General features: G+C 41.9%; 10 protein-coding genes across 15 annotated transcripts in view; 6 read left to right on the forward strand and 4 right to left on the reverse strand.

The window, feature by feature from the left end:
- Window positions 1-412: 412 nt before the first annotated feature.
- Window positions 413-40999, forward strand: exoc2 (exocyst complex component 2). Of its 2 annotated transcripts, none has more exons than XM_068589689.1 (28): window positions 413-461; window positions 10161-10318; window positions 12359-12535; window positions 13583-13709; window positions 16153-16266; window positions 17362-17486; window positions 22425-22505; window positions 24167-24312; window positions 25781-25862; window positions 25976-26078; window positions 26807-26925; window positions 31057-31170; window positions 31507-31631; window positions 32012-32080; window positions 32173-32330; window positions 32448-32569; window positions 32989-33050; window positions 33448-33528; window positions 33867-33926; window positions 34390-34445; window positions 34543-34612; window positions 36831-36947; window positions 37865-38006; window positions 39407-39462; window positions 39600-39722; window positions 39913-39974; window positions 40300-40359; window positions 40467-40999. In XM_068589689.1, exons 2-28 carry the CDS (start codon window positions 10201-10203, stop codon window positions 40558-40560), a joined length of 2763 nt encoding a protein of 920 aa, XP_068445790.1. In that variant the 5' UTR covers window positions 413-461; window positions 10161-10200; the 3' UTR covers window positions 40561-40999. The 2 variants fall into 2 exon arrangements, with proteins under 2 accessions (XP_068445790.1, XP_068445791.1); XM_068589690.1 differs by lacking the exon at window positions 413-461 and adding an exon at window positions 2300-2324.
- Window positions 41000-45973: 4974 nt separating this feature from the next.
- On the reverse strand, window positions 45974-51540 carry LOC137793487 (interferon regulatory factor 4-like). Its single transcript, XM_068589668.1, has 8 exons — window positions 51343-51540; window positions 50694-50880; window positions 50287-50363; window positions 49362-49494; window positions 49166-49267; window positions 48201-48578; window positions 47162-47274; window positions 45974-46138 (listed from the first exon to the last, which is right to left on the reverse strand). Exons 1-8 carry the CDS (start codon window positions 51538-51540, stop codon window positions 45977-45979), a joined length of 1350 nt encoding a protein of 449 aa, XP_068445769.1. The 3' UTR covers window positions 45974-45976.
- Window positions 51541-52636: 1096 nt separating this feature from the next.
- LOC137793610 (dual specificity protein phosphatase 22-B-like) lies at window positions 52637-60326 on the reverse strand. The gene is made up of 7 exons (XM_068589878.1): window positions 60084-60326; window positions 59939-59972; window positions 57983-58065; window positions 55597-55646; window positions 55356-55430; window positions 54656-54827; window positions 52637-53553 (listed from the first exon to the last, which is right to left on the reverse strand). Exons 1-7 carry the CDS (start codon window positions 60102-60104, stop codon window positions 53374-53376), a joined length of 615 nt encoding a protein of 204 aa, XP_068445979.1. The 5' UTR covers window positions 60105-60326; the 3' UTR covers window positions 52637-53373.
- A 2082-nt stretch (window positions 60327-62408) lies between these two features.
- On the forward strand, window positions 62409-66337 carry bphl (biphenyl hydrolase like). The gene is made up of 7 exons (XM_068589897.1): window positions 62409-62780; window positions 64021-64124; window positions 64207-64373; window positions 64803-64956; window positions 65074-65205; window positions 65551-65674; window positions 65836-66337. The coding sequence occupies exons 1-7, from the start codon at window positions 62698-62700 to the stop codon at window positions 65927-65929; spliced, it is 858 nt and encodes a 285-aa protein (XP_068445998.1). The 5' UTR covers window positions 62409-62697; the 3' UTR covers window positions 65930-66337.
- Window positions 66338-67010: 673 nt separating this feature from the next.
- Window positions 67011-69735, forward strand: psmg4 (proteasome (prosome, macropain) assembly chaperone 4). Its single transcript, XM_068589811.1, has 3 exons — window positions 67011-67310; window positions 67993-68068; window positions 69336-69735. The coding sequence occupies exons 1-3, from the start codon at window positions 67134-67136 to the stop codon at window positions 69455-69457; spliced, it is 375 nt and encodes a 124-aa protein (XP_068445912.1). The 5' UTR covers window positions 67011-67133; the 3' UTR covers window positions 69458-69735.
- A 545-nt stretch (window positions 69736-70280) lies between these two features.
- LOC137793561 (solute carrier family 22 member 23) lies at window positions 70281-88363 on the reverse strand. Its single transcript, XM_068589810.1, has 10 exons — window positions 87271-88363; window positions 85560-85663; window positions 84673-84827; window positions 75849-76035; window positions 75443-75570; window positions 74527-74629; window positions 74098-74324; window positions 73175-73207; window positions 72656-72779; window positions 70281-71634 (listed from the first exon to the last, which is right to left on the reverse strand). Exons 1-10 carry the CDS (start codon window positions 87709-87711, stop codon window positions 71214-71216), a joined length of 1923 nt encoding a protein of 640 aa, XP_068445911.1. The 5' UTR covers window positions 87712-88363; the 3' UTR covers window positions 70281-71213.
- Window positions 88364-98127: 9764 nt separating this feature from the next.
- LOC137793662 (loricrin-like) lies at window positions 98128-99701 on the forward strand. The gene is made up of 3 exons (XM_068589947.1): window positions 98128-98714; window positions 99071-99134; window positions 99430-99701. The coding sequence occupies exons 1-3, from the start codon at window positions 98230-98232 to the stop codon at window positions 99469-99471; spliced, it is 591 nt and encodes a 196-aa protein (XP_068446048.1). The 5' UTR covers window positions 98128-98229; the 3' UTR covers window positions 99472-99701.
- Window positions 99702-110380: 10679 nt separating this feature from the next.
- LOC137793449 (desmoplakin-A-like) lies at window positions 110381-133931 on the forward strand. Of its 2 annotated transcripts, none has more exons than XM_068589612.1 (24): window positions 110381-110967; window positions 112635-112719; window positions 114369-114490; window positions 114575-114725; window positions 115595-115720; window positions 116130-116189; window positions 116296-116463; window positions 116808-116912; window positions 117007-117102; window positions 117454-117579; window positions 117904-118056; window positions 118472-118626; window positions 118720-118846; window positions 119021-119207; window positions 119829-120358; window positions 120474-120652; window positions 120874-121012; window positions 121347-121540; window positions 122192-122354; window positions 122459-122542; window positions 122619-122726; window positions 122919-123017; window positions 123274-125100; window positions 126240-133931. In XM_068589612.1, the coding sequence occupies exons 1-24, from the start codon at window positions 110471-110473 to the stop codon at window positions 133290-133292; spliced, it is 12534 nt and encodes a 4177-aa protein (XP_068445713.1). In that variant the 5' UTR covers window positions 110381-110470; the 3' UTR covers window positions 133293-133931. The 2 variants fall into 2 exon arrangements, with proteins under 2 accessions (XP_068445713.1, XP_068445714.1); XM_068589613.1 differs by having other exon boundaries at window positions 123274-123771.
- Window positions 133932-134869: 938 nt separating this feature from the next.
- tbc1d7 (TBC1 domain family, member 7) lies at window positions 134870-139682 on the forward strand. Its single transcript, XM_068589921.1, has 8 exons — window positions 134870-135114; window positions 135998-136111; window positions 136407-136487; window positions 136618-136808; window positions 137528-137665; window positions 138206-138351; window positions 138747-138876; window positions 138970-139682. The coding sequence occupies exons 2-8, from the start codon at window positions 136000-136002 to the stop codon at window positions 139054-139056; spliced, it is 885 nt and encodes a 294-aa protein (XP_068446022.1). The 5' UTR covers window positions 134870-135114; window positions 135998-135999; the 3' UTR covers window positions 139057-139682.
- Window positions 139683-140327: 645 nt separating this feature from the next.
- The window catches only part of phactr1 (phosphatase and actin regulator 1), a 21792-nt gene continuing 19973 nt past the window's right edge, over window positions 140328-142146 (reverse strand). For 3 of the 4 annotated variants that reach the window (XM_068589918.1, XM_068589919.1, XM_068589917.1), the window contains exons 9-13: window positions 142136-142146; window positions 141986-142047; window positions 141216-141356; window positions 141046-141122; window positions 140328-140624 (exon numbers count right to left, since the gene is read on the reverse strand). The exon at window positions 142136-142146 is cut by the window's right edge and continues 45 nt beyond it. In XM_068589918.1, the coding sequence (XP_068446019.1) occupies window positions 140609-140624; window positions 141046-141122; window positions 141216-141356; window positions 141986-142047; window positions 142136-142146 (307 nt within the window). In that variant the 3' untranslated portion in view covers window positions 140328-140608. Of the gene's footprint in view, window positions 140625-141045; window positions 141123-141215; window positions 141357-141985; window positions 142048-142117 lie in introns of those variants that run through there. The other variant, XR_011078230.1, reaches the window with a different exon arrangement.

Below are 142146 nucleotides of genomic sequence, written 5' to 3' on the forward strand. Positions count from 1 at the left end.
GTAGAAGTATAAAGCAACATACAAATTAAAGTTAATTAAAATCAAGTAGGCTATAGATGCCACAAAACTGTACTTTATAATAGTCACTATGACTTTCTACCACTGCTGGCTTTTTGCTGCACAGACTTAAGTGTACATAATGTGAATAAAAATTAGCACATGCAATGTTTCATTAACTTTTTAAATACATACTCGTATCGTAATGTCCACATAACTTTTTTCTTTCAGAAACTGATATAAAGTCATGGAAATGTATGAAACAAAGTGGGACACAAAATATGTAAATATATTATATAAATGTATACTATCATATTATTTATAAGTGTCTGAATAGATACGAGATAATGTATTTCAATTATACAGTTTCATTGTTTTATTTTGAAGGCTGGGGCTGAAACCGGAAAGCCGGAAGTATTCACAGGATACAGGAAACGGCCGCTGCAGCCAAACCCTTGTAAACTGTAAGTTACAATTTCATCTAACCTATTTATCGCTTAAGTGTTTTAAGTACAGTCACGCGCAATTCTGGGAGGATATATGATAATATATTCGCTTATGTAGGATTACGACGAAGACATATGACAACCTCTGCTAACGTAACGCTTCCGGCAAAACGAATAGCTTGCTAGCGAACACAGCTTAGCCGAAGCTAACGTCAGATGTCAAATTCGTCAACAATGCTGAATTTCCCTTTCCCTAAAGTCCCCGATGGGCTGTTTCGTATGTTGCACCGGGCATTTAAGATGACAGATGCGACCACTGTTGTCATCTGGCACCGCCTCATCGGCAGTGTGATTATCTGCACCAGACTCCATTGAGATATCTGCCACTTTAAAAGCAACGTTGTGTTATTGATGAGGAAGAGCATGTCTTCATGCTTTCTGATCCCCGTTACCGTCTTTTGGTAAACTCGGCGTGTTCATGCCACATCAATCGGCTTTTATTGTCCTATTTAGCTGTGGTCACTGGTTTTATAACGGCTCTATTGTGTCTCTATTTCTGTCACAAGGACCGATACAGGAGAACATTCCCGCACACTGCTATTAGACTTTATAATACGTTACCTCTGGCAAGATCCTCCGTCAATTGAATTATCAACATTAACATTGATAGCCCTTGCACCGCTTTTGTTGTGTGTTAGTCACTGTACATACTTATATACACAGCATATACTTTGCATTTTTGCACTTTCTTTATTGTTTAATTTCCTAAATTAATACGCTCTGCTAACTTGTTGTATATTGGGGTTATGTGTGTGTGTGTGTGTGTGTGTGTGTGTGTGTGTGTGTGTATATATATATATATATATATATATATATATATATATATATATATATATATATTGAGTATTTTCATTCCAATATTTTCGATGTAACCTTGCTTGCGACAAACAAATTTCCCCTTGGGGATGAATAAAGTATACATCTATCTATTTATATACAGTATATTACAATAAGTCAATTCATACAGTCAATGTAATATCATATGTCTGTGATGCACATAACATGACACTTCCCTCTGCAGCATCTTGACTTAAAATATAACATTAAAACAATGTCCCAATTACTCGGGACATAGAGCTTTAACTTTTTACATTAACTTTTTTTTTAATATGCAGGAAAGCTTTCTCTGCATTATAACAAATCAAAACAGAACAGCATCTTTTTTTTCTGCCACTGAAACCTCCATCTTGTGCTCTCACCAGCACTGGATTAATTTCTCACATCAAGTGAAGCAATTACAATAGTGTGGAGTGCTGTGTGTAAAAAATAACCTGCAGTCGTTACTCATTGCCAGGTGGCATGGTTTCTCTTCCAATGTCTATAAACACTGAGCAATCCATTTTAGTGTAAACAGATTAATTAACTGCCTTTTAACATAGAAATAATGATTGCCTTTAAGGGCTCTATTAAAACAAAGAGACTGTATTGGACTTAACACCTTGCTTATACTTGGAAAAACATTTCACACACACACATGGGAATGAGCCAAAATAAATAAATAATCACATCAAATGACCTCCTATGACTCAGAAAGGACGCTGTCCATGAGAATACACATTGGAATATTGTTAATGAGATGAATGCATCACCACCTCATTGATTGGAGATTACAAAGTTTTGGTTTAAATATAATGCTCAATCATCTTAACATTTCATTAAGCAATATTTTTGAAAATTAAAACTATTTTCAACCTTGTCTTACTGCCATGCCTTTGTCAGACAAAGGAATGTATCTGTACTGAACCAAGTTATCAAATATGATACTTTTTTTGCAAACTGTTTATCATCCCTTGTAGGAGTTGGAGATGCCACTTTTCTAAGGTATTTAAAAATAGGGAATAAGTCTGCAACTAATAATTATTGATCTGCTGATTATTTTTGAGATTTATCTATTGATAAATAATGTTTATAGAATGTTTATAAAATGTCAGAAAAGAAAGACAAATGCCTGTTATTATTTCCCAAAACTGAAGGAGATGTATTCAGGTAGCTTCTTGTATTTGACCAACGGTCTAAAATGCAAAGATGTTCAGTTTTCTCTCATATATGACAAAAAAATGCAACTCATCTTCACATAAGGTATTATGGGGTCTCTCACGGGTTATTGTGAGTAGAAAAGTGTTTTAAAACTCCCGGGCCTACATTGAACTGTGTCTTTATCAAGTTTGCAGTAAGAGTGATAATGTGAGCCCAGCTTATTTTGTTTTAGAAAAGCTAGATCAAGCCTAAGATACTTATTTAAAACCTCACTCTTGTAATATCGACACTTTTCTCAGCTAAGCCTCATTAAGTGAAGTGTCATCAAACAGAGCACAGTCTAAGCCTCTATAATCTTAACCCTTGTGTACTTTTGTCCAATATTGTTTAAGCACACTTTCTATAAATAGGGCTTTTTAAGGTGTAACCTCGTGTGTTTGTTCAACTGATCGATTATATGAGAGAGTGAGCGAGAGTAATTGATTGGCAGGCGGGCGCCACGTTGCAGGAATACGCTGTCGTTGAGCTACTCCATCATTTGCGTTGACATTCATGCTAACTGGTCCTCCGCCTTTTCAGTGAGAGCATGCGCAGCTCTGTGCATCTCCTTCTCTTCCCCAAAGTCAGCACTGCTTGGCCGGGGGGCGGCGGGGGCAACGCTACACTGATCCATTTCCTGCCCCCCTTTCAGGGCTCTAATTGAAAAATTGGGTGGCCCTTCTTGTTTGTTTTGGTGGAATGCGGTGGGTTGTGTTTTTTGAAGCTTTTCCTCAGTGCCGCTGCTCCGCAGACCCCGGGGTGAGTCGGGCGACGGGGGTCAGGCCGAGCCTTGTTTGTGAAGCGGCACTTCTCTCTCACCCCTGTCTGCTCTCCGCAGTTTGCCCCACCTGGTAGCCTCCTCCCTGCTGACAGGCTTGCTGGGCCACTGGTTTTCACAGTATGGTTTCTGTGACCCAGTCAGACCTGGGCAGACAGACAGAGCAGCACTGGGCTGGGAAAACAGGTCACAGCAGACCGCACAGTCAGAGGCGAGCTCAATGCTAATGCAGTCGGCTTATTTTGAGTAGGGCCGAGCACAATTTGTTGATTATCAAAAGGCACCAAATTAATCTATAATTGATTACGCTTTTAAGCGTTTTGTCCCCTTGGTTGACTGCTGAAGTGCATTTTGCTGTGTAATGTGATAGCAAACTGAATATATTTAGGGATTTATACATGACATTCTTCCCTAATCCAGCCATTTTATCTATTTTCTTAAATTATACAGACCAAAAGATTATTTAATACTGTTAGTAAAATATTAATAACTGCCCTAATTATTGTATAATTTAAATTTCCACAGTCGTAATCAACATTGTTTTAATAACATATTCTTGTCCCTTTTCTGGTGTGCTGCTTTATATTATACATTGAATACCTTTCAGGTTTTGGAATCACCTTTAAGACGTTACAATACCCTTGTGTAATGTTTGGCTACTTTTTACTTTAACCGTGTCATTTTAATTGAGTTTATTGTCAGAAAAAGAACTTAGATATTTACTTAATTGATCAGTGCCTAAAAGTTACAAAATCTATACTTTTCTTTCCCCCAAAACAAATTAAATATTTAGCCATTCTGAACTTTTGGGCAGACAGAACAAACCTGAGCTTGGGTTCTCAGAAATGGTGATGGACATTTGGCCATGTTTTGTATTCATTATTTTCATTATTAATCCACAATATAACTACAATAGATGATTTGCAGCCATTTAGACAATACATGAATTAGAACAAATCTATAGATTAATTGAGTGTGAAAATTTAGTTATTTTATCTAAATAAAAAGGTTAATTTGTATTGTAAGCAACGCTATTAGTACAATTCATCCTCGCATGTGACTGTGAAGACGGTTCTCACGCTGGTGGTTTTTTAATGTAAGGCAGCAGTGCTCTTTCCGGGCTCATGAGGGTTCAGATCTCTCCATTTCACCATGTCACCGGGCAAAGCCGCCTGTCTCCAGCCTCTTAATCCTCTGAAAACATCTCCCCGATACTTCATATTTCTGTTTGTTATTCCAGGATTTGTTTGTGGGGAAATTGGGGACTTCACTTTGTTAGGCCTCGCTCTGAAAAGCACTTGAGACTGACAAACAAACAAACAAACAGACAGCACTAAAGATAACAAAGCTCGTGGGCAGACGACATGACGGTCGGACAGCGAGCCAGAGCCCCACATCTGATCACTCCATCCTTTCTCTCTGTCACGAAGGACTCTTCGTGAACGTTCGGGAGGTGCTGACTCATCGAGGAGGAACAATGACTGGACAGTGGTCGCAGCATCTGTTTTCAAACAGAACCTGCACGGTTCATGTTAATATGATCCATTTATGTGACACGCGATACGGTCGACACACATTACAGGTCAATTTGGCAGAGTTGCCCTCTCCACATCTTAGAGGCATGTGGCGGCCAGGGCGCGAGGGAACACTGTGGAGGATTGTTCAAAGCTTGGACCGGTCTGTGTGATTAGACCAGTCAACTCGGGCCGGGCGATGTTTAGCCCGCTCTGTCCATTCAGGAGAGTCTGGAGGGGGGCTCTTTGATGAAATCTAGTGTTTGTGTAATGTTTTGGAGCACGAAGTGAAATGGTGTCTGTGTGTGTGTTTGTGGCAGGAGGGGGCGAGATGATGATCTGTCTAAATGGGTCCCTTTGTGCCCCTTTAACCCATCACACTCTCTCACACACACACACACAGTTGCCAATCACTGCCATATGTGAGTCACCTTTGAGCTCAAAGCAGCATATGATCGAAGGCATGAACGCCTTATTCATGAGATAGTCATGCGGCAGGCAGATGGCTTTCCATGATCGCGAGGCTGCAGAGTTTGTCATGTTTTAAAGTTGTCGACCTGATGTTTGTCTTGGGTACCGGTAGAGCATTTCCTCATTCCCTTTATTAGCACAGAGCGATGTAAGCTGGGTGAAAGGGTGAGAGAAGTCATGGCTTAGTTAAGTGATCATTTAAGATTCACAGCTAACAAATGTTTGCGTTTCCGATAAATCCATCGAATTCCTTTATAAATTATTTGTATATGGTAATGTCCATCACAGTTTCTTGAAGCCAAACTGTGTCGGATGTCCCAAAAACCGTATCAAATTATTTATCATACCTATTGTTTAAAATCCAAATATTGTTAATATACTTTCAGTGGAATCTTACCTTGTTGATTCCAAGCCTATTGTAATTAAAACCTATGCAATTAAACAAAAAGAAATCTACTAAAACAGCAGTAGTAATAATACTATTTCATACATTACTTCAATATTAAATACATTTTGTGTAGTGTAATACTGGTTTGACTTATCGTTTTTATCTTTATTTGCTGTTTTTTTTTAATAGCTGCATATACTGAACAATACTATTCATCGCAATTTACAACCAATTCAAAAATATTTCATCCTCTATGGAAAATGTATTAGCCTTGTTTATGGTACATTCACAGTAAACAAGGCTACTCTTCCCTGCAGGCTGGTTATTCCCATTGTGCTGCAACAACTTCTGTATCGGGTCAAACAGTTTACCAGTGAATTAGGAACACTCAGGTTGATCTTTCAGAACGTGTACCTAACGCTGGATAATAATAGTTGTGATTATAAAAATAGCCTTTTCCTTTCGTTTGCTCACAATTGTTATTCGAGACCTTGTGGTAACCACGGATACTATCAAGTCACAAGCAATAATTTCACTCTGACTTCCTTTTTTTGTTTAAAAACTAATTATTTGCTGCTATCTAGCCCAGACCATTGCTAAGGAAGGGATGCTATTTGTAAGCATCGCTGCAAGAAGATCCCAACCCTCAGACTTCCACAGATTCCAACCCGACTGTTTGTAAGTCAGCCTCCAAGGAAAACAAACCTGCCTTTTTAGCCCTATTACCAGATCGAGAGGATGGGGATGGAGCCGGGGGGTCGAACGGCCTCAAGGCTGGAAGAGAAATCGAGTGAGAGAAAATGTGCTAAATCTGGTGGTGTGTTGTCATTGATTAAATTTAGCCTTCACGGTGTGACATGACTTGACACATGTTAGAAGAAAGTGTGGTTTATTGTTGTGGGGATCCTCTGATGCCACCTAGAGGTTAATTTGTTCATTCCTCGTCTGGAAAATGCCCCCGACCTCGCAAGTTTCCAGTTGGAGCTTCAGAATCCTTTTCTTTTGTTTTCCTCTGCATGCTTCTTTAAGGAAAAATTCACTCAGTTTGTCCCCGGTCTGTATAAAGTTTACAGGGTATTTGTGGTGGTGTGTGACATTCGACTTGTGCAAGAGTCCGCTCAATTTTTGCGCGACTTGTTGCGTGTGCGTGTGTGTGTGCACGCTGGCGTTATAGAGAGGGGTCTGGGCAGTGTTCCCGTGTCCATGCACAGCCCCCAGAGTAAAGTAAACACAGCGGCTCTTTTCTCATCCCAGCCGTCAGCAGGCTCTCCCCAGGCCCGCGCCAGAGACCACACACCCAGACCACACACACACACACACACACACACACACACACACACACACTGCCCAGACCTCTCCGCAGATCCTTCCTCATACTCGCACATACACACTCAGACCACACAACACCAGCTCGGGCCCCTCGCACGCAACCTAGCTGAGCTGTCATTCTGCCCAGCTTGTGTGTGTGTGTGCGTGTGTGTGTGTGTGTGTGTGTGTGTGTGTGTGTGTGGGCAGGCTGGCTATCTGTGTGTTTGTGCACGTGTATTTCTCCGATGAGGGGGGGTGAGGGGTGTGGCGGGGTTGGCGGGGTAATCTAGAAACACTCCTTGAAGCAGAATCAGAACTGTACAAAATAACGATCCCAGTCCTCTGCCCCGCACCACTCCCACTCCAAACATGTGAGATTGATGAAGGATGTAGTGAGGTCTTGTTTTAGGCCTGTTAACCTCTTATCTTCGTCATGTCAGTTACATAGCCCCTCCATTTCCTCTGACGAGCACAGGGCAGAAGCAACAGCATGAGTTAAATCCCATTGGCGCTTTCTCATTAATTCAGGGATGTCAGTGCGATAGAGGAGGGCGTAGGAACTCAAAAAGGTTTCTACTTTTAGGAGGTTTCTAGGTCAATACATGTGCTGGTCTCCCACTGCAGCTTGTCTGTGTTTTTGTTGTGCTATACCTTTCTCTACTTTTGATCCTACATTTTCAGAATTCTTGTGACATTTACATGATCCAAATATTCAGTTTCAGACATAGATTGTTTGGCTGTTGGGTCTTCAGTGTTTAGGAGGTTTTCAAATGACACACGTAAGTTCTGAAACGAGTAAATCGATGGGAAATAATACTTTTGGTAACTAATGAATTTGAAGAGGTTCCAAAACCTTTTTTGCTAGACCCCAATTAATTATTTGCAGCCCCATCTATTTAAAATGAATGCATGTGCTCGACACTTTTTTAAAAGACTTTGTAAAAAGGCAGATGTTAAAAAGACAGGCATATGTTTAAATGAACATTTATAAAATACAATTTGACCCTACATGACCACTTGTAGTGCTACAGTAACACATTATTAGATACGCCAGTACTATCTCTGCTCAGCTATAAATTCTACCTTTACAGAGTTTTTGGGGACATTGAGTAAATTTGCATTTATTAGAACTCACTTGATTACTGAGGTCACAGTTGGACTGCATTATATTGAAATGTGTTTTTGTCCTTTATTTACACACATGACTATAATCATTTTAGAAACATATCTGAATATTCTTGCAATTCAGTAGAACACCATCACCAACCTCAATGCCAAAATATATAATTTAATTAACACCTTTATGACCGTGTCAATGAAAACAGAACATAAGATAATTGGTACCATTGGTACATTAATGTGTGTGTAAACGGATGATTGACAGGCTTATTGTAAATAGCTTAATAATCATCTAAGGTAGAAAGGCTGTGTTTAAATGCAGTCTGTTTACCATTTAATGAGATGGTTGTGCGCTGCACCCTAAAGTCAGTGGGCTTCACTATGAATGCAACTTCTCTCAATGCCAAGTTACGTCAATGTGCCATTTTGGGAAGAAGGGTTGCAACTAAGATTTTTATAATTCATGACTATTTACAAAATAGTTCCCAATGTATTTAGATTACATTGTTTCAGGTGCATGGAATTGAAGGTTCATGCAACAGGCAAAATTAAAGCATTTTAGTCTTTTTATTTAAAATGTGTGGATAAAAAACGTTTAAAAAAATCTGATTTCTTTCTTCTTGTAACCGTTTCTGCATATCAAGCGACCCCATGAGGTCTCGACCCTGGGGTTACAAATACAGCACAGAACAATCATTTAAGTAATTTATCAAGCCACAATGCCAAGCATCACTTTCCCCAGCTTCTTAAATGTTTTATCTAATTTTAAACCAGAATATGTTTGATTTGTAGACAGCTGGTCTGACCAAACTAGTAATTTGAAGTGATTAGCATTTCTCACACAATTCCCCCCCTTCCGCCATTTTATAGACTATGCGATGAATATAATAATAAAAGAAAAAACAATCATAAACTTCAGCCTTGGTTAACTGCTTGCGGTGGTTGATGCAGGGTTTGAAACACAGGAAAGTCTCTCTACAAAAAGACTTAATCAATGTCGTGCTCTGTTGGTTTCGATTTCCTTTGATATTGGCGTCCCTGTTAGCACTTGGAAGTCTTCTTCCACCTCAATTGTACGCCTACACCTAATTAGTGACCATATAACCGTACAAAGGGCTGAACTTGTGTTCAGGTCCGCTCCGGTCCGTGTGAACTCCTGCATTGTTTGTGGAGGACGTGTTTTGGCTTCGAAGCAAAGGGGTGGAAGTCTCGCTCAAACTGAGTCGAGATTGGTCCGCCCCTTTTGAAACCTGGCAGTGATTTATTAGCAAACATCTGTGCTGCTGTAATGCTTCCCCTAATTTTTTTATTTTTTGTTGGAATCTTTCCCTTTTGCTCAGCCCCAACATGAACTGATTTGCATGGGTGCTTCTTCGTTGGTACCTTAATCTGCACTGTATTGTGTGGGCTTATGAGGAATGATTGGGGAGGCCAGGTTTATTTATCCTTCGCTGTGAGGTTTACATTCTTTCTTTCCTCCCTGCTCTCTGTCTGCTCCTTCATTCTTGGCTCCCTTCTCTATTTTTCCTATTATCTGAGAGATAACTGCTGCAATGCATATATTGTTCAGAGACCTACAGGGCAGGACAATTGACACTAGCTGCCAGCCAAATGCTGCTCGATTTTTGCTCACTAAAATACAGAAAAAAAAGGAATCTGTTTTTTTTTTTTATTATTAGGAGAGGGTTGTTTGCCAGCTAGTGTTACATGTTGACATACAGATTATTTTTATACCCTTTTTAAGATCTGATGGGTATTGATTACTGCAGATGCTAGTACAGTTAGCTTTTGTTTACTTGTTTGACAATGCTCTGTCCATTTTTACACTAATATTTAGCTGTTATGTAATGTATTAATAAACCTCCAGAGTTATAACTAAGGATTAAATTCACCATGTCTCTATTTATTTACTTGTAATACTTTTATCATTTTATTATGGACTATTTCATTATAAGATATTCATATGTGTTCACTGAATCGTCAGTGTGGTGGAGTTTTTTTTTTTTTTTTAGTTTTGTGTTACTCACCGTCTCCTCTTGTATATGTCTTGTTTCCATGTCCAGGTGCTCATCGACCCCGTGTCCCTGTCTGCCTCAGGCCACCATGTCTCGTGCCCGTCAGCCCCCGCTGGTCACGGGCATCTCGCCCAAGGAGGGTGCGGCTTGGACCAAAGTCACCATCCGTGGAGAGAACCTGGGCACGGGCCCAGCCGACCTCATCGGTAATACATTTATAACAACACGACGAACCACACACGCAGCACTGTCTTGGTACAATGTCGCTTCCATGTTTGTTATATTAAAAAAATCATGTCTAGTGATATAGATTTTTTTTTAATAGGAATGAAGACATTCATAGTCATTTTTTACTGTCCTCCCCTTTTATTGTTTCTTTCTTTCTTAATAAAATATCTACATAGGTATGTAGTTAAATGCCCCAAGATAAATTTACAGTATTTCGATCATTACACACATATAAAGTATCAACACATTATGTAATTCATGTATAATTTGTTTTTATTGAAAATGTTAATTCTTTGATGATGATTTTTATTGTTTCTATCGCCTTGATAGTTGCTTTTGTTGAAAAAGAGGGACACTGATGTTGAGCAAATATAGCAGCTTTATTTTTGTCTTTTGCTTCTTTAGGTATGTAGAATATTTTGTAACTTGAGGCGTATTAACAGATTTTATTAACTTATCCATCAACAAACCACAGCGGCCCCTTCTTTAAACAGGCTGGTGTATGGTTTATTTTTGTTTATATGATACGTAAATGGACAGGACGCCTGATTCTGTTTCCCCTCTGGAAGAAGATTTTCATCACTTTTTCACTATTTAGGTTTCATTTTCATGACAATTTAATAAGTTGAATTAAAAAGAAAAAATGTCAAGCATTTTTGTTGATAGATTTTTTTACATATTAAATAATTAATTGTGAATTAATTTTACCAAGCTGTATTCATCATACATGTTAAAATATGTGTTGCATTATAACACAGTATGGTATATGTCTTTTTTTAAATGGAAGCAGTTTGTTGTTCTGTAAAGTTACTTAACACAAAGCAAAGCAAAACATTTTAATCTATTTCACCATTTCATTGTGTATTTAGAAATATAATTTGCAAAAAATGTTTTGTACTTATGGAAATAATATATATATATATATATATATATATATATATATATATATATATATATATATATACACTTTAACTAGTTCAGCAAAAAAAGGTCTAGCCACTTTAGTAGACCAAACAAAAAAAGTAATACAAAGATATTATATTGTAATGTAATTCAATTTAGCTTCTTCTGTGGCAATTCTGCCAACTCTCTGCTGCAACTTTTTTGTTTCCGTAAATATTTAGATACTCTATGCCTAGTTTGAGAAACTCAAGAGATTATCAACATGTTTTAATGGGAAAATGGAGTTGTTGATTTGTCTTTTTACTTTTTATTTTCGCGAGCCACACAGATAGATTACCTCCATCTTGTTCTCATTATGCGTCAACCTTTTTCTCTGCCGATATTTTCCCTAATGTTCACCAATAAGCGGAGGTGGAGAAGTCCAGAGAACTAACACACTGCTCCATGCTTTGGGAAAGCCGTGGTCTGGCCAGTGATACAGGTCTATTTCTGACCATGAAGGTCCCTGGGGCCTGGAATTAGACAATTAGATATGCACAAATGTGTGTGAGTGCATATGTATTCAAACAAAGTGGCCAGTGGAGAACAGAGGCAGGAAATGGGGCTCTAATTGGCATATTATTCACGGTTTTATGGGCTATTTGTTAATCAGCTTTCACAGGCTTTTAATCATGTTAGATTACAGACTCATGAAGGGTTTTTTTTTTTAATCCCCTCGGCTGGATCTGTCAAACTAATCCCTGCGTCTGTCCTCTAGTGTCCAAATAGTTTTCAAGAGGGTTTGAAAAGAGGACGACAGATGTAGGGGCAGAGTGCACATTGTGCCAGTAATGGGCCACTTAGCACTGAAGTGACACACGTTAACTTAAGGGAGCTGAGTGAGAGGAAGGAAGGTCACGGCCACCCACACCCACCGTAACCCCAACTTGAACTTTGACCCCCTAGTGACAGTTTGACTAAACTTGCTGATAGATGCCAAATCTGTCTGAGTGAGCTCCTCTTGTTAAATAGAGTGTCTGTGTGCGTCGGTGCTACATGTTATTTATTTGTGCTGTCACTGTGTGGCTGTATCTCTCACCCATTTCACCCTCCCCCCCCCATTTCTTCCGTCTCAGGTCTGTCGATCTGCGGCCATAACTGCCTGCTGACAGCCGAGTGGATGTCAGCCAGCAAGATAGTGTGCCGCGTGGGTCCTGCCAAAGACGACAAGGGAGAGATCATTGTTACGACCAAGTCTGGGGGTCTCGGCACCTCCACAGTCTCATTCAAACTGCTCAGACCTGAGAGGATTGGTGAGACTCTCGAGACTAAAAATCTATTATTTTTTTTTGCTATAAGCGCAGCTAATGACTTTTTGAGTAAGCGGTCAAATCATTAATATTTTATTTGTGTATCTTGGTTGATAAACTATTTAGTCTATAACAGAAAACAATGAAAAGTGCATTTAACAAGCCCTAAAACCTCGAGGTGTGACATCTTTGTTTTTTCACACCAACAATTCAGCAAATTCTCAAATTTTAGTGTTTGTAACCAGTCTTGATAAACAATGAAGACAACCAATTCTACTGATAAAGGTTATTTTGCCCAGATTGAATGTTTGGATTTGTTATTTTTTCACAAACATTATTAGAATTTTTTTTTAAATGGCGCAGCAAAGGGATCCTACAGTGTGCTCACATTTTCTTAAAAAGCACATTGAATTAAACCAAACACAACCTGATAATGTTTTTTATCGATCACCACTTTGACAACAAATACATTGCAAATGCTGAAAATAGATGAAACGCAAGCAAATTTTAAAAACCCATTCGTCAAACAGATGAACATACCCGGTCGTGTGATGTGATTTGCTGAAGTCAAATGAGCTAAAAAAAAATTATGATTCTTATGACTTGTGTGTCTCCAAACTTCAGTTTCTGTGTATGACTTGAAGCACGCCTGACTCCGCAGGACATTTCTTCATGTTGTGTATGTGTTTGATATGTGATCGTGATTCTCAAATTGCTTCTTTTTTATTTATTTCCAGATTTTCCTAAATGCAATTCGTGTGTTGTCGAGAAGAGATGGCATTTTCATTTACTTTTGTTTTGCTTATTTGCATTCAGTTTCTAACGTGCGTTGAGCTTAGTTGGCCACTTTAGAGGGACCTACGGTACAAACATATAACGTATACACTATTCCACGTAATCGTATGCACGGAGAAGACAGACATTGTATTTGTTTAATTACAATACGGAGAAACAGAGTTGAAACATTAAACGGATGCAAAATATGTCAATAGAGGTTACGTCTGTGATGTGGTGTTCATTAATGCGCGTCTCACCGCTCCTATCCTGCAGGTATTCTGGACCAGTCTGCTGTGTGGGTGGAGGAGATGAACTACTACGACATGAGGACCGACCGCAGCAAAGGCATCTCCCCCCTCTCCCTGCGACCCAGCAATCCACTGGGCATCGAGATAGACAAGTACAGCCAGAGAACACACGAATGCACGCACACAAACTCAGCACAATCACACCACCATAAACACACGCGCTCTAGTCATTGAGTCATGGTTTACATCCCCAAACAGAAACAAACTCTCCCCATATGCAGGCGTTTGAAATATTATGCCAACACAGCAATGGTTGAACAGCCTCTAACCGCCGCTCACAGGGAGTGGAAACAGAATAATTGTGTATAAAGCAGAGAGTACAGCGATAGAAAGGGATTTGGAAAGAACTAAGGCAGCGACCCACACACATGTTTGTATACCGCCTAGGAGCAGGCAGCGTGGTGCTGCCGCCCACGCGCCGGACGGGGAGTGCAGCAGTTGTAATATATAGTTTGGGCTGTCAGGTTCTGGCCTTTCTGGGTTACTGTTTGTTTGGGTTAGAGGGGCCGGGGGCAAGTGACCGCTCGTGGCCAGAGAGGAGACCCCCGTGAACAGGCTGAACATTCACTCGTCTCCGAGGGTTGCGTTAAACACCCATAGCATAGAACGCCTACACAATTCTCTTTGACAGTGACGTGTTGATCTGGTACAGGGAGGGTTTTAGATTCAAATACCCCTCGACATGTATTGAAGGGGATGTTTTTCAGTAAAAGAGCTTCACTTGTGTCTTTGTACAGTGATGTCACCGGATGGTAATTCAGCTATAGATGTTTGCACCGGCTGTTTGTAACGTCATACTTGGCCGGGATTTGATGTAAGTGGTTAATAAGTCAATAGATTGAAAGAGGTTACATCATAAAAACTACTCTGCGTAGAGCTAAGTTGTAGCTAAATATTTCCACACGCTAAACTACTAAATTAAGGCAATAGTGACCCAAAGTATAGGAGGATGATGTCTGTTCGGTAGTGAGAGTGGATTTCCCCCTCACTCTGAACATCAAGAAATACTAACAATATAAGCAAGTAATATTTACCTTTGCAAGCACATTTTTTTTATTGCTTGTGACAGACAAAGCTGCAGTAATGTCAGTTTATATTGTTGATGATTTACACGTGACTAAGGCTTTTTTAGCAAAGACATTCCTTGTGTTTAAACAGTGCAACCCACTTAAGTAAAACACATAGTTGAGCACTCACATACACTTAGTCATACTATTATTTATTAGATAAATATTACCAATCCAGGACTGGAGAGGAAACTGCCTCACCTGGTCTTTTGGTACACAGTGTCTGTCAGAGGTGTGATGCTTGTATACGGATGTTTTACAACCCCTGATGACTGCTGAACGGCCCAGCTTTAATAGCAAAACACTAAGAACCTTTCTACTTTGTGTCTTCTACACACTAGAAAGATTATAGAGGCAAGTGAACAATATTATTTTGTTGTTTACTTTTATTCTAACACTTTTTGAAGGTAAAAAAGAGGATTCCAATTATCATTGAATGTAAGCTTAAAGACTAATAGTTGGGACTGTCTTCGGAAACCATCCGAGTTTAAAATACATTCACTGTGTTTTGCAATTAGCGATAGCCTGAATTTCATCACAAGGAAAATAATGGAAGAGTTTAAATCACCTACAAAAATTTAACTGTCATCTTTGATACAGATACTTTATACATTTGCAGTTTCACTCATCTTTACTATTGCAAACCTGCAGTTATAATCTGCAGTTATGAAGCACTTTTACTCTGTTTACCATTGCAGTCCTCTGCAAAAATTATATTTTGTCACACACATGAGTGAGTGAGGTAGGTGAGTGAGGTGAGTGAGGTGAGGTGAGTGAGGTGAGGTGAGTGAGTGAGTGAGTGAGTGTGTGTGTGTGTGTGTGTGTGTGTGTGTGTGTGTGTGTGTGTGTGTGTGTGTGTGTTTGCACTCACAATGTAGTGCTTCTGGTTTTCTGGACATGTGTTTTCATGTGCACACATCACCAAATGTATGTTTTCTTTTGTTTCACAGACCGTGGACCTTAATTATTGTCCGTATGACGTTTTTTTTTCTTCTGTTTAACAGCACAGTGGGTGGTGGTGGTGAGGGGGGAGAGGGGGGTTGGTTTGTGTAGGCCACGGGTCATTAGCAGAGATCAAGCTTCCCTAATGAGTGCTGGGTCCTCCAGGGGCACCCAGGCGTCACACACTGCACTTCCCACGCCAAGCTCTCCCAGCCTGGGTACCCTCTGGCTGCACACTGCCCCCTGCTGGAAGGACTGACGCTGCCATCACATACACTTGTGATCCCACAATTTAAACAATTTTATTGCCAATCCCTTCTCACTCGCATTTTGTCAATAATATAATTTCTACATATATTTTTCCTTGCGTCATTACAGTTGTACTGCATGATTTCATCATTGGTATTTTTGACTGTTTATACTGCACAATCTACAGCTGTACATTGTAGCTCTATTAATACAAAATAGCTCTTCTTTGTCCATGCCTTCCTTCTGTGTTCATCTTTGTTTATCGGTCTACTTTCAGAGGCAAGCTCCCACAGAAAGACATAGAGCTGACCTTTCCAGGAATGAGTGGAGACTTCACCAGTGAGAACTTCTCTGCCACCTGGTACCTCATAGAAAACCACATGGGCTCCAGGTAGGTCATTCTTTTCTTCAGCTACAATCCCTGAAATGGAAAAAGTTCTCTCAAAAGCAATATTCCTTCTTTTTTTTTTTTTTTTTACATCACAATGTATTTCTAACGGAGGTGTAGTTTTAGTTTTCTGTGGCTTGGCTTGGTTCAGCAATGAACCAAAGTTGGAGTCTTAGTCCTGTTCACTGAGCTCGAAACTCCTGATGGTTTGTTCCAGTCAAATTCCTTGCTGGCAGGTGAGCTCAGCGACAGGAAAATCCATGTGTTGCCGAAGAGACATTACTTCGTATACCACAACCAAGCTGAGTGGAGGATTAGATGCTCTAGAACTGCAGTTAGTCGATTAATTGATTAGTCAATCGACATGAAATTAATCTGCAGCAATTTTGATAATTGATTAAACACTCAAATGTAGATGTGACATCACGTCGGACCTAATGGAGAAACTAATCAATAAATGAATACATTTTGACACTAATCTTAATTTGCAGCCATTATACAGATTGTGACGAGACATAAAAGAAAATGAGTTTGACAGAATGCATGGAAGAAAACATACAGAGAATTTGTCATGCTTTGGTTTGGTGGCTTTCATTTCGAGGTTATAGTGTCTTGGCCGTATCGCCACATTTGCCCCTTCAGAGAACAGTTAGGTTTGTAGACGAGGCCGCCCGCTGACCCGAAAGCCCCGAGTCCCGTTGACTGTCATGTCAGGGCAGAGGAGAGTTATTTTGGACTCTCCTGGCTTCCTTTCCCCCTGCTTAGCCTTCCAGTAACCCAGACCCCAGGATCCAGCGTGACCAGGGGCCTCTGTTTGGACCTTGCTGGGTGACTGTTTCTTCCTGCGGAGGAAGCCTCACTTGGGACGCACACACAGACAGACACACACACACACACACACTCACATTGGCCCAATGTTTGTGTGATTGTGTTTCTGAGATACATGAATTTCAATTTGCTGCTGTTCTCCGTTTAACATAAAAAGTTGGAGTAATTTGAAGACATGGGTAAATGTGACATTTTAAAGACTAAATGAATTGATTGACAAGACAAATATTGTCGCAGGCCTTAATGTACATGATCATTTTGTTTCCTCAGTTTTGAGCAGTTGAAGATTGCAGCCAATAATCTGAAGAAGCAGGCTACTAAGAAGAATGAGGGTAGTCTGGCCTACGTGAAAGGAGGCCTCAGTACGTTCTTTGAGGCCCAGGACGCTCTGGCAGGTGAGAGGGATTAACACATTTTTGTGTGCTATGGAATTGCACCAAATGGCCTACAATTAATACACAAACTTCCATATCATCACTCTTCATCTCTGCTCAGAAAAGAGCTTTTGATTTTTGGAAAGCGTGCAAGTGTGTGTGTGTGTCAAGATTTATTTTTCCCTCTTCACATGCGGTTTAGCAGCGGTTGATTAAAGAGGCTCATTTGGACGCTGTGTGAAAACCCTCCACTTCGTATTACAGTTTCACCAGCCAACCACAACACGGTTAATTCACCTTCATCAAAATAAGATCAGCTCTCACCTGTCGCACACAGTCTCGCTTTAGTCTCCCGAGAGCCTGGAAATACACACACAAACACACACACACACACTTGGCTAAATTAACCTCCAGATGCCAAGACGATTTCAAGGTAGCTGAGACTGACTGACTGCTGTCGCTCTGCCAGGTACTTAAAATCAATTGTTCGCTTCATCATTCATAATTTTGTCTGTTTACTCTCTACTCCCGCCATAGCCGCTCAGTTACTTCCCCTTACTATTTATACGTACACTTTTCTGCCTCCATCATTATTATTATTGCTTTCCGTGTGTTTGTGCCCCGGTTGGGAGAGAGGCAATGTTTTCATTGTTAGTGGCTGAATCTAAATAAACGGAGCAGCCCAACACAATGCAGGCCAGAGTATTAGGACTGATAGTGCTGATAACAGACCCAATATGACCAATGGGAACAATGCACAGTCATTCTCACGTTCAGACTGAGCGTGCCTACTGTGTGCCCACTGCCCCAAAGGGAAATGTACAGTCTCTCTAGACAGAGGAAGCAATACACTATGCATGGACTTAAGTGACCTGTGAGTCGAGAGGGCATAATGAGGCTTCATGACCTGTGGGAGAGGATGGGATTCACTGTATTGGCCTGAGAACAAGATGATTAAGAGATATTCCTTTTGCTTTGCAACACCGATTTGTTTGGATAATGAACTTATTTTATTGTATGTATTGTCGAATTTATCTCAGAAATAGACTGGTTTTTTTCATATAAATTAAGGAACAATTTTAAACAGAGATAATTAATCTAAAATAAAATGAGAGCTGTATATACAAATATAGCAATTACAATATAAAAAATACTTATGATGATGATGATGATAATGATAATACAAATTGTGTGCAGAACTGTGAAAAAACTGTCCAAGGAATATGCAAAGGCCCTCAGTATGAAATATAAAAACAATGTGCAGAGATTAAGTCCTCAAGATGAACGTTAACATAACGCATACAGACAGATGTGAAGACTTGAGTACAACATCTTCACATTTGTCTAAATGTTTTTCATTAACGCATTTAAGAATACGTTGAATCATTTTGAAACAAGAAAACCAACTAACATGACAAACAATAATTAAGAGGAATTTAAATTCTGTTGCATCATTTCAAGTAGAATAAATGCAACTTAACACAATGTGCAGAAACCATTAGGAGCTCTGGTAGGTTAAACTGGGCTTACTGAACACTTTGACTGCACTTTGAATGATCTGTAACAATTACGCTAGAAATGAACAATAAAAAACATTCTAGTTGATAAACAACAAAGCCATAAAATACGACGTTATCATAATGGAACAGGTGCCCTTCGGTAACAAAAGAACAAAAGATAGAATATCATACAAATGTAATTTCCCCATCATGATTTATTGCTGCAGTAAAACATCCTTTCTCGGCCACGATTTGGCTCCCAGTCATTAAATGATGAAGTGGGAGCCCAAAAAGGATAGCTCAAGTGGAGATATTCTGCATACTAGGTGCGACCGGCCAAACCGACATACCAGACGCCATGCAGCCAGTTCGAGACAGCTCTGCAGCAGCTCACTGCCGGGCCCAGTTAGCACAGCTGCCTGAGCTACTGTGAATCCTTTCTTTGTCCCTCAGCGGCGTTTGGCAGTTCTCTGTTGTTCCAAGTCCATCCAAATGAACCTCACCTGAGATGTAGCTGTGACAATTTAAGAGAAATTAGCTGTGGAGAAAAAAAAGAGAAAAGGATCTAACAGGGTGCTTGTGTGTTCTCCTTGTTCAGAATTTGCTGTCAGGAGTTGCTGTCGTGCTTCCAGCCCTCTCAATCACCGTCAAGACGTTCTAGTCTCCTCTTCTGTTTATTTTCACTTCTGCTCTCATGTGAGATTTTTATTGATGACTTTAATAGAAGTCTGGAGTTACTTTTTTTAATGCAAGTGTTGCTGCCGGCAAGGTGGAAACGAGGAAGCGAAGCCAAATCTGGGAAAAGAAATGAGGCGGATAGAAAATATTTAGCAGGACTCTGACTTCAATATCCGTGGGGTTTCTCCCCCTCCCTTTCCTTCTTGCTTCTTAATTGCTCTCCACTATAGCTACGGTAATCATCTCCAACAGAAATGGAAAGCAAAATCCTGCGTCTCTTTTTAATGCACTATGAACTTTGAAGCCCACAGTTTAGACTTTTGCCTTTGCAATCCACAAATTGTGTTAATGACAGTGCTGTTTGGATTCGTAAGCCCAATATTGACGTTATTAAGCTGATGCGTCATCCAGCAGATTGGCTAATCCAATGCCATTATGAATTTCAGTGTTTCTGCTGATTAATATGAAAAAAAAATGTCTCGTCCATACCTCGTGTAACAGCTTTTAACCAAACCAAAACTTAAAGAGATAAATACAGACAGTGTGTTTAAAGGTGGGTGAACGACTTTGAACTTAAATAAAGACAAAGTGTTATGTATCATAATCATGACTGCGTGTATTTTAAATGTGGTTTGCATCCGTTGGAATTGAACCCTAAATCTGTGCAGATTACCTTAGACTGTATCTGAGGCAGCATGAAGACATAGGTTAGATCTTTCAACTCATTGTACGTCGGATGATGTAGTTACTGGGGGAAGAAAGAAGGTTGTGAGTCCAAATGGGCGTTTAATCAAATAATGGTTTTTCAAGCATCTATATCTTGATTTTAGGTGTTAAATCAAGTTTCAGATTTGTTATGCAAGTTTCAAGAAGTGTTTTTAGTTACCCCATTGGCAGATTTCTTGTTTGAATACTATATTTTAGTTGTTCAAAGAAGAAAACTTTTGTTTGCAGTGAAGAAACAACTGGTTTACAAACCCTCTATGTGGACCACTGCAGACTGGTGAAAGGTTTTGGCGTGGCGACCGTTTGATCGCGGACCCTCAGCAACAAAGCGAGACTGAGCTGCTCCGGCTGATTGACTGACTGACAGTCTGTCAGGGACTCCGGGGGTTATTTCTACATAAATGTTGAAATTTGAGGTTTTTCATTGTTGTGTGAACAGGAAGTCTCCCAGTGATGCAGGAAACGGAACGGCTACCGTGTTCCAAAAATGCCACATTCCCAGGGCCTATTCCCCCGAGCGCCCGGCCCCGGCAGGAGTCAAAACATCTCCAGCTTTAGAATCCAGGGACACACTGTATTTTTAATCGTATTCATTTTCTTTTCCCTCAAATGGTTCCAGGAAGTGAAGCGGGAGCTGCCGCTCTTCCTCAGGTCTGGGCTGCGTGTGTTATCCGGACTCTGACCTGATGTTTAGGTTAGCCGTGACGTCATCAGCCCTTCACTGTGTGACAGATGCGGAGGACACACAGCTGGCAGGGGGGTGGAGGGGGAGACGTGAAGCAGACTTGCAGAGTGAATGTGTGTGTGTGAGTGTGAGTGTGTCTCTTAGTCTTCCTGTGTGTCCAGCCCGATCAATCCTGTGCTCTCCCATATACACTTCCACGTCTACGTGCCTTTGTCCTAAACTCGAGCTGGCTGCAATTTCTGCCGGCCGGCAAGCAGCGAGAGGTCCATGAGAGGGCCAGCGGCGTCCGTACTGATTAGGCAGAGGCATGTTGGAACAGTGCGCTTTAGGAATACCTCAGTCCCTGCCTTGAGGCTTCTGTCTGTTAGAATGAACCCACATATTTATTTACAGAACTCGCCCCTGTCTCTTTGTCTCCCGCTCTCTCTGCTGTCTCGGAGCTCTGCTAACAACGAGCATTTGTAGTTGTGTGAGAAGGAGGACGACGGGGAAGTGGAGGGAACAGACATTAGTTTTACTGGGGTTTTTTCCCTCCGTGTTTCGGTCTCTTCGCTTCATTCTTGAGATGTCTGCCTGTTGCTCCCCAAGTATGTGAGAGAAGGTCTCCTAAGCCTTCTCTGCCTCTCCTCTCTGTCAATAAACCCACACTGCAGCTCTCAGCACCCAGCTGCCCACTACGGCACACCATTTATTTATTCACTGGGGCAGCCACACCGCTCGCTCTGCCTCTTTTACTCTCTCTCTGTTTTCTCCCCTCTTTTCGAATTCCCTCTCCCGCGAAAAGCTCTTCATGCTAAGTGATGGATACAAGCCATCAGAGTTCCCCCCTCTCTCAGCAACAGTCATTTTTGGCATCCAGACCTCCAGCTCTGCTCTCCCAAATGTTATTTTTCTGAGAGTTGAAACATTTTAGATTCACATTACCTCCAGGTCAAAGGGCTCCAAATGTCCCAAGACCACAGAGCTGTGCAGTTAAGGGCTTTGGTTAGGTGAATTGATCCAGTACAGTCAGCACTGGGGCAAGGTCACGTCGGCTGCTGCGTGGGAACAGGCACAAGGAGGGGTGGTAGGTTTAATAGCAGCGTTTGTGGGCGGAGAACCGGCGAGGTTATCTCCCATCTACCACTGGGGTAGGGCCTGTTTATTGTTTTACCTTTCGGTTCCTGAAATTGAAAATGTTCCTTTCTCCGGGGATTGCACGTTGGTTAATTTGCAGTGTAGAAAACCGTTTTCCTCTCTTTTGCTTTTCTCACATTTCCTTCCCAACTCAAACATCCATGCTAATATTTAATAAGTCTCTGACTTGTGTGGATTTCACAGTGTATTGTACATCACAGTCCTTGACAGTGAATACTGACTTTTGTGTTGCAGCGATCCACCAGAGGCTGGAGTCTGACGGCACAGAGAGAGTGGAGGGATCCATGACCCAGCGACTAGAAAACATCCTCAACAGTAAGCATCTTTTCATGCAGAGGGCCGCCCCGAGAGAAAGAGCAAATGCTTTGCAAATGCGCAGGTTTAGTTCTTAGGACATTTTCCCCCAATCACATCCTCTCAGCACATATAAAGGAACATGTAATTTAATGCATTGATAGCCAATGGCAATGTTATGTGTATTTATTTCAAGCTGGTTTGAGAAATCAGATTCAAATTTTCATGCAATGCTACATTTTGCAATCTTTTTAGTTGTTTGACAGCTTTCCAGTCTACTTCTTCATAATATATGTAGCATTTATAAGAACACATTGTCAATAAAAAAATTACTAAATCTATTAGTACATTTAGCAAAGTATGTTACTTTGTTTCTGTACACCTTTTATCATTTTTTAAATTTAGCTTTACTTTTCATCCTTCAAGTTCATTTTCAGCAACCCTTTGAAAAATGTTTCTCCTGCAAAAGCAGTCATCATTCCTCCCCCTTTCAAGCCCTTTTGGCTCTTTTTTTTTTTTTTACACGAAATTTCATCTTTTTACAATTACTGTTAATGTTTTTCTAAAAAAAGTACCGTCATACGCAAAATGCAATTCAGAGAGGGAAATCTTCCAGGTCAACAATTGAATTGACATTACAGATGCACTTGATAACTTATCAATATCGCAAATCTCATGCTTAAAGTATTAACTCAGTTTTATCTGTTTTTTGATTGCCTTATTTTAAATGAAGACCTCTCTCTGGGGTTATAATTTTCTCACTGCACATTTGATTTGACTTATTTGTTTTTTTTTTACAGTGTGTCATTTGGTTGATTTTAATTCAAATAAAACTCAAAGCGCAAAAGGGGTCAAAGCGATTATGAGACGAGACAGTCTTACGCTCTGTGCTGCCAAACGTATCTCGCACTGATATGCCGTCCATTAGTAGAACGCATGTAGCCCGTCTGTGTGTGTGTGTTCAGTGGCCTTTTTAGATCTTCCCCTTTTTAACAAGCAGATCCCTCAGCAGATCTTGTGTTCCCACCCTCTCATCTCATACATGATAATGTGACTCCTCTAATGGAGGGTCAATAAGCAGGTCCTTTTCCCGGAGTCTAGCGTAAACAAACCACCAAGCCGGACGTAGCTTTCATCCCCACAGCCCCAGACTAGTGGGCCCACGGCCCAGTGGGTCCAGGCCACCGCTCACCCCCCAAAAAGTCGTTCTGTACGTCAGACACGCAGCGGCAATCACAAAGTAAGAATGTTTTCATGACAACTCATATTGGCGAGAGGAAAAAAAAAGGTTTTTTTTCTCCTCTCGCCAATAAAAAAAAAAAAAGATTTTTTTTTTTTCTCTGGTCAGTCCCAAGGATTTTGTTTTGGGGGTTGAGGTTTTTGTTTTGATTAGAAGAAGTAGTTTTTTTCCTTCTATTTGACGGCACATCCCAGGCCACCCACGAAGCCAGTTAGTCGCGCAAACGTTCCGCTCAGCTGTCTGAATAAGAGATAGCTGTCACTTTCTCCTTAGCGGCTCGGGCTCTACTGTGTCAGATAGCATACAGAGCAGGAAGAAAACCAGAGACCGCCGTTAAAGGGGAAATGTGGTATCAACATTTATTTTTATAGTATCTCAGTTTCTCATTTGCTCCTGCCTCTTTTGCTCTCACTCACACTTTCTCTCGCCGTGTGTCTCGTAGGAGCGAGTGATACTGCAGATACTCTTTTCCAGGAGGTCTTGGGGCGGAAAGACAAAGCTGACTCCACACGCAATGCACTCAACGTCCTGCAACGCTTTAAGTTTCTCTTCAACCTGCCACTCAACATTGAGCGAAATATCCAAAAGGTACTATCCACATAGTATGTGCGCATGTGCAACATAACAATCGAAAGAACAGCCTATGTGTCACTATTAGGTGCCGAATACGAAATGAAGACACACCAGAAAACTTGTAAACACTCTCATTTGAGCTGTGGGTCGTGAGATGTTCGATCATTCATCAAGAGTGGAACGCCTCCTCTGAGTGATGGAGGAGGTGAAAATCTGTTTCACAGTTTACGCTCTCAGAACTTCCCTTCAAATGAGTATTTATGAGGCTATTGTTTTCATCTTGGTGTTGATGAAACTAATCTGGAGTTCATTTAGCTTTCTTAACAGGACATTGTCGTCAAAAATACTCGAGTCCTGTGGCTGAATATTCCTTGGTTCTTATACAACCCAGCAGAACAATCCTCATAAAACCTTATGCCTCCCAAGAGAAGCTTTCCATGACATTACAAATGCCCCACGATATGCAACTTCACTTGGATAACTAGCCTTACAGCTGTGATTAAATAGATATTTTGATATATATATATATATATATATATATATATATATATATATATATATATATATATATACATATACATATATATATATATATATACATATATATATATATATATACATATATATATATATATATACATATATATACATATATATATATATATACATATATATGTACATATATATATATATATGTACATATATATATATATGTACATATATATATATATATACGTACATATATATATATATATACGTACATATATATATATATATGTACATATATATATATATGTACATATATATATATATATATATATGTACATATATATATATATATGTACATATATGTATATATATATATATATATATATATATATATATATATATATATATATATATATATATATATATATATATATATATATATATATATATATGAGGCAGGCCATTTTTTATTTGTTGCCTGTAACACGGATACTATTGGTAGTTGTAGCCGCTTTGTGAAGCTCAAAGCTCACAATGTGCAGTTTAAACCATCCATGGGGATAGCCACAATTTACTTTATAGTGATTCATCATAAAGGAAAAAAACTTGCCACTTCAATAAGTATTTAATACGTTTTGAGTGAAATGGATTTGTTATACGAACGCCAGCTTCTTTTTAAAGCCGTTTTTGTCTCAAACTGCTTTAAGAACTTCCGTAGCCCTACAAGAAAAGGAGGATTTAACTGTATGTGATTCTGGTGAAGCTGTTCTTTTGATTATCAATTGTTACTTTAAAATTATCTTGATTCATTGTTTCCAATGCACTATATCTAGATCCATCCCCAGTAAGTATGTGGTTTTAAGGCACAGCTTGGATTACTGTCATCAGAAAGGTGGCGCTAGAGAGGCTCAAACAGACAATGTATGTCACAATTGTTGAGTTTAAAAAAAGTGACTGAACTGCATTATTCACCGAAGTGACTTTTCTGTGTCAGGGTGATTACGATGTGGTGATCAATGACTACGAGAAGGCCAAATCTCTCTTTGGCAACACTGAAGTCCCGGTTTTCAAAAAAGGTAAACTTTTTTTCATCCATAAATGAATGAAATTACATCTAAAATCCAGTCATTTTTTATTAAATGATTTCCTCTATATAGAATGCAATGGGTTTCTTGTTACTCTGTTCTAGTGTATGCTGAGGTTGAGATGAGGATTGGAGCTCTGAGGAGTCTCTTATTGGAGAAACTGCTCCAGACCCCGTCGACACTGCACGACCAGAAGAGATACATCAGGTCTCCTTCCATTTTTTGATTTCTAGAGTCTGTATTCCTACCAGTAGTCATGTTTATATGGCTCCTTCTCATTGATTTGATTTTACATAACAGGTTCATTACATACATGTAAAGCAGTTTTTTTGTCTAGTTTTTTCACGTCTCACAATCTCTGCGTACAAGTAATACAAAGTAATGATCTTTGTCGTACCTGTGTCATCGGTCGACCAGAACTTCCTCTCATTTCATCTGTCTGCCAGTTCTCTGATCCTCTCAACTTTTTGTTGTCCCGTCATCTTGTTTCTGTTGCTATTTTTCCCTCTTCCCTGCCTTTCTTTCCCTCTTTCTTTTCCCTCTATCCCTCTGCCCATTCATACTTGTGGTCTCTCCCGATTTATTTTTGTTAAGACCGACCTGTCAGGATCATAGAGACCAGTTCTCAACCACACGGCAACATCTTTCATCCTTCTGCATTAGGCACGGCTCTGAACGCCCACTCAGCTCCTGTTTACTCTTGCCGTGGATGGTGGGAGCTGCGAGCATGTGTGTGTTTTGTGCCTGTGAGTCTTGCTCAATCTTTTTGAAAGATGCCACCTAATGAGAAACAAATGAGTAGGTAGGCCACAGGACAACAGTAGAGGGAGCTAGGCCACAGCTCACAAGAGTGCTTCATCTGACAACCCCTGATTACTCTGGTCTTTAGTGTTTTTTTACTTTGTTCATGGCTGTGTGTTTGTGCACACGTATAGGTACCTGTCTGACCTGCATGCTCCAGGCGACCCAGCATGGCAGTGCATCTATGCGCAGCACAAGTGGATCCTGCAGCTGATGCAAAATTGCAGAGATGAGTTCATCAGCGGCCAGAGAGGTGACTCACACACACACACACACACATGTCTGACATGACTCGCTTCACACATGAAGTGAAAAGCCCCTGTTTAGCATTTCCAATCAAGCGGCCGGTGGATGTGATGTGAGTCTGGAGGTAGCTGAGGGCAAAGGAAAGGCCAGCTGCCTCTCCGTCGTACTAGCTCTCCGCTCGCATTCCCCTCTCCGTCACCGCCTTCCTCCGGCTCTGCTCAAGGCCCGCATGTTTATTTTTTTATGAATAAGATGAAAGTGAGGGAGCATTGGCTTTGGATTTGAGTTTCAGAACTTGACATGTTGCTGCACACACACGCACACACACACACAAATTGTCTCTCTCGCGCTCACACACACACACAGTTTTACAGATGGATTGGAACAATTAACCCCAATTAAGCTGTTCCTCTGTTAAATCAGCCAGCAGAAAAGATGTGAACGTGAAACCGTCCGCTCAGGAAGAACAGTGATTCGCCAGCCACGCTTAGACACACATGCACACATCCTACAACCATACTCACACAAAGACACCCATACAAATACATTGTGAGTGGGTGGCTGCTTCACATAGTGCAGCTGGAACATAAACATGTCTAATGCTAAGGGTAACAGTGGTTTCCGGGGCTCAGGCGTGATGGATCTGGGGGTTGGTGCGATGCCTGCCTTTCAACAGTTAAATTTCATCTTGATCATCATGTCTGGGATGGCCCCTTCTCAGTCCACACGTGCATTCCGCAGCTGAGCACCATGTGGCAGGGAGTGACTCTAAAACTGTATGCAAATCAAGTGCAACCCAACTATTCTGAAAATTGCTGGTTTCCAAAGGTCTGCATTTACAGTGAGTTTATTTACTTTAATATCACAGTGTGAGACGTGAAATAAACTTTAAGTGATTTAAGAGAAACATGATATCTAAACACTCTTTTATACACAAAACAATTCTGACACCGCATAAATAGACACATGTACTGTCCTCGGACAACAAGTCCTCGTCGTACCTAAAAAAGAAAGTTTTGTGTAACAAGACTCTCCTGGTCCGTCACATCTATCGTAAAGCTCTGTTTAAGTTCAGGCAACTAAAGCTACTTGGTTAAGTTTAGAGAAAGATCACCTCCATGTTAAAAGTAATGTAAACTTCACAGTTTTTACCGTTACAATTACGTTACGTTTTACAATTGTGCACGACTTTGGGTCGAAAACTCCACAAGGTACCCAGAAATGTTTAAACAATTGACAGGCTCTGTCATTGTTGGTCTTCATCTCGACGATGGTGATCGCATACGTACCAACAGAAAGGTGCGCACGGTGCCTCTGTTTTTCCGTCAGTTCTACTCTCGTTGTTTGCCACAGACAGCTGTCTCCTGTCCCCTCTGCTGTCACACAGGCAGCCCCTCTAACCCCACCTCTTCCCCTCACACACACACACACACACCCCTACACACCTGGTAGTTATTTACCATCCCCGGTCTTCTCTGCACACCTCTCGCCCAGTACGAAACCCGTGCCTCTTGAAACCTCCCTCCACCCAGGCAGCCCTTTAACAGCCGCCATCAGAAAACCACATCCACTACATCTCCCTGACCCCTCTCTTCCTGCCCCTCTCTCTCTCTCTCTCTCTCTCTCTCTCGCTCTCTCTCTCTCTCTCTCTCTCTCTCTCTCTCTCTCTCTCTCTCTCTCTCTCTCTCTCTTTCTCTCTCTTGTTCTCTCTCTCTTTCTCTCTCTCTCTCTCTGCCGCTTTGCTAACAGCCCCCTCTTCCTCCTCTTCTTCCTCATATCACATTTACCAGTTTATTTAAAAGACATCTTTTTAAGCTATTGTCGGCATCACACGTGGCAGAGTTTAGCATTTTGTGACGGATCAGCAAAGTCTGACTGATGTCATTTCCTCGATCTCCTGTGAGTTCAGAATATGAGGTCAGAGGCCGTTCTGGTGGAGTTAAAATTCAATCAATTACACTATTAATTGCCACAAATGTGAAATCAAGCCATCCGTCTCCGTTGAAACAAAAGCCTGACGTTCCAGTGTTCTTGTGAGGAAGCGTAGCAGAGCAAGTTGCTTCCGTATGTCTAAACACTCCCATCATGCCCCGGTGCTGCAATCCGACTCTGCCCGATTCAATTATAAACTGCAGTATTCTTATTTCCTGAACAGCGCTTCTTCTGCCAATATCAATACAATTAGCAGGACATTTTGTTCGTAGGAAAATGGGTTTGTCAGTGAACAATTAGAGGGATTTTACATTTGACTGGGAAACATGCGGTTTTAATTTTAGACTCAGTCAGTACCACTCTAGGGGAAACATGTTAATTATTACACTTCAACTTGCATGTTTATCAAGTGTTTGCATCGGTGCAGGGTGATGTGTTCCTGGAGGTTGTTTAAAGTTAAAATGTATCCCCCAAGAAATTCATTTCTCAGTTTAATTGTATTCTTTATTGTCTGTTTATCAGTTAATCCCTAAAACGCTAGTAAAACGTTGGTAAAACATTTAAAAGAAACATAAAAAACAAGCTTAACTGTATGGGATTTGTTGGGCAAATGCTGGTAGTTTAAGCATTTGGGAGGGATTCTGGAGCCCACTTTCACTTCATGCCCAGTTGTGTCTTTACTTTTGGTCACCAGACACATCTTCTCAACTGTCAACTTTAGCAGTTTACTACAAATTATGGTGGTCGGTGGTTTACAGCAGGAAGCTTAACAACTTTTGGATCATTTAGTAAAAAAAAAAAAGTAGGCCAAAAATCCTTTTAGGTAAAAATTAGTATATATATATATTAAAAAAAGATGGCTCTTATCAAATCTGTAGCATGGGAAATAAATGACATTTAAACAGGAATCAGTAAAGTGTGTGTGAGTGTGTGTTGGTGTGTGGTTAGGGTCAGTGACCCCTTGGGGAACAGGAACTCATCTGACCTGCCGAGACGCATCAGACCTGATGAGGAAGTGAACGGCGGCACATTGTTTCAGCGTCTTCAACACATGTACACAGCGGTTTCTATATTTTCAACATTCAGACTTTAAGCAGGAAACAACCTAATGAATAGTTTGAGCACTTAAAGCAGCCCTGCACACATGCGCACCCACACCTAAACTGTCTCACGCACACATACACTTGTGCATTCTGAGGACGCCGGGGATTCGAGCCGACACCTGGATCAACAGTGGCTCTCATCCCCGTTAAAAGAGAGGAAAACATCACAGAGACGGACTCTGCTCTGCTCCATATGCGCTGTGTGTCAATGTGGTGTGTGTCTGTGTGAGATGTGAGAAAGTTTTGTGTGTTTACATATTGTCTGACTCAATCGAGAATTTCCTTACTCTTTCTCGACTGGATGGCTGGGTCGTGTGCACGGCCGGCTCAACCGCAGTTGCTCCTTTTGTTGGGGATTTCTCAGCGCTCACTTTAAACACTGCATTCATCCTGTGACTCACCAGTAGACTTTTCTCTGTGTGTCAGACACATGTTTTGGAAATGTGGCCATCTGTCTCCCTTCGTTTAGACAAACTACATGTAGGCGTATTGCAGCGTTGCACGAACTTCTCTTTCATTTTCATCGCCGTAGGTTTCATCCCCTCTCAGTACTGTGGTGTTTCTCTTTCATTCCTGATTGTCAACTTTCGCCCCTTCTTCCATTGTCCTGCAGTTAGGTTCTCTGAACTAAAGTCATCTCACTCGCCGAGACAGCCGTGTGTGTGAGGTTGCAAAAGGATTTTTTTCCCTTCGCCGCTGCTGCAAAGCTCCCTGTTGCAAAGCTCCCTGTTGCCATCTAGTGGAGCGTTGGTCTTAAGGGCGAGACCTAGCTGAGCCCAGTGGGGCCGTTGTAAACCCACTTCACCCCGGTGCTCACAAAGCCCACCGCTCTGTTTCCTCGCCCTGGAAACAAGGGCACATTCTCCCCGCTGCAGGCCGCGGCAGAGATGGATCAGAACACAAATAAAGAAAGGCCGAGAGGGCCGAGGGAGGATTGTTTGGTGTGAAAGCCTGCTGAGCTTATTGAGGAATGTGGAATTATGAAAATGGCTTATTTGATTATTTGATATCTGAAGTATGTGTTTCTTTTTCCTCTGCGTTCATTCCTCACCCACTCCACTCCACCTCACTCACCCTTTTCCTCCTTTCGGTATGTCTGTCAGTGGGCGTCGGCGCTCTGGACCAGGAGGGGGATACCCGTCCGGCAGCCCTCGGCAGGCTGAGCAACACTACGTCTCTGAAGAGAGGGGGCAGCCTGCGAACGCCTCGACCCAGCAGTGCGTACCACAGTCACTACTCACCCACACACACACTCAGTGCTCAGGAGGGGCTTCCCTGTCTGAGACACTCTCTGAGTGTGCATTTGTTTGTTTGTGTGTGTAACACTTTTTGCCCTGCACAGTGCTTCGGGGAATCAAGTCCTGTAGGAAACTGCAGCGTGTCTTATACAGTAGAAGTAGAACATCAGGAGCCTGGTGTGTCTGGAAGTTAAATATAATTAGATCCAATACAGAAGCGCTCTTAGCATTTTCAAGTCTGTTCATAAGTCTCCCATCAACTTCTTGTTCAGCATCGATAAATATTGTAGTGGGTTTGTGTGTTCTTCCTTTCAGCCTGGCGCTTTGAAACCCCGCAGCAGGTACAGTTTGTCGAGAAGCTGTCGGACGTGGTAATCGGCCAGTTGCCCAACTTCTGGAAGCTTTGGATCTCGTATGTTAACGGGAGTCTTTTCAGTGAGGTAAATACCAGAGAAGCTTCTACAGTAACAAGTAAACATTACTTTATGTGACGCACAACGGATGTTCACCCTAATCACAAAAAAGGTGTTGTGCTGTTTCTGGTAACAAGCCATTCAGTTATATTGATATCTTGACTGGTGAACACTGGTGATGAAGTCATTGATTTTCTTCAAAGTGCAATTTCCCAACATCATTTCCGTTGTTGCTTGTCATAACCCGCTTTAACCCTTGCAGTTTCTTGTCTGCGTCAACATTGGAATTCTTGCAAAGAAGAAAAAAAGATTTGAATGTCTTTAAAACGTTATTGTCAAATGAATGACTTGTTTCAATATGCACATAATATTAAACATGAGTGTCTTGTTTTTCTTTCTCTTTGCAGACTGGAGAGAAATCTGGTCAGGTGGAAAAATCCAAGAAAAATGCCAGACAGCGACAGAATGATTTTAAAGTATGCTCCGTCGTGCGAGAATGTTATTTTGAGACGCAGTTGTTTTTAAAACAAGCTCCACCTAACCTTGTTCATCTCGCTCTGTTTTGTAGAAAATGATCGAGGAGATGATCAACCGGCTGGTGAAGCTGGTTCGGGGGGCTCTTCTCCCCACCACCCTCCCACAGGGGGAGCTGAGTTTTTACGGAGGCTGGGAGAACAAGACGGAGCTCACTGGAGCCTGGCTTACACAGATTATACACATCGTCAGGTTTGAAACTCTGTCTCATTGTTTCTGTGCAGTTTGGACACGCTAGTATGCAGGAATGTAAAACGTCATGCCTGCCACACCGTTCAATGACCTCAGTCTCTCTTGCCTCTGGTCCAGGGCTTGTCATGAGTCTCTGTCTGCTCTGGAGATCCCAAACGACTTGCTGCAGGTGATCCAGGATGTACTGCTGGAGCTGAGAGTTCACTGCCTCATGGTGTCTCTGCTGCACACCACAGAAGGTAAGGAAGGACTTTGTGTGTCTGCAAATCTATTTCGCTGCATTCTTCCATTGAGTACTTGGCGGTCAGTGTCCTCAACTGTCACATGTTACCTAAAACAACTTCCAGGTAGCAATGGAGAAAGTGTTATGAGACTAAAACCAGACTTGCTCGGTTTCACTTGTGGTTAGGCATGGTCATTTTGAGAAGAGTGGCTGGCTTTTCTCTTAACTTTCCCCCACACTGTGGTCTCGTCAGAAAAGAGTGTGATTATATATCATGTTGTAGTTTGCTACAGAAGCCCTTAATTCTGTTGATATTTTAATTTGTAATTACCCGGAGTGAAAGTGATCACACTTGTATATACTGTATATATTTGTTTTCTGTGAGATCCCAGCCGTTGCCCTTCCGACTCACATTTGTGCTTTTTGTACACTTAGATGTCAAGAGGCTCGCTGAGAAGGAGGACTGGGTCGTGGATAATGAGGGGATCACCAGCCTGGTAAGGGCGTCCTATCGTATCAAGCAGTAGGTCATTGTGGTCAAAGTGTCAGTCACATGTCAGGTACACACTCAAAGATACACACACCAGTATTTATTGCACGTTGAATCATCCCTTTTGTTCTATAGTCGGCAATGTCGTTAGCATACTCCATTTTCTGTTTAAAAACAAGAATTACACATTCTTTTAGTAACATTTTTATGTATTTTTTATAAAGTAATCAATCCCGCTGATAATTAAAGATGCATTATAGAGTGTCTTTGTTATTTACATTTTGTGTCACGTTCCTAACTCATAATGTCTTTGCGTCCTCGCTGAGGATGCAGATAAATATTGTAGCCAATTTTTATAAAGCAGTTTTTGTAATCCATGTGCTCTCTTCGTTGTGTTTTTGCAGCCTTCACAGTTTGAACAGTGCATGGTCCAGATGCTGCAGTCCCTCAAAGAGCCCCTGGAGATCAAACCTGGAGAAATCAATGTGAGAGTCAGCTGCAATCATCAATGCCTCAACGCTTAAGTAGTCAAAGTAGTCATTTAACAATCATTAACATGACTTTAGCCAAATGCAGTCTGTTTGCATTTGACTAAACTGCTACTGCACGCTGATAGTCTTAGGATGGGTCAGATCAAAAGATAAATGTCTGAACTGAACCACAACATAACAAGAAAACAAATCAAATGGTTTTCTCTGAACTCCCAACTGTTGCATTTGTGGTTAAAAACATTTTCACTGAAAATTTACCCTGAGAGTTTTTAGTGATTGCTCACAAACACAGAGTGAATAGGATCATAGGACTTTTCTTCTCTTCTCTTTAGGTGCTGCAGTTAGACCAGGTCCAGGACCAGGCCACAGAGCTCAGTATGAAGATCATGAAGGTAAGACCTGTCAGGCAAAATGACAGATATGTTTCAATTATGGACGTCTGACTGACCCACAAAAGCATGGAAAGCAGTATTTAATAGAAATACATTCTGAAAAACAAGATCTCTCAAGATAGATTAAGGGTAAAAAGCAAGTTTAACTTTTATTCCATTTTGTCCAATTTAAAGCTTTGACAACCAAATACAGAAAAACCATGACTGCAGCTAGACTTTATTACTGTATTTCTATTTACATCGGAGAGTAAACTGATATAATTCAGTCCGAAACAGATGATAACTGAGATTTGAATGACAACTATTGCACTGTAGAGAAGACTGTCCATTAAAGGGGCAACTTTGTGTTTGTGTACCTAAGATCTAACCCTGTCGTGACCCGAGCAAGTTCCTTGTGTAAGAGTAAGATATAATCAGTATGTCTTTCTCGCCATGCCTGACTGGGTTCATGTGTTCAACGCAGGTTTTCATAAAGTGCTTGGAGCAGCTGAGCACTAAAAGTGACATTGACACATCTCGGTAAGTATTTGGATGACTTTTTCATATCTTTTATTACAATGACCTTGACTCCGACAACACATTCCTCCTGTGCGTGTGTGTGTGTTTGTGTGTGCAGCAACATTGCAGTGGACCTGTCCTCTCCAGATCGTTTCACTGGAGTTCACGAGGGCTTCAGTCCAACATCTGTAAGCGTGGTGTTTTTTTTATTGTTTCCTCTCAAACTGTTTGGGGTTAATACACCTGAAAGCGCACATCTGGCAGCGTCACCAAAGCATGGGCTCCGTCCTTTACACAACAGTCTCACTCATTCAAACCACGAAATGTTATCAGGCTGTTTCCTGGTTGTGGACAAGAAGCAGATACGTCCTCATTTCCTGTAACTTGTTTGAGATGTGAGTGAAGGGGGTTTAGCGTAGGGGAAGAGGAGGACGAGGAGGAGGAGGAAGAGCATGGTGTAGAGTGCTTCTTGTAAAGGGAAATGGAGCAAGGTGCGGACGGGGGGTTCCCCAGCCTGAATATGCGTAGCAGGGGTTAGGCAGCGAGACTCGATTGAGTGCAGCTGACCGATGTTCAGACTGGTGACACGCTTGGTATGAATTATACTGTTTGGCTGCCATGACTAGTTAAATATCAGGTTATATCCACCGACTGAAGTCTCATATGTTCAGGTGTGCAGTCTTGTTCAGATTGAGTGTGAAAAAAACTAGGGCTGTGAAATAATTAAAATGTTTAATCAGATTAATCACAGGTTTCTGTGAATCAATCATGATTAACTATAGGCCGTAAGGTGAACCCCGTTATCGTTTCATCCCGCTCCACAGTTGTGCATCTACGCGATCTTTAGCTCATAAAAAAAAGTTGTGCGAAACTACCAAAAAAAAGTTTATCGCAAAAATTCCAGTCAATTATTGATGCGCCGATGTTTTATGCCGAACTAGTTTCTTCAGAGCGTAACAGGATAGTGACAAGTGGAGGTGACAAGGTGCTCAGTGTTGCCAGATTGGTGATGGCGTAGTATCGTACCAAAGGCTCAAAATGGTTGTGTTTGGAGGATAATTATCGTGCATCTGGCAACCCTGAGATCGGTCGACCAATGACAGTTCTCTCTACAGTCAGAGCTCACGCAAGAAAGTGGATCGTAAAGGAGATACCGTTTACAAGTTTGTGAAAGACTCAGAGAAACACAAATATCACACAAGCCAAAATCCCGGAGGTTTTTGGAATCTCTGCCGGACGCATATTTTATGTCTCGAAAAGAGGACATGTCGGGGAAAAAGACGACGTCTGGTCACTCAGGTAACTCTCATTACTCACAGAAGTCCAGTGGTCCCCTGTCAGCGCCACATGATCCGTAGCAGCCAAGTCATTTTCCGTTATGTTCTTTCCAGCTTTATACAGCGCGTGGATTTTTGTCATGATTGTGAGTCTTTGCGGTGCTTTGATGCTCGGGTCCCCCGTTGCCTCTCGCAAAACTTTGGTGAACCCCTCATCCTCAACAATATTAATTAGTTGACAGCTTTTTGCAATTCATTCCGCTACTGTGCTACTCAGCTTGTCACAGGCAGACTTAGTGAGGGGTCTTTGTTGTTCAGTGAGGCTGGTTTGACGCATTCCACTTGAACGCCCCTCGCCGACCAACATGCTGCGCATTGAGATGTTACTTAAGGCTGGTTGTGCTGGGGAAACGACAACGTCTTCCCACAGAGTGAACATCTGACATCTACGTCTAACTGCATTAGAGCGGAAATAGTTAAATAGGTATATTGGAAGTTCATTCTGCTTATGCGTTAAAAAAATTAACTAATTAATTATGTAATTTAATCATAGCGCGTTAACGCGTTATTTTTCACAGCTCTAGAAAAAACACATCGCTGCCAGTGGCGGCGTAATGTGTGCTTGTAAAAATGTACGGCCGACATTCCGTCAGGATCCCTCCTGTCAGTGTTTGAGTGTGATTATGTGTGTGCATTATTGTGTGTTGTTTGTGAATACCAACGTGAGTCTGAGACCATGAAAGTGAGGACATTTCAGCAACATGAAGACATTTTTGTAACGCAAAGACATTTGAGGGAAATGAGAACAAGTTTGAAAAGTAAAGACAACACTTCAGGGGTTTAGGGATCATTTGGGACATTATTAGCAAAGTGAATTTTTGCAGACAGTAAGCTAAGGACACACAAAGAAGTGAGGACATTTTAAGAACGTAAAGAGTGGGCAAGAAGTGAGTACATATTAGGAGACTTTGTTTGGTCCTTAATACTTTGACGGTTAGTACTTAGTCTCAGGGTTAAGGTCACATCTCGGTTAAAGTTTGGGGTTCGGCATGTGGTTGTGATGATTAAGGGCATGCATTACGTCTATGAGAGTCCTTGCAAGTATAAATAAGTATTTTTGTGTGTGTAGGAGCAGCGTCTATTGATCATCCTCAGTAACTGCCAATACCTGGAGAAACGCACTTTCCTGAACCTGGCCCATCACTTTGAGAAGCACAGCCTCACCGGCACCGAGAAGATCACACGGGTTAGTTTACCGCTCAAGTTTACACCGAACGAGTGCTGCGCTCTGACTCATGTGGCTTATTAGAAATGTGTTGTGTTTTCATCACAAAGAGATGATCAGAGAGATGCTAAAGATATGACTCCTTACTTTAAAAAAAGAAAGTAAAGGTCATTGTCTTGGAAGCTCAGTTCCACTTTTGACTTTCTCTTCTTCTCACACACGCTCACAATGACTAATGGCTGATTCACAAAGCAAAGAAGTATTCGGTTAGCTTCCCAGTAGAAAAGGGTGAACATCACTTTATGACTTTCTTGTTAATATTTAGAGAGCAGGACATGGGTGACAGTTAATCTCGATTTTGTATTTTTAATAACAGAACTTAAACAATAAATAATAATTCCTCCATAATGCATCTACCACACAGCTGCCTCGCTGTATGGTACAGCTGCACCACACTAGAAGAAAGTCAAACTCCTCAAACCTTCTGCCTGTAAAACATTACAAACAGGATAACATATACTTACAAGTTGAAGCATCTCCCCTCGCGTGCGGATTACCGTAAAAAAAAGTTGTGTCACATTCGATCACCACAACTAAAGACTGACAACACAGCTACACAATGACAAGTAGAAGGAGATGGATTATGTGTATTTATTGGTAGATTGATTTTTATTTGTGCAGTATCACATTCTTCTTTGACTTGGAAGTCTCTCTCTCTCTCTCTCTCTCTCTCTCTCTCTCTCTCTCTCTCTCTTTCTCTCTCTATATATAAATATATATATACATATATATATATATATATATATATATATATATATATATATATATATATATATATATATATATGTATATATATATATATATATATATATATATATTGTGTGCCAAATGCATTTCTTCATTTTGTTGTTGTAACATCATGTGTCCTTACATCCCAGGTGAGTGTGGACGCTGTGCGAGAGCTGGATAGACAACTCTTTGAGGCCTACATCGAGAGACGGGCTGACCCGATCTCTGGCTCTCTGGAGCCCGGCATTTACGCCGGATACTTTGACTGGAAAGACTGCCAGACCCCTACAGGTACTGTACTGCACCGCCTCAGCAGAAAGTCGTCCGTCTGTACGCTGCTCTTGTGTGTCGCGATGATAAAACCTGAAATGTGTGTCTGAGACGACGGGGCAGCCAACCCCACTGCCTGACCCCAGTAATATCCAAAATGAGCTCCGAACAGTCCTGCTGGATGAGAACTCTGGTCTGATCCGTGTCGTGGTGGTTCTCAGTGTGTCATGTGTAAAGTACAGCTTGGTTGATGGCTTACTGTAAACACCGCTGAGATCACTCTATTAGTCCCCCTAAAAAACTCATGGCCTTTTGCGTTTCACTGTGGGTGTGCAGCAATGTGTGAGTGCATGAGTTTAGTTTGTCTTTTTGTACACCAGATGCACCAAACCCAGGTGAAACCTAAATGCGTATATGTGGTTTACCTTAACACAGGATGTGAGGCAACTTGTCAGAGTGCTTGTTAGAGCTCCGGGTGCGTTTTCAGATGGGCAGCAGCTCCTGACATGGCTTTAAAAGGCAGCGTTGCAGGAGAACGCCGGGCCTCGCCCTGGTTAGGTCCTGCCGGTGTAAGTCGGTGTGTTTGGGCTGCATGTGAAAGAGGAACATTTTGGACACCAAACCACAGTTCTAGGATATGATACTTTCACTTGTTGCACTTTTTGTGTGGGACTCTTGATGGTGTGTGCGGCGCTGCAAGGCATTCACAATCCAGTTTCAGTACCTTCAGTCTGTTGCTGCCTCTAGTCTCTCCCGTCTATTGTTCTCCTCACAGAACAGTGTTAAGTCAAAAGTAATACACCTCCAGCTTCATGTATTTATGTGCAGCTTGTTACCATTCTTTTTGTTGGATATGATATGATATAAGAATCATGAAGCAGTAACGACAAATGAATAATGAAGGCCTCTCGCTTCGTAACATTTCAAGCACAAATGTTTCTAATATATTATTAATCGTGAATATTTCGCTGCGCATGCACCATATACTGTTGTATATACAGAATAGATTGTACTAGATCGTTAACTAGTTAAATAAACCATGAGGACATACCTCGTAAGACCTACTTTGCATTAATTACCTTCAGTGCAAACTACTTTACTTCTCCCTGGATCAAATCTTCTCCATGAATAATCAAAGGTTATGAACTCTGAGTTCAGCCAATTACTTTTACGTGGCTATAAAAAGACTCTCTATGCAAATTGTCTACACTAGTCCCGATACAACTCCTGAGTTTTGGTATCAATACCAAAAGTGATACTTCCTTTGATACCCTTTCTTCAGCAATACAATGCATTCACCTAAAGTGACAAAAGGCCGTGTGCGTAACAACAGAAGAAAGCTTGAGATGCTATTTGTTAAGCTCTCCTAGCATCTCATCTTCCCTGGATTTCTGTTCATGCTGTGCCTTCTTCTCCCTCAGGTGTAAGGAACTACCTGAAGGAAGCGCTGGTCAGCATCATCGCAGTTCATGCTGAGGTGCACGCACTTCTTTCTCACACACCAGGACCCCTTCTCGTTCTTCGGGCCTGTCCCTTTATCAAACTCTACATTTGCCAGATGTTTTTTTTGTATCCTCTGCAGGTATCTAATGCGTTAATCTTTATCTGTATCAGGTCTTCACGGTGTCGAAGGACCTGGTACCCCGGGTTTTGTCTCAGATTGTTGAGTCGGTTGCGGATGAGATGTGTCGTCTCATGCAGTGTGTGTCCTCCTTCAGCAAAAATGGAGCCCTGCAGGTATTCACTCACACGTACTCACACAGTTATAGAGCAGTTAATCAGTCATAGTAAGACCTTGACTCATAAGTCGACCCTCACGCTTGCCGGGGGGATTTACCTTGTGTTGGTGATCGTGCCATAATTCACTTTAAGATGCCAACTGCTGACAGTTGAAGATGTTCATTTGATTTCATCCCCCCCCCCCCAGGCTCGTCTTGAACTCTGCGCTCTGAGAGACGCCGTGGCCACATACCTCAACTCTGAAAGCAGGTAAGTGCAGCACACACAGTGTCGCAGACGGGAACTCCCATATGTGCCCAGTGATTTACGGTAGCGAATGTCACAAACATAAATCTTAGCAGTCGCACATCCCTCTCCTCAGTCCCTATTTATGTTACTTGGTGGGTTCTGAAAAGGAAGTGAAAGTAATCTGGTTCTGCTGTGTGCACGCACTGTGGTGTGTGTGTGCGTGTGTGTGTGGATACATGTATGTGTGGAGGTCAGAGTGCATGCTTTGCTTTTTTTTCCCTCTGTTTTCCAGTTTTAATATATGTGTTTGTTTGAATTAAGTTTTAACAGAAGGTTTCTGTTGTAGTTCCAGCTTCAAACTTGCTTTGGATGCCCTTCCACAGCTCCACAGCGGAGCCGATAAGAAGTGAGTGTCATTCTGGTTACTAGAAAAAAATCGATCTTGTTTCCTTTCGGAATTTGCTTGAAATCATATTTTCACCCAATTTATGCTTCTTCTTTTTTCCGGACCAGGTTGCTGGAAGAGTTGTTGAACAAGTTTAAAAGCAGCATGCAGCTCCAGCTCACCTGCTTCCAGCCCTGCTGCATCCAGCCTGTTAAGAGATGAACTCAGCCCAGTCTACCTACAACTATACTGCACTCTTTGTTTCTTATCTAGGTGCAATCGAGGAGCGTTAACCATGTCTTTTCATTTATCACTTTGCTAGGGAACAAATCACTTGTTTCAGTGTCAGTTTCGACTTCTGCTTCCCCAGATTTGACACCAAAGTCTGTTCATCTAATCTCTAAGACACAAAATGAGTTGATTTCATTGTTACTGTGTAGGACAGTCCCAGCCATATGTGGGTTATGCTAATCGGCCACTGATGTAATGTGGCAGGCAGCGTAGCAACGGGCTAACTGGCCTGTTTCCAGAACGTTCTGGGTCACAGGTGGTAGGCTGTGACCTGGATGGACTCGCCTGTCTCAGACTGAAATATTTGTCTTAATCAATGTTAAACATTGGTGTTGATGCTTTGTACTGTGCCATCACGACTGCCCAATAAAGTAAGAACACTTACTAATGTGTTTGTTCAGTTGTTTCTGACTCTCACACATCAGCAGATCACGTTTGCGTAGTTTTCATAGAACTGTAGGTGTGAAGTCTTTCCATTGCTCTGACGTAACCTACAACATATTCTAGGGCTGTGCTCGAGCATAGACAATCTTAGTTGACTAAGAATCGAGATAGTTGACTAAATGATTTAATCCATAGGTCTGTAAAACTGAATTTTCCCACAAATAATCTGGTGTTCACCAGAAATGTGTTCTTAAGTTTCTTGGGGATGAGATATTCATTATCAAAAAGCACAAGAAGCTACTACTTGAATAATGAAATGGTAGTCAACTAAGACCAAAGCAGACGATTCGACTAAGTGTGTGTGTGTGTATATATATATATATATATATATATATATATATATATATATATATATATATATATATATATATATAGTATCATCCATGGTTTAGTAGACATTTACAAGCATTGGCTGATGGCCGCTATGATTTTGGGAGGATAAGATCTTATAAAAAGGGAAGTTTTGCTTTTGCATGTCACTATTAAAGACCAATGAGTCTAAATATAAAGTGCTTTAAAGAAGGCCACATGGTTGCTCTACCCTTTTCAAATAAAACAATCACTTGTTCTTTGGCCAAAGCTTAAATTCCCACTAAAGCTTCCTAACATACTGTAAGTAGTTAATCATCAACATCCTAAATGAGAGAGGACCTAATGTAGTTGGTGGAGATCATCACAATGTGATCTCTTTCTAAGTCTCTCATTGTTCCAATACATTCTGCTGTCTTTTGGTTATTACAAATTCTACATTTTTACATTTATGTCTTCGTTTTTTTAAACTATATTACTGAAGATGGTATTACAAAATGATTGTGTTCAGTAAAACATCTCTAGTGCCAACAAGCTAAAAAAAAAAAAAAAGGTAGAACCTGCATTTACCCCATGTATTAATACTTTATGCATGTACATCTTTTTGTTTTTAATCTATTTGACCTTTATTTAACCAGGTAAAATCAGTTGAGAACCAATTCTCATTTACAATGATGACCTGGAGGAAGCAGCACAGTCCACGAGAGGCACAAACAGCACAGATACAATACAGGATCACAAACGCATGAATATAACAAAAATAAATAAATAAAAAAGAGGCTAAAAACAACAACATAGATAATTGAAAAATCAATCAACATCGATAATTTAAAAATCTTTGTTCAAGCAGATATGTGAAAGATATTGTGGCCAAAACACACTGTGTGACCAATGTGAAGCACCTGCAAAATGATCACTTCTCTTCTCATACACACACACACACACACACATACAGATCTATGTCATATCTTTGCATATGACGCATATTTGCAGACCGTTGGTGAGTGTTCACACCAGTTCAAAACCAGCGGGTTTAAGCCATTCATCTGTGGAGCTCCAGCTCTTCAGTTCGTGCTCACTGTCTGGCACGTTGTGAACGTCTGGCTCTCTGGGAGGAGAGTGAGCGCAGGCCTCAGGGCGTGTGCAGGGTGGGGCTGGGTGGGTCAGGGTGGGGCCCGGCGAAGGCCGTTACTCAGGGCAGCAAACGGAACAGCACAGGCTGTGTCCTCGGATGCCAGAAGGGAGACGGTGACGGCAGAAAGCGCGATCATGGCCGTGGGTGTAGCGAGCAGTGTACGGTTGTGGTGAGTCTCGTCACTCAGGCAGAGGAGACGCACAGCAACACGCCCACAACTCGCATGAGAAAGTTTGACAAAGACATATTGTAGGACAAGGTGTGTTGTAGTAGGAGTTGACCCATTCAATCTTTAATTTCGAATGTACAAGCCCCACCCTGTGCGATTTAAGTTACCTTTTTGGCTACGGCGTTCTGTTGTTGTCTCTGGCGTTGTGGCCCGCAGACCTTTTCTGTGTCTTGGTTTCCCATCTGTGTTCAGGGGAAAGCCATGCTGGGCAGGCAGCACTTGTTTTGGTTCTCTGCCTTCTAAACTTAGCTCTGTGCCCTCCCACGGATTCATTCACAAAATAAGTTCAAAGCCTAAACCCTTATCCGCTCTCTGTTTACAGTAACAGAGGTAAGAAGGGGGAGTTTTTTCTTCTTCTCTCAAATAAAGTGTTATATTCAACAGTACTTTGTTCCATTCAGGTGACAAGACCTGCAAAACACATTTATACTGTGTTCTGACTTTTCTCCGTGGTGAGTGAGTAATTGAAAGGAATGGAGAAATTTGACACATCAGAGGAAATTCAGGTTGCCCTCACCCTGACTGTTGCTTGTTTTTAGAACAGTTGTATTCACACGGCTAGACGTGCAAAAACATGATAAGTGAACCAGATCAGCGAGAAGCAAACAGAACTCACACTGGAAATGTATGGCTTTCATAGTTATTTAGTCTTTTTAGTCTCAAGTAGAGACTGCCAAGTTATTAAAGAAGAGCAGCGGCATATTATATCATATTTCAGAAGATTTGGGTAATGAACACCTGGGAAGAACGTCGGCTATACGTCATCACTTTGTCACACAAAGACACCATCGAACAAGCGGCAGCACAGCCGTCTTAATCTGGACCTAAGAGTGGCAAGCATGCAAAACCAGAAACCGATGACCCCATGAAGAGAACTAATCTGTATGCATTTCGCGAAAAGATGAGTGTGACGTTTGTGTTTCATTCAAGCATAGGCATATGCAGTAAGGCCGAATATGATGCACATATCACCCAGAAAGATGAAGCGGGGCAAGAGAAATCCTGAGACAAGAAGTCTGCGAATAATGAGAAGCTGTGCTGCTGTGTCCAAAAACCCAAACTAGCCGCCTGTATTACAAAACAAAAATGCAGGATTCAGAAGGCGACCTCGATAGTGAGGTATTTGCACACTTTCAATATTGCCATTTTGAAGGCGTGATCAAAGACCATCCGGAACTCAAGGAGAACATCGTGTGGGGCAACGGTTGCGGTTATCAGAACCACATTGCATGTGTGGCGAATGCATTCTCTCAGTTTGCAAGGAAATATGGGGCACTAATAACACAGAGGGTACAGGTGCCAAATGAGCCGATAGCATGGATAAAAGTGTGTCCTTGTGCTCTGCCAATCAAGAAGAGGAAGTTCCAGGACCTCCAGTAAGTGATACACGGCATGCCCGTCCAGTGTCATCACTTCTTTGACAATCTTCCACATGAATAGGCATCTGTCAAGAAGCAAGCAAATTATAGCTGGAGGGAGAAGTCGGGTGATGCACATGCTTCCAAAGTATTATGTTTAGTTAGTTTGTTAGTTCTGCTTTATTGTTGACGGAGTTAGAGGTTCAAAATTGCTTAAGTCATGAATATGCATGTTAAAAAAAGTCATTTATTCCTTTTATGTTACATAAAACATTACATTGCCAGACATTGTTATTAATATGTCAATAAACATCTGTTAGCATGACCTTTTTGCAGTGAAACTATTAATAAATATATAATCAACATTTGGTCAATTTGTGTTTTTTTTTCTGAAGCAATGACTTGGGCCATTATTTTAGGAAGGTGGCGGCAAGAAATGTACAACATCCTGTTTTCAGTAAAAGTGTAACGGGTGACTTCCAAGGATCTTCCTGTCAATTATTTCGTGGCAGTGACGGTCGTGTATTTGTGGGTTTTCGTGATTCCATTCCATGGAAGTGGAAACCGACTCTCGTCTGTAAACTGAAGCCAGGAAGGCTTTCTTTCTCCCCAGCGCAGCGTGGAAAGCGTGGCCGACCTCTTCCTCTTCTCACTCCTCCCCTCCTGATGTCATCACATTTGTTTGTGATAGCGAAGTGTTTGATGAAGCAGCCTCATCCTGCATCTGAACCACACTTCCTGTTCAGAGCACACATGGTACTGACGTTACCCGAGGAGCTCGTGCAGTTATGAACACAGGGCGTCTTTGCACTTCAGCCATTTATTGTTGTTGTTGTTGTTTTTTTATACAAAAAAACAGCTCAAACATTCACTTCAAGTCTTCCTCACATTTGATATTATGACACTTCAATTAAAAAAAAATATATCATGTAATTGATACAAAATGTTGTTGAAAAAGCTTATCTAAAACCAGCTCCCTGAGTTTCTCACACAAACATAGCACAAGGCTTCATTCATAACTTAAATGGTGTTGATAGTGTCTCCTAGCAACAACAAAATAACATTTAGAAGAAGCGTTAAATTAAGAAATCGATACCAACTTCACATCTGTACAGCAGATATAAAGCAACTGCCAGAAAACAATTAGCATAGCATAGCATAAAGACTGCAAATGGTTAGCCTGGCTAATTCCAGAGATTAAAAACAAATTCACAACAGTTTCCAAGCTGCTATATAACTTGTTGTATAAAAATGAAATAGTCCGAGTCATGACCTCCATAAAATGGCAAATTTGAGTTTTTGTACACATTAAACAAACTAAATATTACATCTTAAATTGTGAGCTACAGAGGTGCTGTACAGGCAGATGTTGTTCCCTTCACTCAGAGCCAGGCCAGCACCAGGCTGTGTCCAGTCTTTGTGCTAAGCTAAGCTAAGCTAACCTCCTGCTGGCTCCAGCTTCATGTTTACTGTACAGAAAGAGGGGTATTGATCTTCTCATCGAACTCAACAAAAATAGAAGTGAATATGCGTATTTCCCAGATTGTCTATCACCTTAAGGCATTCAAATTCAACCACACAGTTTTCCTCTGTACAATCACCCAAGCTGTCAGTTTTCTTTGCATAGTAAGTATGGAGCCATCAAAAATGGCGCCACAAAAATATAGCAAAGTAAGAAAGAAGTAACACTGCAACTTTTGTTCCAACACACACAGGATCCCACAGGGCTAACAGTTACTGTCACTAAGTGTCCATAATCTTCATGTATACAGCTGTCCACGTTTGTCCTCTTTGTCTCAGTTATCTCGTCTCCTGTGTCAAAGGTCACTGCTGCGTCTTGAGGTTTTCAACAGTCACTTGAGCCTCGTGAGATCACTCCTGCAGGCTGCTGCTGTGGTGATGTGTGACGGTCCTCTGGTAGTCCTCAGAGGTGTTTATGTGGTCCGTGACTCCCGGGTGCTCGTAGCTGCGGAAGTAGTGGCCGCCCATCTGCTGGGCGTAGTACAGGAGCTGCCTGGCAAACAGTGGCTCCACCTGAAGGAAGGTCAGAGAGGTCAGGTAAACGCTTTAAACTGACACCACGACCCGTTTCTATGAGATCAGATCGCCATCAAAATTGCAAAACTAATGTTTGAAACCCTAAAAAGTAAGTTTTGAAAGTTAAAGCTATCATTTGAGAAGTGAAAAGTGGGATTTGAAACTCTAAAAATAACACATGGGAGTCTGTAAGAGAAGTGATGCAATATAACAAAATATAATTATCATACATAAATAATCATATATAAAGAAAGAAGATAGTATTTCTGCTTGAAAAACTCATCCTTACTCTCCACTTGATCCACACAAACCTGAATCTGCGTTTTCAGCTTTTTAAAGGGGAGAACTGAAAGGGTACCTATGGATGGTGAACCTATCGTGTGCTGTAACGCCACTGAATAACCAATAATCCACATGTCAGATTTCTTTTATCGGACAGTCGAATGATTTGGTCGTGTGTTGGTCAGAGAAACAACAACGCTAATCAAACTTTGTAGGCGGGATTAGGACCAGCGCAGTCAGAAAATTGCCAAAGAAATGGCAGCAAGCACTCTATGGTTGTATGATGGTGGTCAATCACCTACAAAAATAACAACTCCTACATCTGCATTACGAAGCATTATGATCATTTTGGATTACACTGAATTTTTAATATATAAAAATCTGCAAAATCAAAATAAATGCCCATCTTCATTTCCTGAAGCCCAAAACAACACCGTGTTTCTGTTCTCCGAGGTCGAAGTCCAAAGCATTGTGTTCAATTATCCTCACAATCCGACTGAATTGTTCCTTTATTTTGACTTTAAATCAGTAAAGAGAACAATCACAAATGTGGGCTGTGATTCAGAGGTCTGGAACTGGGTTGAAGCCAGATCGCTCTGAAGACTTGTTCAGAAACTGAATTTAGAGTTTTGAAACATTATGACTATGAAGTGGTTCTTACAGACCTTCAATCCTAGGTTTCAACTTTAGTACTTGTGTACATGTGGACCACTATAGTGTTACAGTGTGGACGGTCACCTGCACTGTGAGGATCCGTCTTTGTCTCTGCAGGTCCAGACACTCGTCTCCAAAGTTCAACAGGACCTGGAAACGAGGCAGCGGCCGACCGTGGAGCCCGTAGCTCTGGATTTCTGAAAGTCAAGGACAACGGATGAGATCACGTCGGTAGGAGTTTTAAAATCTGAAATGCATGCGAATGACCCGTTTCAAATGAATTCAGGAGAATTTCTCTTGAAGTGCAATAACCTTTGGGGTGATTCGAATGGAAAGTCCTGCTCATACCATGTATGCAAATACCATTAGCTGTCAGATTTTTACACAGCTGGCTGAGCATGTGGGCGGGGTTGATGTGGCATCTGAAGAAATGATGTAACTGCCGCTCCATCGAAAAATACTTCTCTTGTCTTTTCTTGTTGTGGTTGACTTATGGGGGCATTTGTTCTTACATGCTTTGTATCTAACTTACGGTAAATGAGCTGTAGTTTTTCTCAAAAAACGGATCAGAGACTCAAACCGACTTGAACTTTATGTTTGACTTACTGTAAGTTCAGCCTGAGCACATAAAGTCACCGAGCTACGAATTTGAATTTATGGAAAATAAACTTTAAAAGGTTAATGGACCTTTCTGAAGGTATTTCCAGAATCCTTAAAGACTCTTCTCTTTATTTTCTTTAACCTGTTTCTCAAGTTGCCGCTATTTTTACTGACAAAGCTATAGAATACCTTCTTCCTCAAACTGTACAATTCCTTGAAAATCGAATCAGTTGCTTTTAATATGTGTCATTTCCGGCTACTGGTTCGTTGCATTTGGGTGAAAACCCAATTTACTGTGCGACACATTACATGATGTTCTCCTCCAGATGGATGGAAGAGTCTTTGAGGCGTCTGAAACGACTCTCAGAACGGCAGTACGTTCAATTCAACTTGGGCTTTAGGGAACTGCCGTGGCATCAGGACTTTTTGACATTTCACAGATGAATACCTCACCGATGATCAGAAACAAATCTCCCATTTTTAACGATTATACAATGAGTTGCAGCCTTTTCTTTCATTTCACCTGTCAGGTAGTCCTGTGTGTGGAGGAGTTTGCAGGTGACCTCTCTCTCCAGTTTGTTGGGCTTGTCTCCATACTGGGAGAGTCCTCCCTGCCAGTAAACTCTGCCTTGACACAGCCTGCGAGCGTAGAGTCCGTCTGGGCCCATCCACAGCAACACCCCCCTCTCCAGGGTGGACGGGGGACTCGGGGGACACTCGTCTGTCCTCCTCTGGGCAGCGAGACTCTCTACAGGCAGGGGGACCACCTCAGGGCCTCCAGGAGGCAGGTAGTGCTTCTCCTCCGGCGAGCAGGGAGTGATGTGGCAGCCCTCTGGGCTGGAGGTGGTCACCTCCCTCACCAGAGAGTCCCGGAAATACACAGACACGTGCAGGCGGAAGTCTGATTGGTAGGAGACGAGGTCACGGGGAAAAGGTCTCGTTAGTATTGAAAGTGTTGTCGATGTAAATAATATAAGTAATATTTCAAGGACTGATCTTTGTACGCGTCACATCCATCAGTCAAGATGTAAGCACTTGGACTCCCCGCGCTCGAGGGAGGATCTGTGCTCCGAGACTTGACTTCAAACTATGACATTTTTAGCTTTAATTATAGTGACATCATCAGTTTTGTCTGTGTTTTGAATTGCTCGAAAGCACACAATATGTCACTGAAGTTCGACCATGCACTTCACCAACACAATCAGATGTACGTCAAGCTTGGCCACTAGGGGGCAGCCAGGCAGCTACATAGGATCACCACATACCAGGCTTTGGTTCTGGGCAGGTAGCGTAAAGTGGGTCTCTAAAAATATGGTGGATGCCAGCGGGGAACATGAATCATGAAAATATAAGAAGAACAAATCTTTGGATCTAATCTAATCTTTAAAACGTTTTTGACCTTCCTTCAATTGTGGCGCCCTCATTAGGCCAATCGCAGTACTCCAGCCCATCAACCTGAGAGAGAAAAAGTGAAATGTCGGTGCTTACCTGAGAGCGCCTCTGCTGATCTGATGCTGGCGTCCAGTGAGAAAGGCGACGGCTGACTGTCAGCAGGACCGTACGAGTAAATGGAGGCTCTGAGTTGATATCCTGCGCACACGGAGGCACAGACAAGAGCTCAGCACGAGCGTAGGAAGCGACCGCTAAGGAACGCTCCCGCTTATAAGGACATTGAGGACCGTACCGTTCTCCATGGACGGGCCCTGCCATGGCAGGCTGCGGGGCGGGCAGTGGGTGAAGGGCAGCTCGGGCAGGGAGGCCTGCTCCTGGCAGAAATCTCTCCAGCCGCACTCTGGTGTGGGCACGTACTGCGGTATCTACAGGCAGACACACAAACAATCATTTTTAATGCGACTGTATTGTACTGGTCACATGCTCCAGCTTCCACATTTTAAGTTGTGGCACTTTTTTCATTGCATTTGTTTTATTTCATTTTATTCTTGAGACTCTTGCAACTGGAGAATATAATGGCGTGGAGTAAAACAACAAAATAAGTAATTTGACTGTAATTTTTTGACAAAGAATAATACAAAATGATTATGTGAAACCAAATAAAGCAATGCATTGGAATTATGTTTGTGAAAGTGTGCACTTTAAAAAAGTGTAGGGAGCTAAGGGAGCTAAGATTAAAAAATATATAATATTTAAATGTGTATAGTGTATACATATGTTTTTCTTTTGTGGTGACTAGTCAAAATGTAGTATAGCAGCATCAGCTGGGAAATATAAAAAAACTCCCAACATTTTATTTCTATAATTTTGGGTTTGGCCGTGGCAGAAACATACATAACATATATTGTCACGTTACAAACTGTTACTGACATGTTTTTTAAGTAGGATTTGCATCCCCAAAAATGTCACATTCTTGTAACTTTGACAGCTGCGAAACACAGATTCAGTGTGATGATTTTCTTGCTGTATCAGGATTTCCAACAGAATCAACAAGACGCTGGGATGCAACTCAAACCTGTGACTTTGCATCTGGCGCATGCGAGGTCACTCATGCATTCAAGATATGTTCTCTTCCACTGTTTCTGTTGCACATCCAACCCTCCTCCCTCCCTCCTCCCTCTCTTAAGCCCTCTCATTTCCATGTGTATGACACTCACTTGGGTCTGCAGGGCCGGATAGGGGGAGTGCACCTGATAGCTCATGGGACTCAGAGGACTGTCCTCCTGTCTGGGTCCTGAACGAGAGACAGATAAGATCAAATCCAAGCACACACAGAACTCTGCACAGAAAAAGTCCTAGTCGGCTGACATCATGCAGCGTGACCTTCACTGTGGGTTTGACTTCTTAACTTTATAAAGATTAGTCAGCGACCTTTATCAATCTCTGAAGAGAATTTCCAACCAGGTCTAAGAAAACCACCAGAAACTAACAATCATGACTACATTAAAACATAAAACAGCTTGGTTAATTTAAGGGACTATATGTAATCTGCATTGTCGTTAAACTTGTATGCCAAATAGCAACAGTTTGGAAGTTTGACACGAGGTGTTTGAGGTGGACTGACTTCTCTTGGCGCCCTCGGGGATGATGCGGTACACCTTGTACGGGTCCGAGATGTCCAGCTGGCTCCTCTCCACCAGCTCCTCGAAGTCATTGCTCTTGTTGAGCGCGCAGCGGAGGCGAGTCTTCCAGGTCGGAGGGTCCGGTTTGTCGATCCCCTCCCGAAACTTTCCCTTAAACAGAGCCCAGGCCTGCAGACAGATCACCGGGCAAACTTAGATCAAACGTTTGTATTTTTTCAAACTTGCAAAGTTTGGCCTCGGAGGATGAGACAACTGAACTCCATCATGTAGAACCACATCCTCCCAAGAGAAAGGAAGTTTATTATTTTTACAATTCATTTTTTATTTTAAAGAGTTAAAGGGATATTTTCTGACGTTTTGGTAGATAAAGCAATTTATGATTAAAATAATTGTTGCAGCCCTATTTATAGTGCACATTAAAAACGTTAAATGGCAGGTTCGGCTCAAATATTCATGATTGAGTTTGCATACACATTTAATAAAGACATAGCATAATGATAATACACATTAGTCTATTGTCAGTCTACCTAGACATCACTTTTTAGACTTTAACATCATTTGAAGCGATGTGTTCGGCCACTTTGTGCCCTCATTACTCCGTGAATCAGCGCAGTGTTGCGCGTGTGTTACCTTGAACAGCGCCGCGTCCTCGTCTCGGTTGTAGTCCTGTTTCCCGGCGTGTTTCCACGGGATCCTGAAGATGCTCTTCTCGTCGTTCTCCCACACCAGACCGGAGTATTTGCCGCAGTCCACCTGCTCGATGAGCCACTGGCGCAGCTTCCCGTTCCCACTGCTCCCGGAGCCTCCGTAATCCACCTCTGCGTTCATCTCGGATCCAAACGCACGCAAGCACGCGAAGTACTACTATTGAAAGTAGTGTGAGACAAGTTCACTAACCACCCCACGCGGACTAATTTGGCTATTTTGGCGTGTCGAGCGTGATCTTACCGGGGAAGCCGAAACCCGTCAAGTTTAGAAATCAGCCTGAGAAAGCCCTCATCACTCCGGCGGGCGCGCTTAAATCCACCAGCCTATAGCGCAGCGGGGGGGCGGAGACAGAGCCGGGGATGCTGAGGAGGACGCACCTGCTCTCTCTCTCTCTCTCTCTCTCTCTCTCTCTCTCTCTCTCTCTCTCTCTCTCTCTCTCTCTCTCTCTCTCTCTCTCTCTCTCTCCTGTGAAGCTTATCGGCGCGCGCAGCTGCTCCATCTCCAGTAAGGCGCCAGGGGAAACCCTGCCGCCGCCGCCGCCGCCGTCAGTCAGTCAGTCTAAAGTGTCACACGCCCGCGCACACGTGGAAAACCTTGCATGGGACGGAGACGAAAACAATTCTGTGAAATGAGAAAGCTTTACGAAAAGTATCGTTGTCCTGCGGCAGAGCAATCACATCACAACATCTGTGTGTGTCGCCTCGGGGAGATGAAGTAGAACGAGATCAGCCGGCAGCGATAGACTTATGGGTACAATGTAGGATTTCTAAAAGAAATCCAAAACTTTTTAATATTTTTTTTATTCACAACATAAACATATTCATGTCCAGCCTCCCAAGGTTTACTTATAAAAGTACAAAAAGCAAATTAAAATTAGTTAAATTATTTATTCTGCTGTATTGGCTTCTGCCAGTGTTGTTAGGAGAACTATTGTAGCTAATAGTGTAGCTGGTAAAAGGTGAAGCTCATTAATACTATTAATACTATGTAGAGTAGAATAGATGGACTATTTTATTATTACTATTTTTACCTTTTGGCCCCCAGTACTGGATATAATATAAGTATTCTACATTTATTCATGTGTTTAAACAGATTAAAAGAAATTAAACAAGAAATGTTGAGTAAATGGTTAGTAACAATAACCCCAACATTAATAAATTACATTTAAAAAGTACCTGCATTTGCACTTCATTTATTTCACAGCGTTGTCGTCAAATGTAATAATTAGGAGCCCAGCAGTATTACAGTTAAACTTCCAACTCAACATCTGCCTCCACATTATTGTTTTTTTTCTTCTGTTTTTCCTTCAGTGAGGTCCCAGCCTCGAGGTTAGCACTGCTCTAAATAGACTCATCGATAAAGAAATATCCACTTGATGAATTAAACCTTCAGGGTTTTATTCGATAAAAAGTAAATTCACATGCATACGTGGAGAAATGGAGTCCTTAACTTTTACTGTCGATCCTTCTTCTGATGCCATAGTTGAGAGTCTTAGACCACACACATTTATTTACAATACAAACAACTGATTAGTAAACAAACATCGCTTCTGATACAGGTTGACTGGAAGATGCAGTATTTCTCAGCTTGAACACTATATCTACAGAAAGCAATGTGCTGCTCATAATCCAAGTAGAAGACACAGCATAACATAACTAACGGAGAAGTGAACGCTGCTAAATGTGCGTTTGCACTCTTGACTGTATGTACATATTTCCTTGGTTTCATGCTTGACTGCCCTTGCATGTTGTTTTGACAGTTAGAGGCGAGGACATGACATGGCGAGGGGGACTGAGATGACATCATCAAAAAATCCCCCCCCCCCCACTCCCATGACTCCTTCAGCCCAACTGCAAACACGATATTCTCGTTCATGACATTGACACAGAGCGTTAAACTTCAGTGGGTTCAATGGTCCGAGCAGAAGCACATCCCTCCGTCAGCTGCTAGAGTTCAGATGGGGCTCTCAGAAGACATTTCTTCAGGTGCCCCCGGCCCCTGCAGCAGCATTGGAGGCGTGCTGGTTGTGATGGTATTGCTGCTGCCGCTAGATTTCCGAGTTAAAAGGTTTTCCGTCTCCTCGTCGTCGTTGAACGTGTTCTTCCCGTACCGGTCCTTCCACCAGGCCCGATACTGGAGGAGGAGCACAGAGAACAGTGAGTCAGATGAATGCATGACAGACGGGATGGGATGAAGGAAAGCAGACGAGCGTTCCGACTTTACAGCGATTGACTCGTTTTCTACAACAGTGTGCCACGAATCAATGGATTTGAATACATATTCTCCTAAAGTGTTGTGCCCTTATTAGGATGACCGTCACACCCAGCTGCATTCTTGGGGTGTGGACAATCACAACAGGTACAAAATGGGAGCCAAATCCTCAAAAGGACACATTTATTGTCCAGCAGTCTAGCCGACAAGAGCAACTTTACTTCACGATGTAGAAGTGTACTACAGGGCGTGTCAGTACACAGTGACATCACTGTCGGGGTGTGGTTGGAGGTGCACACGTCTGACCACAAGCAACTTGGTTCGACCAGAAATGTGAGGCAGAGGGGAGGCAGGCTGAAGCGCCGCTGGCATCCGAACGGTTACAGCGCATGCCACATACTGTATGTATACCCACAACGTCCACAGTTTGAGTCTGACCGCGGACCTTTGTCGCATGTGACACCCCGCTCCCCCTCACCCCACCTCTCTCGCTCCCCCTGCTTCCTGCCTGCGCCTTCCCCATTAAATAACTGTCAAAAAGAAAAAGAAAAGTGGAAGAGGCCTAAAACTCAACCAGAGAGGGCATTGAAACGGTGCTTGTCCGTCGGTGGCAAGTAGGTTTTTGTTGGAAATGCAACAAAAGAATACCTGTTTCATTAAAGAGCAACCAAACAAACCATTGGCCAAGAGCGTTCATCCTGTCAAATTGTTTTATAAAAAAAACAACTGTTATCTATGTTGTCCGACACCGTAATATTGAACCAGCCAGGCGTGATCCACAAATGCCGACTTGCACATGAAGTCCAATGCGATGGTGCATCGTTTCTTGTTAATCCTGTGTGCGTAGACGAACAATTGAATCCCATGTAAAATGGCAGACTCTGCCAGTAACCACTCAAACTAACATACAAAGAGATAATTGGAGAAATACCTTCCATAGCTACTGCCGGAAAAACAAGAATAGTCAAAATAGGTGTTTTGATGTTGTTAATTGTTATCATGAGACCAGCGGGGCTTTACTTACTTCTGTCAGTTCTATGTTCTCAAACTCATCCAGCTGCCTGAGGAAGCCCAGGTTGGGCCCCGCACACGGCCTCACCGCCCTCACCGCCGCCAGAGACTCCACCCAGCCGCGGCCTGTCGCCGTCATGATGTAGGCCACCACCAGGGTCACGCTGCGGGACACGCCTGCCACACTAGGAGCACACGGCTTCACAGCACCATGCCAGTTGTTTGCATCAGATTATCTTCTTTTGTGTACAAAGAAGAAGTGAAACTCCCCCTTTTCTTCTTCTAGATATGTGGTTAAATGCTGATAATGCCATTTGACATAAAAGCTTAGTTTTTTTCCTGTTTGGTGATGTGTTCAAAATAGGGTTGATAAAATATGAAGACCTGCAGTTGAAAATAATCATCATTCTCACAAGAATCTGTGAAATCTGAATGTCTGTGCTTCTTCCTTTCAACATCCTCATATGCAAATGAAACTGGGTTTGTATCATGAAGGAAGTACAAAATGACAGATTTTTTTAAAAAGAAATATGAATGGAGAGTAGTCCTACTGTCCAGTAAGTCATTAATTGCAGTTAAAACAACAAGACATAAAAAGATCAAATCGTTTTCACTTATAAAACTGAAATTACCTTTAAGTGTTGATTGATGATTCAAATTGAAGTATTGTCGTTGCATGTTATTTCAAGTACATCAATACACTCATCACTCACCAGTGGACAAGGCAGCCCTCTCCTTTCAATCGGGACTCGTGGATAAACATGATGCTGTCTCTGAAGTACTGCATCCTGGGGAAAATATGATGGAGGCAGGTCTTGAAATTTTGATCGAATCAAACCGCCGATAATTATTTAATCTATTTATCAAGTGAAACATCAAATCCAATATTGTACAACTTTCAAACATGGTGAACATCATATTGCTGTATATATTGTATACCACATCAGTACTCACAGGTTTTGCTTGGAGTGGTCAGCAGCTGATATACACAGGTACGTCATGTCCTGAAGGGGGAAGAGGGTAAAGGTTTAGACTCAAACTACACAATGAAGTGTATTTTCTGCACACAAACCCACTGAATTAATGAATGTACAACATTCATCAAAATGTACGAAGGGTTTTTCATCTTGTCAGGTCATCTGTTCGAACACACTTCCTGTCTCAAATGTATGGGACGGCCGATGAAACTTTGCCCCTTTGACACCGCTGGTATGGGAGGTCAAGACATAATGATATTCGCCTGCGTGTGCGTGTTCATGTTTGTGTGTGCGTGTGTGTTCATGTTTGTGTGTGTGTGTGTGTTTTCGTACTGTGCACCTGGCAGCTGATGGTACATGCATTGGACAGAAACTACTTTGTCCCGCTATGACTGCACCGCTGCAAAAGCCCCTGGGCCCTTTGGGACACACCGAGCACTGGATGTGCTCCAGACAGGTCAGCTTGCACACACACACACACACACACACACACACACACACAGTGTTACGCAGTATTCATTCACACACACGCATGTTCAAACACTTACGGACGTGCGCATATTGAAGGAGCATGTAACTCTCATATCGGCAAAATTCTAATTGTTGACAAAAGTCAAGTTATGCAAACATATTCTGAGAAGTCCACTCGTATCGTTGCACTACCGTCGAACCCAGGCAGAAAAACAAGCATGGATGCACTCTCAAACAATGTGCATGCAAATTGCGGATTTCCCTAACTTAGATTTTTTTTTTTTCAAATAAAGTTGACCACGTCCGTTTACTTTGCGGTATTTATGTTAGAGCACGCTGTACAGTGAAATGCACGACCTCTGAGAGTTGGTGGTTGCAAATTCTACCTTCCTCTGTCACGAAGCACCACGCCGTCTTCCAAGAAATCAATCAGTCAGCAGTTTTTACTGTTAGGTATGCAAATACACCGTCCCATCTGGCCATTTGGGCTGCACTGGTAAAGCAGACCTGAGTCATCGTGCCACAGAGCTGTGTCATTCATGACAATGCGAGAACAAGCCAACGATCAAGATTTGTACAGCGGCTGCGATTGAAGAGCAGCTGAACGGAGACGGGCCTCAAAGTTCAACGAGTCAGAGATCAGTTCAGGCCCAAAGCCGGGTAGACGTATTGGTGGTTGACCAGTTTGGGTAGTGATACTGTAATACAAGTTGCTGTTTCTCTTCAGCGTTCAATGAAACATACTGTAGCATGGAGAAAGTGTACAGAAATCTCTGAGCACTTCTCATGCTCGCTTTCAACAAGAAAAGATGAAAGTTGTGAAAGCGGACACTGAAGATCAAGATTTTCTAAAACGATTCAGAAAGAAAGAGAGAGAGGAAAAGTTCATTCAAATACGATCACAATCAAATTCAAATGGCTTATTAGTTATTATTTTGAAAGGATATGGTCTCTAAATTCAACACAATTCATGCAAGGACAGATTTTATAATTGAGATATTTATTACATTCATAATTACATGGAACCAAATGAAAAAAAATAAGTGAGAGCAACTTTTTACTTTCAACCGGCCAGGTTCTCAAAGTAGATCACCTCTTTCTCTGCCTCTCACACTTACTCGCTCACATGCATGCAAGAAAAACACAATTTCTCTCCCTTTCATACACAAATCTCCATGTCTGAATGCAGCTGTGAAGAGCTAGAAACCTTTTTTTTTAAAATGCAGTTCCACTTTCAAGACTTCAAGCTGCTGAAATAAAATCACCCCGTGTGAAAGATGTCTCCCAGTTTACTGATCTGATGGCAGACTACTGCTTTTTTAGTGAAACCTGGTAAATTCCAGGTCATCTGATGAAAGGACTTTCAATGCAAAATTGAAACGAACATGTGACTGATACACTAATTATATTGAAAAGGCTTTGGCTAAAAATCTGACTTTTTTTTTTTTTTCCTTTTTCTCCTTTCAAAACACAGTTACAACATTATGACTGTTGATCGTTTAAGTCATGTTTCAAGCATAAAATGCTAGAAATCAGCTGGTTGCAGCAATTCAAATAAGTGAAGTCCCCTCAGGTTTTGAGGAACTTTGATGGATGTTTTTCACTATTCTTTGCCATCTTTTAGACCAAGAAATGAATCAGTTAATTGGAAGAAACAACAGACAAATCAATTAATAATGTTAGCTGATGCCCTAATGAATATTAAGCCAGAAATAAACAGAGTGGCCACAGGTCTGTTGCCAACATTTAACACTTTCAGAATAAGTAGCTGGAGCACTGAGGGGAAAACCGCCCCACTGAGTTCAGGGGAATTTGTGCATGTTATGGCTGGATTAATGTTGGGGTCACAGGGTCCAACAGGCCGATACAAGGCACAGAAGAAGACAGCTCACCTCCAGGACGGGTGCAGCTGTGTCGTGGATGGACAGGATGTGGGTGATGTTGCGCTGGGCCAACAGCTCCCTGTCTCGTGCATCTGCAGTTGGCGAAGAAAATGTACCATCTCAAATATTCCTTCCATCCAATCAAAACTCACCTAACATAAGACCCAAGCTAAATTAAGCATTTCTACCCAACAACATCTACCCCCCTGTGTCCCAAACAAATGCGCCCTGAAAAGTTTTGCTTGTTTTAAACTGAAAGAAATACCGGAAAACCAATGTTTCTAAAACAGTCTAACAGCTTGGCCCAGAAGCAAGAAACAGTAATTGTTCTAATCAAATTTTGTTCTTTAAAAGGAAGCCAAATGTTTTCTACCCTGGACAGATGTGTCTTGAGGTCGTTTTTTAAGTTTGCAGGATGCTGATGCCACTTATACAAGACCATGATGAGTCGGAACTGAACCCTCCTGCCAGCCTAATTAATTTCACACATCATGAGAGCTTGTATAAACTGTAAGACAAAACACCAACTAATGCAATATATATCGGAAAATAGATACAGTATAAATTCTTAAGATAGTTGCTTAGGAAACACAATCTGATGATGTAACTTATACTGTAAGCAAGTGACTTGAAGGTCATGAAATGAGACAAGTCCACAAGTGTGTTCACTTGGTCATGAGATAGCCTGAATATTTTTATGAGGTGTCACGGAGCAAGGGACTGTCTCTCTGGTGAGCACAGATCAGTGACACTACTCCAAACAGCCAAAAGACAATCAATACATATTTGTACAACATTTGATGTATCACCATGACATGTATCATGTATAATTTTGGTGAAATGCATGTTGAATTAGAAAAAACTATGAAAAGAAGATACAAAAAAGACTATCGGCAAAAGCAAGAGAGCAACAACAAGCTAACGTTAGCTAGTGACATAGCTAAAGCTAAAAATACATTTACTTATTCATATGTCCCTAGAGCTGAAATTTGTAAATATCCATTTTGTTAAACTAACATATTGGTAATTCAATGTCATGACACAGAATGAAACAGTAGCTAAATTCAGCATTTATAGAATAAAAACCCAGTTAGCAACAAACTGCTGCTAACTATAAACTTAAGGCGTCTTTGGTCGGATTAAGATAACTTTATGTCACACATCTTTGAAGTGGGTCGTTGCATATATATTTTATCAGTTTATTTTCTTAACCAAAGAACTTCAAAGGGACAAGAAAGCTGAGATAACACATTAGTCTGTCTGCCTGATATATTTACTGTTTTGCTTTAATTTCACTGTTTCTGTATTGTTATTGTTCTGCCTCTGTAGGAGGGATATAAGATTTTATTAGTTATACTTTTCTTCATCATATTCGCTCGCACTTACTGGTGGATGAAGACAACAAGTTTGAGATGTTAGAATATGCCGCTCTAAATGGATAAAAGAAGATCAAAGGCTTGGATAACATGAAAGGTGTCTTTTTTTTAATTTTTTTTACAGTGGTTCCATCAACATATTTACAAAAAGTGATCCATATTTTTCCTGTGCAGTCACCATTTAAACGTGTGTGATTCTTTTGATGCATCTGCTGCTGTATGGAAAGAGTGCACAGTAGGGACGCCCCCACACCGTGGGGCCTCCCCTCCCACACCAACCCTCACACACTCAGCAGCTCTAAAATATAATTTATTTCCTTCAGCGGCTGACTGAGTTACACATCCGCCCCTCCCTCCCTCCTCCCCCCCCACACACACACAGGCAAAAACAAACTGTAATAGTTTTTTTTCACACCAAAATACACAAATCATTCTGCTCTACACTGTGACCTCTCCACTCTATAGAAACTGAGCTCAGCGTAGCATCTCACCACATGCCCCACCGTATGAGGAACTGAAACACACTATACTACATTATCCTGAAAATATATTAATTCTTCACTCAAATGACAAAGCCAGGACGTCTTACCTTTGATATTTCCGAGATACAGATCCGGCAGGACCTAGAGATAGTTAGAAATTGAGTCAAAGGAAGGAAGAAGAGGCTGTGAAAGTACAAGCTTGTGCAAGTAATGAAGGATTGAATGTTTTCATGTGGAGATTTGATACTGTACCTTATTTATTCCATTACCCATGTCAGCCAAAGGTCGTGAGAAAATCCTATCAAGTTTAGAAAACAATTTCGATTTTTTTGGGGGGGGTTTTAAAAGTTGTATGTCACCTATAGTGCTCCAGAAGTTTTTAGCTCCTCTGGTCAAGAACTTTCACTCGCTATTTCTGCGTCCCATCATTTTCAACCCCCCCCTGATGACACAACATGTCATACAGCCTTCAACGCGTCCACAGCTCATGCTCCCAGTGCTTCTTGATTGCGAATGTGCTGCCTGGGATTACGTAATGTGACCTGAGTAGTGCTGCTTAGATATTTATATTTAGACCAGGAGTTGGGTCATGGGACTGTGAACAGGCACATACCGGCCAGACAAAGATGGTCGAGGGCCAGAGGAGAACAGATGCAACAGTGGGTCAAGCCCCGCTATCACGATCTGAGGAGCTACCGTAAAAGGAGCACTTCTGAATGAGGCTCAAAATACATGCCTCTAGCAATAAATCTCCTTTCAGATAATGCTCTCGAGGTATTTATGACAGGCCAGCTGTCTTAGAATTATAAATGTGCCTGTTTAGCATAAATGTTTTTTAACAGTGTCATACATGAACACTTCCTGCAAAAGTTACAATGGTTGATGTTATTATTTTACATGAAGGTTTTCTATATTTTTCATTTCGTCCGTGCTCTTCTTGCTGGTTTGAACTGAGTGGGAAAAGATACACATTATTGTGCACCGATCAGGAGTCAGCCATATTTCTATATCAAAATGCAATGACAGTTGAAGGGTTACAGCTGAGTTTATTTTTCGTTACCACACTAATGATTATTAATAAACAATCCTCCTTCCAAACTTTTACTTTGATTTAGCAGTAATCATTTTACTTCATAGAGATATACTTCAGATTTGAGACCATGTTTTTGGTGTTTTAGACTTGTGTTGATTCTTAGTGGGTAAACTTTAAGTAGTTACATCATCGACACACCGGTACTTATATTCCTGGACCAAATTGAAAACCGATCCATGTTGTAGATCAAATAAAAAAGGCTGACAAACAAGTGAAAACTTGGACTAGTTGGTGGCTTCATGGGAAACGGTCAGCAGAAGAAGCAAATGTCGTAGCAAATCGACCTGATAATTGTTTTGCTATTTTGAGAAGAAAAATGGCACTAAAAGAAAAGTCAGGAGATCCACCAAGTCAGTATAGGATTCATCCACTGGGGACCAAGAATGTACCAAATTTCATTGAAATCCATCCAAATAGTTTCATTCTGGACCAAAGAGGAGGACCGACATTGCTGCTAGCATTTCTTGAAAACATATATTCTATAAATCAGGGGAAAGCAGCAAATCCTCACCTTTAATGTTATTAGCTTGTTACTTCAGGACTTTTTCAAATTTCATGTGAATTGCTTATAAACTGTTTTTTGACGTTGAAGCCAGAAATCCCCCATTTATTTAAATTGTGTTAACTCTCAGTGGACATTCACTCGAATACTTTAGTCACTTCATTTCCAGTAAATTCTGCTTCATCTTCAACACATCGCTCTGCGGCAATTTGAGGTATTTTTAGCCTAGCTGTGTTGTCTTTGTGTTGTGTTCCTGTGTGTGGTTCAGTGTGTGGCACAGCTCAGACAGTGACAGGCAGAGGAGAGTGGAGGCGTTTACTAAAAAACACCTGCCTGCCTGACTCTGAGAATTAGGTCTCACCAGCTCATCTGTAGCTAGCAGCAGGTCAAACCCATTCATAATCAGACACATCACACATTAGAAAAAAGTATAAGAAAACAGCTCTATTTTCTTGATTTTTTTTGAATAATCAGATATTTTATTGAAAATAATGAAAAATGCCCTCTGCAATGGTCAAACTGGAGGCAGAGATCTCTGCTTTGCAAAAAAAAAAGCTTGAGCTTTTGGTGTTTTTTTAATGTTAAAGTTTCCACTAATCCAGACTGGAGTGAGTTTCTCAACATCCACATGATTGATTGTATCCTTCGTGGTTCTCAGAGGATGAATTGTAATTAATAATTTGGCATCTTAAACTAAAAACATAAATAGATAGGAGAGTAAAAAACAATCAAATCATACTTTGTTTTACGACTAAATACCTGAAAAACTAACGACATTGCCCCCTAGTACTTTTTATTTGGTGCTAAATCAACACATTGAACTAACGTTATGTTTCAGGATTCTGCTTATAAAAATGATGCACTACATTTGTTAAATTGGAGGAACTACAACAACTGCCTGTCATTGACGGTATCTCATAGTCTCACTTTCTCTGTTCCACATGGGTCTGTCAAAGGAACGTCTTCGGAATTTATAAGGACATGCAAGGAAAATAATGTGTTGCTTAAATATCTCCTAGTGTGTTGAATATGAGTAAGATGCACGCGAAAGTCGTCTTTCGGTTCGTTTTCGTACTTTCGCTGTAAATGTTAAGTCAATAAACGTCGCGGAAAGAGACAAACTGCCGCTTCCGGTATTCCCTAAAAAAACCCTGCAGGGCTGGAGTACCTGCCTTTAGCCAGAAAGAGACTTTCTTCAATAGATTAATATTTAACCACCGAAAGAAGAAGACCTGCAGTGAAACTGTTCGGTGTGCGCGGACGTCCGAGGAATGGCGTTGTTTTTACTCCGAGGACGTTTCTTTCAATGCAGAACCGACATGAAGAGAGTCAAGACCGCGACACAGCCGTACTGGTAACTGTTTTCGTTTTGCTTTTTTAATGTTCACTTGCACATTCAAACCTGGACCACATTGTGCTGCGGTGGAAACAAAGCAGGAAATACATGCCCTGCTGTTTGCGACATATTGGTCCTTCCAGCAGGAGGGTTGTTTGATTTAACGCCACTAGATGGCGCCGTGAGTCCAGGCAGAGCTCCATAAACGTTTAATCAATACACACTGTACACATTCCTGGAGCAGCCATTGTTCGTCGATTTGATCTCATCTGTTTCTTAGCACTTGTAGTAGTATTTCAGTTGCGGGTATAAGTATTATTATGTGGTAAATTTTTATTTGCAAGCCTACCAAGTTCGAGTGTATGTTCTCAAAATGAAACAAATAATAGAAAGTACTTTCATGGAACAAATGGAATCCCATTATTACATAATAATAGGTGACGAAGATGCCAACATCCCCCTCTCTAATTGGATATATCTAAAAAAAAAAAAAAAAAACATTGCTATGTTCTTGAAAGAAGAATGGGATGAGATGCATATCCCTTCCCCCCCAAAAAAATACACATGCCTGTCATTTATATTCTATAAATGGCTTTTTTCTTCAATGTCAAAATTGCTGGAAAAATTCTACTCCTCAACCAAATAACAACCCTGTTGATCAGAACTCTGCGTTGAATTAACTGCTTTAGCTATCGAATGTGTCCCGCCAAAACCCGCCAGGATCTCTCATCCTTCAGGACGTGTCGACACAATATCTGTCCACAAGACTCCTTCTTGACTGAAGTGCGACATTTATTCCTTATTCAGTGACACTTCATCAAAGAAAAGCCTTTATCTTCAGTGCAGCTTCACGTTTTCTGAAAGTATCTTTGCTGGCGTGTTCAGGTCAGTGGTCCTTTCATCGCAGCATGAGTCATGTTTACCAGCAAGTCACAATGACCTGGAGGTGCAAACAGAGAAACGAGGACAACCCACCGTCACATCTTATAAGCCGAGGCAACATAGCTGTATTAATGCACAACCTACTACGAAAAACATCAAAAACACAATTATGTGGTCATGATTCAGTCAAAATTACAAGAATGTTTCAAGCTGTCATTCTATGTCGGCTACTATGGCTGTATAGTTTATGTCATATTTGATTTTGCTGTAATTGTCGACATGAAAGCCAGCATTTTTCACGAGATTGAGCTGTTCAGGCCTCATATCCATCACCAGGATCGTTACTGCCACAGCCTGCTTGTCTGTTTCCCTGCAGCTCTTCGGCGGCCTCGGGCAGGCGGCGTGTTAATGGAGTGGATCTGCACTACGAGCAGACAGGCCGAGGGAAACACGCTGTGCTGCTGCTTCCTGGAGCTCTGGGTAAAATCAACCACATACCTCTTCTTAGACCTTATGGCAAGATGTCTATTGCAGATACAGTATCTCTTTTTTTCCACCACAGGGAGCTCTCGGACTGATTTTGGGCCTCAGCTGAAGTCTCTGAATAAGGAGCGCTATACTGTCGTGGGCTGGGATCCCCGTGGTTACGGACAATCCCGCCCGCCGGCCAGAGACTTCCCGCCTGACTTCTTTGAGAGGGATGCAAAGGACGCAGTGGATCTGATGAAGGTCTGTTGATCAGCCATGGGTGATCATTATGAATAGGAGAAACGTGTGTGTGTGTGAATGTGAGCGTACGCGTAATCGAGGACAAAATTGAAGAAAGTCGCTGCAATAGATGTCTGGCGTTCAGAATAAAAGTTTAAAATGTATAATTGTGCAGGGGGAAAAGTTTCAGAAGTGTCAGAATAATAATGAACACACTGTACTTTCATTCATGATGCACTGAATAGACTTAGAAGAAGACTCTTTACATGTTAAAGCACAAATGGTACCCAAACATACATCCAATGGCTAAAACAAGCACACACCCATGCACACACATGTTTACAGCAGCTTTTTCTTTTTTCTTTTGTATTACCAAATATGATTTACTAATTCAGGTCTGTGTATTCATTGTTGAGACAATATAAAACATATCTCTCATTTTTATGACAGACATTAGGCTTTGGTAAGTTCTCTCTGCTGGGGTGGAGTGACGGAGGAATCACAGCCATGATTGCAGCAGCGAGGCACCCCAACGTGATCAGCAAGCTGGTGGTATGGGGAGCCAATGCCTTTGTTTCCCAGCAGGACCTCACACTTTACAACGGTAACCCGCCAGTGTATTCTCAAACTGTGTCAACTGCGCCAAGTGTGATCCTTCATAACTTCCTAACTGTCTGATGCGTGTCCTTGTGCGCGCACGCGTCTCTGTGGGAACGCGCAGCGGTCCGGGACGTCTCCAAGTGGAGTGCGAAGATGAGGAAGCCCATGGAGGACATGTACGGAGCAGAAGGCTTTGCTAAAACCTGGGAGGCCTGGGGGGACGGGATCGGACAGTTTGCAAAAAGACCAGAAGGTACTGACTCCATGTTGTTTGCTATTCTTGAAGTGAAGCTAAAAAAGGAAACCATCAGGAATGATAAAATCCAGAGATTGAATGCTTCGTCATAATGTACTTATAAAGGAAGTGTTGTATTGATGTTTGTAAAGTGTTGATAATTTGTAATCACCGCGAGTTTGCAGTTGTGGTAGTGTAGTAGGAAACCCAAAACAGGTAGAATTTAGGAAGTTATCGACTTCTTTCATACATAAGGAACCTGTGAAGAATACATTTGTGATGCTCCTTATTTTTGGTATGTTCCAATACATTTTAGACCAAAAGATAAAAGCCAAAATGTTAACCTAAATGTCCTCTGGTCAGGGAGTATCTGCCTGGAGCTTCTGCCTCTAATCAGCTGTCCAACCTTCATCCTTCATGGAGAGAAAGACCCCATGGTGCCCAGCTGCCACCCACAGTGCCTCCTCAAACACATCAAGGGATCACGGTGAGACCCCACACACACACACACGTGAGCACACACACACGCGAGTACACACATGCACACACACGCACAAACACACACACACACACGTTTAAGAAATATCAACAGTATGACAATTATCTGTCAAAACGTGTATAGCCTTTTTTTTTCTGTTCTAATTGTAGGTTGCACTTGATGCCAGAGGGTAAACACAACATCCACCTGAGGTACGCTGATGAATTCAACAAACTGGTGGAAGACTTTCTGGAAGACAATTAATAAATCAATGAATCAATCAATTCATGAACACTGTGAAATTATGACTGTGTCTTTTGTGGATAAGAAACAAGGTGACTGCAAATGATAATGCTAAAATACTTTTTGATAAATTTTGATAAATGTCTAACTTCTACATATTGTTTTGTGTTACTTTAAGAGGTCAAAATGATTTTTGTGGTACTTTAATTTTTTTTTCAAGAAAATTGCTCATTTCTCTTACGTAACTTCATAATATTTGTTGTAATTGTGGCTAATACAATCTCCAAAATAAAAGATTAATGCATATCTAAACTATACAGCTGTATCAATCGCAAAACTGAAATTTAGACCTGTAAAATCTAAGTAGCATTAGTTCTTAATTATGTCCCTCGTAAATGTATATTTAATGTTTAATTTATTCAAAGAGCAGTGGTGGAATATAATTAAATCAATTTTCTGATTTTAAGCTTCTTGCAATTTCTTTTATTTCCATTTTTTGTGACTTTGTACTTCACTACAACGTTACTGATTACTTTGCGGAGTAAGAAATACATTTACAAACTAATAATGTAGGCCATATTCTAATAGATTAAGTACACAGAAATATATACAGTAGTTGTAATCTGCTCAACACTAATAGCTGCCACGTTATATCAATACAATCCAATAATATAATATGTATTATTCAGAATCAGAACCATTTATTTGCCAGGTATGTTACATATGTTGCATACATTAGACAAACAATCCACGCAGTGCAGACAAAGACACATTAAATTTACAGAAGAATATAGATAAAGTGCACAGACAAACAGATGACTGTCCTAGAGACAAGTGTACTTTAAGTATATGTGAAAGTGTAATGAAAATGGGCCATTGTGCATAACAAGTACTTTTACTTATGTTATATTGTTATGTTATTACTTATGTAATTTTACAGAAGTAACATTTTAAATGACTTAAAATGACTTAATTTACTTTTGTTTGGTGGCTTTATGGTCAACATCAGGTTGCCTTACCATGGACGCACATGTTCACGCATGCGCATTGACGATCGATTGCTTTGGGCTGCCGTTTGTCTTCCACCCGGAAGTAACGGACTGTTTCTGTTTGACGCCTCTAGCACGAGCTGAAGTGGTTGCTTGTCGCAGACTTCTCTGTGCACGTCCATGGTCGCAGGTTGCTAGAGTTACACACACATACATACACACACACACACCTAAAGATGGACGACACACAAAACGGAGAGGCGTTTGAAGCCATTACGGTGCACAATTTCTCGGACAGGATTCTGGAGCAGGTCGTACACTTTCACGTGATGAAGCTCAGCGGAGGGTTCTTCTTGTGGGTCGGCTCCAGTCCGGTTCTGTCCAACCTGGCGGTCTCGATGAGCAGCAGATTTGTGAGTATCGTCTTAACTACACATTTGAGGTGGTATATACTTCATTATTTAATGTTTCTTCTACTTCATACTGCTTCTCAGAGCGAAATATTATAACCACAGACTGCCGGTCTTAACTTTCTTCTTTGTTTCTTCTTTTCGCTGCACTTCATTTGTCTGACAAACGTACCAATTACACACAACATACAGACATCTTGTAAAACAGGACGTTTGGTTAAGGTGACGTCAACATTAGTAAATTGGCCAGTTAATTCATAATGAAAGTATTCAATAGGCGTACAGTAGCTTTATTTATTAAAAGTTGAGAAAATAAAACATTTGAGTGAGATTCAGTATAATGGGCACAAACAAAATCATCTATAAACTGCATTCATTAGGGGCGACGACGTTACAACATGCAGCCTGAAGTGATAATTTATTCAATATTCATACTGTAGTACTTATCCCTTTTACAGTACCATGTATCTCTAGAGTTTGTTTGCAGTATTGTATTGTGACTGTTGTTTTCTAGTGATGCATTCAATTGCATTCTGCATCAGTGTAATGGAGTACTAATGTGTCAGGTATTATTAACTTGTAAGATTATCCAAAAATAGATAATAATTGAGAGAGTTAATGATTGTTGTCCGTGCAAAGACAGTAACCAGTGTTTTACTCATACTTTCTTTTGTTTTGTCTGCAGGGTTCGATGCCTTCATCTACATTACTCATGGGCGACCCATCAGACACCGCTCCAAATTCCATCGCACAGAGATTAGGTAATGGTGCATGCCTTTGCATGAATTTATGGATTTTATTATTGCTGATAATGTAAAAAGTTAAAGAGATTGTTTCAGACGTTATATGGTTATATTTAAGATGTTCTTGTATATTAGTACAATTCTCAGAATCCCACTCAGATTTTTTGCAGCCACTGGTCTATATCCATTTCAGTATATAATGTGTGACGTGAAACTTGCTTCAGTTACTCTTTGTTGTTTTTTCACAGTAAACCTAGTGACTGCTTTAGTGTTGTCAGTGTGTGTTGATGCGGATTTATTTGAAAAGCCTCCACCCCTCAACAGTGGAAGCAGTCCTCTGAAGTTTACAGTCTCTGATTCTAATCCGATATCTCAATATGTCAAATTAAAAAAATTATGTCTTTGTGGTCCGCTAGCTAACTGTTCAGTGTGCGCGCTCATACACAGCCCTGGCTCTGTGAATGGAAAACAGACAAAGTGACACTTTTCCAGCCAATCAGGACAGGGGGAAACCAGACTCGCCAGATGGTTTGTTGCTGTGACAATTCTCCAAATTGATGAATAAATTTGACTTTCAGATTTAACGTCACAATTTAATTCAACAAAAAAAGGTTCAGCACTGACTGCATAGCCGTTGCTACTTTTGGATCAACACTACAGAGTGTCTGTTCGTAAAGATCAACAGATAACTGAATTTATTCCCGGTCATTTATATTTTACACTAAAAGATAGTATCAATTGTGATATGTTTTTGGAATGTACCATATGGTCAAATGTATAGTATTGATTAAATATGTTCTGACAAGAACTTATTCCACCAGTCAATTGGAAACAAACTGTAAACTCTGAGTTTACAAGGTACACCTGAATGCCACGTGAAGTCCCTGTCACTGGCGTCATGCTTCACCATACAAAGAAATGTAGACACACAATCAGTGTTTCACATACGAAGAGGCTTGACACAAATAAAAGCGATAATCATTTTCACTTCGATAAAGATGCCAACCAAGTGTCAAGTCCTCTTCACAAGTTGATCTGCAAACCCTTCAAAATGTGTAATAAACACAAATGTCTTGCGGCACGCTTGGTACAATCCTTGTAATTGTAAAAGAGACAGTGTATTAAAAAGGCTAAAACATGCAAAACACCAACAAGGTTGGTTAACCTTAACATACTTCCATAACAAACCTCCAAGACTGATGACTTTAGTGCAATTGTGCACAAGAGCAAACCATTCAATCCAAACTAAAAGTGAAATAATGGTCTGTGTATGTCTGTTTTTCAGCAAAGAAGACCAAAAAGCAAGTATTTGTGAGTTACAGTCTTCCAACGACGGCATCCAACCTCAGTCTTCTGGTGGAGAGCCGGATCAAAAAGGAGCTGGAGCTTCACCCTGAACACTTTTAAAGCACATTTGATTGTTTCTCTGTTTTGTGTAGAACTGAGGACATGTAGGAAGACGGGCAACATAAAGTAGCAGGTGCTTCTTCTCCGTCTTCTATTTGGACATACATACATACTCCAGCAGATACTGTAATGATACTTCAACACAATGACTACAAACTGTCACATCAAGTGTTCTTTTATTGACATAATAAATTAAATGGTTTATTATCAAAACATGTAGGCCTATGGCTTTTTGTACAAATGCTTCATATTAAAAAAATAACACTTAGAAAACGGCATTAGTGGTTGATTTTTTTTTCTCCCTCCTAGTGTTTTAACTGTTGAAAACATACAAACTAGTAAATCTTACTGGTGTTCAAAATACGTGCTGTGTACTAAATGTGAATATTGGCTATATGGATGAAAAATGGTTTGTTCAATGGTCTTATATCCTATAAAAGTAAGGTTGATGGTTCATACATTATGAGTAAAAGGTACAGGTATACATACCTTACATTGTTATGCAGTCTTAAGGGATACTTGCGTAGTAAAGTGTATAAATGAACACCGATCACAACTAGGCCAGGTCTGGTCAGACTTTGCTGCTATATTCTAATCTTCACAAACGTTTATTTCAAAAAACTGTAAAATGTTGTGCTTTCTGGCTATAGTTTCACATCCTAGGAGCAGGATTACAACATTACCACAGGACAGAGAACAAGGAGTGAGAGTGGAAATATCTGCTAATTAAGGAGGTATTTCAAGCAACAAAATTGCCCTTGGCAGCGTGACAAAATAAATACTGGTTTTCTTGAATTACAATTCTCTGTTTTGTTAAAAAAAAAAAAAAAAAAAAAAAAAACAGAGTCATCACAATAAAGCCATTGAAATACTGAGAAGCGTCATAAGACATACAGTAGCACACGGATTCGTCACTCCTATGTCCGTTCAACTCTCAGATTTGTTCAGTGTCACCCGCCCGTCTCTACAGGCTGCACAGAGGAGTCTGCCAAGGTCTCCGGCTGTTCGTCGCGTCAGACAACCATCATACACCAACAGCAGTAATGCTTTCTTTAAAAAAAAAAAAAATCTGTGTCTTCACTGACCTCATCTCTGAGGATAAAGTGCCACATTAGAGTTCTAGTAGAGGGAGCACAAATACGAAGAAAAAAAAAAAGGACACGAGTAAAACAATTTCTGCCCTTTCATGCAAAAAGAGTGGTGGTGGTTCAGCCAATCCCTGGATCTCCCAACAAGTTAGCTGAAAATCACAAACACTTGATTGTGTCTCTGACATTTAGTGCAAAATAACTTATAAAGAATTATAAGACGCAGTGAAATCCTCACGAGTCAAAAACTGCCAACAGAAAACTCACAGAGCGCACGTCGTTCAAAGCTAGTCTGCTTCTCCGTCGCCTCCACACTTGCCTGCGTCTTTTACCTGTCAATCGGCGGACGGCAGTGCAAGTAAACCTCCAACACCACCAAGACTTCCATATTATTTAACACACACACACACACACACACACTGACTTCAGCTAGACTTAGTCCAGTACAATATTTTTTTGGCAACTCCTGAATGAATCATATTCACTACAAACTACACAAATGCATTATCGTCACCGTTAAAGAGTTCACGTGGTTCATCCGAATTTTTTTTGTTTTGTTTTTGTATTCCCTTAAAAGTGTCCCACCCCTCTCACAAGTTCAATGACCATTCAGTTGAGATTAATGCTAAAGCAATAATTAGCGCAGTAGTAGACTATTGCTAGAATGCTCACACCCCATTGGCTATGGCATGATTTCCAATCACCTCGCCACCGGTGGCCAGCGCATACGAGGCAGGCACCGCTGCCAGAGCGGTCGCTGCTGCCACCGTGGCGCCCCCCGTGGTCGTGAGGTGCAGCGGCGTGTCGTGGACGCGGGCGTACTCCCCGTCGGTCTTGGCGAGAAGGAGGTGCTGCTCTCCGGGGTGGAGCAGCGTCTGCCGGGTGAAGGTCTCCCCGTCGGCGAGGCTCTCCGGCAGCGGCTGGCCCCGCGGCTCGGGCAGCAGCAGCAGGCAGATGATGCACAGCAGGGTGCAGCAGGCGAAGATCACATGGTGCAGGAAGTAGCCCTTCTGGTTGTGGAGCTCCATGATGGGTGCGGTGAGCATGCCGAAGCCGGCGCTGGCCAGGACCAGACCCAGTCCTCCGCCCCTGCAGGGAGGGGCAGCAGGAGAGAGAGAGGAGGCGGGGCAGGTTTGTTACCGCGGTAGTCTAACAACAGGGGGCCCTTCAGGTGTCGGTGTGCTTCAAATAAAGTGTTGGCTGAGGCCCCGACACCTCACTTAACAAGTCTGTTGCTGCTTTTGAGACCTTTTAGACATTCTCGGTTTGTAGTGGTGCTTGTACCGTTACCCATTCCCAAAAAATAGTATTTCTATTACATTTGAACAGGTTTATGAGGCGACAATGTATTATCAAGTATTTATCCTTTTAACCTTTATTTATTTATTGGACACGCCTGCCTTATAGGGCACCTTTACCCCCTCCTGTGTGGTTCATCCTGTCGTCTATGGAGGCAGACTTATCAGACTCATACTTTCAGACACCTTTGGGCCATTCTTTGTCAGCACTAGTTTGTTTGAAGCATACTGAACAGGCTGCCCCGTCACCTCACCTGTCAGTCAGAACCGCACCACAAGATGGAGCTAATAAGCTACCCGAGAACAAGAGCTTTGTCCAAAGAGTCTATACGCAGCAGCAATTCACAGTATGGACTATACAGTAATTGGCATAGTATACTGTGGTACACAAGAAATATATGTACTTCACCATATTTGTACTAACCGGGACATTTTCTTTCATGTTGTGTGCTGACAGACATGGATCACACTGCCGATTAATCGTAACAAATAGACAGCTACATTTTTTAATTACGCCAATCAAAAAATAAAAAATAAAGCAAACCATGTTCTCACTAAACTCAAACTGACTTAAAGTTAGTATGTAGCATAACATTTAGACACAGAGTAGGCATTAACTTTTCCATTTATAATAAATATTGATCCCATTTTCCATTTAAGTGTATGTGCGTGTTTCACACTAAAATGGCCCACACTAGATGGTTTACTGTAGGTAACAAATAAGAAATGATTCTGTATACAGCCTAGAGCTCGCCCTCTGCAGAAGGCTCCCCTAAGTGTTGTATTTTGTGTTAATGACTTTCCCGGCTCACCTGATGACCGTAGGGGTGATTTCAGCACAAAAGAATATGCTGAGCGTGCTGACCGCGTGAGAGGAGAACATGCCGATGATGGAGAAGGCCACCGAGAATTTCCTGTTCAGAGTGTCTCGCAGAACTGTCCAGAGGAGGACAGGAGAACGTCAGTATACCAGAAACACCCAACATGATATGTAGTCTTCATGTAAGGGGTGATACACAGTGGTCAGGATGGTTTAAGATTCATGCTTATCACTGTCGTGGTTCATTACCACGCTTTTAAATACAAATGTTTTTATTTTTGTATCGCTTCCAATTAAAAAAAAAGTCATCTCGCTGCTTACTGCGGTTAGACCTGTGCCCATAGCAGAAGTCTGTTATTCATAGCAGAGCTCCACGAGGAGAGAAAGAAATAACTGATTATAGCGTGCTGTGGTTGACCAATCAGAATTGAGTTTTCAACAAAGCCATGTGAAAAAAACATGATTGCACAGAGTCAAATAACTATCACAAATCAACAGATTGCAGTTGTACCTGTGTCATGGCGAAGGCTGTACTTGCCAATCACTGGATTCCATTAGCGAGCGTTGGAGAGAGGAGAGACATGGCATTAGTGAGCACAAAGGGCAGCGCAGCGCTGACTCATAACAAGCAGAATGGGGGGGGAAAGCCTTCAGGAGAACTCTGAACAGTTTACCACTGAAGCCTGAAATAATGACTGTACTGCATAGGTAGGTCAAAACAGGAAGAACTGCAGTCTGCACAGTTTTAATGACACAGGGATGGAAAATGTACTACTTCACTATCAAATTCCAACTTCCTGTTTCGCAAAAACTTTCAGAACTAATTTTTCCCACTTGGACTTTTGCAATACAATATGCCATACAATAAAAATGTATTCTGTATGTACATATAATAACTGTATATATTTGAGTTACTTTGGATTTTTAAACCTTTTTTACTAAGTTAATATTCTTTACTGTTTATTACGTATTAATAATACTTGTTTGATGTATTTTGTCTCTTGTTTTGCACTTTCTATATGCAGCTGTAATCCTGTAAATTTCCCCACTGCGGGACTAATAGAGGATTATCTTATTCTAAGATAAGATAGCTAGCAAGCTTGCTTATTTTAAGCTCATCTTAAGATAAGATAGCTAGCTATTGTATTTTAACTTAAAGTAAGATAACTAGCTAGCTGGCGTATCTTATGTTAAGCATATCTTAAGATAAGATAGCCAAGATAAGATAAGATAACTATTTTATCTTATCTTAAGATAAGATAACTAAGATAAGATAGATAAGTATGTTAAGATAGCTAGCTAGCTAGCTAGCAATCTTGTCTAATCAAACACTCAAGTTTGTATCATTGTAAACTGCATGTGCAAAACTTTGAATGCAAAGCGTTCGTATACAGTTGTAGCAATGACTGTTGCGGGACTTATGTGATTACTCACAGTTGAGTAAACCCAGCTGCAGCAGGGACGCCAGGGCTGTAATGATCATGAAGGTGAGCAGCCCTCCACGCCGGCCCATCAGTCCCACCGCGGGGCAAACCGCCAGGCAGGTGGCCACGGCGATACCAGCCATCGTGTAATAGTCGGCGTGGCACAAAGCGGTGGGCTGGGCCTCCGGGTCCATCATACTGCGGGCGAAGCAGTGGTGGATCCCGTAACCCGTCAGCCTGCGCAAACAACACAAAGACACAGTTAGAAGGCGGACAGGGACGTGGCACCTGAAACACGCGTCTGCCACAAGGCCGGTGAGCTTTACTCTCGCACACGTGTCCGGATTTCTCTCTCTGGAGGATGAGTCCATGTGTAATTCATGAGGCTCGGCTTTGATTACGGAAAGGAACTGTGCCCGCCCGGCCACAGCACACTTACGAGTTGACGCACAGCACCACAATGTTTTTCCACAGGTTCCTGGTGCTCATCATCTTGACAATACAGGTCGGCTGGGGTTTCTTGTGCAGCTCCTGCTCCAGCTCTGGTAGGAAACATGAAACGCACACCTTGAGACCTTTCCTTGCAGAATGTAATGAGAGGCCGGCCGCTATGGGGCCTTCAGCTGAGATAAGTTAATGTGCTCTGGGGCCTTTAGATGGATAGCACATCCCTTTGCACACACTCATCATCCGTCTGTCTGCTCGGCCACTGGGAGAGGCACGAGCGCTGAATCTATCACCAAGGAAGGGGGAATGGAAGAGGAGATGTCGGTGAGGAAGGGGAGAGATCCAAGGTAAATCCTTTAGGGACTGCGCAGTAGCAGGACAATTAGTTGACTTTTTCTCCTCCTCTTTTCATCTAGTCATTCAAAAAAAAAAATCCCTCAAATGGACTACTCAAATGTGATAATTTACTGCCTTTGATGTCTAAAAAAAAAAGCAATTTGGACACATGGCATTGGAATTTGTGATGGGCTTTCTGGCATCTATAATGAAATATATATCATCTCGCAAAACAGATGTAACTCAAATGAAAAAATCATTGGTGGTAGAGAAGTCAGGCTTTTTTTCAATCTTTATTGATCTAAAGGAGCATGTATGTGATTGTGTGATTGCAAATGCATTTCATCATAAAAAAACAGTGGAGATGCTGCTTGGAAACTACAGTATGTTTGCACACAGGAAAGGGAAGTATCTTTGTATGTGAGTCTGTGTCCTTGTGTTCGTTGCATGTTAATTTCATCACACACCAAGAAGCGGCAACGTATCACAGAGGACGATGTAAAATAATTTTCATAGGGAAGTGAATATAGCTAAAACATTCAGGATCATTCATCTTGTTTCTCGGCCCTCACCTATCAGAACTCCATTCGGCTCGGTGGACAGATTAACCTGGTTCTTCTTGGCGATACGCAGCATCATGATTTTGGACCGCCTGTAGTGCTGGGTGGCCAGCAACCAGCGCAGGGACTCTGGAAAGAGCCTAGTGGGTGAGCGAACGAGAGGAATGGGACATGGAAAAGAAGAGAAGGATGAGAACCCATTTGGAAGAGCAAGAAGAAGAAGAAACCGACACAAATGGGGGAAGAAGGAAGACAATAGAAGAAAGAGAGTATTGTTTGTAAGTTGAAGCAGAGGCTGCACAGTACTGGAGGTGCAGTGTGTACTGTACAAGCTATCGCCTGGCTCAGTGAGAGAAGAATCTGCCCCCCCTCGAGTCCCCATCCCCGGCTGTGGATTTCCTCAGAGGGCGGAACTCACCACACATAGGGCAGCATCAGAACGAAAGGGCTGATTATGACGATCTGCAGGACCTGCCAGTCGTCGCGGTTCGGCCAATAGCGGCACAAAGCGGCCACCCCTGGCATCAGCAGCTGCCCGGCCACCATCAGGAAACTGGCCACCATGGTCATGGAGAAACGCCAGGCTGGCAAACAAAGCTCGATCCCTAAAAGGAGGAGGAAAAGAAAGAATTAAGTTTCACGTAAAACAAAGATTCTTGTGGTGCCGTTGCACCTGTGGGCACCAGTACATTATCTATAAGCTGCATGCGTGTGGATGTGGTTACCATCCTAAACGAAGAAGCAGCCTTAATGACCTGGATGAGTGTGATTTATGTGTGTGTGTTTAATGGTGGGGACAGTACTGAATCTCCTCTCTGAATTATTCAGGACTCCTATCACCAATCTTTCCCACGCAAACACACTTGTTTAACACCCGGCTGCTTTATAAACTTGGGATGGACTACATGCCAAGGTTTTTTTGAGAGGGTTCAGCTGCTCGGTGAGTGTTTCACTGTAAGCGTCCCTTAATAGCCCCCCCTGATGAGGCTCCCCTCGCCTACCGCCTGTAACATGGTACAGTCCAGATGGCCTGGCCCATATGGCAAGGTCTTTTTGAAGGTGACCATTGTGGGAGGATGGGTGAAGGAGGGAGACTCGCTAACCTGGCCTCATATGCAATTACTTCTTATTGTGAGGAAGATGAAAAAAGAGGGGGAAAGGGAAACGAGAAAGTAGGAAGACAGGAGCCGAATACAAATTACTTTTCCCCCCAAAGGACACGCAAAAGTCCCTCCATTCATTCATCAGTTGAATCACCGGAGGAATGATAATAGAGACTAGCAAGAGGGAGGCAGAGATACAGATAAAAGCACATAGAGAGGCGGAGGAAGAGAAAAACAAAGAAAGAGACGGAAAGATGACAGATTTTCAGATAAAAGAAAGACAGGAGGAACTCAATAAAGGTATTATTGGGAATCCCTTCATCTGTTTTCTTCAGCCCCAGACAGACAATTTTAGAGGTAATACCTCCAAAAGCCCTCCCTGCAGGAGCCAAACAGATGAAGGAAATTACCCTGACCCATAATTGTTAGCCTGGCTTTTCTCTTCATCAAAGAAGAAGTGTAGTGTAAAAACATATTTCGAGATGTTACTTGAGTAAAAGTAGTGGGCTAATATTACAATGTTAAGATACCACAAGTCTCACAATCATTAATTGTTTGACTTAGAAGGGAGAATTCTGGTTTGTTACAATCCAACAGTGGCACCAGGTTACCTACACAACACTTTATTGGGATAAAACTGAAAGTGCCTCTGAAATGACTCTAAAATGTCAATAACAGTCCCTCAATGCATGGCTGGAAAACTGTAATACCACGTATGGGTCAGAGTGACGACCCAGGAAGTTGGTCCCCTTTGAATGATGTTTGAGAAATAAATTCACGGTTTCACTGGATTAGACTAAGAAATGCAGTTGTAGCCCCCTCCATGCTACACACACAGGACATGTGTGAGCTAATATTCTAAATATTTAAACTAGGATAAACAATAAAATGGACAGATTGTCAATCACAAGCTTTAAAAGGTGAAAAATGTCAGACGCCGTAAGGAAGGTGCAGGCTTCACCAGCGGTGATTGACAGCTAAGACTCCTCGGATCTAATTGGTTGTTTTCCTCCAGGCATATGCCATTGGAAGCCCTAAGAGGAGGCAGAGGAACACTTTTTTTGGGACAGATTATCTGTCTCATGTACTACTGTCAGGATATAGTGATGTTTTATTAACAAAAAACTTCACAAAAATTTGCTTAAAGTTTAAATGTGAAACTTTATTGTGCAAAATATAACGAATTGACTAAAATGTTAAATTTTTGCCAAAAATGAAGCAGCACAAAATGAAAGTGCAGTAGTTCAACTTTCCACAGCAGTCAATTGGCATGGATCAGACACAGCCAGCACACACACAGACACACAAACCAGCCACACACACACGACATAAACTGTACTTTTGCAAGGACAATGCATCTCTAAACCTACCGCGTAAAACAAAAAAACACTCCCCAACTCTCTGGGGCGGTATCTGATCCCGCTGACTCTACAGGGATATCAACACGCACACATACACACACACACACACACACACACACACACACACACACACACACACACACACACACACACACACACACTCGCAGGGAGCTTTTGTTCCTGCTGAGTTGGAGAATGGTTCTCCTTGTGCTGATTATCTCACTGCCCCCCGTGCCCTCCCCCCCTGTGGGCTGATCCTCCCTCACCCCCCCTCCTGGCCACTCTTCCCTCTGGCTCATCAGGGCTGAAGTGGCTCCCTCACCCTTTGTAAAGCCACCATCCCCCACTTCTACTCCTCCTTACCTCCTCCTCCTCCTCCTCCTCCTCCTTTCATTGAGCAGTTATCCACTGTCCTCGCATCTGAACAGTTGCAGAGGGGAGTGGTAAACAAAAAGCTATAATGGAAGAAAGGGAAGCTAAAAACAAAGGGAAGGCAAGAAAAAGCATCTGGTCTAATGGCCCAACTAATCTTTGATGACAAATGGCTGACAGGGCCACCACACACACACTTTGTGTTGTCTGACGCTCCCTCGCTGACCTTGCCTGAAGCATGAGAACAGCGCACAGAGACAATTGGCTTTCTAACAGCATGAGTTCAGCGCGAGAACCAGTGTGTGTGTGTGTGTGTGTGTGTGTGTGTGTGTGTGTGTGTGTGTGTGTGTGTGTCGGGAGGGGGCGGGTGGTTCGGGAGAAAATGAAGTAATGGACAATGTATCAATAAGTCAACCCAAAATGTATTAATGAACAATTTGGTTGATGCTGTATGGACAAACATTGCCAGCCTTTGAGATCTGGATAATTAGAAAAGATCGCCTTTGGTTTCTGGAACATTATACACAAAACAGAAATGAATACGGATGAAAAGAACTCTCTGCTGCTTTAGGTGGATGACTTCACAGAGAGGCAGGGATATGAAATAGATAGCAGGTTCGACAAGGACACGGCGTGACAGGACAGTACGTCTCCTCAGCTGAGTCAGCAGTAGTCGTCCCCCCGTAGCTCATAATCTTTCTCTCACACACACACACACACACACACACACACACATATATATATACAGTGTATGTACTGCATGTCTCTGTCATTAGATACACGTCTCAGAGGCAGCGACAGAGACAAAGATATGAACCTTATCTCACTGGCGTAAAAGTAAATACAGCCTAATTCCTTTGGGTCCATGCAAACCTCGCTCACTGAAATCCTCTCTTTGAGTACCACGTGGCCACTCCCTGCGGGCCTCGAGGATTGGTTCTGAAATGTTTTGCAGCTTGCCACAGCAGCTCGTGCCAGCTGGGAGTCACACTGACAAATTCGAACATCGACATAATTTTGTGAGAAAAAAAAACTAAAACAACATAGAAACTTTTTTGAATGGCTCCCGCAGCACTATCTGCTGTTGTTTGTACAGACCCAGAACTGTTTTGCGTCTGAACAAGTGTCAAGTCCTGGAGGGCAATTCCAAATATATATATTATTAATATACAATCATATTTTTCCGAGTCATAACTCCAGTCTGCCAGCAGTCAAGTCTAACTACTGTCACCCTCAGGCTGAGTTCATCTGAGCGAGGCCGGTCCATCTGCCAACGCAGAGAGAGAGGAGGGAGAGGAATAAAAGATGTTGCCGGAGTTGTTGTTTAACATCACGCAAACATCATCAAGCAAGGCTGCCAATCAAATATCTACACAATACAAGTAATGATGCATTCATCTTGTTTGCCTGACGTACATCGCAACGAAAGATAAACCAATAGCGGTCGTATAATAACTTGAAAAACACTTCAATCCTTCCTCATAGTCTGAGAAACCTTCAAACCAATGAATTCATGACATAAACTGTATTTCCTGAGTTATATTTCGCTGTCTCGCTGGTCTCATTATGATTGAACCCTCCTCCCAGATCTCGCTGCATTCCAAACGCTCCTAGTTTCTCCACAGCAAAGTCAAATACGGCACTTCTGAGTCCCACTGTGACCTCCTCGGAGCTGTGAAGTATAAGACCGACGTCAGAGAAGTGTGTTATTCTGCAGCAGCGGTTTGATAAGGACGCTTGATGCTCCTTGGAGCCGTTGTAATTGCCGGCTGTGAAGGAGCAGCTTTAAAAAAACAACAGAGGGTCATATCTAACTTTGAAAAGATAAAGTTTCAGTGAAGTGTTCCTTAAGGGTTTGTCTTTAAACACTTTCTTGACCAAACAGCATATGACACTGTTTTCCAGATGAGTTTGGATAATGAGCATAAAAAAACAAGAAAAAGGGAACGAGGAGACGGAAAGATATCTCCTTATTTTCCTCCTGGGAGACGGTCCTTAGGTACATGCTGAATTACAAAACAATAAACCTTGAATGCAGAATTTGTGCAGCAACCAGATATGCAAACAACATACAAATCACCATGTTTACATTAACAGTGCACACCAAAGCCTCTGCTGGCAGCTCCAGTGGAGTTTATTACTCTCTGCGTGCTGCAGAGAGATAACCCAATGATGAGAGATTTCAAATGAGCCTCGAGAAAATGAGAAAGTGAGAGTAATGAAATGGTCGTGAGAAAGGAGAGAGAGGGGGAGGAAGCGGAGGAGGAGAAGGAGGAGGACGGGATGAATGTGGCAGAGGAGAGTCGAGGGAAGCAGAGAGTGAAAATGGAAAAGGCCAGAGAGCTGCTGGAATTAGAAATAGAAATTCAGCACTGCGTTTGCAGTGACAGAGGGTGAGAGGAGGCAGACAGAAAGAGTATTCTTTGCGGGGTGATGAGCACGATAAGATGGCGAAGTGCAACCCAAGTACATGCACATACAATTGTCCATAAAATGCTAGATGTGTGCTACATGCTCATTGTTGTGTCTCTCCATCTGATCTGCTTCAGGCTGCAGTCTTTTTGACACTCTGCAACCCGATGTTAAAGCGCTCGCTGGCTGTCACCTCTCATATGAGGGTTTTTACTTCCATAATGGGTGTTAGCATCTGTCCTTTTGTTAGCACAACGCAGCAGGATAATGATACTTAACATACAGGCGAGGCAGCAGAGGATTGTTTTAAGGGATATTTTATCACTGGCCAAGTCGGTCACACCACCTCACTCCCATTCCATTATGCGGTTCACCGGCTGGAGACCAGACGGAAGGCAGAATACGCTCACAAACGAAAAGATGTGTCGCTGAAGAACAGGCCTGGACAAATCCCCTCGATGCATAAGAAAACTGTGTGAGCGCCCGGCCATGGTATGTGCAGTGGATCAGCGCTGAACAAGGAGGTGTATTTGTTAACTGTGATGGATGTTTTCTCTTCCATATACGATTTGCCAATCTGCTGGCACGCTTACATGCTGTGGTCGTCCGGCTGCACCCCTGTAGGACTTTGTTTTAATGATGTTGCAGCATCCCCAGATCTCAGAACAGATCATACAGCTCTGAGCGCGCCCCGCTCTCCGAAGATAATGACGGAGTCGGCCATAGTTGGTACTTAGACAGCAGACTGCAGGCTTATAGTCTTCTTATTCTATAAAATTGTTTTCATAAACTTTTATGTTCCTGTCAATTTGATCACTTGATTCAATTGTATCCTGGTTGTCCAACCACTTTTCACCCCTTATAACTAAGAGATGTTTAAAAAGGATACACTTCCTACACTGCTCATCAGACATGGACGGAAAACACTCACTGCATTGTATTTAAGAGCAAATTTAAGGGTACTTTTACTTTGCTTGAGTATGTTAATTGTATACTACTCTATACCTTTTCTGACAGATTTTACTAATTAAACATGTGATTAATTTATAAAATGTGATAATGCGATTAATTTAACGATCTAATAATATAATAAGGAGTTAAAATGTGTTCCATCAGCTGTAACTAAATATTTTTGTTGTTTTGCCACTTTGACTGAAGTAAAAGATACGAGTAATTATAGCACCGCTGCTTGCTTGTATGTTGAGGATCCCTCTCCAGCTAAATGGTTGTAAAATCGTGGGACTGTGTTTAAAAAAAACATCCACTTAAAATGGATGTGAAGAACCTCCAAATTAACGGCCAAAGTCGCTGCAACCTTTTGTTGCATCTCAAATATAATGTATTGGACCGCAGAGCCAACAGGACAAAACAAAGCTTTGCTGCCAAAACCCTGATGGACACCGTTTCTGTCCTGCAGGGGTACGGCTGTACCCCTCTTGGCAAACGGTACAAGCAGAAACAAGGCACAGAGATGAGAAGCTTCATATTCCACTCGGCATCCGAGTTGTTTTATTTTGGAACAATGAAAAATTGCAAAAAAAACAGCTTGTGTCTGAGTACAGTATTCAGCCTTTTGGGGACGTGCTTATTGGAGGCTTCAAATGTGGATGGGTGGATATATGTACTTTATTTGTCCCCAAGGGGAAATCTGTTAACTTGTGTGAGCTGTTATTCTACATGTATTTGACTGCTAATGGGACGGCAGCGTCTGTTAACTTCAAAGCGACCTGCCGTGTGTCGGAGAGCCGGCTGTTCCTCCTACTGTATTCATCTCCACCTCACGACCCAACAAACACCTCACACAAACCTTGTTGTTTCACTTCAAAGTGCATGCGTGCAATCTGTTCTCTCTCTCTCACACACACACACACACACACACACACACGCAGATGCTAACTCATCTTATCATCGTCAACACAAAATTTGCCTCCCATGACAGACATTTTTGGTTTGGCTAACAGACAAGAGGAGGGAACAGAGTTAAATGAGATAAACTACAGCGACAGACATGGAGGTAGAAGAGGAAATACTTGCTGGATTCACACAAGAGCAAATTAAGTCATCTAAATATGTAGTACTTTTAATCATGCACCGCAGCGGAAGGAAACGGACGTGTTTCAGCCCTCGGCTTTCCTCAGCGTTCCAGAGACACTTGTGGGTGTAACTTCTCTTAAACAGCGGCCAGGAACCTGCTGGTGATCACCAACATATCCAAAAGGCTTTATCCCAAACCAGATAACCAGATAGGTCAAAAGATGAAACATCATATTCTGTTCTGTTCGGTTCTGAAATAAACTTGTGTCTTTTCCCCGACTCATGCAGTGTCGTTTTCTTTTTAAACCCATCATACATAAATCCACTCTCATATTCTCAACTCCCATGACGTGGACTCAAAGGACCATGACACACAACATTATTAGTCTTTCTGTTTGCCTTTGTATACATCACAGATTCAATTCATTTCTCAGGGGTCTTTCGGCAGACGGCTCTGAGGCGTCCATTTTGTTTGTTTGTTTGTTTTTAGAAGCACTTCTGCATTTATTTATAAGAATCCCCCGCTGAGATGGAATAAAACAGCCCCACCGCCCAAGCTCAATTGCTGCTGCGCTTCACGCATAATGATCTACTAATCTCCTGCTGGCCCGACAGAGGAGGTCTACAGGGGGTGAGGGAGAAAAACCAAGGGGGGGCGGGGGGGGGGGGGGGGGGGGGGTGGACATCCTCAGGAGAAATGGAAACGCTATTTAATGCAGTTTGGTGTCACTTTGGTCATTATGCAGAGCCACAGAAGGGACTTACTGGAGAGGAGATTATTATACAATATATATATATATATATATCTTTAATTATATGTATAATTTAAGATGTGGGCAGAAAACAAGGGCCTTCTTCTGTGCTCTCATGAATCTTCGCTGAAACTCTGCACCACAAACTTTAAGCATTGAAGCAATTAATTGTTGAATGAGCTTGAAGGTACTGTAATTTGGCGTCATCAACATGCCCACTAATTGAGATCCCTAAAGGGTTGAAGTCCCTGTTAGCGTCTTCTCCACTAGCTTTAATGGCTGTGTGAGCATCCTCCATTAGTATCCATTTTACCGGACTATTTATATTCTACTTTAAACAAATGAGCAATTACGACCTTTCAAACTCACAGTGATTTTAACAAAGTTTGAAATATGTACAAAAAGCACGGCACTGTGTGAAATACATAATCGGAACTGTTGGTTTCTCCCTCATTCATAATATCCAACACTGTATTCATGTGTCACCTGTCCAGATGTCTAGCTGTAACAAGTCCAGGCACTCCATGTTCTGCTTCGGTTACCACCCATGAACATTTGGCTGACCTCAATCTGTGGAGATGCTGACGTTAAACCCGCTAAAACTTTTGATTAATTTTGTTTAGGAATTTACTATCTGTCTCGACATGAGTGTCCCAAAAGTACATTAGTACGACATTATGCGTTATTATAAGGCTGTGTGAGGACACAGTACAGGTCAGAGGAGATATGTCGCAAACAACCATTAAGTAGTAACAGGATAGAGGCCATTTTAATCTTAAAATGTATTGCACCAGAGACTAAAAGCTTATCTCTATCTTGAGTTTTTACAGTCCACCCCCCTTCTAGCACAATAAAGACGTGTTAAATGTCTCACCCAACAAATGTTGGACACTTATAATAAAAAGACTGGACATTTTAAAGAGGCAGAAGTAGATAGGTAAAGCCACCCAAAATATCACTTCATAAGAGACAACGGTTATATGAAAATATTCACGGTGAAAACATTGAATATGTGAGGATGGAGTTACTGGATCTCTGGTCCGTTAAATAAACTAAATTTTTGCTAAAGGTTTTATAAAAACACATTTTGTTTTCACTTCCAGGGGTCTCTACTGTATCAGTCGGGCGTTAATGAGTTGATTAACTAAACAAAAGAAACGACTAAAGAAACACAGGAGCGGGGAAAGCAGAAACAACAAAGTACTTACTGAGCACGTAGAGGGAGAGAGCGAGGCCCGCCAAGCAGAAACCCTCAAAGAAGCGCAAGGTGCTGAACATGGTGACGTTCACAGAGAAGGCCACACTCAGACCAAACACCAGCATGAAAAGCACCGAGAGAATCAACACCGGGTGTCGACCAAACCTTTAGGAAACGGAGAGAAGCAAGAAGGAGAAAGAGGGAGCAAAGTGTTTAATGGCCGCCAGAAACTGAGAAAAGGAGCTTTTGCTTTGAAACTCATTGTTTGCTTCAGACTTTGTGGACTTCCTGGTTGAAGGGGGGTCAGTGGGTCAATGGGTCAGGTCAGAGCGGAGGCCCGGGCAGTTCTTTACATTGTTGCCATGGTTACTTATCCCAAACACAATGTGGGGACTTTATTTCCCACGAGGTAGCTCAAGTGGTTCACAGGCTGCAGACACGACCAGCATCAATTTGATTGACAGCAGCGTGCCAGAGAATTACAAATAAACAGATTTTCTTCCTTAGATTTAGTTTGTGGTGGTCACCGCTATTTTAAAACATTACAATTTGCGAAAAACAATCTCCTGGTAACTCCTGGAAGTTTTCATTACAACAACTTTCTACTGCAGAAATTGACAGCAAAATCTGTGGGTTAGCCAGACTGACCGGGAAAGTGGAAAAAGGTGTGTGTTTAAATATGCATATAAACAAAACTCCATCTACCTCCATGGTTTTGTGATGGAGCAACGTTTCAGAGAGCATTTACAACCTCCACACATTAAACCAAAACTATCTTAGTTATAGATTTTAGTGAGAAAATACTTTTTTTGTTGTACCTTAGATGAATAGATATTTTAGGGTCGACGAACAGAAGTGGCAATGAAGCACAAAACAGACATGAAAGAGGCAGCTTACCAGTCAGCCATGACACCCATCACTAGGTAGCCAAATATGGAGCCCACCAGCAAAGAGAACTTGGCAATGTGCACCTTCCAGGCTGAGTCACACACCAGGTTCCACTGAGACGAGAGACACAACACAGAGGAATATTAGTCCATTTTTCGTAGAAAACCACCCACAACAAGATAAAAGGGAGTTAAACGTTCTGAAGTTTCAACGTGAACGCTGAACAGAAACACAAACAGACGTAGGTAGAAGTTCTTCAACCTCTCCGACTCCCTCTTTTTGGTAATTCCTAAAGGTTGGTGAGCGTGAAAACAAACTGCAAACGCTTTTGAAATACAATATAATATATAATAAATGTGCACCCCGAAGGAAAATACGTGGAAAGCGTGTGAGAGTACGTGGCCGCGTGTCTATAATAACGATCAATGGCTTTCCACTCTTTCCTCTGAAGCCTATGGGTCAGTGCACACACACCGCCACGGCCCTCAGCATCTGGAACGCAGCCAAGGACACATGTGAAAGCACGATGTGGACTCAAGAGTCGTGCACAACCCTGAAAAGATCTGTGCGAGCGCAGCACAGCGATTCAGCTGCGCGTGAAGAAAAAGCTTCGGTGGTTTACAATGATTTACAGAACTCCATGCTGAGCCTTCGACTGTGCCGAGGCACAGAGAAGGAGATGATTATTAGTTATGACTGATGACTGTTGGGTAGGAAATGGCCGGTATGGCTCTTTATGCGTACGGACTAGCTTCAGCGTGATCTGAGGAAAACAGACATCAGTCGTGCACATGGGAGCTGGGTGGGAACTTAACGTTGTTTATCGACTTTTGGTGGAATGGCACGTTGATGAAAGGACCATCCAGTTTGAATCATGCTGCAAAATGCTGAAATTAGCAAAGCTCAGTTGTTAAAGTTGTGTGTTTTACACAAGAGCATGGCTTAACTTGCTAGGAGTCCCCGGGGCCCCATTCCCTCCAGTCTCACTACAACATTTAGGCTACAGGTTTTTTTGGGGCCCAGATTGGCTCTCCTGTAATGTGATTAAAGACATTGGTTTTAACGAGTAGGCACACAACTGAAATAATAAACCTTTTGACACTGGATTTTGACTTCTTCCAAACTGGGTTTAGAGGTATAGTTGTAGTACGCAGGTGTTGTGCTGTAAAAGTGACATACGCAGATTGGTATATTGGCAATATTTAATACAGTTCCTTCTGCAATGCCGTTATCCACATCAGTGTCTCCGTTAATTGTTACATTCACTATAAGTCAGCACAGCAGAGGGAAAAGGGTGCATCGGTGCATCACTGGTCCTCTGGCCCTGGGACAGTCACCCCTCTCTGCGTGTGATGTAATACACAACAACGCATCACTGAGCTGAACCCCACATGGATCATTGCATAAGAGGTTTGGCATAAATCGTCCATATTGTGGTTGTCTTATTAATAGCATGACACTGACCACCAAACCACAGTATCACCATCAGTCTGTAACACACACACACACACACACACACACACACACACACACACACACACACACACACACACACACACACACACACACATTGAGGTCAGTTGGTAACTTGTCAATCCGCTGTGTTACTTGTGTATCAGCCTCTGGTCTGAACTGAGAGTGGCAGCGATGAGGAAGACACTGGGTAGTGAGGATGATGAGGATGAGATAACACTGGGTCTATCTAGAGCTCAGTCGTTACCTTGGTAACTACATTCTGACTAAGTCCCGTCTGCAGCTCCAGCCTCAGCTCCTTGCAGGCGCACAGCATGCCGCCGCTGCCCGCGCCGTACCCCCCCTGCTCGGTGCCGTTGCCTGCGAGTTGCAGCGCGGGCGCGCCACCGGCGACGGTGACCGGCGGCGGCGGCGATGCCGCGGTCCAGTTGCTGTCGTTCGTGAGGTGTTGCACGCACGTGCCATTGGGCTGTGCCAGGAGGAAATAATCCGAAAACTGACTAAAGCCGATGAACAATGCCGGTATCCAGGTCAGGACCACGAGCTGCTTCTGATGCTTCCCAAAACCCCCCAGAGACGGCAGGACCGTGCCGTCGATGTGCGGCAGCAGCCGGGGCACCGGGTGCTCCAGCGGGGTAAAGCCGTTCTCGGGCGGGTGCTCCTGCGCCTCCGACCGGCCGGCTGCCATCACAGGGCCCGGGCCACAAAGAGAAGCAGTTGGGCGCAACAGCGGGCGCAGCAACAAAAAAAAGCCCCTTGCTCTCTTGCCGTCCCTCCGCGCACTCTGCGTTAAGCCCTTTGACACAAAGGAAGCTCCACAGCGCAGATAAATCCTGTGTGTAAGCCAACAAAAGCCCCCGATTCCAAAAAAAAATAGGGGGTCTTGGGTCCGTGCGGGCGTGCAGAGGCACCAAAATCACCGACCAGTCGTCTTCATGGCGAGGGGGCTTATAGCGACCAGGGGATGTCCGAGTGGAGAAGCGGTGTCAGGAGGAGAGGGCTCTGGAGTGGACGCGGACAGGCAGGCATGCTCACCAGCACGGGCTTTGTATTCCATGAGTACAGCTCCTGCAGCGAGATCCATCCATGTGGAGCTGAAGTGGGCCAGGCCTGCTGGTGATGTAGAAATAGAATACTGGGGCTACATCCACACTATGCCTCCTCTTAGACATCTGCTGCTCCTTCATCCATGAGCGCCACAGGTCTCATACCTGCCCAGATGACGACCACCTGGAGACGCGCATCCCCTTCAGCTTCTCTAAAGTCGACCCGAGCGCCAAGTTGTCACCGGTCCACTTCAATCGGCGTTCAAGAGACGTGCTGGAACACGCTTGCTCGGTGCGCCGCCGTCTCGTTCAATGGGACACACGGTGGGAGCGGAGATGGCAGAGACCAAGCCCCGCCCTCCTCCGGTCGCGCTATGCGCTGCGATTGGAGAGCCTTCAAAGGGCGACTGCACCACTGACGGGCATCTGCAGGCAACAATGAGCCCCTTTGTGCCGCCTCTGCCCCTATCCAACAAATATGAAGCATGTTGTGATTCAAGCCTTCCCGTCGACCCGATATGATTTACGATAAAACGATAAAGCGGTGATGTTGCTGCAGTTTGTTCTTCTTTTAAGGCGGTTTGTTGATGCTGCGTTTACTGAACGTCGGAGGTTTTACATCATGCGTTTAAATTGGTTTTATCCCCCAAAGGCGTCACATAAATAGGCATGATTAAGTTAATGGTTTTAGGAGACAATAGGAGGATGTCAGTGTCTTCGGATGGTGTGATGCCTGTCAGCCGCGAGGGGGCGATAAACGATCACAATACCTCACGTCGGTTAGTCTCAATTAATCAGACTATCAGCATAATAAGACAGTACATGGGTCACACCGCTCAAGATGTAATGAAGGAAGGAAGTGACATTAAAATGTCTCCAAACAGATATTAATGGCGAGCCTGTCATTGTGGCTGCAGCTGCTCCCAAATGACTGAGTGTGAGTGACCTTGAGATGCAAGTGAGTGACAGATTCCCCCTGTAACAGAAAGGCCTGCACCCAAAAGAATGTGAGAAGCACAGTACATGTCATGAAATGCATTATAGTCAAGCTTAATAATTAAGAATAAAACATGTATAACTGTGTTTATGATTGCATACTAATGAGTTACTAATGAGTGTTCATGTTAGAATCATATTTCATAAATGATGAATTAAGTTTTCACTCGTGTTTTACTAATGCTGAATAGTGTGTAGTTATTATAGAATGTTACCACATAAAGGCTTACCCGCATCTACTTGTTTTCAACGTGTATGGTTTAAATTCGATAAACCACAATTTATACACAATTTATTTATACACTTATCTTATGTTGTATTTTTCAAAAAATATTACATTCAAAACACTTTGTAGGTGTGTTTGCATCATGTTTGTTTTTGATCACATTCGTCTACACAGCAATCCAAAGATTGTGTCCAATGTGCACAAGTTAAATTAGACACTCTTGGTAAACTATTTGAGCTCCAAGAACAGCAACAAGAAAACCAATGTCAGCAACATATTCCACCTCAGTGTCCTTTTAATATGTCATGCAAAATGAGTCCATCACTCATAATCAAGAAACGGAAAAAAACATGAAACTTGACGCAAACAAATCCCGTCGCTGGCTCTGTCATGATGCTTTTGTTGACACAAGCTACAGCATGAAACAGATGTCGACATCACGAACCAACATTTTGGCGCATGGTTTTCGGTTTGACATATTAAGAGGAATGGTCAAATGAGACGTAGATTTAGTGAGCTGACTAGATGATGAGATAAACTCAACAGGTGCTTACGGACAATTCGGTGAACTATAAAACTTCAACACTCAATGAAGGAAAGATGACACCTTTCAACTTTTCAGTTGTATGGAAAACTATTGTTTCCTCTCTCCGTCTTTACAGAGGTTACTTAAACACTTTGCCTCTCTCACTTTCACTCACACACACACACACACAGACCTGACCTCCTCCACCTCCACGCCCTAACCCGTTGCCTAAGGTCCGCCGGTACAAACACTCTCAAAATCATTAGGACCAACCGCCGGACCTCGGGCGACAAGGCCTTCTCAGCTGCTGCAACCACCCTCTGAAGCGCCCTCCCCATCCACATCCATCAGTCTCCCACCCTTCCATCATTCAGGCAAACCCCTTCAAACACACCTCTTCCAACTTGCTTTGCCCCTGTTAAAGCCCTGCACCGTCCCTCCGCTCTGCCCTCCGCAGCCTCTTCAGTTTGCTTTCCTTTCTTTGTTACCTAAAATGTTCTGTTTGTTTCTTTTGTTTGCTTGTCTTCCCATTTTTGTTCTGTTCCGTTTTTCATTGTCTCCATAATGTAGAGCGTTTTTGCATATCTAGAAAAGCGCTATACAAGTTGAAACTATTATTATGAATTACATTGTGTCTTGTTGGACAACAGTTAATCCATCTGCCTTTTATTGCTTTGCTAGTTGCCTGGCACCTCGGGTGAGACAAAAAGATTTCCCTGCACGCGTTCGCCAATAAAGAGTTGTGGCATGTGTCCGTAGGTGTTTCTCCTGCAAGTGTTCTTGTACCTTTTTACTACACACAAGAGAGGACAAGCACAGGAGTGGGAGCATAGAGCTGCCTCTTCACCAGACTGGACACATCCCATTTGCAGCTTAATTAAAGATATCCAGCAGGTAGTGACACAACTCAACCAAACAAACAGTGGCCTCATTTACAGCATGCATTTTGCTGAATACCCACAACATTTAGTTTTTTAATACCCGTTTGTGAAACAAATGATACATGATGTATTGAGCTTTGAGAGAGCCAGTGAGTGTTTCTGTATTTAACATAGGTAATTACTAATATTAAATGTTCATAATGAACTGAAAGAAAGCAAACAAGCACATTTCCTAAAATGTTGAACAGTTAGAGCAGCTATGTTTTGCAACTGAACACCAATGAAATGTTACCGTTCATTTGAAGATTTGAAGCCGTAGCACGCAAAAATCCAACAATGTTTTCCCATAGAAGCAGTAACTCTTCTATTTTTGAACTAAACAACACAGTTCTTTTACTAAAACACCAATATGTCAAAGCCTTGTTTTGTAGGGATTTGTGTTGCAGATTTGAATTCCTTAGCACCTACCCTTTCCAAAAAGGTGTGTTATTAGTATGTGAGATGTTGTTAAGGCCCTAAAACTGTCACGTTGCGGTGTTGAAAACAGGACCCAAACACCGACGAACCGTTGCAAGATTCTTTTAATAACGAAAAAACTAGGACTTGCTAGAACACAGCCCGGGTCCAAAAGGCAAACAAAAACAGAATCAAGATGGAACTTGAAAGGAGAAAAAAAAAGGGACACCACAGAGAAACACAGTATGAACGGACAAGGAGACAAATGGGGTTTAAATACAAGAGGAGGTAACGAGCAACAGGTGGACACAATGAGGTCAGCACAGGTGCAGGGAATCCACAATCAGGAACCAGGTAGACAGACAATCACCAGAACAGGAAGTGCAGAGACGCAAGGGACACAAGACAACAAAATTAAACAGGAACCAAAACTCAACCCATGACAAAAAAATGGAGTTAAAAAAACCTGGGGACCGCTCCAGGACGGAATTTTGGCAAATCTTGCTCAGAATCATACTGGATGTATTATAATTATTTATTTATTTTAGTTTTAAAAAAATATCCATTTAATTTATAGATATTTTTTAATTTATTTAATGAAATAACACAAGTATTAGAACCAATTTGAGGTTCATATGACCACTTGAACAAGGAGAAGCGCCATATATGGGTCCTTGGGGTTCATGGTTATCAATACACAGAGGCCAACATGACTTTATCCCCCATGACGTCTTAGATTGGCCTCGGCATGGTATGATAACAATGGAATTGCACGTTCTTTCAGACAGAGAGGTACAGATTCCCCAGTCTCATGGCTATCAGGAGACATGTCACGTTTGAGTACAGAGACAGTTCAATGAGAAGTCTGAATATAACAGTGAAACAGTAACTGATTAAGAGTAACTAAGTTTTTCTTCCAACAGTATCTAGCTATCACCTGCATTGCTCTGCTTACAAGGTGGTGCGTGCTGTCTCAAGACCTCTCGTGGGTGTGGAGCTTGCTAGCTAGCTAGCTAGCTATGACTAGATTGCTATCTAGTCTATCTGCTATCATTCAAACTGTCCTCTCTCTCTCTCTCTCTCTCTCTCCCTCTCTCTCTCTCTCTCTCTCTCTCTCTCTTTTGTACTTAGCAATGTAATCATTAGCACATGGCCATTTAGATAGATAGTAATTATCAAATTTATTTGGAAAGAGTTCTTAAACTAAAGTTTCAGGTTTATTTGATGAGCACAATCTCATACAAAAGCAATTTTAAAAGAAAAAAAAATAGAAACTAAAATTATACTACATGTTCATTCTTTAAAGAGAATAAAACACCATGCAGGAATTTACCTGAACTTGATAAGAAGCACTTTTTGCTAAACATTTAGATATTTCTTTCAACCTGCTCTGGATTTATGGACATCATTTAATGGACATTTTCTCTTTTTGCACCACCTGGTTTAACAAGTGCAGACATGGACGCTACCTCAATGTGCCATTAGCCCTGAGGGTGCTGAGCAGAGAAGACACTGCCGGGCCACGGCATTCACCAGTGCATAACCGACTCTGCTTTTTGTTCATTATGTGAAAATCAAACATGTCGAAAAAGCATGTGATACAATGGCAATGCAGACGCAACAAGCATTAGGTTGGCGCTTAGCGGATCAATGGTGAGAATTGTTTGGTCACAATGTAAAAGCTTAAAACCACACAGAATGTTCGTGGTTTGCTGTAATCTGAGAACAAAGCTAGCAGCCGCATCCTGACCACCAGCGATTATCATGGGCCTACTCATCATCATTTAATCCTTCCGCAACCCCGCGGGGCAGTTGGAGGTGAGCAGGGTGTGTACATATTTTAATAACAATCTGAAAGGTTATAACGAATCAGAGAGAACAAGTAAAGGTGTACTCAGTTACGTTTTGGACTGTGTTATATTGATCCAAAGTATACTTTACTTGAGTATTTCCATTTTCAGCAACTAAATACTTTTAATTCACTGCATGTATTAAATTATAATGTGATGCTGATACTTTTGAATGCAGGATTTTTTATTTGTAACAAAGTATTTCTACACTGTGGTGGTATTGCTAGTGTTACTTTAAGTACTTAAGTACTTCTTCCGCCACTGCCTCATGTCAACTTTATTTACTGAATATTCTTGACTTTGTGTGAAATTCGTGTATCATTAAATGAAATGCTTTTTTTTTTTGTTGAACTAAATGGTTAAGTTGTACTTTTGATTTTAGGTTGGAGAAATATGTCTCAACCCAGATCAACAAAAAACATTGTAATACATGGTGAAAACAAGCATCATCACAAGGGAGAAGCAGTTTTTCATGTTTCATTTGGAGTTGATATGTTGGTTTTCACACCATAATTCATCCAAATGTCCTTGTGTGCATTTGTCCATGAGGGAAGATACATTTTCTATCTTCCCCAATTGTGTTATTTGTAGGATTTCTCGAGACCTGAAGAGGATCTATTATTTTCAGAAGAAATAATAGAAATATATGTTTGTGGGTTTTTTGTATTTCTTATTAGTTCAGTCATTGTGTTGTGACATACTATTCCTTCAAAGAGGTGTATGATTGTGGACTTCAGCCAGACTTAATATTCCTGTTTGTTGAATTTTACTGCTGGATTAAATAACAACTTTAGATTTTTAAGGTCTACGCATCACAATATTTCTCTTACAAGAGAACACCAATATATAAAGCTATACTTTTAAAAAACTCTCTTGGGCAAGACACTTAACCCTAAATTGCTCCCGTAGCTGTGCCTACGGTGTATGGATGTAGTTCCTCCTGAAGGTCAAGTGGCACCTTGGCTAGTGTATGAATGGATGAATAATGACAAGTAGTGTTAAAAGTGCTTTGAGTGGTCGAAAGACTAGAAAAGCTTTATACAAGTACATGTCCATTGAAAACAATCTCTTTCCTCTGTTAATTTAGTTTGTGCTCTGAGTTATTCAACTAAAACCTGCACATGCAATGTCTTAATGAAAAGTTATATACTTTTTTCAGGGAACAAAGAGCATGTTGTTTTGGCAAAAAGGTGTATCTGCAAGAGATTAAGTACATGAATGTTCTTAAATGTCATTCAGGATATAACTTGATGGTAAGGTTAAACCTTTAGAAACATGTTCAGTCAGTTTATTTCCTCGCTGAATCACTCAGAGTGAGCATGCAAGAGCCTGAACATTAAGTCGAAGGTAATCAAAGTGCCGAGCAGTTGGATTCATTGTCTTCTTGCCCCAGTCATCTAAACCAAGTCTGCAATTATGCAAATGCGAAACAACTGCTTGCAATAAATGATGAACAGCAAACTAACGCCAAAACAAACCTGTTCCTGCTTCTTTTTTGTACGCTCACTCTTGCATGCTCATAAACATACCTCCCGATCCCACAGTGTCACACACATGTTTATGTTCGCTTTGACAGGGACAACCAGGAGGCGGCCATCAAGACTGTGCTCCCTGCAGACCACCAGCTCCTCACATTTTCTCCCCCCGGCTGTGCTGAGCCAGATTCATGCAGTCAGCTGCTGGCCCTGATGTGCTGAGCAGCTGACTGAGGTCCTGACTGACATTTTCAACCAGTCACTAGCCCAAAACCACCTTAATTATGTCAGTGCCAAAACACTCCACTGCAGTGAGTCTAAACGATTTCCGTTCTATGTGAAAATGCTGTTTATCGATGGCAGTTTAGCATTTAACACCATCATCCCCTCCAAACTCAACATCAAACTCGGTGGCCACAGCATCAACATCTCCCTTCGCAGCTGGATACTGGATTTCCGAACCAACAGCTAGCATGTTGGGTGAGGCAATCACACCTCCTCGACCCTAACCCTGAACACTGGCGTTCCACAGGGCTGTGTGCTGAGTCCTCTCCTCTACTCCCCGTTCACATATGACTGCATGCCTGCGCATGGTTTCAATGTAATTATCAAGTTTGTAGACGGCACAACGGTGGTGGGCCTCATCGACAACAACGATGAGTCGGTGTAGAGGGAGGAGGTCAGGCACCTGGCGGCGTGGTGCGCCAACAATAACCTGGCCCTTAAGACCAAAAAGACTAAGGAGTTTCACAGTTTGGTATGACAACTCCTCTGTCTTTGATGGGAAAGCACTGCAGAGGGTTGTAAAAATTGCCCAACGCATCACCACTTCACTCCCCACCATCGAGACTGTGTATGTATATCTATATCTATATATATATACATATATATATAGCTTTCATTTCCACTTTTTATACTGTCTATTGTTATACTACTCATACTTTTTTTAAAAACTTTTTTACTTTATACTTTCTTTAAATTATTCATCTGTGATTCATACTGTTATTTACCTCGCAGATTGCGCTGCACATTTACTGCTTCTTTTTGCACGTCTGGTTTGATGCTGAAATTGCGTTTGTTGCAGTGCAATGATAATAAAGTTGATTCTGATCTGATCTAATGTCCTGTTCCTCAATATTGGGGGAGTAGTATAAGGAGCGCTACCCCCTTAAGGTCAAGTTATATTATTATATAATTTTTGCAAGTGGACTCTATGAAGACTGAAGTAGACTGAAGGAAATTCCGGCCTGCAGGCGAGTTACTGTGCCAAGAAATACTTGTATAAACATATGGTGTAAGACATGATCGGTCTTGACTTCAAATGTGCAAAAACACCATTTGGATTTTTCTTTATTAACTTACTTTGAGCAGTCAAGCTTTCCTCTCTATTTGTTTTTCTTCCCTCTGTAAATTGTTCATTCTGTGCAATTTCTGCTTACGTTATAGACAAAAAACAAACCCTTATAAAAAGAGGTTGGTCTCATGATAAGAAAAAAACCTGCTAACCTCTGCATGCTAACATAGTTACAGTGACAATGCTAACACGCTGATGTTCAGCAGTTCAGATCATGTTAACCATGCTCACCCTGGTTGGTGTAATTCTGGGTCCTGAGTGTTCATCTGACTGGCATCGTTGATCCTATCCTTGCCAAGCATGACCAGAATAAATGCTTTGCTCTGTTCTCAGTAGCCTAAAAATCGTTTATTAAGATGGAGATGTAAGAGTGGAGCTGTGTGTGTGTGCTTCATAATTCACACTTGTGTAGTATTACTCTAAAGTCTGTACGGTAGTTTTGTACTCGACAGCTCAACAAATGTCTAAGAGTTGTTTGCCTTAGATTTTACACTCTGCCGGCTCATTTCAAGCTGCCTCAGAAGGTCACAGTGCCTAAAGACAAAACAAGACTGTCAATCAAACAATGAAGTGATCCTTGTTCAAACCTGACAGCTGTCCAAGGACATTAAATCATGTCATAATGGATTTGAACTCGCAAAAATAACAAAACATGCGTGCAAAGCTAAGATATAAGTTTGAACAAGACCAGAGGGAGGGGAGGAGAAAGACGTACCTTGGTTGTTGTGTCTAATTAAAAAGTTCTCATGTTGCGTCACGTGACATTTAAACACTTAAACTGGAAAATAGTTGACCTTTACAGCAGTCAGTTGTGTCGGTTTGTCAATGTTATGCAAGATTCAAAGTTGGCCCTTGCTCAATCAGGGTTATTGTGCTCGTCAGCAAATGAAAGCCGACCAGATACACTCCCCGTTTCGGAACAAGCTTTGTCCGTTTGTCCGTTTGTCCATTTGGCGTGACATCTTGCTGTATTCTTCAGCTTTGCGTCTGCCAGTTTCAATTAAGGCGTCTACACAATCTGGCACCAAATTATAACATTTTGTTGAGGTTGACACCTAGAAATGTCCAACAGAAAAATAAGAAAATATAATCAGAGGGCCAGGTCCCTAAATACAGACAAAAACACACACTTCTAGTAAATAAGAGGCTAGTCAATTTATACAATTGGGGAAAAACCCTACTCACCGTGCCTTTAAAAATATATTGTAGAATGCATTTATTACAAGGTGCTACTTGTCAAATTTAAATTTGGTGAATGGTCGACGCATTTATTTTAGCTTTACTAGCAAATAAAAGTTGAAGGGCACACACACATGTTCCAGTTTGATACGTGTGAGGACATAATGCGTTACAAGTCCTTGAACATCAGTACATTAATACTACATAAGAGGCATGGGCTGTGTGAGGATAAAGTAGAGGTCACAGGGTTCATACGGTCATGGAAAACCGGGAAAAGTCATGGAATTTTAAAATGGTTATTTTTCAAGTCTGGAAAAGTCCTTAAAATCATTAATTTACGCTGAGTTTGAAATAAGTAATATGTTTTTAAAAGAAAGACACTCAAAATATAAGCAGGCATACACTGAGCATATCTATACAGGTTTATTCTTTTAATCAAACTATTATCTATCATTCATTTGAGTCATTTAATGTATACCGTATGCTTTGGAATTATCATTGTTAGTTTATATCACCTTTTCGTGTTTACACTTTTTTATGTTTCACAAAATGTTTGGTCATGGAAATGTGATTTAAAGTCGTGAAAAAGTCATGAAAATCCATTAGTCACAATGTGTATGAACCCTGAGGTCAAAGGAGTGTTTGTGCATGTTCTAAATGTGAACGTGAACCTCATTCTAACCTTCAACTTGAAATTATTCTTAACCTCCAAACAGCCGTTTGAAACATTTAGAACCATGCAGGCGAGATGTTCTTACTTTCCAACACTTTCCAAAATATCCACTCCAAATAACTAAAAAAATTCCAATACTGTGCTCAATTTTAAGAATGTGGGTAACTCCACAACTAATATTGTCTATACTTGATAAAAGTCTTAACTTTTTCAAAATCTCTCAAACAAATGTTTTAACCTTTTCAATGGCCTCACTCTGAAAGTTAACCTGGTACCAACAAAGATGTAAGAGCACAAACACGCTCGGTGCCTCCTGCTGAGTTTGAAGGAGCGGCACGGGGAGTTGTCTTGGCTCAGCAGGTTGGGGAGTGTCAAAGAGGCGCGGTCAGCAGCCTCCAAAAACCACCCTCTCCTACTTCACAGCTGCAGTCTGACCGTGGAAAGCGATCTGACAGGTGGACAGAGAGACTACCTGGCTGCTGAGTTCCGCACAGTCGATTCCTAGATTCCACTGAGTCGCTTTGGCAGCCGTGTCCGTGTGAGAATGAGCGGGTTCAACAACATGAACTGCGGCTTAGGCGGCAACTCAAAGAGCATGACCTACTACAAACGTACAGAGTCCACGGGCGGAGGCGGTAATGGAGGCAGTTCTTGCTCCTACAGCTATTCCTCCTCTGGAGGCGGCTTGGGAAGCGGAGCGACACAGATACACCATCAGACAAGCGGTATGAGAGGAGGAATGATTGGCGGCATGTCGAGCGGTATGGCTGTCGGAATGATGGGCGGAGGCGGAATGATGAGCGGAGGCGGAATGATGAGCGGAGGCTCATCAAGCTCATCGAGCAGAGTGGTCAGCTGTTCGTCAGGCGGGATGGGAGGCGGGATGATGCACTGCACGTCAGGCGGCATGGGAGGCGGAATGATGAGCGGTTCATCAAGCAGAGTGGTCAGCTGTTCTTCAGGCGGGATAGGAGGCATGTCGAGCGGAATGATGAGCGGAATGGGATGCGGACTGGCCGGCGGACTGAGGTATGACTCCATTTTCATGGTTAACTATCTAATCCGCGCTGTTTTCGCAGCTACCTGTTGCCCGTTTTTGTGAGCCCGCGGGCCTTTCTGCAGGGAGGACGCATGCCAGTCCGGAGAGCTGCTGTTTGATATCAAATGTTAACCATGACAGAAAATGGCAGCGTTTGACATAATAAAAAAATATTATTAGTTCGTGAGTCCAATTATTTCTTATTCATTTCATATCATGGATTTTCTGATATTTGTAGACAACTAGGAAAGCATTGCTCTAAACTGTGATATTGTTGTAGCCTTGCCTTTATTATAGTAATTATAATAGCTTGCTGCTAATGAGTTTGCTCCTCTGCTCCCTACAGTGGCTCGGGTTCCGGCCACCAGACGACCACGATCGTGAAGAAAGCCGAATACACCCATGAGTCTGTGAGTCACGCTCTGTGCTGCACTGTTACTTATAACGCTACTTTACCTTCAGTACAGCAAATATAAGCCTGTCACAATCTTCTTGTCTTTATTTCAAAAGAAAAAGGGATTGTGCTGCAGCTTCACTTGATGCAAAAAGAACGACAGACATGGTGTTTTATAAAACTTAGTTGGGGAATGAAGACCGCCATGCACCAAGAACTTAAGCACAGCGAACCCGTCCACATCCTCTTTGACTCAGTTCTGACATCCCCCTAACACCATTATTGTCTCCTTCTCTCTCTCTCCCTCACAGACCGGAGGAATCTGCAGTCCTACAATTTTCCCACCCTTCTAAAATATGTAATACTTTTAACAATGCACAGCAGGAGAAGGAAACGGACGTGTTTCGGCCGCGGCTTTCCTGAGGCATTTGTTGTTGCAACTTCTCTTAAACAGCAGCCAGCTGATGCAGATCTTAAAATGCTTTATCTTAAACCTTATATAGAAAGAACAATAAGAACAAATGTTATACATTGAAACATGTGATATTCTGTTCTGTTCTGAAATAAACAGATAATTTCCTCAGCTCATGCAGTGTTGTCTTCTTTTAAATCCTCCCTAAGGGGTTGAAGCAATACACTGAGTATATGTTTATTCTTTTAATCTAACTATTGTCTTTTATTCATTGTTTCATTTAAGGTATATTGTATGCTATGGAATTCACATTGATGGTTTAAATACTGCATTTTATCACTTTTCCATTTTTACACATTTCATAAAATGTTTGGTCATGAGTCATGAAAATCCATTGGTCAAAATGTGTATGAACCCTGAGGTCAAAGGAGATATGTTGCCAACAACCATCAGAGAGTATTTCAGTCTCAAAATGTAAAACAACTTGAAGCGTTTCTCCGTATGTAGTTTTATAGTATTTAAGGTGGTGACTTTAGATAAAGACGTGACCAAAAATAACGAGTAAAGTCTAATAAGATTTTTTTTTTTTTTTAAAAACTAGAAACAGCAGAATGTTTTTCTTCTTCTTTTTCTATTATAGGGTTGACTTCTACGAGACTTGGGGAAAAAACAGAATTGCAGAAATATTTTCTCCTTTTGTCTCATTTTACAACTTAACTCATCAAATCCCCCCTGTGTAATGTGGAAGTGTTCCCTCCGGGAACAGTATTTCCCTGGTATAAATAGTGTTTACATGATCATGTTATTGTGCGGTACCCCAAGCCATAACTGCGCATGTGCACTGTGCTGGACGCGACCTGCACGCGTTACCTTATACCGCTTGTGTGAGAATAACGGGACTGAAATACCGCTGTTTCCCTCCGCGCACGTGTTTTTGAAGTACCCGTATGTACAGGCATTACGGTAAGAAGTGAGTTCTTACGCTCTTACCGTAATGCCTGTACATGCATGCGCGGACGCAAAAACTTTTTTTTTTTTTTTGACTGCAGTACATTCTCGTGTCATGTTTTTTAAAAGGATAATGTTGTACTACTCTTCATCAAAGTCTGGTAACACCTGCTCTGTGTCCTCGGAGGGACGATCAAGAAACTCAAAACGTGATGAACACGTGCTGATTTCACTACAAGTGGTGTTTGGTGAGAGTTTTTGAAGCGCTAACAGCTGCTCTGTGGACCGTCGTTCACAACGAACGCGTCAAGATTTCGACGCGCGTCGAGATTACATGCGAAGTCAATGCACAGCCGCGTCGCAGCTGCGCAGACGCGTATTTTCCAGCGGGCAGCGCGTCAGACGGGTCCGTTCTGCCGGTCACCCGGAAGGAGCGCTGGTAGCGGCTTCATTCAGGCGCCATTGTGAGACTACGGATACTATTATGAACCCAGACACCATGGAGTTTATGTTCACACGTTTTTGTGACTTCCACAACAAGTATAAAGCAGATCTAGTGGTTATTTCATCTATAGTCTATAACGGAAAAGATCGCCCTTTTCAAGGAGAAAAGCGGCGGAGATAAGCCACGCCCCTTTGTGGCGCCGCGATTAGTCTTGCTGCTTTTGGTGTGAACACACTATTTTTGGTATTTTCACTCGGATGTCTCTGTTTAATCTGCATGTACTAGGTAGCATGATACACCCGAACCACCCTCCTTCCCGTCGACACAAGATGATCTACAGTGAAATGATAAAGCCGTGATTATTAATTTGTTCTTCTTTAAGGCGGTTTAGTGGTGCGTTTACTGAACGTCGGAGGTTTTATGCGTTTTTATTTTTTCCGCCCATAGGCGTCACAAAATTAGGCAGTATATAGTTACTGGTTTGAGGAGACAATAGGTGGACGTCAGAGTTTGATGGTGTAATGCCTGTCAGCCACGAGGGGGCGTCAAACGATCATAATATCCGCCCTCACGTCGTATGTCTCAATTAATCAGTCTATCAGCATAACAAGACAGCATGGGTCACAATGCTCAAACTGTATAAACAAGGAAATAATGGCGAGCCTGTCATTGTGGCTGCAGCTGCTCCCAAATGACGGAGTATGAGCGACCTTGAGATGCAAGTGACAGATTTCCCCCTGTAACAGAAAGGCCTGCACTGCACCCAAAATAATTTGAGAAGCACACATGCTGTGTGTGTGCGCGTGTGTGTGCATGTGTGTGTGTGTGTGTGTGTGTGTGTGTGTGTGTGTGTGTGTGTGTGTGTGTGTGTGTGTGTGTGTGTGTGTGTGTGCGTGCGTGCGTGCGTGTGTGCGTCAAACAGATAGCAAACCGTTTTTGTCTGATGCCTCTGAATGATGGGGCTGGTATTCAGGGTGGGGCTGTTAGTGTAGCAGAGAGGTGACAACTTGTGCTCAGCTCTCACTTATCTCTCACCTTCTTCCTCACCCCACCCTACTCCTCCTCCTGCTCCTCCTCCACAGAAACTTATTAAGGTTTGAGATCCAGGAGGAGGAGGCTGAGTCTTAGTGTGTGCCATCTATTACAGTCTGCCAACCACACCCATCGTATAGCACATACCAGAGCCGGTTCAGGCACTCCTGAGGCCTTGATGCGACACAATGTATTACAAAGCAAACTAAATTGAATTAAATGTCACTGTTTGCTTATTTAATTCTCAATTATTTCTTAATTCTTATTTACTTTCTTTCCAAAAGTTCAACAAGAACATTTGATATTAATCATATTAATCACCGACAATGTTTGAGCTGAGAGGCAATTAGCCTAGCTTAGCATAAAGACTGGAAGCAGGTGACGAGGTCGTTCCCACTCCGGGACTTGTCCTCTCTGTGTGTGCAGCCAACTGCAAGTAAAAGGTTTTCTCGAACACTCGCAGGACAAACAACACATGCCACAACTATTTCTTGGCTAACACGTAGAAGGAAATCTTTTTGTCTTGGTGCCGGGCAACCAGCAGAGCAGTAAAAGTAGCAGGCAGATGGATGAACTGTTGTCCAACAAGAAGCAGATATAACTCCTCCTAAACATATTTATTTAGTTTAGTTTCAAATTAAAGGACAAAATTACTTTTTTTGTTTAGCCGCTTTATATATATATATATATATACATATATATATATATATATATATATATATATATATATATATATATATATATATAGTGTTTTTTCAAGGTGCACAAATAATATCATTTTACATTTTTGAACATGGTTTGAATCCAATTTAAGTTTACCACAATGTATTTTATTCATATGCTACTGCTTATGCTATTATTACCTATATATATTTTAACTTGCTTTACAGATATGCAAACAGATAAGTTACATGAATGTATGATTTATGGATAAATACAACATATGAGTAGTGTAAAAATACATTGTTCTATAATGAATTTAAACCCTTGAAAAAAGGTGAATGCTGGTAAGATATACAACAATCTGAACTGCTTTTGGAAAACATACTTTACTAGACACCGGTCGTAAAATCAATAATCAGGACATTCATTTCTTTGCAAAGAAGGAACAGAGTCAGTGACACAACATGATGAAGAAATTGTTCATGGGTATCTCTTAAATACATAAAACACACAATCACAGAAGCTCTCATGACGTCTTGCACTGACCATGAACCTTCCTCCCGTCATCCCATAGATATGTTGTTTTAAGTGCTAAGGACAACAACGATGTGTTTTGTCTTCAGTCTGGAACATAAAGAGATCGCTTGACTGAACTGAACGTTGTGTAAGGGAAAGTTCACACCGGAGTCACAATTAGGGTAAAGTTCCCCCAGGAGTCACACGCCATGAAACATCACATAGTTAGAGGAAATAAGTTTTTTCCTAACACATACATGTAGCATACATGCTCCTTTAAGTCTTCCTACAAAGGTACAGAGACTATCTGTACTCTCTGTACTCTGTACAGCTATCTGTACTCTCCTGACAGGCCTTGAGTGGAATAACTCATACGAGGAGGTGGAGCATCATTGTTTTTTCTCCATTAGACCAGTGACCCAGATTGGTTCAGGTGTCATGTGACGGCTCTCAGACGGCTCCTCCCTCCTATCCTCCACCCCCCCAAGTCCCTCCCTCCCCTGCTCTGTCTCCATACCCCCCGGAGGCATATCCATGTCACCCTGCTGCACAGGTACAGCTCTGTTACAGGATCAGTGAGCTGCAGCAGCCTGCTCTTCTGTCCTTCTGCCAAAAACACAGGCAAACAAAGGCAGCAACACACAGTGGGTATTCTTCTTTTTGTCCTCCCCCATGGACACACAGTATCTGTACTGTTGAGGTGCAATATCAGCATATTATCATAAAACATGGGAGATATGGGGAGCCATGTTGATATTGAGCACAGAGGTCATCGCAGATCTCACTGATTCTCTGCACAGTCACCTCTTTCAGCTCTCATGCAAAGTCCCTCAGGCGATGAATGCATCTTGTCTTTCCCTTACCCTCCCTGCTATGCTCACTCTCTCTTTTTCTCCCTCACACACCTGCACAGATGCGAACACAGAAAGTTATGCTTTTCTTTTTCCTCACTCCCTATGATTCATGTCGAACCCTCAAGAAAGAAAGTCCCGTCGTCTCCTCCCTTCATGTGACTATTTGTGTGTGTGTGTGTGTGTGTGTGTGTGTGTGTGTGTGTGTGTGTGTGTGTGTGTGTGTGTGTGTGTGTGTGTTTGTGTGTGCGTGCGTGCGTGCGTGCGTGTGTCTGTGTGGCTTTTGGTTTCTGGTTGCTACATACTCAGCTCCACCCTCACCTCCACCGCCGAGTTAAAACATTTAAAGTTTGTGCAAATAGTGTCTGTGAATACAAAACAAATCGTAATGACAGAGGCAAAGTCAGTTTCAATAAGTTAAAGAAAACATCAAAGAGTCACATATTATAGGGACATTGTTGCAGTTGCAGCTTCTGCCCTTTTGTGCCTATGGAATATAACACATGTAGCTGCAAGAGCTATTCGTCTTTGTACGTGTTTTCTTCTTCATCGTTTATATGAAGCAAACTGGGAATTAGTTTCACATCCATTTCTGGCTCAGCCTCCTTTGTCACTAGTTCTTGGTTCCAATAGCCGGTTGATGTTGGATCCAGTTCTAAGCCGATAAAAATACCCAAACTCATTTTGCTCAGAGTCTAATTCATCTTGTGTCTTCTAACTGTCTCTCGCTCTCCTTTTGTTTGTACTGAGCAATGTGATCATTAGCACATGGCCATTCAGATAGATAGTAATTATCTAATTTGTCTAAAAAATACTTATTAAACTAACTTGAGCACAATCTCATACAAAAGCAATTTTAAAAGGAAACAATTAGAAACTAATATTATACTACAAGTTCATTCTTTAAAGAGAATAAAACACCATACAGGAATTTACCTGAACTTGCTAAGAAACACTTTTTGCTAAACATTTTGTTATTTATTTGAACCAGCTCTTTTATAATCCTTATTTATGAACATAATTTAATGGACATTTTCTCTTTCTGCACCACCTGGTTTAACAAGTGCAGACATGGACGCTACCTCAATGTGCCATTAGCCCTGAGGGTGCTGAGTAGAGAAGACACTGCCGGGCCACGCCCATTCACCAGTGCATAACTGACTCTGCGTTTGTTCATTATGTGAAAATCAACCATATCGAAAAAAAAAGTCTTGACAGACTTTTGGCATTCATTTGGCTTTAGCGTGTGAACTAATGGCGTCTGCAGACACAACATGCATTAGGTGTTTTTTTTTATTCATGTTCCTGGTTTCCAGTAATCTAAAAACAAAGCGAGATGAGTAACCACACCCAATAGGCCTACTCATCAACACTTTTAATCCTTTTCGCTATATGACTGAAAACTTTCCCTTGGCACACACACACACACACACACACGCGCGCGCGTACACATACCAACACGCACACGCGCGTACACATACACACACACAAACACACACACACATACACACACACATTGGCATGTAGACGGAGGAAGCCAAAGACCTGACAGATTGAGATAAATCCTCAGACAGAATACTCAAAATGCTTCTCCTCTTCAAAAGCATAACAGGGAGAAGAGATGTGCTGTCTGTACATGCAGTAAAGCCGTCTGAGTCAGCACGTGTTTGTGTGCTTGTGTGTGTTTGCGTGTATACTGCAATAAGGGGTTTCATTTGATAATAGGATTAATATAATAGCACTCCTCCCTTGATTCCATTCAATCATGGGTGTGTTCCTGGGTGTGGAGCCTGTATTCGCCCAGGAGCTTTCCTCCGTTGGCCCGTGGGGTAGTTTTGGGCGGGAATCTGGAAGATTATAACGGCTCAGAGAGGACAAGTAAAGGTGTACTAAGTTACATTTTGGACTGTGTTATATTGATCCAACGTATATGCACACAACTCCAAGGCTGAACTTAGTCCAGTTACTCAAGTACTGTACTTCAGTACAGTTTTGAATGTACGTGTACTTTACTAAAGTATTTCCATTTCATTATCCAAACCACTTATTGTATGGTCGCAAAGGCAGTGAAGACGATCTGAGCTGACATTGGGCAAAGGCAGGGTTCATCTGAACTGCATGACTTTGGATTGTAGGAGGAAGTCAGAGAACCCAAAGGGAACCTATGCAGCAACAGGGAGAACTTAATATTCCTGTTTGTTGAATTTTAGGGCTGGACTTAGTAAAAAAAATTAAGGTCCATACATCACAATATCTCCCTTGGAATAAGACTTCCAAAATATCAGACAACGTTTGGAAAACCTGTTAAAGTGTGCAAGCCTTCTCTTGTCATCAGGAATGAAAGGAGGAAGGAGAGGGTGAGGCTGCTGGGACTACGCCTCAGAAACACACCCTTAAATAATTTAAACCAGTCGACAAAAAAGACTAATACATACTACGTACAGTAAATAGGTTGAATTCCATGATTTAAAAGGACGCATGCATCATATTAAACATGCATTAGACAATAGCAATCTCAGTCCTTTGCCTTAATTTAGTTTGTGCCTTGAGTTAACCAACTGCAACATCCAAAAAAAAAGTTTCATATTAGTCAATTTAAGTGACAGCAAAACTTTCAGAGCAGCAAATTAGAAATCAAAGTGTAGCTTTCGAAAAATAAGAGGACTGGCATTGGAATGTTGTTTTGGCAAAAGGTGTGTACGTTTATGTACAAGTGAAGGCGTGTTCTTGAATCTCATTCGGGAAATAAGACTCTGGTAAGGTGGGACCTTTTTTTCCCTTGAGAAAAATGTTTGAGCAGTTTATTACCTTGATGAATCACTCACAGTGTGCACGAAAGAGCTCTAACACTAAGTCGGCGGTAATGAAAGTGCAGAGCGGTTGGATTCATTGTCATGTCTCAGAATATTATGGGTAAAAATTCTTCTTCACCATGTCATCCAAACCAAGTCTGCAATTACACGAATGGAAAACAACTGTTTGCAATAAATCATGAACAGCAAACTAACGCTATGAGGAACCCGTTCCTGCTTCTCTTTTATACATTCACTTTTGCATGCTCATACACATATCTCCCAATCCCACAGTCTTACACACAAACACACACATGTTACATTCCTCAATAGCTGCTAAGTTTATTGGGTGAGAGAATGGTATAAGGATAGCCCCCGTGTCCTTGAACTGCAGGGTCAAGTTATTATTATTATCTGTTTATTTGTGAAGTGGACCCTATCAACACTAAAGCAGACTGAACAAAATTCCAGCCTGCAGGCGAGTTACAGTGGCAAGAAATAATTGAAAAGACATATAGTGTAAGACATGATCGGTCTTGACTCCAAATCTGCAAAAACACCATTTGAATTTGTCTTTATTGACTTACTTTGAGCAGTAAAACTTTCCTCTCTCTTTATTTGCTTTTCTTCCTTCTGTAAATTGTTAATTCTGTGCATTTTCCTGCTAGTTTTAGGCAAAAAAGCAAACCCTCATAAAAAGAGGTATTGGTCTTATGATAAGAAAAAAAAACTAGCAGGTCTGTGAGGCAGCAACACACTGGCAACACTTTGCACTAAATCAGGGCTCTCAAGTTTTGAAGAGGCCTGCTAAATGCTAACCTCTGTATGCTAACATAGTTCCAATGACAATGCTACATGCTGATGTTCAGCGGGTGTGATGTTAACCATGCTCAACCTTAGCTGGTTGGTGAAATTCTAATCAGCCTTCGACAAAAAGTACAGTCGCAATGATGCAGCCATTAGTGTTGCAAGTATTTGGTCATTGAAGGTGGTAAATTCTAAATATTGCAGAAAACAACTATTAGCTATGTAAAGTTATTGTAGAGTAATGTCCACCGGAGTAGAGAATGAAGTAGCTCTCGCTCTGTGTGTGTTGTCATTCGAACACCTTTGTGCTATGTTTACAAGCCCAGGCCGACCACATGTGCATGTGAGGCCCTGTGTGTGTTCAAGCAGCAACCTGGATGCCGAGGAAAAACGTCCACGTGAACTAGCCAAAAACTGCAACTGTTAGAAAAATTCACTTGACCCCCCGGAGTAAAATCATTGAAACAGAAACATTTATTCGTTGAAATGAAGGAGCAGAGTCAGAAGTACAACATGATAGACAAATTGCATATCCAAGACTGCTCAAAGATCTCTTAAAGAACCACCTCTTAAATACTCATCATGACCCGCTAACTAATGGTCATATGAAAACAAAGGAACTGCACGTTCTTTCAGACAGAAACATACAGATTCCCCTGTTTCACTGCTATCAGGAGACACGCTGAGTTTGTGTGTAATATTTAAACAGAGACAGTAAGATGAGATGTCTGAATATAACAGTGAAGCAGTAAATGATTAAGCGTGAATAATTTTTTCTTCCAACAGCAACTCATCAAATGGCAACTTAATGCTGGCTCTAAAACTCAATCCGCCCAGATCCCCACGATGACATTGCCCACTTTACTGCAGAAATAAACATGTTTACAGGCTGGTAGAACAAAACGGTTTTGGTCGTAAGCTAGCTTGTGACACAGAGCTGCATATCGCTTCTTACTCGCTTGTTAGCCTTAGCTTCCTTGGTAGCTTGGAGCGAGGTGGCGGTTGTTTTAGCAACCGCACTTCATTATGCCATCTGGTTCCTCTACAGAGATATTGGTTGAATGGGGAACTTGTGTGTGTGTGTGTGTGCATGAGTGTGTGTGTGTGTTTGTGTGTGTGTGTGTACTTCAAATTACCAAATCATCTAATGATGGATTTGCACCCCTAAAAACATCAAAACACAGAAAAGGTAACACAATTTGTATGGCGCTCAATTGAACTTGATCTGCACATCACTGTGTGCAAAGAAACATCTGTATTCCTTGACATATAAGAGATACCCCTGATGCTGCTATTTTATGGTTAATAACATTCAACCAACATTGCTGTCATTGAAGAACAGCTGTCAAACTTGTTTTTCTTGTGAGGTCCACCCTTTGGCTGGGAGCAAGTGTTTAAGCGTGTGTGTGTGTGTGTGTGTGTGTGTGTGTGTGTGTGTGTTTGTGTGTGTGTATGTGTGTGTGTGTGTGTGCATATATGGGTTTGAGTGAGAGTTTTCTCTTCAGTAGAAGAGACAGAGAGATAGTGAATGACGAGAGCGTGCAGAGTAGTCGTTTGATAAGAGCTGAAGAGGGGAGGAGTGTTGCACCTTGGTTGTTGTTTCGAATTAAAGTTCCATTGGCTGCATCACCTGCAGATGGATGATCACATGACATGGCAGACCTTTACAGCAGCCACTTACGGGCATAAGGAGAAGTATTTGTCAGTGTGTCAATGTTGCGCCTGTTAGCAACATTCAAAGTTGGCCCGTCCTCCCCTGCTCAATGAGGATATGGCGGTCGCCAGCGGGTAAAAGCCAATAAAGACGCACTCTCATTTGGCGTGTCAACTTGTGACAGTGTATTTGCGATTTTTTTCAGGCCGTGTGCCAGTTTCAATATCGTAAGGCATGTTCACGATCTGACACCTGCAACATTTCATTGAGGCTGACGCCCAGAAAAATAAGAATATACAGACAGAGGGCAAGGTCTCTGAATACAGAGAAAACCCCACATTTAGTAATTAATTAAGAGGATAAAGACAATACATTCGAGGAAAACCCTACTCAGTGTGCATTTAAAAATATATTGCTGAATCATGTTCATATAATTAGGTGTTTTAAGATTTATACAAATATACATTTGTGAATCAAAATATTCTCATTTTATGTTAATGTTATTTAATAAAAATGTTGTCAATGATTAATGCATTTATTTTAGCTTCAATAAAAGTTGAAGGGATCACACACATGTTCCAGTTTGATACACGTGAGGACATAATGCCTTGCAGGTCCAAACCCTCACCACTACCTGTCTGACACCGCCCGAAATGTGAATGTGAACCTCATTCTAACTTTCAACTTGAAACCGATTCTTAACCCTCAAACAGCTGTTTGAAGCAGTCAGGACCATGCAGGCTACATGTCCTTACTTTCCAAAATATCCACTCCAAATAACCAAAAGTCTACACCTTTCAGAAATGACTCGACTTTTCTAAACTGTGCTGAATTTCCAAAGTGCAGGTAACTCCCCTACTAATATTGTCCAAACTTTAAAAATGTCTAAACCTTTTCAAAATGTCCTAAATAAAAAATACATGACACAACTTTTTTAAAGATGGCTTAAACTCTGAAGGGTAACTTGGTCCCCACAAGGCTATAACAGCACAAACACGCTCTGTGCTTCCAGCTGAGTTTGAAGGAGTGGCACAGGGAGTTGTTTTGGCTCAGCAGGTTGGGGAGTGTCAAAGAGGCGCGGTCACCAGCCTCCAAAAACCACCTTCCCCTACTTCACAGCTGCAGTCTGACCGAGGGAAGCGGGCTAACAGGTGGACAGAGAGACTACCTGGCTGCTGAGTTTCCCACGGTAGGTTCCACAGAGTCGCTTTGGCGGCCGTGCCCGCGTGAGAATGAGCATGTACGGGTCCCAGAAGGGCCTGAACATGAGCCGCACGGTCGGGTCCAAAGGCGACTTGACCGGAATGGGAACCACCCAATACGCACGAAGCGAGGTCGTGCACGGAGGCGGTAATGGATACGACCCGTACTTGGACGGATACCAGACCTACAGCTTTTCAAAGTCCTCTGGAGGGGGAATGGCGAGCGGAACGGCGAGGGGTATGGGAGGCGGAATGGCGAGCGGTATGTCCGGCGGAACGGTGACCAGAATGATGGGCAGCATGGGAGGCGGAATGGCGAGCGGTATGTCAGGCGGAAGGATGAGCACTGGAGGCGGAAGGATGAGCACTGGAGGCGGAATGATGAGCACTGGAGGCGGAATGATGAGCACTGGAGGCGGAATGATGAGCACTGGAGGCGGAATGATGAGCACTGGAGGCGGAATGATGAGCACTATGGGAGGCGGAATGTTGGGCAGCATAGGAGACGGAATGGCCGGCGGAATGAGGTACACTTTTTTTTTTATTGTTAACTTTACAACTATTTAATCCGCCCTGTCCTCGCAGCCACTTGTTGCCTGTTTCTGTGAGCCTGCGGGCCCTTTCTGGGGCCTCGAGAGCTGCTGTTTGCTATCAAATATTAATCATGACAGCCTGTTTTATCCCAGTATTCATTTCCCCTCTGCACAACATGTGAAGTCCTTGAGGCTTAAACTGTACAATCATTATATTTGCAGCAATCATATATTTGTTACTTAGGAGTTATATTCCCCAGTCTCCATACACATTGAAAGAAGGTGGCATACTTCACGACACATTTTCCAAATAAGTTGGCTGGTGTGCATTCATAGTTTGTTTGTTAAAGGAGTTAGCAGCTGACATTTTGCATTGACAGGCTACAGTTATATAGACGATAAGATAAGACATAAAGAGCCTTGTGGCTGCTGTTTTTTTAGAATCAGCTTCTTTGCTGCAGAGCAGCTTCCCTCCCTGGAGAGAATCACTGAGTTTGATTTATAGTTTACTTTGAACTGCTCAGTAGACTGCACTGCAACAGGTTGGGCAATTTTCAGACCTTCTGGTATTTGTTAATAGGTATGTGTGCGTGCCTTTTGAATAGAACAGTATTGTCAGTGGTGTTTTTCAAAGAAAAAGACACTTTTACATTCAGTAAGGACTAGAACTAAACCAATAAACCGACTGGCCTGATATATCAGCCTATCAAAAAGAATACATTATACATTTGGTGACAAGGAAATAAGTGTACGGATGTTTATTGCCATTTTTGCATCCAGCAATTTTTTGTTTTGTGGAAGTGTGCATTTGTTTCTCGAGACGTTTTGCTGTGTCATATATTGCTATTGGCACACATATCAACTGATAAGTAAGCAAGAGAAATGTCAGAGATATGTCTTAATTTATTTTAGACCATTTTGATGAAATATCCTTGTTACATTATTGTTTATGTCATGTATATGTTGAGAGAGACACCAACGTAAGCCTCACTGTTTTTAGTGTAACTACTGCATATGATGATAATGAAGCTTTTATTATTGTGTCATGCATGAACTATTCCTAGCTCATATTGGTTTACAAGACCACTCACTCTTTGGAGAAGCTGCTCACAATTCAATTGATGTTGTATCGCCACAAATCACACATTTGCCTCAGAGTGCTTTACAATCTATACACACAATGACATCCTCTGTCCCGGGACCCTCACACCAGTGAAGGAAAAACTACCCCCTGATGGACAGAAGTACACTATATGTCATGTATAACGAACAACATAACAGAGTTACAACACATTCAATGCACACGACAGAAGGGATTTATATAATAAGAGTAGCATGTATGCTAAAAAAGTTACGACAATAAGAGCAATGCAATTAATAATAATAATAATAATAGTAGCAGTACGTGTCAGGCAAGAACAGGGTGCAGATATAACCACCACGATCCAACCTGAGGGGAGAAAGCCCAAAGACTCCGGGGAAGATGCAGAGTTAGTAATGTGCATTAATGGGCCATACGTTCATACATTCATTCACACATGATTACATAGTAGATAACTAGGGAAGCATTGGTCTAAACTGTGATATTGTTGTAGCCATGCCTTTATTATAGTAATTATGATAGCTTGGTGCTAATGAGTTTGCTCCTCTGGTCCCTGCAGTAGCTCCAGTTCCATCCAACAAACCATGAGCCTGCAGGCCCAGTGCCAGGAGTACCTGAAGAAAGCCGAATACGCCCTTCAGTCTGTGAGTCATGCTTTGTTTTCCTTCACTCGAGCACATCTGAACCTGTCTCAATCTTCTAGTCTTTGTTTCATAAGAACAAGGATCATAGTGCAGCTTCACTTGATGTCGAAAGAATGACAGAAGGGATGTTTGGTTGTTAATTTAGTGGCGGTATGAGTGAGCCTTTAATGTGACACATAATGGAAGCACTTTGTCTTTTTTCTCCGTTGGTTCAGTTTTTAGAGCTAAACCCCCTTGAGACATCTTTCAACTGTCAGTGAAGCCACTTGACAGATTTACATTTTGCAAACACACACATGCACACAAACACACACACACACACACACACACACACACACACACACACACACACACACACACACACACACACACACACACACACACACGCACGCACACACTCTTCCTCAGCTCCCTGCTGAGCAACTTTCTGCAAAGTTCACTCGAAGTGCAAACCTCATTTGTGGTATGCTTTGACGAAGGGGTTGTGTGCTATATATAAGCAACAAGGTCCGAGAGGCAGTACTGTATCGTTCAATAATGTACAGTTCAAGGGTGTCGTTAACCCTTGAACTGTACATTACTGTAGATACAGAACTGCCTCGAGTACCTTATTGCTTTTATAATATGGTTACCAGTGACATTATAAACAGTATTAGTAAGCTGCCTTTCAACCCAACATAGTTGTAGCCACCAAAAGTTGTGTATCACATTTCAGTAGTGTAGAGAAAATAGTCCTGTATGTGTTTGGCGTTGTGTAACTGACTACCTGGTCAGTAAATCTGCGATTTACTTGAAAGCAGGGTGGAGGATGACACCCAGCCACCGATGAAAATAAGTGCTCTCGCTGCTTCTGTCCGTCTTCTGTCCGTTCCTTGTCTTCGTTTCCTGTTTTACGCGCTCGCTCACCGCTAACTAATCTGCTCTCAGAGCGTTAACTTGTCTCTCGGAGCGTTAACCAGTCTCTCAGAGACTAGTACAGTGTTTAGTGTGACTGTACAGGTGGAACAGGAACCACAACCCCCGCTACACATGTTTGGTAAATGTCAAGCCTGAAATGACAACTAACAGTCGCGCAATTTAAATCTAACTATTATTTTGAGTGCGCACTGATATGGAACGCTGGTTAATGTAAACAGGCTGTACAGTACTTTATTGTCTGAATAAACTACCCCCCGTGACTCACCCACAACCAATCAGAATGCTTGATTTGATCCCTCAACCAATCAGAATGCTTTGTTTGATCTACCCGTATTATAATAACTAATATTGCTGGCTCTTAGTTGAAGTTGTTTTTTTTTTCCCGGGAATTTGACATTTTTGTGTATGTTATACATTATTGTGTCAGCGTAAAGCAAAAGTGCCGCATTTGTTGTAGAAAACAAAGACTAAGTGTTTGGCTCTATGTCATATCCCACAAATAACATCAACAAAGTTTTTGCCCAACATAAAGTTTTTAATAACGGGTAATAGGAAAGAAAATGAGGAACACACTGTCGGATATGTTTGATTGGTAGGCACTGAAAAAAATGAATAAAAGTTTCCTTTTCTCAGACAGAAACTTCTCACAGTAAAATAAGTGGATACATATTTTGCAATTGTCTTTCTGTAACGTTGTACACCTCCATTAATGCTTTGTCCATACCTTGCAGGGCGGTTCCATGGGTGATGCAGAGCGATACATGATGATGGCTAAAGACACCATTGAACAGCTCAAGATGTTGGCTATGGACATGAGAGACATGGGACAGCCCCCTGACAACGTAATCAGGACGTAAGGAACGCTTATCCCTTTCTCCGCTTCTTCTGATTTCTGTGTATCTGTTACTGAAAGGATTTATCTTCTCCTGATCCGTAGTATGGAGATGTGTAAAGACCAGCTAAAGGGGGTCCACATGGCCATGACGGGCTCCATGAACAGGAGGAGGAGCACCAGAGGGAGCTCCGGGGGCTGGGAGGAGCCTGGGAGGAGCTTTCAAGATGCTATGGCCTGGATTGCACAACAAAAAGTGAGCACACACACACACACACACATGCATAATACAGACAGTTAGTGTAGAATTACTGCTGTCATTTTGTTATCAGATAGTAAAACTGGTAGGACCATCACGGAAATATTTGCCAGGAAGTTCCAAACTAAAATGATCCTGAACATGATTAATGGCCGGTGACTGACCGTCCCATGAATGAGTTCTGTAAGATTATTACGTATTATTTAGTTCACGTTTCTATTGTGGATTCTTTTAACTTTTCGAGTTCATCCCTGCTCAAAAGTTAGGTTTTAAATGTAGCGTCATTTAAAGACACAGGAATGAACTGTGTTGAAATTGACTGACGGACCTCATGAAACCAGATCACCCAGCACACAGACTTTAGACATGAACGCTTTCTTCTGCTGTGAGTTGTCAGAGATGTGGTAATGCTTGTGGCAATTACAGCATTCGGACAAAAAAAACACATGTTGGGGATCTACTGCAGGGAAATTGAAAGATTAAAAGAATTAAACGAAGGTTTTGTCTTGCCATCAACTCTCAGACCAATTTTATTCTGATAGATTTTATGCCTTCACAAAAAGAAAAGCAAAATCTATCTTGTTTCTCTGCTACCACCTGCTGGTGACATTTAGTGCATATCAAAGAATGTTCTTCTTGATTTTACTTATTTTATTTGTCTAATTACTTTACTTGTTTTATTGTATAGCTTTTAGGATATTTAAAAAATGTTGTGTAAAATATCCTGGCCTATTGTGAAAAGTGAAATGCATTTGAAAAACACACAAGAAGGCTTTCAGAAGGTTTTTTGCTCCCGCTGCAAAATTAACTTAAAAGTTTTTTGCTGCCCAGGTTTGTTCAATGTTTGCGTCATTTTTTCTCTTCAGCGTCTGATTGAAACTTCTTCGTGGGGAGACGATGCTGCCGCCATCAATCAGCAGCTCAACAGCCACCAGAACTTTCACAGCTCCATCCAGAGGAGCGCCGAGGTGGACCGAGCCAAAGACGACCTGGTGGGTTCAGTCTGCTCATTCATCATTGCTGCTGGGACGAAACAATGACGAAGTTATTCAGGTGGCGACAGAAGTCAATTCATTTGACTTCTATGTATTTCAGAGAAAACACCTAAATAGGAACCAGTTGACATAATATCGGCTCGTCAGTGGTTTACTGCTTAGTATAAAGCTTGGAGACGCAGAAAAGGTCAATTTTAGAATCTATGATTGAAGCTGCAAAAGCCAAGATATCCTTCCTTTTAGGCCCTAGTAGGATTCAAACTCCAAAATGACTGGATGCCACCTATACCTCAGTAGCATCATTTTGTGAAATGCCTCTGACTGGTAAATGGTCCCATGTTTCAAACTATTTTTTAATAACTTCTTAAGTGTCTTTCACTGACTGAGATTGATTCTCCTCCCGCAGGTTAAGAAAGGAGACAAGGGCAATCTTCACGCTCTGGACCAGGAATGGGACACTCTGCAGGTGAAAGCAAAAAAAAAAACAACACTCTTGTTCACTAATCCCCACTTGTGTTGGGCATTTAGAGGTGAATTATTGCATTTAAACATAATTTCTTCTTCATTCCTAGAAAATGTCGTTTGGACGGACCGAGCAGCTGCAGGAGCTCAAGCAGATCATTCAGGATATGTCCAAAGAGATCATGTGGGTGAACGACAGGGAGGAGGAGGAGCTGATGTTTGACTGGGGAGACAAGAACATCGACCAGTACATCCCTCGCAAGCAGGAGAGCTACTCGGTAAGGAGTGCAATCAAAAGATCAAAACTCCAATGGAAAAAAGGGAGAGTAGGGTTCATTTTGATGCCGAGACGCGACAGAAATCCTTGATTAATTCCAAGTTTTTTTAAGAGCTTCTTTCTAGTTGCTGAACATCCTTCGTAATCCTGTGAGGCTAAAATACACGAATGCTTTTTTACGAGGTTAATCTGCCTCTTATAAGGGAGCAAGCATTGATGATGCAGTAGATTTTTGTCAGCTGCAGTCAGTCATCCACTAAGAGCGAAGCCACAGAGTGTTCCTCCAACTGCATCCTGATGTTTTCTGCGTCCCTTGTGATGGCTAAGCCTCCTCTTATGTAACAGAAACTGATGAGTGCCCTGGAGGACAAAGAGAAGGACCTGAACAAGCTGAAATCCAGAGTGGATGCTCTCCTGAAGAGCAACCATCCAGCGTCAGACAAGATCGAGGTGCGGGCCGTTTCCCCCCATCATCAGGCAATGTTTACATGCATTTATAAGTGGGAGCTTTATCTTTATTGTTTCTATTTGCTTTGTATTTCAGGCTTACAAGGACACTTTGCAGACTCAGTGGAGTTGGCTCCTTCAAATCACCAAGTGCATTGATGTTCATCTGAAGGAGAACGCAGCTTACAGCCAGGTTACATGAAAAAACTAAAAACTTCAAAGTCGCTCTGGATAAACATTTGTATATTAGCAATTTGTGAAATGACTATCTGTTGGAAAGTACAGGATGTTACTCAAAGTGATTTTGTGGTTTTGTTTTACTGACAGCAACGTTACTTACGCCTATCACTGTCGTTTTTGGCAAACAAGCACTGATAAAGTCACTGTACACTACCTGTCCGTCACTACATGGCAAACACACAAAGTTAGCGAGTATGCAAACACAGTGGAGTGTGTCAAAACACTTTTTAACGGACCTAATGTCAAAACAACACTCTTAAAAAAAACATAACGTCTTCCTAATGAAGTCTTCTATGTATCTCAGTTCTTCAAAGAGGCCAATGAGACGTACAGCAGTCTGCAAAAGGAACATGAGACTGTCCGTAGGAAGTTCACCTGTGACAAGAACACTTCACTGGAGAACCTAATGGAGCTCCTCAGGGGACTGGAGGTACTACACCTTCTTTTTTCATCTCTAATAATGTCTGCAAATGGTCAAAACTCACCACTTCCTCTTAGGTTTTGGTCTTTTCATTGCCATAAACTGTTTTCTCCTTTTGCAGTTGTGTCAACCTTCTACTTTTTTCTAATTACGTCGGTTCAAATTTCAACCTTTCCTCTTTCCATGTTTCATTGAATTGTTTAATTTTTGCTTGTGTCATCACTGTCTTAAGCCACAGAACCACACACTGTTTAACATTATTTATATTGATCTGCATTGTTGTTACCTTTATTATTCTTGGGTTAGGATCTTACTTTGTATTATTATTTCCAGAGGGAGAAGGAGAAGATTATGGAAAACAAGAGGCAGGTTCAACATCTGGTCAACAAGTCCAAGAGCATTGTGAGACTGAAACCCAGAAACCCGGAGGAGAAGAGCAGCAGCCCCGTCTTCGTGAAAGCCCTGTGTGACTTCAAACAAGACCAGGTCAGTTTCCTGGGGATCAAGCTACACATACACACCATTGTATAAAATGCATACTGTCATGCAAGGTTTAGGGGTGACCGAGACACAACATAATTCAAGCCTAGCTTTCCCATTTCAATTTTCCATAAATATTTGAGTTCATTTACTGATTTCGGTTAACCTACTTGCAGCCGAGTCCGAACTAAACAAACCAAATCAGATGCCATCTTCACTCTTTATGTAGAGTCATCATCAATATGTGCCACTCACATGCTGGGAAAACGCTCACCGATGGTGTCCTCGTCCTGGCACACACATATTTGCATACACGTACATTCTTAAATATTTAAAACTTTCTTAGACTTGTCTTTTGGAGCCATATTTGATTCTGTTCATTTATTTGGTGACACAATGTATTTTTTATTGGACTCCACAGAAGGTGATCTGTAAGGAAAATAAGGCCATCCTAAAGGACAACAGTCAGCGCAGTAAGTGGGACGTTACGGGCCCGGGAGGACTCGATATGTTGGTGCCCTCCGTGTGCCTGATCGTACCACCTCCCAACCCACTCGGCATCAGTCTGGCCAACAAGTAAGATGCAATTTGTTTCGGCTGAGAAGAAGATACAATAACCTGGTTTTTGTGAGGTTACGTTTGAAATGTTGTACCCTGTGTTTTCCAAAGGAACGAGCAGTACTACGAGGCCATCATGTCCATCTGGAATCAGCTGTACATCAACGTTAAGAGTCTCATCTCGTGGCAGTACTGCCTCTTGGATATTAAAAAAATCAACTCCCTCACTGTGTCCATGGTAAGTGATGAGGAAGCTCTCTGGGGCCGGCCTCTGTTGGTTTCCAGCTATCCAACAGGATGGAAAGTTTTTATCACGGGAGTGTTTTAAATAATGTCCATTTACTTAACGTTTGGTTTCGGATGTAGGTTAGAGTAAGACTTAATGTGTGTGTGTGTGTGTGTGTGTGTTTAGCTGTCCCGCATGCGTCCAGAGGAATACCGTCAACTCATCAAGAGTCTGGAGACTCACTACGAGGAGTTCAAACTGAACAGCCACGGCTCCCAGATGTTCGCTGACGAGGACAAGAGAAGCATTGAGAACCAGTTCACCGGAGCTCAGACCCACTACGAACAGATCGTGGTGCAGCTGCCTACTTACAGTCAGTATTACCAAAAATATAAATATGTATATTTTGATTAAAAGGTGATGATGATGTGTAATTACCATTAATGTAATACAAAAATATTAATCATTAAACATAAATCAAAGCTGTGGCAGTCAAAAAGACAAGATGACTGTGTTCCTGAGAATTTTAATTTAGTGTGCATGTTTTCTCTTTACATTATCAGTAAATATAAGTGCATTGATAATTCAGACATTTTATTATTTTCTTCTTCACTTTTACAACCAATGTGGCTGAATTTCGACGTCTATATTGTTATTGATAATTGTTTTGAAACTTAAATGTCTGAATTGAGGAGAAAATATAAAATATAAAGAAATGTGAAATCGCTCATTCTTAAGAAGCCCTTTGAAATCTGTGTGATAAACACGTTTTTTAAGATTTCTCTTTTGAAGATTTCGATTAGAAGACACACTCCATGTTCTGGACTTAATCTTTCAAAATAAAGTCCTTTCGTAAAACCAAGTTGTTTTGACATAAAACAACTTGCAAAACTGCAAAGCATGTTGTGCTTATACAAAACTACACCTGTATGACCATATAATCATCTTTTCTTCCAACCTTTATCAATAAAATGTGTCTTGTCTCTACTCACAGTTGTAAGTCAGGGAAATATAGAAGCACAGCAAGCAGCCGCACAACAAGCAGCCGCGCAACAAGCAGCCGCGCAACAAGCAGCCGCGCAACAAGCAGCCGCTCAACAAGCAGCCGCTCAACAAGCAGCTGAGGCCAGGAGGCTGGAAGAGGAGGCCAGGATGCGCCAAGAGGAGGCCTGGAGGCTGGAAGAGGAGGCCAGGATGCGCGAAGAGGAGACCAGGAGGCAACAAGAGGAGGCCAGGAGGCTCGAAGAAGAAAAACGAAGAGCGGAGGTGAAAAAAGTGAGGAAAAGTGAATTGAAGGTGGAGAGCAAGGTGGTGAAGAAGCAGAAGGCGCCCCCTTTGTCGGCCTCTCATGTCACCTCCTCCTCCACATCCACCTCCTCCTCCTCCTCCTCCCGTAGCTTATCTGAGCTGCATGCGCTCAGACTCAAGCTAGAGGGCGCCGAGAACACGCTGAGTCAGCACGTTCACATCTGCTTGGGAGACGACGGGATGCACGACTGTGGCCTCAAGATCTCTCAGTTAGAGGTAGACACGAAATCCATGAATACAAAAAAAAATAGACAAGCATGCAGTATTGAAAGCAAATGCTATTCTAAATACATATTTATTGCAATAACTGTACTTGTGCGCTTCCCCGCAGACGCTGCAGCAAGATGTCGAGTCGCTGCGCGCAGAGTACTTGCGTCTAAGGGGGGGTATCTCAATGGAGCTGGAGGGCATGAATGATTCTGATAAAGCCCAGTTCCTCCGCAGTGAGATTGGAGCCATTGACCTAAGACTGGGCAGTCTGGAGAGCAGCTCGTCAGCTTACGTGCAGCGGTAAACCAACACTTTGATTATTCAGGAAGTTTTATTGAGATCAAGTACTCATTAGCAAGATCAACCTGAGATAAAATGTTATACACACAAGATCAGTACCCTGCCAAGTACCCTTGCCTTTGTCACACATTACTAAGACAACACATGAAAAGAACTCTGACATTCATTTCCCACATTATCACAAAAATAAAGGTTTTCTATAATTTCTTCCTCTCTATCAGGCTGCAGGCTCTAAGGGACATGCTGGAGAGTGTGGCACGAGCTGAAGACATCGTGAAAGTTCATGAGGCAAGACTGACAGAGAAAGAGACCACCTCTCTGTCGCACAGTGAAGTGGGGGATTACATGTTGGCCTTGAAGGTATTGTATAGGACATATTACATTTTCACGGAAATCTTTTTTTGCTAACATTGCTGCAGTTTTCAAGAAGATATTGCGATGTTTCAGTTTATATAGTTTTATTTGACATGTATCGCACAAGTAAGAAATGATCACTGCTAGGACAGACAACCAGTGCATATTAGTGCTTGGCTGAGTGGTCATCCATCAGTTTAAATAAGAAAAGCTGATGTGAAAAAGCTTCAGAGCCACACTGTGTTGCATTTCTGTATGCCGCGATTTATTGAAAACATATTGATAACTGGTCCGGCTTGTCACATTTGAATGGTGTCTCTGGTGCTTTGTTGATGTGTAGAATATTAAAGCAGAGCTGGATCAAAAGAAGGATGTTCTGGCCTCCATGGAGGCAGAGCTGGCCAAGGCCAGCCACTGGAACAGCCAGGTGGGCGGGCCCTTCCACAGGTGTGACATGATGCTATCCAAATACACTGAGCAGGTGAACCTGCTGTCAGACCGCTGGAGACGAATCCAAGGGCAGATTGACACAAGGTATGTCGTTCTCTATTTCTGATATGTATTTTACACAAGGGACCCATGCTAAACCTAACCTGACGATTGACTATTACACCAAATCTGAGTACCTGAAATATCTCTTTGCAAAACCGTTTAAACAAGATGCTGACTATGGTCAGCTAGTTCATCACTCTCCCTACGCCAAAACCTATTTACTGACAGGCTACATGTATGGATCTGAGGCCTGTTTAGCAGAAGTGATTTGTGAGCACTACTTACACACAGATTATGGAAGTGTCATGTTTCACAAGGGATTGGTAATTGCCAATTTAACACAGATTTGCGAGTCCTACAAGGCTCTCAAATTCTCTTGCATGGGTTGAATGGATAGTGTTAATATAAGAGGAAACAATACTGCTGATTGAGTAAAAAATATTTAAGGTTGCATTTTGTGTGCTGGGAACTTGTGATGGGCATTTTCAACAATGAATTGATTGATAAAATTGGATGATTGATCTATTATGAAAAACAATTCCTTTTTTTAAGGCACTCAACACAGCACAACTCTTCAACACCTCCGTGCACCTGCAACTCTCTCAGTCTATTTCTCTGTAGAATCAACAGTTTCTACAGTAAAACATGCTGATGGTGTTGCTTCATTATGAATTTGTTCTCTTTCCTGCTCAGAGTCCAGGATTTGCAGCTGTATCAGCCTCAGCTGCAGCACTACAAGCAAACCAGCACCTCCCTTATTGACTGGATTGATGTCACAAAGAAAAAGCAAGACGCCCTGCAGGCCACCAAGATAGAGAGCATCCAAGGACTGACCGATCACATTAACAACCAGAAGGTTTCCAGCTCAGCCCTTTATTGATTTATTTGCTTACAGCATTGAGAGTCTATGTCCATGTGTTTTTAAGTCATCCAACATATTTATATTATTGTCTTCTCCAGGCCCTGAACTCCGAAATACTAGGGAGGAGGGAGACGGTAGAGAGTGTGCTGAAGGACAATGAGACCTGTGTGAATGCTATCAAGGTAAGGAGGCCTACATATTTACTGCCTTTAAACTCATTCAAATAATGAATTTCATGACTATGTCTGTGTTTTACAGGACTATGAAACGGACCTGGCCTCTTACACCTCTGGTTTAGAGACTTTGCTCAACATCCCCATCAAAAGGACAATGTTGAAGTCGCCGTCGATGGACCTTAATCTGGAAGTAATAAAACCAAATTGGAACAGTTGTGTCATTAAAGCTGAAGCTGCTTTTGGTATATGGTGACCCACTAAATGTTTTCCCGTTTATTCTTGTATTTTAAGGTATAGGATCAATTACATTTCTATGAATCGGTGAAGTTAAGCAATGTGTTATCTAAATCTATCTTTTGTCTTCGACTTGTCTTTGTCTCAGGCTACACAACTACAAACTCGTTACATGGAGTTGCTCACCCATTCTGGTGACTACTACAAATTTCTGGGAGAGCTGCTCAAAAACATGGAGGAGCTCAAGGTACTGATCTTGTCTTTTGTAGTTCTTTGAATATTTGTGTTTGCTTTGTATTCCTTCCCATATGTCTTTGTGCTTAGTCTTTCTGAAAACTATTTTGTAGAGATGAATATATGCTTTATATTTTTGCATTTTTTGTAATCAGTTTAACCCATTTGAACCAATCATTCAAGTACACTGTGATGAAGTGTTATAATAAGTACATTGAAATGTGTTTAAAATCACCTCTGCATTTACTTTCGCTTCGTCTTGCTTTCAGATTCGTAACACCAGGATTGACCTGTTAGAGGAAGAACTTCGGCTGTTAAGGGAGAACATGCAAGACCGCAACGCCAAGAACAAATCCTTGGAAGATGCTGTTTCCCGTTACCGGCTGGAGTTGTCCAACTCACAGGACATGTTGCTATCAATGGAGGAGGTGAAGCAAACCTCTGCACTGCAGTGCAATGCCACCAAGGACAGTCTTGACTCCACCCAGAGCCAGCTGGCAGATCTCAATGATGAGGTGACACGTCTGAAATACTTGCTTGAAGAAGAAAAGCGGAAGAAGAGACTGGCAGAGGATCGCTACACGACACAACAGGAGGAGTACGAGTTGGTGCTGAGGAGGAGGCAGAACGAGCTGGACACGGTCAGCCGGTCCAAGACGGAGCTGGAGAAGAGTGTGTCAAGTAAGGACCACGAGATTGTAATGCTGCAGCGACAGCTGGCTGAGGAGGCAGCGAGGTTCAAGGAGCTACAAAGGGAGATGTCAAAGGTAAGGAGCCAATTCAGTACGGAGATCAATAACTTAAAGCTCAGCTATGAATCCCAGATCCACGTCAGCCACTCAGATATCCAGAGGCTGGCATCCCAGAGGGAGGAGGATACAGCTGATCTCCAGATGCAGAAGGACAGGATGGAGGCAGAGAGAAGGAATCTTGAGGAGGAGGTGAGGAGGCTCAGGATGTCTATGAGCCTGGCTGAAGAACAGAGGATGAGGGCAGAGGAAGAAGCTCACAGTCAGCGTGCTGTCATCACAGAGGAAGGGCGCAGGAGGAGAGAAGTTGAAAGTCAGGTCGAGGTGCTGTTGAGGCAGATAGATGAGGAAAGCAGCCAATATACAGAGGAGCTGGCTCAAGTCATGAAGAGTCTGCAGGACAAGAGTGAGGAGCTGGCCTACATTACACATAGTCTGGAGGAGGAGACCCGCAGGAGGAGAACTATAGAGGAGGGACAGAGTGTGCTTGAACAGACTTTGGCTCAGCTGCAGGTGAAGCTAACCAGTTCATCAGTGGTTACTACCCAGCTAGGGGAGTGCGAGGAAGAACTTCAGAAGATGCGTTTGGAGCTGGAAAGGGAGAGCAGGGAGCGAAGCAGAGTAGAACAGAACATGAGCAGGTTACAGGGACGTATGAAGGACCTTCAGTCTGTGAGAGATGAGCTAGAGAGCCAAGTGGATAGTCTGAAAAAGGCGAACCAAGAAGAAGTGTCCAGACGAAGGCAGGTAGAAACAGAGCTGAAAAACACCACCATGGCCATGACAGACTACATCAGCACCATTACCACTCTACGCCAGAGCCAAGAACATGCTAACATGTCAGAAAAAAGAGCTGAGGAAGAACATCTTAGGTTGCAAGAGGAACTGGAGAAAAGCTCAAGACAAAACAAGACCTCTGCAGAGCACATCAACCAGCTGAGCGCTGAGCTGAAGGCCCTGCAGCAACAATTCCTCCAGGAGCAGGCAAAATGCAAAGAAGCAAATCTCAGGAATAAGGGTCTTTACAGAACTATTGAGGAGAAGAGTAAGGCACTGAATGAGAACTCTGTTGAGCTTCAAAGGCTGAAGGAGATGACAGAAACCCAGACCAAAGAGAGGCTGAGGCTGGAGGAGGAACTAAGGGCAACACAACATGATAAAGAGGAACTCCTGAGATCCAAACAGGGAAAAGACGACGAGCTCTCCTCTCACATTTCTGGTCTGGAACTGCAGCTGCAAGCCAGTGAGAGAAGCAATGTAGATTACCGCAACCTGGTCTCAGAGCTCTCATCGGAGAGACAGAAACTCAAGCTGGAGACTGAGAAAATACAAAAGCAGGTCACCGAGGTACATGGAAGTTTGGCACTAAATCCTGGATTGCTCTCGTCTTTCCAAATCAGAGTCCTAATTTGGATCAATCAAGTAGCTATTAGAGTCTGTAGCCAAACTTCTGCTAGATCCCCTGTAGAAGACTCCCACTTGGTAACTCTGATTTGAACACATATTGCTATATGTGTTTGAATGAACTTGCATGTCAATCACTTGCATGCAAATATAATTTATGTCTCTCTGCCTGTCGACACCCGAACCAACTGCCTTCCTGTTCACACTGTGCAAAGATGTGCAGTCTGCATGCCTTTCCTTCTTTCCCAGAGTGATCAACATCATCAATGACATCATTATCTCTGGATCTTTGGTCTAATATAGTTTAATTGTTTTTTTGCATTAATTATTTGTGCACGTTTTAGCAAATTTACAGAATGTTGAAAGTAACTATTCCAATCTGTAAAAAATATTAGTCAAAATAGTGGATCTGCCTCAGGATTGGGAAGGTTGACTTCACAATGAAAACCTATTGATTTTTGAAATTGTGTTTTTTTTTCCCACGGGATAATTTAAATGATTGACTTCTGTAATGCCATTACTTACATACTTCCCAGTCTTGCAAGACATGTTCATGTTTTTCTGAATGAACGCACACAGACTTGCTCTTCATACTATATATATATATATAATATTTTAATAATCCAAAAAAGATTTTGGTTAACTTGTTATGCATTTAACATTGTGGCATTTTTAGGTTAAGTCTATTCTGCCACATTTCAAATCAAAGCAGGACAAAAGACATTTATGACATCTTCTGTTTCTAAAGTCACACAGTTGTTCAATGTTCTGCTTCTAGAAAAAGATAATATAGCAAGTATGTGTGTGGTCCTCCTTGATATCATTTAAGTTTACCATTAAGGTTTACTAGCACCAGTACAAATTAAGGTGCAGTTCATTTTAATAGTAGCATAATGATTTCTGAATACATTTTTTAGAGCCAAATCTGTTCTATCCTAGTCTATCCATGATTGTATACTTGTATACTGTGATGCAAATTGCAAAAAACAAATGTATGGTTCTTAAAATATAAAGTACATTTATCAATGATTTTGTTGACTAACCTTTTTCTCTCTCTGCTTTTTTCCTTCTTTTTTCTGCAGACAACCGCCTCAACACTATCCATTCAGTCCCAGTACAGTGAGATTGTGAATGAGAGGGATGCTTTATTGCTGAAACTGAAATTGTCAGACAAGGACAAAGATCGCTACCTAAGGCTAGAGGAGGAACTCAGTCGCATTAAATTGTCCCAAGACTCTGAGCTTCGCAATAAGCAGCGTCTGCAGGAGGAGAACGAGAGGGTTAAGAGAGATTTAGATTACTGGAAGGAGCAGTATGAAAGTAAGCAGGGCCAGATAAGGCAATATGACACGGACAAGGAACGTCTGGAGAGTGAAAAGAACACTTTGAAAAGTGAGATAGAGAGGCTGATGAGGGAACTCAGGGAGCTTGATGAGACATATAAAAGTAGGCTGTCCACCATGCAGAAAGAACTGCGAGAGGTAGCTATTGTCAGAAAAACCGAGGAAACAGAGTTGATGAGAGTTAGGGAACCCCCGACCTTGGATGCCTCCACTCTGATTTTTGACGGGGTTCGTAAGCCTGTCACAGCAAACCAGTTGCTTGACTGTGGTGTTTTGGACAAACCAACATTCACCCAACTTGCAAAGGGGCACAAGACTGTCCCTGATGTTTCTAACGACAAAAAAGTCAGTCTCAAGGGGACAGGCCCAATAGCTGGGGTGGTAATTGGAGGTCTGAAAGGTCCAGGGTCTATTACACAACCTATATTCAAAATGACTTTCACAGAAGCAAAAAAAGAGAATCTGCTACCCCCAGATAGCGTTGACCTGCTACTGGATGCTCAGGCTGCCACAGGCCACATAATTGACCCAAGAACTAATCAGAAGTTGACAGTTAAAGAGGCATGTGATCAGGGTGTGGTTGATGAAGACGACAAAGAAAGATTGCTAGCAGCAGAAGCTGCAGCTGTAGGATATCGTGATCCTGGCACAAGCAAACCCCTTTCAGTATTCCAGGCCATGAAAAAAGGACTGATTGACAAGAACACAACACTGCGTCTGCTACAAGCCCAGGAGTCTGTGGGAGGAATTCTAGATCCTGTACTCAGTGTGTTCTTACCCAAAGACACAGCCATTGATCGTAACCTAATTAATAATGAAATATATAGTGCTCTGAATCGAAGCCCTGAGCTCTACCTGGACCCAGAAAGTGAAGATGGTGTAACCTATATCTCAATGAAGAGGAGATGTAAGGTAGAGCTACAAACAGGCCTTCTGCTTCTTCCTATCTCTGAGAAGGTAGACCCCTCCAAACTGGTCTTTGATGGTGTAAGGAAACCTGTCACAGCCAAGCAGCTGCTTGATTGTGGTGTCCTGGACAAACCAACATTTATAGATCTAGAAAAAGGGAAGCAAAATGTCCCAGAAGTGTCTGTTGACAAAAATGTTAATCTGAAGGGGACTGGGCCTATTGCCGGGGTTGTAGCTGGGAGTCAAGGCAAATTGTCTTTTTCAGAAGCCAAGAAACAGATGCTCCTGCCTGAAGATAGTGCTGATTTGCTACTGGAAGCCCAGGCCGCCACAGGTCACATCATTAATCCCAGAAACAATCAGAAGCTGACCGTAGAGGATGCATGTGCCAGAGGAGTGGTGGACATTAGTGATAGAGACAGATTATTGGCAGCTGAAGCTGCTGCTGTGGGATACAAGGATTCTAGCTCAGGTAAGCCTTTCTCAGTGTTTGAGGCAATGAAAAAGGGTGTAATTGACAGGAAGACTGGGCTACGCTTGCTGCAGGCCCAGGAGTCCGTGGGGGGCATTCTTGATCCCAATCTCAGCGTGTTCCTCCCCAAAGATACAGCAATCAAGCGCAACCTTTTGGATGAAAACCTCCGTCACGCTCTAAACCAGAGTCCTGAGTGTTACCGTGATCCAGAAACTGAGCGTGATGCCAGCTATGACACATTGAAAAAAAGATGCAAGACAGAGCCTCACACAGGTCTGCTTCTTTTGCCAATCACAGAGAAGCTAGACCCTTCCAAATTGATTTTTGATGGTGTTCGTAAGCAAGTAACAGCAAAGCAGTTGCTTGATTGTGGGGTCCTGGACAAAGCAACATTCAACCAACTAATGAAGGGAGAGAAAACTGTCCCAGAGGTGTCTGTAGATAATAAGGTCTTTCTAAAAGGGACAGGATCAATTGCTGGTGTGGCAGCTGGACCTTCAGGGAAAATGTCTTTATCAGAGGCCAAGAAACAGATGCTTATGCCCCCAGAAAGTGCAGATTTACTACTGGATGCTCAGGCTGCCACAGGACACATCATTGACCCCACAACCAATCAGAAGCTGACAGTAGAGGAAGCATGTGCAAGAAGAGTGGTGGACAATAGGGATCGAGATAGACTCTTGACAGCAGAAGCTGCTGCTGTGGGATATCGGGATCCTAGCACAGATAAGCCCCTTTCAGTGTTTGAGGCAATAAAGAAGGGATTGATTGACAGAAATACTGGGCTACGCCTGCTTCAGGCCCAGGAGTCTGCTGGAGGCATTCTAGATCCCAATCTCAGCGTGTTCCTCCCCATAGATACAGCAATCAAGCGCAACCTTTTGGATGAAAACCTGCGTCATGCTCTAAACCAGAGTCCTGAGTGTTACCGTGATCCAGAAACTGAGCGTGATGCCAGCTATGACGCATTGAAAAAAAGATGCAAGACAGAGCCTCACACAGGTCTGCTTCTTTTGCCAATCACAGAGAAGCTAGACCCTTCCAAATTGATTTTTGATGGTGTTCGTAAGCAAGTAACAGCAAAGCAGTTGCTTGATTGTGGGGTCTTGGACAAAGCAACATTCAACCAACTAATGAAGGGAGAGAAAACTGTCCCAGAGGTGTCTGTAGATAATAAGGTCTTTCTAAAGGGGACAGGATCAATTGCTGGTGTGGCAGCTGGACCTTCAGGAAAAATGTCTTTATCAGAGGCCAAGAAACAGATGCTTATGCCCCCAGAAAGTGCAGATTTACTACTGGATGCTCAGGCTGCCACAGGACACATAATTGACCCCACAACCAATCAGAAGCTGACAGTAGAGGAAGCATGTGCAAAAAGAGTCGTGGACAATAGGGATCGAGATAGACTCTTGGCAGCAGAAGCCGCTGCTGTAGGATATTGGGATCCTAGCACAGCTACGCCACTCTCAGTGTTTGAGGCAATAAAGAAGGGGTTGATTGACAGGAAGACTGGGCTACGCCTGCTTCAGGCTCAGGAGTCTGCTGGAGGTATTCTAGATCCCAATCTCAGCGTGTTCCTCCCCAAAGATACAGCTATCAAGCGTAACCTTTTGGATGACGATCTCTGTCGTGCTCTAAACCAGAGTCCTACATGTTACATTGACCCAAACACTGAGCATGAGACCAGCTATGGGACTTTAAAGAAGAGAAGTAAAACAGAGTCTCACACAGGCCTGATACTTCTACCAATCAAAGAGAGAAAAGACCCTTCCAAACTGATGTTTGATGGAATCCGCAAGTCAGTATCAGCTCAGCAGTTGTTTGAATGTGGAGTCATTGACAAGCCAACATTAGACCAACTGGTTAAAGGGGAGAAAACCGTTTCAGCAGTTTCTATGGAAAAGACAGTATATCTTAAGGGAACTGGAGCCATTGGTGGGGTGTTAGCTGGACGTGAAGGAAAAATGTCTTTCTCAGAGGCCAAGAAACAGTTGCTCCTGCCCTCAGATAGTGCATATTTGCTACTCGAAGCCCAGGCTGCCACAGGATACATCATTGACCCTGAAACTATTCAGCAGCTGACAGTCGAGGAGGCATGTGCCAGAGGAGTGGTGGACATTAGAGATCGAGACAGATTATTGGCAGCAGAGGCTGCTGCTGTGGGGTTCAAGGATCCTAGTTCAGCCAAGCTTCTCTCAGTGTTTGAGGCAATGGAGAAGGGATTAATTGACAGGAAGACTGGACTACGCCTACTTCAGGCCCAGGAGTCTGTGGGAGGAATTATAGATCCTAATCTCAGCGTGTTTCTTCCCAAAGATACAGCAATAAAGCGCAACCTTTTAGATGAAAACCTCCGCCACGCTCTAAACCAGAGTCCTGAGTGTTACCGTGATCCAGAAACTGAGAGTGGTGCCAGCTATGGCACTTTGCAGGAAAGATGCAAGACAGAGTCTCAAGCAACCCTACAACTTTTGCCAATCACTGAGAAGTTTGACCCTTCCAAACTAGTCTTTGATGGTGTCCGTAAAACCGTCACAGCACAACAATTGCTTGACTGTGGAGTCCTGAACAAAGCAACATTCAACCAGCTATTGAAGGGAGAGAAAACTGTCTCAGAGGTGTCTGTGGATATCAAGGTTTTTCTGATGGGGACAGGGTCAATTGCTGGTGTGACAGCCGGGCCTTTCGGGAAAATGTCTTTTACAGAAGCCAAAAAACAGAAAATGATGTCCTCTGACAGCGCTGACATGCTACTGGAAGCTCAGGCAGCCACTGGCAACATCATTGATCCCAAAACTAATCAGAAAATGACTGTAAAGGAAGCATGTGCCAGAGGAGTCGTGGATAAGGAGGACGAATCAAAGTTGTATGCTGCTGAAGCTGCTATTATTGGTTACAGAGACCCAAATACTGGCAAGCTCCTGTCAGCAGGCCAGGCCATGAAGAAGGGATTAATTGACAAGGACACAGCTCTACGTATACTTCAGGCCCAAGAGTCTGTAGGAGGTATTTTAGACCCTGCCCTCAGTATATTTCTACCCAAAGATATTGCTATGAATAGGGATCTCATAGATGAGGACCTATATCAGAGCCTGAATCAGTATCCTGCGTGTTATCTGGACCCAGACACCCAACAAGCAACCACCTATGTATATCTGAAGAAAAAATGCAAAGTAGATCCAAAAACTGGTCTGTTGCTTCTCCCTGAACCTAAAAAGCCATTAACTGTCCAGGGGCTCAGGGACCAGGTGTCAGTGATAGATTTAGTGGATGCAAACCTTTTAAGCCGGTCGGTTATGGACCAACTTAGGGAGGGCAGATTGACGAGCCGCGACATTGAAGACCGTCTGTGCTCCTACCTGAGAGGCTCCACCTGCATAGCAGGGGTTTATGATGAGGCCAGTGATAATGTGATGCCAATTTATCAGGCCATGAAAGATGGACTGTTGAAACCTGAGAACACTCTGGAACTGCTGGAGGCTCAGGCTGCCTCAGGTTTTATAATTGATCCTGTCAACAACCATTACCTGACTGTTAGTGATGCCTACAATAAAAGACTGTTTGGGCCAGAGTTTAAAGACAACCTGCTAGCAGCAGAAAAGGCTGTGACTGGCTACAAACTGCCTGGTACAGACAAGGTTCTCTCTCTCTTTCAGGCCATAAAGAGAGGTCTGGTAGAGAAAGGTCATGGCATGCGTCTACTAGAGGCCCAGTTTGCCAGCGGTGGCATAGTTGATCCTGAACACAGCCATCGTATTGACGTGAACGAAGCCTACAAGAGAGGTTACTTTGATAAAGAAATGAACAAGATCCTGACTGATCAGAATGTTGATACTCAAGGTTTTTTTGATCCCAACACAGAGGAAAACCTAACATATCTTGAGCTTAAGAAACGCTGTATCTCAGATAAGAAGACTGGCCTCATACTTTTGCCTATCAAGAAAGATCTAGAGTCGACTCTGAAGAACACTCTGAGAAAGAGGAGAGTGGTAATTGTAGACCCGGAGACTAATAAAGAGATGACAGTACGTGAAGCGTATGACAAGGGGTATATTGACTACGACACCTTCATGGAACTGTCCGAGCAAGAGTGTGAATGGGAAGAGATCACTATCACTGATCCAGATGGTTCCACACAGTTTCGTATCATTGACAGGAAGACTGGAAGACAGTATGATATTACTGAGCTGCTTGAAAAGCGAGTAATTGATCAATCAGATCTAGATGACTACCGATCCCGTACCATCACCCTTACTCAATTTGCAGATATCATTGGCAAGAAGAGCAAATATGGATCATCATCATCAACAACTTCAAGATCATCAACAGCTTCAGGTACAACTTCAGTGAAATCATCATCAATGATTTCAAACACATCAGCATCCCCTGGTACATCTTCAGTGAAATCATCATCCACTTTAAGAACCTCAGCTTTCTCAGTTCCATCGTCAGTGACATCCTTAACCTCATCAGTCCTGTCAAGACCGTTATCACCTACTCTTGCCAAGATGACAACAACAAGAACGACAACTGTCACAGAGCAAAGCTCCTCATCCAGCAGTGTAGCTCAAGACTCACTTGACTCCCTTAGGGGTATATCCAGTGTATCAATCACTCTGGCATCTCCTCTTGAAGCAGTAGGTGACCAGGAACCTGTAGGTGCCATCTTTGACACAGACACTCTTGAGAAAATAACTATCACTGAAGCTCTGGATCGTGACCTGATGGATTCTATCACTGCACAAAGACTGCTAGAGGCTCAGGCTTGCACAGGAGGAATTATTGATCCCACAAATGGCCATAGACATAGCATCCAAGAGGCCACCCGCCTTGGCATAATAACTGCTGACATGGCCTCTAAGCTTAAGCCTGCCCAGAAAGCCTTTTTTGGCTTTGAAGATGTCAAAACCAGGAAGAAGATGTCTGCTGCTCAAGCCATGAAGGAGATGTGGCTGCCATATGAGGCTGGGCAGAGATTCCTGGAGTTCCAGGTTGTAACAGGGGGGCTTTATGACCCAGAAATGGGCTGCAGAAGAAGCATAGAAGATGCTGTGAACAGGGGCTGGTTGGATGCGAGAACAGGCCAGAAACTCCAAGACGTCAGGAACCATACAAAAAACCTAACTTGCCCCAAGACCAAACTAAAGATCTCCTACAAGCAGGCTCTTGATAATTGTCTGGTGGAGGAAAGCAATGGGTTGAAAATGCTCCAGGCATCATCCGTGTCTTCCAGAGGGATCAGCAGTCCCTACAACGTCTCCTCTGCCCCAGGATCCACCAACGGCTCCAGGAGTGGCTCAAGACGGAACTCCCGCAGGAGCAGTGTGGACCTAGGCTCCCCCAACTCTTCATCATCAACTTCTCACTACAGTCGCAGCTTTACCACCTTCTCCTCCTCCACTAATTAAATTAAGAAAGACTCTGCACAATCATATGCTTTTCTCACGAATAAATCAGAATCTGTTAATCGTACTGTTGAGAAAAGATGTGTTGAATATGAGGAGAAACATTCAAAGATAATGTTCTTTAAACATAATGCTCTTAAGGCTTTTTACATAGTTTTAGATTTTAGCTTTGGTGATGCTGTGCTTTTACAACGCTATAGTTAAAATGATTTGATTGTGACAATAAACATCACCAAGATATTTTTCTTAAACTGGACTATGGTATTAATGGCAGCCATTTTATGGTATTATTGAAAATAAAGTGGATATTATTATAATTGTTGGTTCCCTTTAATTGTCTCAGATAGCTTATGGATTTCCAAATATGTTTTTCAAAATCTTTCTTATATCCTATTTTTAAGCTTTGCATTGGCAACAAAATGGTTTTATGTTGACATTCATCTGAAATGCTTGTTTTGTGATGGGTGAGATGCAGGGTTTGGTTGCATAGATTGGCTTAAGAACAATTTTTTTATATGATGAATCAGTTGTTCACCATTGTTTTCTTTTTTTTTTGTTGCTTTTTTGGTCTTTCGTGCTTCTGGTTTTGTAACAGTTTAATAATCAATATCTCAAAATAAAAAAGATTCAGACTTTTTCTCATATGGATTGATGTCTGTTGTTCAATTTTCATGCACACGTTTGATATTTACATGAATTACATAGGTTTTCACATTCAAAGACATCGTTTTGGTGGGAAAAAAAATGTATGAATTTAAAATTAAAGAGCTGTACGTTTTGAGCAGGAATGTGCAAAATACTATCAAAATAATGTGCAATGGTTTTACTGTATTAAGTATAACCAAATCAGTTTGTAGAAAGTGACGTTAATTCTGTTATGGTACGTAAGTCAGAACTATAGTCATAATTGCATCACACATTCTTTTGTTAAATGGGTTACCTTTCTTGCTGTATGCCTCAACATGGACATATATTTAAGTAAACAATTAAAAACAGGTCACAAATGTTCATGCTTTTTTTCTTCTTCAATGTAGTTATCTTTATTATGTAAACACAAGTCAAATTTAAATAACTGTGGGCAGGAGTTACAGTAGAGCATGATTTATATATATATATATATATATATATATATATATATATATATATATATATATATATATATATATATATATATATATATAAAATCAGAAATATGCACAAGAAGTAGACATTTAATACCAAATCAGATGTCCAAAAAATAACTCACAAAATGGATGAATGTTTTAATATTTTAGTCATATGAATTCATAATATGATTGAGAGCATGTGAGTTATAAATAAATACATATTATAATAGCATTCTGAACCAACCTTAAATACCAGTTGATGGCGGTCGAGAACTAAATCATCTAAATCACCAACCGTCAATATAAAAAGACAACAGTGCGACCAAGGAGAGTTAAATTCAATGCACAGTTTCAAAGAGATGTCATGCGCCATGTCATTGGGGTATGAAATCCTCAAAAGTCGCAGCTTTACCGCACTGCGCATGTGCGGTGCCACATAGTTGAAGTCCTTAAATGCTACCCGGAAGTGTTTCGTTAACATGCAGGGTAGCGAACCGATTTTTTTTATGAATGTGTTATTTATCTGCAGTGCAACGACAACGTCCTCTTAAATGTCAATGAATCTAGTGGTCGCGTCATTGATGCTATAACGCTATTTAGAAACGCTTCGCACGTGCTTGGCTCTGTAGCTCACATTAACTGAAGTTATGAAGTTAGCTAGCTAGATAGCTAACTTACAGTTCATGTGATTCAACTGGCGTGAAACACACCTGTAAAAGGTAGGAGTGCTCATTCAATTTAACACACATGTATCACTCTGTGTTGCTCAACCACAAGCTTTAAAATGCACTAAAACGAGTTGCTGCCGCACTGCACCTCGTATTTATCATTAAACGTCACTTGAGGAAGGATTGGTCTCAGACTCAGGTTATCTGTCGAACATGTTCTCCACAAATTAACTTCAGCTGGCTGCAAATGTGTTACTTTAACGTTAATGCAACGTGAGGTGTATCGTTAAATAAAACCAACAACTTCTCTGAACAGTCTGGAAGGAAGTAATCAGATCCCCTGAGAAAGTATCAGTTTTGTTAGTTTTAATATAGTTACAAACTACTCCCTTACAAGTTAATGTCCTAAATTTTAAAAATAAAAGTACCTACTGTGTAACCTACTTAAAGTATTACAAGTAAAGGCATACTGTAAAAAGATGACTTTTTGTCGTTTATCATTGTTATTACTCGTGCATTCATGTAAAATCAGGAATGTAGATTCGTAGATGGTAGAACTACTTGCTTGTTTTCATTGTTTTAATTATGGATTTATCTGTTTACTGTTTTCTTGAATAATAAGTACATTGTTTGATATCTAAAACATCTGAAAATGACAAATGCTGAAAGTGACACATTCTGTAAAAAGTGTAGTATTTTTCTTCTGAAATATAGTGGAGTAGAAGTATAAAGTCTCATGGAAAGAGTTGAGTTCAAGTACCTGACATTATTACTTTGTTATATTCCACTACTGACTCCACTGACTAAATACAATTAAAAAAAAAAAAAAGACTAAATAATGGTCTAAATGATCTAAATGAAGCCTACTCTTGTTAGGCTGTGTATGCCTCAGCTAATGCTGTGATATAACTACACACTAAATGTTTTTGACCAGGTATGGCGGATGACCCTCAAAGAAATTTTCGTTCTGCGTATTATGAGAAAGTGGGCTTTAGAGGAGTGGAGGAGAAGAAGTCTCTGGAAATACTGCTCAAGGATAATCCTCTGGGTAGGTAACAAGTAATATTTACCAGCATATCTATTTAACCAAAGCTTACATACAGAATTAATTTGGTTTAGCAACAGTATTGTGGTTGTCATATGAGTATGCACCATCAGTGATGCCAAATACAACACATCATACAGGTACATTCAACAGCTATAAACAACAAATAACAATGGATTGTTCACCATCGATTGTTATTTCTACATTACTTCTGATTTATGTGTATTTAGTTGTTGGAGTTTTGCCAGCTGTAAGTCAGTTCTTGTCCTGGTACTAATGTTTTCATCATTCTCAATAGATCTAGAAAAGCTGAGCACCTTCAGTCAGAGGTTCCCCCTCCCCTCGATGTACAGGATCCATGTGTGGAAGGTATTGTTGGGTGAGGCGCGCGCACATGTATTACATTAATGGCTTACATTTCCAAAAGTGCATGTAAAATAATCAAATGTGATCTGTGCATCAGCAAATGTTGCCAAGCAAAACAACTACAATTTATTGTGTTCCTTTAGGAGTACTACCTCCTCACAGTGACTCTCACACTATGGTGGGAGGCTACAGGAAAGAGCAGTACCAGGACATCCTGGAAGCTCTGGAGGTGATGAGATACGTCAACTCTTCCACTCCCTCCACCCATATCTACCTGCGCATGTTCCAGCTGGAGAGCCAGGTGCTTCCACGGTGCTCCGAGACCTCAGCCCCGGTACGATAGTCACATTGAAGACTGATAAAGCATCAGAAAAACATTAACTTGTACATGGTAAAAATGTACTGGATAGTGCTGAATCGTTTATGCATGATTCGACATGACGGCTGTGTTTTAGATGCTCAACCGATGATCTAATGCAGATCAAATTAGATAATACAGTGGGATTTGGGATACTAATGCAATCCCAAAATGTGATTTAGAAATGTGAAAGAACTTTGATATAGAGGATTGTGTTGATGCACCTGTATATTGTTTCTGGTTTCCATCTCTTTAAATGCATCTAAGGATTAAATTATAACAGTGGGAGTTTGACCAACAATGTATATTTTCTTTCAGAGCTCATAGCCTCATTTTTTTAAATGCATTTTTTTGTTCAACATGCATACCTGTAAGTTCATGGTTGTGGTGCAATCAAAATGACTAAAGACTAATTTAAATGCCAAACTATAAGCACTAAACTTTTCATTATGAATTCATAATTAAAAAAGTTTGGCACCTAAATGCAAAATGAAGCATGTGATGCCCTCGGTGCAAGAGCTGTGTTTTGTCTTTAAAACTATGAATTGGCCTAAATAAACTTGCAACACAACCAATTGTACACAGCGTAGTGAAATTTTATCTCTGCATTTTAACCCATCCTTAACATTTAGGATCAAGGCGCTGCATTATGCAGACAGGTGGAGCTTGATATTAATGTGGTGTTGTTTTTTCAGGATGAAGAGGACGAGGACTTCCTCTCCATCAGTCGTGCCATGGAGGAGATCGTAGATGATCCGATCGACTGCTATTGGCTGATCAAGTGTTTTGACAGTCAGTTCCACACAAAGTTTGGAGACTCGATACCCCACCTTGTAAGTGTGACACAATTGTTGACCTGGTTTTATTAAAAGTTCTCAGCTTAAGGTCCTCTGACGAAAATCTCTGCTAACACCTGCCCAATCGGTACTGTACATGTGCAACTTTCAACAGGGATCAGGAAGAAGAAAGATGGCTCACTCATTAGCTATTTTCGTTATTGATTTTGAACGCAGCAATCATTTTTTCAGGAGCAGAGGATCGAAATGAGCGAGCATGTGTACTGATCAGGCAGGGATTAGGTAGTAGGGAAATGTTCCTCTGTTGTCTTAGTGTGCATATAAAGGATATGATGAGCTATTAAAAGTGCATGTTTGACATGGCTTCTAACAAGTGCCTTGACGCATGTTCAAAACTACTATGACTAACACCTATGAATAAAAAAATTATATATATATTTATTTATTTATTTAATTCATAGTGTGTAGTTTTGAACATGCATAAAGTCAATCTGTGACGATGAGAAATGTACAAATCATTCGGTGTATAATAAAGACTCAATGCCGCCACCTGCTGTGTCTTTTGGTTTTGTGTAGCCGAAGAGCCTGGAGCATTATCTGAGTCAGGAGGAACCGCGCCTGCTGAAGCATCTGAAGAACACCGGAGCGTTGGCCCAGCTGCCCTACAGCCTGTGGTTCAGACGCTGTTTCGCTGGTTGCTTGCCCGAATCCAGCCTGCAAAGGTCAGTTGGCTGTTCATGGCACAAACCTGGCCCCTATTGTCGGCACACATCGAGGACTCATTCATTTTTTGTTCACCCATAGAAAACTGAGTCTGAAACAAACATGCCAATCAAATATACTTTCTTCAAGTGCTTAGAAGAAGTTGGTAAGAAAGCAACATTATGTAATCCAACCTGCACGTGCTACCATGTGACGTGGGTCCTGGGCGTTCACAGCGTTCCCACAACATAAGCAAAGATTATAAAATGTCTTTTAGTTGAGTAAGAGGCAGACTGACTGTTTTCATTAGCTGGGTTTGTTCTTTACAAATGACAAGGCTTCATTTATTATTCCTTGACCTAAAATTCTTCGAACTGGCCAAATGAACTGAAGCCTTTTTTTGTTGTTTTTTTAGGGTGTGGGACAAGGTCATCAGTGGGTCCTGTAAAATCCTGGTGTTTGTAGCGCTGGAGATTCTGCTCAGCTACAAGATCATGTTGCTGGGAATCACCCGGCCTGAAGGCGTGGTCCGGTTTCTGTGCAATGTGAGCAAACGACTGCACAACATTGAGACGTTGCTGTCCATCAAACATTTTGTTTCCTCATGTGAAACCTCACCATAACGTTTCCTTTTCCAGATACCACAGGAAAACACAGACGCCATTGTGACTAAAGCCATCGACTTGTGGCACAAATACTGTGGCACTCCAATGCATGCTGTGTAGTCACATGGAGATTGGAAATCTGGGCCCAGAGGGTGAGATGCTTTCCCAGGATGCATCAGGATTGGCTCTTACAGAATGGATGAGTCTCTGCAGGACTGAGCGGAAAACTCTTCATGAGCTACTTTCAATAAGTCTGAGGTTCTTTTTGCTCAGCTTTCTCCAAAGCATGTGATGAACTGTACGTGAAAAAGAAAGCCTGACCACTAAAACAAGCTGCTATGCAGAGTGGATGCAAAAAAAGGCAAAGAAGCATACACTTTTTTTTTTTTTAAAGTTTCTTTCATTAAGAAACTTCATACATCATAGAAGACTCACAATAAATTAATATCCACATGCAGTTGTTCTGCTTTACAAAAACCATTTGAAAAGTCTTGCCTACTTCTTTGCTATGTACAAGTCATATAATTCTGAGAACATTTCTTTCAAAAACATTTTTCAACCGACGTTCGTACATACAGTGTTAGACAGTATAACACACACACACCCACACAACAGATCAACCAGGTCTCCCAAAAGTATTGTCAAGACTGACTCCTAAAAAGGACTGTAAACGAGAAGAAAAAAGTGGCAGGGATTTCATATTTTGTACCAAAGATGAATCTCAGACAATAAAAAAAAATTGAAATGCAAAAAAAAAAAAGTCTACCTTGTGGTTTTGCAAAGAGTTAGGTAACTTCTTTCCGTGTCTACAGATAATTTTCTGTCTCAAACCAGATCATTTGGCAACTTGGAAATCCCTGTAAACGATACCGTAGGCACAGTGACACCGTGGGTCACACTGGGATTCGAGATGGCGACTTACTACAGCCGTTGCTTTGGTTTAAAATTGGAATCTAAAAAGTGTGAAAATTATTTTGGGCTCTTTAATGCAGCCCAGAAAAAGATAAGCGAATTTAAGAAATCTGAAATTATTGCTCAGTGGATTGGTGTGTATGTTAGGTCTAAATTCTCACTCTTACTGGCAGTGAGCATTATGGGACTTCAGGATTTTAGTTCATTTTGGCTTAAGATTCAGCTGCCATTTTGATTTCTCTGGCAAATTGAGAAACGATCATTGAGATCTACGGAATACTGTGCCAATACATGAAACTCCCTCAGGAAAGAAAGTCCAGTTGAGAGAGGACAGCAAGAACATTTTAAAAGGCAAGAAAACAATCCATGTAACATAAAGTCTCATCTTCACCGCCTTTGCTTCCCATCCTCCAAATTGGCACAGATTCTGTTTGACTAAAGCGGTGTTCGTAAACAAAGTGATGCAAAGGTTAAAAAAAAAAAGGCTGCCGCTTCAGCTCGGAAGAAAAGAAAACCATTTGAAAATAAGTCTGTAAAATCTCCACTAAGGGGAGATGCCAGTTCAGAGTTGAATCCATTTGTGTTTGTAAAAGTGTGCGCTCATGTTTCCTGTAATGCTGCAGCACACAGGGTGTGTTCATGTCCAGTCCATCGGTTCGAAGTCGACGCTGAAAGAGTAGCTGTTTATGGGCAGCGGTCAGACCACTTGAGGCTCATTGTGGGAGTATAAAAGCACGGCCGATTGTGTGACGGATCCATCTTATGGCCGATGAAACCTGCAGGGAGAAAGGGAGTCACTTTATTGAAATGTTAGGGTGGGTTTTCACCATACTATGACTTTCATCAACAACAAAAATACTCTGGACTCGGATTTTTACATAGTGTACTATGACTTTAAAAATACCATGAGTGTATTTGACATATAAAATAACATTTTGAATGACTTCTATGACTTAAATGATCTTACATCACACTTTACTATGACTTTGTTTGACAGTATACTTTTTTTTATTAAGTGTATGATGATTCATTATAGCTGTAGCAGTCTTATTATTGCCCTTTTAAAAGTATTACTCCACCATATTAAAATGCCAAAGAAAGTCATTGGTTAGTATGTCATTAACACATACTACAGTATGCCATACAAGTCATAGTATGTAGAAAACAGTCGTACTAAAGTGGTGTAATTTGTTTTACCTGGTAAAATGGCGGCTCGACTCATGCACCTCCATCTCTGTGCTCTTAAACTCATTCAACTCCTTCCTGATGGCGGCCTGAACAACACACAGAATACAGTACACGTACAAACTACTAAAATCCAGAGTTCGGGAAGCATTGTTTGGATTTGTTGTCGCGTGTTCGCTCACCTTATCGGCGGCTGTGAGCCGAGTCCATGGCTTGTCTGCTCTCCTGTCGTAGTCCTGAGCCTCCGCGACCTCCACATAGTCACTGAAGCGAATGAGGATCTTGGCCTCCCTCAGTTCCTCCACTGTGGGCCTCTGGCTGAGCTACAGGGCGCAAGAAAGGAGACGCGTCACCGACAGCAGCTCAGAGCCTGCAGCGTGGACGCTGAGGAGCAGGCGCCTTTGCAGACAGGACGGCTGACGGTACAGTGTTGTGTTTGGGACAGGAAAGTAGCTGCTTCATTTCTCTTGGCTGGGAAACCACATTTTTCTGTGTGCAATGTAAATATAATGTTTTGAAATCAATACAATCAGAACCTCTGCCGAGAATGAAAACAGACAACTAAGCTGAGCATTACTGTAGCCTACTACTACTACTGTACTGTAGTCCTACTGTACTACCTATTACTGTAGTCTTTCAATGTTAATAAATCTCTTTTAAAATTGGATTTATACATCAAGAACTTGTTCCTTGGTTCGTCCTCTTTTCCCGTCAAATTCCATTCATATATCTGTGAAGTAGTTTTTAAAAGAGCGTAACATGAAGGGTGCGGTAGATTTTGTTAAAAAAAAAAATATTTATCTATACGTTAATCTAAAAAGAGATTCTCCACTGATCAGATGATGCTTTTAAACGGCTGCATGCTGAAGGCTGGCAGTTCAGTCACCACTGCAACAATGTACATCATGGACCCAACATCTCAACATGAAACCCGATGTGAACACTGACTTACCTTTTTGGACAAATGTTTTTTGATCTCGCTCTTCTCCTTCTGCTCCTCCTGATCGTTTCGAGCTGGAAGGAAGGAGAAAGAGCCCGATCAAACACGTGGGATTATTAATACACATTGGGTTTTTTCTCTTACCGTATGTAAGTTACTGACGTTTGAGTATG

Source organism: Clinocottus analis, unplaced genomic scaffold (genome assembly GCF_023055335.1).
Source record: "Clinocottus analis isolate CAN_PGR_092001 unplaced genomic scaffold, fCliAna1.0.p SCAF_23, whole genome shotgun sequence".
NCBI lineage: Eukaryota > Metazoa > Chordata > Actinopteri > Perciformes > Cottidae > Clinocottus > Clinocottus analis.

Coding starts and splice junctions, on each gene's coding strand:
- exoc2 (XM_068589689.1), top strand. CDS start 10,201: ATGTCTCGTGCCCGTCAGCCCCCGCTGGTCACGGGCATCTCGCCCAAG. Junction 26,926..31,056: donor GTTCATCAGCGGCCAGAGAG/GTGACTCACACA, acceptor TATGTCTGTCAG/TGGGCGTCGGCGCTCTGGAC. Junction 34,613..36,830: donor AGGGCTTCAGTCCAACATCT/GTAAGCGTGGTG, acceptor TTGTGTGTGTAG/GAGCAGCGTCTATTGATCAT.
- LOC137793487 (XM_068589668.1), bottom strand. CDS start 51,540: ATGAACGCAGAGGTGGATTACGGAGGCTCCGGGAGCAGTGGGAACGGG. Junction 50,881..51,342: donor AGGACGCGGCGCTGTTCAAG/GTAACACACGCG, acceptor ATCTGTCTGCAG/GCCTGGGCTCTGTTTAAGGG. Junction 49,268..49,361: donor GGGCCCGTCCATGGAGAACG/GTACGGTCCTCA, acceptor CCGTGTGCGCAG/GATATCAACTCAGAGCCTCC.
- LOC137793610 (XM_068589878.1), bottom strand. CDS start 60,104: ATGGGTAATGGAATAAATAAG. Junction 59,973..60,083: donor TGGGTAATGGAATAAATAAG/GTACAGTATCAA, acceptor AACTATCTCTAG/GTCCTGCCGGATCTGTATCT. Junction 54,828..55,355: donor GAGGGCTGCCTTGTCCACTG/GTGAGTGATGAG, acceptor GTGTGCTCCTAG/TGTGGCAGGCGTGTCCCGCA.
- bphl (XM_068589897.1), top strand. CDS start 62,698: ATGGCGTTGTTTTTACTCCGAGGACGTTTCTTTCAATGCAGAACCGAC. Junction 62,781..64,020: donor ACCGCGACACAGCCGTACTG/GTAACTGTTTTC, acceptor GTTTCCCTGCAG/CTCTTCGGCGGCCTCGGGCA. Junction 65,675..65,835: donor AAACACATCAAGGGATCACG/GTGAGACCCCAC, acceptor TTCTAATTGTAG/GTTGCACTTGATGCCAGAGG.
- psmg4 (XM_068589811.1), top strand. CDS start 67,134: ATGGACGACACACAAAACGGAGAGGCGTTTGAAGCCATTACGGTGCAC. Junction 67,311..67,992: donor TCTCGATGAGCAGCAGATTT/GTGAGTATCGTC, acceptor TTTTGTCTGCAG/GGTTCGATGCCTTCATCTAC. Junction 68,069..69,335: donor TTCCATCGCACAGAGATTAG/GTAATGGTGCAT, acceptor TCTGTTTTTCAG/CAAAGAAGACCAAAAAGCAA.
- LOC137793561 (XM_068589810.1), bottom strand. CDS start 87,711: ATGGCAGCCGGCCGGTCGGAGGCGCAGGAGCACCCGCCCGAGAACGGC. Junction 85,664..87,270: donor GTCAGAATGTAGTTACCAAG/GTAACGACTGAG, acceptor CTCTCGTCTCAG/TGGAACCTGGTGTGTGACTC. Junction 72,780..73,174: donor CAGCCTTCGCCATGACACAG/GTACAACTGCAA, acceptor TCCTCTGGACAG/TTCTGCGAGACACTCTGAAC.
- LOC137793662 (XM_068589947.1), top strand. CDS start 98,230: ATGAGCGGGTTCAACAACATGAACTGCGGCTTAGGCGGCAACTCAAAG. Junction 98,715..99,070: donor GGACTGGCCGGCGGACTGAG/GTATGACTCCAT, acceptor TGCTCCCTACAG/TGGCTCGGGTTCCGGCCACC. Junction 99,135..99,429: donor CCGAATACACCCATGAGTCT/GTGAGTCACGCT, acceptor TCTCCCTCACAG/ACCGGAGGAATCTGCAGTCC.
- LOC137793449 (XM_068589612.1), top strand. CDS start 110,471: ATGAGCATGTACGGGTCCCAGAAGGGCCTGAACATGAGCCGCACGGTC. Junction 114,491..114,574: donor CCTGACAACGTAATCAGGAC/GTAAGGAACGCT, acceptor CCTGATCCGTAG/TATGGAGATGTGTAAAGACC. Junction 116,913..117,006: donor CAGCGTCAGACAAGATCGAG/GTGCGGGCCGTT, acceptor TTTGTATTTCAG/GCTTACAAGGACACTTTGCA.
- tbc1d7 (XM_068589921.1), top strand. CDS start 136,000: ATGGCGGATGACCCTCAAAGAAATTTTCGTTCTGCGTATTATGAGAAA. Junction 137,666..138,205: donor GAGACTCGATACCCCACCTT/GTAAGTGTGACA, acceptor GGTTTTGTGTAG/CCGAAGAGCCTGGAGCATTA. Junction 138,352..138,746: donor CCCGAATCCAGCCTGCAAAG/GTCAGTTGGCTG, acceptor TTGTTTTTTTAG/GGTGTGGGACAAGGTCATCA.